Source organism: Gymnogyps californianus, chromosome 7 (assembly GCF_018139145.2).
Source record: "Gymnogyps californianus isolate 813 chromosome 7, ASM1813914v2, whole genome shotgun sequence".
In the NCBI taxonomy this organism is placed as follows: Eukaryota; Metazoa; Chordata; class Aves; order Accipitriformes; family Cathartidae; genus Gymnogyps; species Gymnogyps californianus.
In genome coordinates, this window is record NC_059477.1 from 14,904,463 (window position 1) to 15,047,193 (window position 142,731).

Here is a 142,731-nt window from a genome sequence, read left to right on the forward strand (position 1 = left end):
TCAAAATTACATATGCATAGAAGAAATAATAACATTTTTCTCAACTATTAAAAAATATCCTGTATCTAACTGCTGCCAATTAGATTAAAAAAGCATGACTTTATCCCTCTTTAATCCAGTTACCTTTTCTTGCTTCTCTAGATTAAGACATGCAAACATACTGACAAACATCTTTGTTCACTAATTAAACTGTTAAAAACAACAACAACAACAAAAAAAAACACTCCCCCACCCCAAACCAACCAACTGTCCCATCAATTTCAGTGAGAAAGTATTTCAGCTTTGAAGTAGACTTCACAATCGTGTTTCAAAGTTTCAGCCATGCTGCTAATGAAACAACACGCTATTCAATAATAGCGGCAGAATCTGTATCATTTATCTAAAAGGGAAGTGTTTAACTAATTCCTCAAGACCCCAGAAAACTTCTCTTTTTTCCTTCATGCACACGATATTTTGAGTGTCTCTGCAAATTTATGTTTTGCACATATCTTCATTAATTCCCTTTCCAAAGCAGTTTCTACATTTACTTCTCATATCACAATCTCTCCTCTTTTTCCTAGCAGTCATTGAGCATGCACAGAAGAGGTTTCTAAACAGTCAGAAGTGAGGCACAGAATAACATTCAAGCTTACAGTAATCTTATTTTGACACTGTCAACCACAGAAATGTTTCCAGACTTGTACTCCAAGTCTTATTTTTTTAAAAAATTGTTACATTTCATACTTTTTTTTTAAAGGAAAATATATAGCTACTTACACTTTTATTTAAATACGATACATCTTTCTTTTTAAAAAATCCACCCTGACAAAGGGGTCTACTATTTACAAAAAAAAAAAAAAAAAAAAGACATTACAGGCTAAAAATATTAGTCATTCTAGAGTCCTCAAGATATTTTTATTACTCAAGGTTTCAAGGAAAAGTTGCGTGCTGGAGAAACACAAGCTTGCAATGAATGAGTATGGAGAACAGTATTTTTGGCTGTAAACAAATATGCACTAGTGATCTTAAAGTACAATGCGCATTAAACATTATTCACACACAAAACAATTCATGCTCTTCATGTGTACAATACTGTGAAAAATAGGATGGAAGAATTTAGATAGGAAAACATTCTTGTATCATAAAAATATGTTAAAATGGGACTTATCTATAGAGTTAATTTAAAGCTTTGCCTTAAAACAAACTTTATTTAAAAAATCTTCTTTTGCTTTATCTAAAAATTAGCCTTTCTATAAAAACCATTCCTTTAAAACTTTGCTTTAAAAAAATTAGCTTTATATTAGACAAAATATTAAATTATACAGGCACAATTAGTTAAGAGGGCTATAAGAACTCATATTACAACCCTTCATTTTCCAGTGACTTGCAATATGGTCATAAGATTCTGTGTCTACTGACAACCACAGGAAAATTCATCCATAGAAACCAACTTTTGTTTCAAAAATAAAATAAATATTAAAAAAATCAAAAATCTGTCAGACCATATTTGACTTGTAAGGGAACTCAGTTTCCAACTGGCTTAAGTACGTGCCTCTTTTACTTATCTTGCGAAATATGCACATACATTAAAAAAATCCCCAAAATATTTTTTGAACAAGTGGTTTATGATGACAGCTTTTATCTTTCCTTCAGATACTGTATATTACAATAAAACATTTCAAAGTCCACCTTTACCTCAATCCAAACCAGTGACCCTTGACACTTCAGAAAATGAATCAAGAATGATTTTGCTTTTTCAGGGGAAAACGCACAGATATGTTCAATGGCAGAGAGAGCAGGGTCTGGTCCTTTCTATGTTTTTCTTGCGTTCTGAAAGATGTATTGTACAACTATACAATTTACAAAGGCCTTTAAAGTAAGATAGATTATATAATATACCAAATTGCAGATTTACAAACCAGAGCCCTGACTGTGATGATATTTAACTATACGCTTAATACAAATGAACAATTAATCTTGGATTTTAAAGCATAGAAACATCTGCAAGACTGGGGTTTATGTCTCCTAAACACATTAAATAAGCTGTCATCATAATAATTATTGGAAAAAAAAAAAAGAAAAAACTAAACCACAACAATACAATATTTTTTGCCATAAAATCACAGTAGTTAGAGTATCAGTGGCCAAACATGAATCACTATGGAATATAATTTTAATTCAACTAAATATTTTTAAACAGATATTTGAACTCTAATACATTTAGATGGATGCTGCTTTAGGTTTATTTAAATATTTTACTGAAAGTTTAAAAAGAAAGTTTCAACTATAGTACATAAAAATGTAACCAACAGTACACCCAATTAAAATAAAAAAAGCACAGAAAGTCAAATTTAAGGTTGAAATTCTAGAACAACTCACTGCTCTTTGTTTGTATTATAACTTTTCCATCCCCCCACTAAGGAATGTGAAATTCACCTATAAACTTAATCAATAAGCTATTTAAAAAGAAAAACAAACAAACAAAAAAACCCAGCCCAAACCCTAAGCCTGTATTTCTTTTGGAATTTGAGATTTCACTTTAGCCACCACCATTTGAACAGTGCCCTAAGAGAGACGAATTTCCTTACCAGCATGGTCCATTATTGCTTGATGAGAGCCCACAGTGACTTTTTGTCCAAAATAACTGCTTTGGACATGGTTTCAGGGAAAAAAGTCAATATAAAAACATGTACAATTATATTTCATTTCAAGAAAGCACTGAATTGATCTGAATTGTATCATACTGTATTAATTTTAATGCCACTCCATAGGCAAGTATATATTACGTGTTGAAGGAGGTGTGCATATACACAAACACAAAATACATACACAGAATTCAGCCCAGATTAATGTATCTTCATTTAATTTCTAGCATAACAACCGAGTCATTTTTTGCACTTTAGAATTATGTGGAAAAATTAGAATAGGCACAATTAATTAATACAGCTTCTAATTTACCTTATTATAGTGCACTATTACGCACTGATAATGCCATAAAACCAATATGATACTATTCAAGCTCATTTTTCTGATGTAGAGTTGCAGTCTAGTAAATAGGATTCTAAGTGCTTTTTAACTCAAATGCACAACTTCTGTAGCTTTACACAGTAGAACAGTGCAATACATTATGTCCCCATATTCCAGGAACAAGAACTGAGTTTACAGTTGTACTTGTTTCACATTAGACTGGCTTTGCACTTTCTGCAGCTCAAGCACTTCAACTGCTTCATCTGTGACCTCCTTTTGTTCCCTTTCCTTTTCCTCAATCTTTTTCCAGGTGCTGGCTATAAAAAAAAGTTCTTTTGGTAGCTAGCTCTCACCTGGTAGAACAAGACAGTTTCGAAGTAATGGTACAGCAGAAGTTCTTCTAGAGGATTGGTTCACAGTGCTAGGGTGACCCCGATCTCCACTTACTTCCCAGTTCCTGACTTTGGAAGAAGCTCGCTCTGGCTTCTTGGGAAAAGATTCTGATGTGACTTTCTGCCTCTTTTCAGGAATTCCTGTGACAACTGTTGAGTTCAGAAAGGTCCTTTTTGGTTTCCTCCTCACCTTTAGTTTTTTAGCATCAGGCTTTTCTTTCTTAAGGTGCTTTCCCACTGTAGTTTTCCTTGTCTGGCACCTATGGATGGAGAAAGCAGATGATTTTTGGGCACGAGGACGAAGTTTCCTTCTCATCCCCTCTTTTTGCTGTTTTTTAGTTCTGGAAGTTTGTTTGCCTGTGGTTACTCTGTTTCCTCTCCTCTCAGCAGTGCATCTGACAGACATAGGTCCTGCAGCCTTTCTGGAAAAAACTGATTCTTTATTAGTGCCTTCTTTTCTCTTCCATATTGCCTTTGGATTCTCCTTCTCTAACCGCTCACTCCTGATGGAGGTCAGAGTAGTTTTGGTAACTCTACTGTTAAATGGAGTTAATCTACCATCTCCTTCTACCGCAGACTGATGAGAGTTCAAAGGTGAAATGATCAGGTGTTTAAAAGAGTTCTCAGAGTGACCAGATACTAGACAATCTGTTCTTTCTGTGGAAACAGAAGATCCACCTGCCTTTTGACTTGAGGCTGCATCATTCCCTTTACCTGGATCTGGCAGGAAAGATGCTGAAGATGAACTATAGAAGTCTGACCAATTCAGTGACTTTGATGGTGTGCTTTCTCTCTGTGCATCGGCTAGTTTCCTCATGTTTGCATCAAAGCTGAGACTTCTGAAAAGCTGTCGAACGTGGGAGGGCTTTTTGGCCTTTTCTCCAACTGTACTCTTCGGAGGAGTTTTCAGAATTCGATTTGTCAGTGGGTCATAATATTTAAAAGAACACTGTTTGTATTTATACCTTACAGAGTCCTTGCTATCTGTGGAGTTACGATTTTTCCTCATTTTGGGAATATCTATAGGTTTACCTTTACACTGTTTTATCTCTGGGCACGAAAGTACATACACCACTGTCTTGGGCTGTACAGGACTCATAATCTTGCTATAGGACTCGGGAAGTTTAAGGGCACATAGTCTAGTTTTCATGTTTGGAGTTTTTTCATTCTCTGGCCACACGATGCTTGCTTTCTGATCAGCTGGATCAGATTCCCTTCTAGACAATTTTCTTTTTGCTACAGGATAGTTCAATAGACTTGTTTGGGTACCATGGCTGACTTTAACCACCTGGCATCTTGAAGCCAGGCGCCACGTCCTTTTCCTAGGCATTTTAAGAATTTGTGGGTTGCATAGTGTATCTGAGGCTAAAGATGGGTTATCAAAACCAGAGCCACCACTTAAAGCATCATTAAATTCTGGCAATGCTTTAACTGATGCACTTTCTGTTCTATTACCCTCAACAATATTGTTCTTTTTTTCATCCTTCTGCTTTTTTTTCTTCTTTCTCTTCCCTGTACAGTTGGCTGACAATTCACTGTCAAAGTAGCAGCGAAAACGGCCTTCCCTGAAATCACGCACAAGTTCTTCAATTTTTATATCATCTTCATACATTATTTGAGACCAAGTCTTTCCCACAAAGGAAGGAGGCACATGAGGCAGAGCTGGAAGAACTGGTTCTTCGGTATGAACGACGACATCCTGTTTCACTGCTTCTATTTTCCCCACTGACTCACCTTTTAAAACAGAAGAAAGCTGTGTTCCATAGTCTTTATCCTGCAAACTTATTTGGACCTCTTTCAGGAATTCTATATCTTTTATAGCTGCCTTGGGTAAGTCTGTTCCTGCCTGAATAGGTGCATCACAGTCAAAACTCATTTCAGAACCCTCTAAATGAGTATGGTCCAGAAGTGATGAAAAAGTTAAACAGGGATTATTCTCTTTGAAATAAATTTCTTCAGCTGTAGTTCCATGGCAGTATTTCAAAATAACATCTTCAATAGTTTCATCCACTGAACTTTCATCACCTCTGTTCATCTTCACGTTTTTGCATCTTGCTAGTTGTGGGGATGTCCCAAGACCTAGGGAGCTGCTGATACCCACAGTATCCCTGAGATGGAAATCAGACACCAAAGTTTCATCCTGAGTTCGTAAACCATCTCGTTTTGAGAGAGATTGACCTGAGGTAATACATAAAGAATTGCTGTGGCTGCACATAGGATTCTGATGAGAAACTGAAGGGCGTTTTGGGTGAACCGGTGCTGGAGCAGGATTCAAGCATGGGTTCAATAACACATCACTACTGCATACCTCCATTCCTGTTTTATCACATCCGCTATGCAGAATCAGATTTGATGCTGCCAAATTCCTAACATTTTTTCCTGTTTTAGGATTAACAGAAGAACTATGGATTAAAGGACTGACAGAAAAACGCTGAGGTACTGGGCTCACAGCTGTAAACTGGCCTTCATAGCTATGATTTGCAATTTGAGCATCTTTCAGGGTATCCCTTTTCTCATTGCTACAAATGCCTATACACTGCTGGGATATTTTTATAACACGTTCCTGCTGTCTTTCTAGTTTTTGAATAAATGCTTGTGTTACAGAAGTTTTCTTTGTCCCCTCACGAGACAGGCATGGAGCAGAAGAGCATATTTCACCAACGGACTCCTGGTCTTTGTTGGAAATCTCCTGTCTGTCTTTGTTCCTCTTCTTCTCCATCTCTTCTGGGGACCAGCAAGCAATCCTAGCAGCCTCTGGAGTGACGGGGAGTGGTATGTCATCATAGGTTGGTCTAAAGGGAAGGGAAAAAAACCACCTTTTATAAATACTGTAAATATGCTTAAGATTTTTCAAACGATAGTGGTTTTTGTTTTTTTTTTTTTTTAAAGAGTAATTACCTAGAGTGCATCACATCTAATGAACAAACTCAAGTTACCAGCTCTGCTATTTTAGCAGAGATATTCCATTTTAAAAAAGGCCGGAGGGGGAACGGGGAATGTTCCAGAAAGCTAAAGACAACAATTCGGGCATTAGTTGGTTACCCTCTTCATGCAACCACCCATTAAGAATGGCCAAACACACATTACAATCATTTTATAAATACAGCAAAGCAAGAAAAAGTAAAGATATTTCCTTTGTTTGAAGTTGTGAGCTTATAAAGAGGTTATTTCACTGGTAAAACTATCATTAATTAATATTGAGCTTTTGTACAGAAATGGAACATTATAATATGGCACAGTATAAAAATACTATTGAGTATAAATGTCCCTTTCCCTACAAAATATGGCTGCCTGATAGGAACTCTGCACATGTTGCCAAGGAATTCCACGCTTACTGTTTTTCACAGACATACCACAGCTTCTGACTCACTTCTATAAGAAGCCAAGTTACGATCGTTCAGCCTCACTGTGACAACAGCAGATTTTTAGATATACTGTAACTGGCAGTTCTGTCTTTAGGACTGCCTCTAATACAAGTGCTTGTGTCTTGCAGAAATAACAGAACAGACAGATATGGACTACTACTCTTATGCAACACAGGAACCCACAAGGCTTCAATGTGTAACAGCTGGGCAAATCCAATGAAAATAATTTTTAAAAAAGTAAATATAACTGAAGAGAGACTATTATGTTTCATTTGAAAGTTATAACCAGACCTTGCAAGACCCAAATGGACGCTTACTTTAATACATCGCAGACAGCCATGCACCTCTTCTGGTGCATTCATCTGCTAACATAAGTATTGCGAATAAATTTTATTGTACAGTAATTTCCTTGGTTGTAAACATTCAGCTTCCACATTTATTGAAAGTTAAAAATCAATCAGGAGCCAATAGAATTAGCAATGCTTAATAGTCAACATGTGCAGAAGTCCTTGAAGGACTCAAACATTAGTTATTAATAAAGCCAGCTGATACCAAGCAAACTTGTAGCAAGTATTTCTAAATAGCTACTTCACACTGAAAAACAATCACAAGAGAACTTATCTGAATATAGCTATGTCTCAGCCTTTTACTGAGAGATGACAGATAAAAGAAGAATTCTCAGCTTGGAAGAACTGTTTTATAGTTGAAAAAAAATGATAGGTTTGGCCAATGTTTCAAAGAAAAATTTTATTTAAAACTGACATTTGAACTCTACAGAGTTAACAAGATTTAGTCCAGAAAAGCATACTTCATAGGATCACCACCAAAACAAATGAACAAAACTCCCCAACCCCCCCCGACCAATAACTCATACTTGAAAGCACCTACTTCAAACCTCAGGATAGGGCTCAGTGATAGGGCTCGTGATCCACCATTAGATTTTGTTCTCGCTCTCTCTGAGCCACTAACAACTAAGAAAACAGTTTTCCAGCCAGCTACATATTCATTTCATCACCATTTAATCTCCAACCACATTTTCCTTAGCTTGCTTATAAACCTCATACAAGAACATGCCAAAAGCTGGGCTTTTGAGAGATGGCATGATAGATGCGACATGACAGATGGCACCAAGATGGATGATTCTCCTCTATTCACAAGGTCTGTTATCCTGTCAAAGAAGGAAATTAGGATGACCTAATGTGATTTTTCTTGACTAAATCAGCAATAACCATTACTCATCACTTCATTGTCTTCTAGATTCTTACAAACAGTTTGGTTATTCAGTTCTCAGGGAAATACTGTAATTCAAGCAAAGAAGTCTGTAAGCAGATCCTCTCTCTGCCCCTACTGATAATTGACAATCACTACATTTGTTTTTTTCCCAGTCCTTCTGAAACATCACACATTCTCCGTGGCCTCTCAAAAATAATTACTAACAGCTCCCAGACTGCTTCACAGAGTACTAAGTATCATGAGTGCTGAAAACCCTATTTACTGAGGTCATGTGAGGAGAACTACAGAGCCACTAAGTCATAAACAAAACAACTTTTTTTATGCACAATAGCATGGAAATGAAAGTTATCAGAAGACCAAGACCTACAAGGTATTTCACAGTGCAGGGACTGAAGCACCGTCCATCAAACAAACAAACAAAGCCTTCCAAGGAAACACAAGGGCAGTCACATGAACATCCTGTAGATCAAAGTCCCCTCCAATCATTGCAACTCATAATAAAAATCACACTGGCTACATAAAAAGTGATAAAGCACTGCATGCTATTTATAACGAAGTAACTTATATTTTACTTTGGGTATTAGCATATTATTCTTCATTCACTAAAGTGACGTACATATCAAATGTTGACTGCCAATACTTGATCTGAACTAGTGGTGCAAGTTGTATTAACTCACACCCCAAAAAAAGATGTTTGTTATTACAGACTCACTACCTATGGCTCCATAGGTAAAGTTGAGTCCAGGTTTTTCTTGAGTCCAAACACTAAATGCTGAAAAATTCACGTTGCAAAATTTTACCATTGCTTAAAGTAAACAAAGGCCCAGGATAGTGTTCCGGGTGGTGACACAGGGCACAGGATATGTTTCCAGCCATCCAGCAGTTGCTTCCACCACCGTAAGCACATGGCGCTTGCCTTGGTGGGTTTGTGGGAGTGTGATATAGTCAGTCTGCCAAGCCTCCCCATATTTGTATTTCGGCCATCGTCCTCCATACCGAAGAGGCTTTAACTGCTTGGCTTGCTTAATTGCTGTGCATGTTTCACATTCATGGACAACGTGTGCGATAGCATCCACAGTCAGGTCCACCCCTCGATCACGAGCCCATCTATATGTTGCATCTCTCCCCTGAGGGCCTGAGGTGTCATGGGCCCACCGAGCTGTAAATAATTCACCCTTATGCTGCCAATCCAGATCTACCTGAGCCACTTCAATTCTAGCAGCCTTGTCTACCTGTTGATTGTTTTGATTTTCTTCAGTGGCCCGACTCTTAGGTACACAAGCATCTATATAACGTACTTTCACAACCAGGTTCTCTAGCCAGGCAGCAATATCTTGCCACAATGTGGCAGCCCAGATGGGTTTACCTCTGTGTTGCCAGTTACTCTGCTTCCATTGCTGCAACCAAGAGGTTAGAAGATAAAGGCCACCATGCCTATCTAACTTATTATAATTTTACATAGTCTTCAAAAGCATGTACACATTCCCATATCTGTAAAAATGGTGTGTGGGGAGAGTGTGTGTCTGTGGAGGAGTGAAGTATGTGTGAATGCATATACCCTTACATATTGTAATAATACACAATTTAAGTGAAAGTAAGGAAACTAAAGTGGTAGCTGTCATGGCTCATGCACACCAGAAGTGGGAATCTTGCAGAAGACATGGCTGTCTTGGTCAAAGGAAACAAGGGTGTTTACTGTAAAGGATGTTTAACTGATACCTGCCACAGACCTTAATTTTATTCCTGGTAATGCTTATGGAAAACAATCACAGGCTGAAAGTCTGAAGAAAAAAATGTCACAACAAAACTTTTCTGTAATAGATAATTACAGTTACAAAAGACTGGAAGGTGGTAAATACATTGCTAATGTTTAAAAACATAATGAAGTTATAGGTGGCAATACAAAAAGTTTCATAGCAACTAAAAGCTTTTAGAGTTGTACCTGGCAAGTTAGTTCAAGTAACAACAATTAAAGTAGAATAAAATAGCTGGAAAACTATAAGATCTAGCCACCATCAAGGTTTTTCGAAACGAAAAGTTGCATCTCGCTGATCTCTGAACCATGACAGTGGTAAAGGAGCAAATAAAGAAGAAAACATTTACTACTTTGATATGCAAAAGGCTTTAATTAAGGTCCCTGTGAGTCTATTAAAAAGCTAAATAATCATTGGGGGAGGAAAAAAAAAACCCAGTCAAACACCAAGAACTGGTTGCTAATATCAAATAGGAGGGTTGAACAATCACTCATCATCACAACAAAAGATCGGAAGTAGACTGCCTTCCAGTTCAGGCTAAGTTTTATGACTTACTGTCCCCTTTCAAAATTTTTGAAGAGTGAAGTATTAAAATCTTCAGATGACAAGGAAATGCTAAAAGGATCGTCTGAATACTTTAAATAAAGGAACACAATAGGGATGTTCAGTCAAATTTTGATAAACAAGGGACAAAACTTACAACACACTTTGCATGACCCTAACAAGCCACATCGATTCATCAACAGTGGTATACAACTCCTCTCTGCTCAAGATGCATTACTTTAAAAGAAAATTAATAACATTTTATGACACAATCTGCAATATTCCTTGTGGTACTCTGAAAAGATAACATTTTTCTTAAAGGTGTATCATCTTTCAGAATACTGTGGAATTCTGGTTATCCAAGAAAAGGGGATAGAATTCATCAGAGTACAGATAAGGGTTATAGGACTGACTAAGCAAAAGGAGAAACCTCATATAATGAAACATTTAAAAAAAAAGAGGATTATTTCTATTATCATATGAATGCAATGTAATCAAATACATCAGATGATCAAACAATGCCTGTCAGCTGAACTGCTGTGCCTTACTGCTGCATGCATTCTTGTCCACCTAAGCTATGAGATAAAGCACCTTTGTTTGAACTTCAAAATCTCACAGATCAGAATTAGACCTAAAGGGAAGGCCAAAGACAGTAGAAGCAATCTTTTAACTTTCTCACTTCAGAGTTCTTCCACCTTTGCGTGAAACACCTGGCATCTGGATACTGCTGGAAGACTGAATATAAGACTAAATGGATTTTGGTATGGATAAACCACAGCAAATTCCTAGGCTTCTAGCTCGCTTAACAGCCTATATCCAATTTTCAAAAATTACTTGTAAGCAAATGTCTCTGGGGTGGAGGGAACAGAACTACAGTTCTATACACTTAGGAACTTCTGACAGTTTTGCTACAAATTACCCCCAAAAGCAGAGTGAAGATTTACTCTCTTAAATGCTCAACATTATTTCTTTACGTAAAAAACTTCTACACCAAGGGTTTGGAGGAAGGAATGATTTGTTGGTTTGTGTTTTTTTTTACTGGGGGGAGGGGCAGAACTCCAATATCCTTTGAAATTCAGTATAAGGCAAAGCTCTGATGAATTTTTTCCTTTTTCCACATCACTACTAGGTATACTGGTTCTGCAAAACAAATCAAGTCTCACAAATATTTCTACAATCCTTTTAAATGACACTCTTAAGATCCCTTGTATGAATTCAGCTAAATAGTAAAAACAGGTATTTAAGAACTGAGTGAAACTGTGTATCAATCCACATGTTTTTATGTGAGAAAGAAGAGAATCCAATTCCTACCTCAGATGCCAGTTAAGAACGTGACTTTTTTTTCCAGTCATTTTTCAGAGCAGGATTGCAACATAAATCTATTCACACTTTCTTCTCCATCTTTGCTTTTCTTCCTCCAAACTCTGTCTTGATTTGGGATTACTCCTCCCCCTTCTCCCTCCAACTTCATCTAGATTTTGTACATTATTTTTCCTCATTCCATTCCTTTTTCCAACAACTTAGAGTAACACGGGTAGCTTGTTTTTCCTAGTTAATAGGTTTCGTTCACCAAAGGAATAACCTTGTATTAGTGACACCTCAAGAGAGGGCTTTTTTCATTTGGGTGTTGCCTTAAAGTGAATGCTATATTTTCTCCATGGCAAAAAATTGTGGATGTTCTTAAGCTAGAAGGATTAAATTTATTTATTTAAGATGGAAGGATTAATTTATTTACTTGTAGTGATGTGTACATGTCCTGAGCTAATTTGTCATAGACATGCCTATTAGCTTGTTCTGTCACATCCCTGATAATATCAATATGACTGCCTTCAGACAAAATACCATTCTACTTGTTTGTCAGATCTATAGCAGAGTTGTATATCAAGATACCCTTGGGACTGGGATCAGACTGGAATTTTTGTCTGCCTTGCAGAACATAACAAATGAAGAATGAGATTTAATTGATTTCCCTTCATCCACAGAGAAAAACTTACACACTGACCCTCTTATCACTCAAACATGCACATGATAAATAAAGAGAATACTTTTCAAAATCTGAGCATTAATGAATTGGCCAATTAATGTAATTCATGTAAGTATTAACTGAATGTGGGAACTGCAAGGATAATGAAAAAATAAACATATAAATATTCACCTGACATTATCCACAAACAACAAACCAAAATTATGAACTCTTTCAAAACATACCATAAAATATACTGCTGAATATATATATATGTAAAGCACAGAATTGTAAGAATAATATATATATAAAGCCCAAATTATAAGAAATTGTAAATGCATGTCAGACTGTACAGTCTGCCATTATACCCACTGACCCATATATTCCTTCTTTTTTCAGGTCTTCACATTTAATTGCTATCAAAAGTGTTGTATCAAATCCTTAAGTAGTGAAACAAAGTTTAAAAGTGCAGAGACAACACAAAAGCGATATACTTGGACATTGTTTATATAAATACACTCCGTTCTAAATTGTCTTCAATGTGAAAGTTTCACCTCAAATGGGCAAAATTTACTGCTCAGCAGTGGAACAGAAATAAGAACTCGTAATACATGCATTCTACCAACACATATTTAAAAAAAAAATAACAAAACAGCTTCATTATACCTGTTGTCATGGTATCTGTGGGGATGATGCTGTAAAACATCTTGCAGGAAACGCTCCATCAAGCTACTGGTACCCATACGATTCCTACAGTAAGTGGTAAAATGTCTGTGCTGGGAGCTGAAAACATGCTGGTGAAAGATAAAACAGATGACTAGTTTAATACCACTGTTAACACACTGGCCTGTTCCTAAAAATTACTTCCCAGGTTAAACATTACACTGTTGCTATGAAAATATTTAAATAAAAAGAAAAATCTTCAGCCTTTTCTACTTTAAGGCCTTGATTCAGTGAGATTTTTAAGCATGCTTAGGGAGTCTCAAATAACACTAAAATGTATTGAAACATCTTTCTGAGTTGGAACCTAAATTACCAGCTCTGGCAGCTGCTCACAAACCTCTTGTAACTAGTACAAATACTCTCACAAATATCACAGCCGCTCACAAGTCTCTTGTAACTAGCACAAATACTCTAAATGTATCTATAAACAATTATTAAAATATTCTTGAACTTCATATGGGTAAACATCCTATAATTCACACGAATTAAGGAAAATTTTCATATGCATAGAAGATTAAATAGGCTTCTACTTTCTAATTAAAAAAGTCTAAAAGACAGGAGACTGACAGAGTTAAAGAACAGAAAAGAAAATAGTTGATCAAATGTCTTCAGCCTCATTATCTAACATATTAATCCTAATACTTTACAATATATAGAGATCTCAAGATTAAAGCCACAGAAATAAACCTAACGGATGCAATGCACAGCAGTGTGCCACTTCAGAAAAGCAGACTGCAGTAGCCATGCCACTCCACCAGCATCTTTTCCACAGGTAACAGATAAGAAGGGTATCTTCTTCTCAGTGCATACATTGTGCAATTCACAAATTGATTATTTTTCATTCAGTATTGGTTGTTCAGTGTAGAGACTGATACTTTATAAGCTGATAAAGCCTTTTGGTACTCCTTGCTATCTGTTGCTGAATCAGAAGCCTTCTCACCTGTTCCAGATTACTGTAGTGTACATGGCAACAGTTGCAGTATCCTTGTCTATTTTGCACAGTGGATGCTCCAGGCCGAGGATGTTCTTGCCCTCTTGTGTGTAAACTGAAAGAAGCAGGTAATATTACCAAGACATGTTGGGTTGTTTAATTCATATTTAGAATTTCCATGTTAAGAACATCTATCTTACTGTAGAGCTGGAACAAATCTGCAAGATAAATGTTTCTATTTCAGAATTGTAATGGCAAGTAGGACTACATATTTTAAGGTACTCCCAAGCAAATTTCACTAAAGAAAGTTTTTCTTAAATGCAGAACAAAGGATAACAGGTTGAAGGCACAGCTAACACAAATGCTAATTTCACTTGGCTGAAATCTGAAGAGAACTGTCTCTCCAGAAAAAGGCAGAGTCATCTTTTCATTCTTCTGTTTTTCAGTATTTTGAAATTAAAAAAAAAAAACAAACCGAAGAAAAAGAAATCTTGACACCCACCCATTAGTTTTGGGCACTACAGTGTGCCTTCCCCACAGTTTTTAATAGTATGTGGGTACAAGATAAAAAGGACCTCCATCATACACTTGATCTATATTGCATCACTGTCATCCATTACACAAGATAACAAATAAGGTTGAAAAACAGATTCTTCCTGTTTTACTTGGTGTAAGCAGTAAGCTAGATGCCAGTTAGATCATCACCTAACTTACCTGCTATTGCTGTCCTGTTGTAAAGAGCCTTCAACACCATGTCTTTCGAATCCTATAGGAAAAAAAAAAAACAAAACAGAATATTAAAGAGATGGAATAGAGTTTTACCTGCAATTAGTTACTTCTCTTACATTGCATTTGTCAAAACTACTATTTTAAAGGAAGATAAAAAGTTCAGTAAGTTCAAGAAAGCATGCAGAGAGAGATCCTTTTGTCCTCAAGTTCCTCTAAGAGCTTCATAAAATAAGCTTTACTCTTTCATGATTGAGGTGAGTGGGAATTTTTCTACTGATTTGTCTGGGATCAAGACTAGGCAATCTACATTTATACTGCTACATCTGTGATCACTGAGATAAAGTGTAGCATGTGTTAAACAGGACAAGAAAATTACACCTACATGGAAACTCTGTGGATGATTCAGAAGTCACTTCTTCCATCTAAGTTCCATAATGACATTTAGGAAATCAAAGTATGCAATTGAAACTACAAGGTGAACTAATGCTTCTACTGTGTCCTGGTTTCGGCTGGGATAGAGCTAATTTTCTTCTTAGTAGCATGTACGGTGCTGTGTTTTGGATTTTGTGTGAGAATAATGTTGATAATACACTGAGGTTTTAGTTGTTGCTAAGTAGTGCTTATCCTAAGTTAAGGATTTTCAGTTTCCCATGCTCTGCCAGCAAGCAGGTGTACAAGAAGGTGGGAGGCAGCATAGCCAGGACAGCTGACCCGAACTAGCCAAAGCGGTATTCCATACCATAGAACATCATGCCCACTGTATAAATGGGGTGGGGCAGGGGGAGTTGGCCAGGAGGGGTGGATCGCTGCTCTGCAATCAGTCAGCAGGTGGTGAGCACTTGCATTGTGCATGACTGTTTGGTTTTTCCGCCTTTTTTTCCCCTCTTCTTTTTTTTGTTATATTCCTTTTCATTACTATTATTATTATATTTCATTATTATTATTGTTGTTAGTATTATATTTTACCTTAGTTATAAAACCATTCTTATCTCAACCCATGAGTTTCACCTTTTTCCCCGATGCTCCTCCCCATCCCACTGGGAGCCGGGCGGGGGGGAGAGTGAGGGAGCAGCTGCATGGTGCTTAGCTGCTGGCTGGGACTAAACCACGACATACTGTTAATCATTACATTAAAAGAATAACTGCAACAAAAACATCTGCTTTAAACTTCTCACCTTGTGCTGAAGAAGCAGAAGCTTCATCAGATGGTTTGATTCTGTCAAACATCTGTAAGCAAAAAATAAAATAACTGAGAATAAAAAACAAAAAAATCCCACAGTAAAGCCCATCCTCAAGTTCATCCTTCAGTCCAAGCTCCAAGCTGTTCAGAAGCACTATATTGTTTCAGCTATAGGCCAAGACTTGACTTAAATGAAGCTGCATTGTAAAAATAAATTTCTGCTTTACTAGGTTACCCTAATATTATATTTAATGCATGTTAGCTTTGATAGAAGGGGCTAATTTCTGATCTAATTAATGAAGTCAAATCCTATACTTATGAATACAGCTTAGACTCTGTTAGGTTATTAAGCAATAGCCTTGTCAAATTCATTTAATTACTTAATTTCCTAAGTTGCCTTTACAATAAAGATGAAAAATGTATGCTAATAAAAACCATACAAGACCTAGATCACACAAAATAATTATCCAGGCTGGAAAAGTAATCCTTACTGCTCAAAAGACCTGCAAACCAATATTGAATCCCACAATTTTTAATTAAAATATGACTGCAGCAACACGCAGTTACATGCTTTAGGGTGCCCAAACACAAAGGGCTTCCAATTTTCACACAGTCCTTTTACATTATGGAATGCAAGCATAAAATCAGCTTCTAGTACAAACCTTAGAGTCATCAACCTTCTTCATCCACCAAAGCTGACTCCAGACTAGCAAACAATAAATGTCGAACAGGAGGCCATTTGCAGTGCAGGACACTTATCTTTTCTCATCCCATCTGGCAACAATGAAGTTAAAGAGCCTTTTAAAATAGAGTTAATAATGCATGTTTTCCATGCCCTAAGGCATGTAAATTTTTCTGTACCACTTTGCAAATACATCAGTCGATAAAATGGATAAATCCCTTTTTGAAGTCTGTAGTACATCCTTCTTTTTTATTATGGAAGTTGTTTTGACAGTCTTTCCTACATAAATGTTAACCGTTCCTTCTGGAATAACTTTGTTCCTTCTTTCTTCCTCATAGTACCTATGTATTAAATATCGTTGTTTTGGATGCTAGCACTCATGAAATTAAGTATACTTCTACAGTAACAGAAAACAAATTCCTCAATATTAACCAAATGGAAATTAATCTATTTCGAGCATCATTCATGAACCTGCTCAGAAAAACAATGTTTTATTTTGCTTATGTTACATAAACTAGTTAGATATTGTAATAATACATTAACTGGAAATTTCACAGTAGGTTGAATGTTCAAAGCATTTTATAAATGAATCATTATATACTCAATGAAGTATTATCATTAGCATTACAGACAGGAAAACAGAAAGGCCACAATAATTTGCACAATCACTGTTACCAGCGTCACAATGAAAGTACTACATCCTGTCTCAAAACTCAGGACTTCGCAATTCTTAGATCTGCCCTTGGCTTACCATTTATGTAATTGTGGGATGACAAACGTAAAGTTTCAAATCAACCACTTTTATTTTTTATCCTTTATAAACTGTTTTTACAAGAATCATTCCTTCCCTTCTCCTTTCCTATTCTCATATATGTAGAAAGGATGCTACTACATGAGGCTACATACCATCAGGCTTGACAGATGTGTGGTTTGTTGTTTGTTTTCTTTAAACTTGTTTTGCTCTTTCCCCAACTATGCACTGCTCACTATAAAATAGCAGGGCTGTTATAGCAGTTATGGTCAGAAGGAATATCTTAATATCTCAACTCAAAACCAAACCAAAACAAAACGCCAACAAACCATCCAACCAAAACACCAGACTCATTCTCCTTCCCATAGTGTATCAATTCATGTAATAATATTAAAAAAACCCCACGAAACAAAAAACCCAGCTGTTCTTATAAACCTTCTTATTAGGCAACTGAGAAAAGCTTTCTTGATAGATCAACTGATCTCAGTCACCCTGTTCAGTATCCTATACACAGCTGGGATCCAAAAGAAAGTAAAGGAAAAACCCACAAGACTATCTTTCATCAATGATGCTTTATGGAAAATAACTTGTTCCATGTGCTCGAAGTCAACTTACCGATTTTTTAAGGTCTTACTATGTATACATATTCTTAAGATAAAGCTACAAATGTGGAGCGTAGTAAGAGCATAGCAACCACAGAGGCGGCTACCCCACTGACATGGCGGTCAGACAGTCAGCAGGGGGCACCACGGCCATTCGCCCCCTTCCACTGCCCCGAAACTGGATTAAAGCACCTCGATATACAAAATCTAGCTTCATCTCAGAGACGCCAGACAGTGGCAACTGCAACATGTTGGAGGGTAACTACTACAACAGTTCGTTACTTCCTTATTTCAAGGAATAATTTCAATGGTGGTGCACTACTGAGAGTTCACTCATCTGCAAGGACAATTCTGTAAGTTACACCCCGAGGTCGGGACACAGACTCATACACATTTAAAGGAGCACAGGAACTTCAAACAGCACAGGACTATGAAAATAACACTGAATTACTCCAGTCTGCATCTCCTCGTCATCTTTCTACAGTTCGAGGAGATTCGATGGACCAGATTTTCTCACTGGAGGAGGGGCGTGTTAGGTAAAACTTGTAAAAGCCTGGCTATCACTTAGTAACTGACAGAAAAACATCAGAGGAAGATCTTTCAGAGATACTTATGTACAAAGCTGACAAGAGAGGAAAACCTGCTTTCTTTATCTCAGTGTTTAATAAGAACACTAGTGTACAGGACAAAGAAAAAAAATCTGAACTCAAACTATATACAGCTTGCTTACCATCTGAAGTCAAGCTCAAACCACAGGCTAGTAACGTAAAAGAAATCTGCTACGTAGATGCCTTATTTATGTTGCCAAAATCTGGACAGCCTAACTGCAATCCTTACTTTATCAAAACAGAAACTACAGCTATAAATCCACAAAGGATTTTTCAGATGTCCATGCAAAATGGACAATTTTGCAAGACTGCAAAATTCTAGCTTAGTTAAGATACATCCAACTGTAAATATCTTAAACTGTGGGATTAAAAAAGTAAATTATATCTGTACAAGCTTTAAACATTTTACCACTGAAAAATCCTGTAAATTGTAACAAACGTAAAAACAACTGGCTACATACAGAAATGTTTGATTTGGTAAATTTCTAACCAGGCCACTTTAGCAGTCTCTAACACCAATGCTTCTTTTTGGTTTTATCCAATTACTCTGCGTACAGTAGCCAGATGATGAAAAGCCTCAGACAATCCCACTTAACAAGAGAAATCCATAAAGAGGCAACCAAAAGGCATGAAACGTACACATAAAAAAAAATAATCAGTGGTGCATTCTGATAGTATATAGATGCGTCAAATGCATCGAAGAAACTCTCCAGACAGTGTCACTCTTGTACTGCAACAGGTAAAATATAAATAAAGAGGCAAAAAGGCCACTCAAAACTGCTCCTCCAAAAATACCTCACGAAAGCCTCTACTGCCCCTTCACCTGAGAAGGTCTGTGCTGGGTAGACAGAGGGAAAACAAGAGGAAAAACTCTCCCTTAAACAAAGTTATCTGTCTTCCAACAGCATTAGCACAAATAGGGAGGCGGTAACTTATTTCAGGAACTGCTTTTGCCCCACCGCCACACAGCACCAGCTCGGGCTCCGGGTCCCGTCCCTGCTGCGCCACGACCACGCCGACCGGCGTGTCCGCGGCTCCCCCCTCGCCCCGTCTCACCGTCCAGCCCCCGCCGCCGCCGCCGCCCGGGGCGGAGCCGCAGGCAGCTCCCAGGGCCCGCCGCTAGCTGAGAGGGACGAGGGCCCCCTCTATTTTGAGGGAGCTCCGCCACGCACAGCCGAGACGCCCGCCCCTGCCGCAGGGGCTCCCCGCCGGGGACGGGGCTGAGGGGACGCTGGCGACACCCACACACATTAACGCCCGCGCGCGCGCGCAGGAGGCTCGCCGAGCAGCGCGCGGACCCCGCCCCAACGGCCCCTCCCGCTCCCAGCCGGCCCCTTTCCCCCCGCCCGGCACGGCGGCGCGCATTCCCGCTGCTCCCGCCGCCCGGCTCCCTCCCCGGTGCCGCCTCACCTCCATCACTTCCCCATGAGCTCTTCCGTGCCACGCTGGGGTCAAGGGACGCCATCCTCTGCTTCCTGCTCCGGGTCGGGTCGGCGCGGCGGGGGCGGAGCAGAGGGCCGCGGTGTGGGAGGGGAAGGGAGGGATCTGCTGTTTCCCGCCCAGGCCTGAGCGGCTGCCGTGCCGCTCCCTGCCCGCCTTCAGGCACCCCCTTCCCTTCAGCGTCTCTCTCCGCTCGCCCGGGCTCCTGCGTGCCCCTGTCCCGGGCCAGCCACGCCTGCGCTGCGGGAGGCGAGCCCGTGCCGCCGGGCGAGGCGTGCCGCCGGGCGAGGCGTGCCGCCGGCCCCCGCGGGAGCCTCCCGCCCCTGCGCGGCCGTTTCCCTGCTCCCGGCCCCCTCGGCCCTGTAAGGGCTGGTAGCTGTCTCCAGTGGCGGCTGCCTGTGTAAAGGAGGGAACTGCCCGGCACAGCCTGCCGCCCTTTCGGCCCGGCCGGTTTTCTTCCCCTGTGGCTGTGTTAACACAGCTTGAACGGAGCCCGAAAAGCCTTGGTTTCTCCAGCCAAGGCGCTGGAAATCTGCTCCAACAAACCGGGGGTTGCGTCTTTTTGTCAGCTCCGGTCGGGATTTTTCTGGTTTGGGAGGTAGCGTCTATGATAAGTTTTATTTCAACAACTGTGATAACATATTTTGAAGGAGAAAATAACTATTTCATATGCTTGAGAGCAGGCTATAGGGTTTATACTTTTTTCATTTTCTGTCATTAAAGATAGCTTGCGTGTACCTGGTTTAGGTAGATGTTATCAGAAGGTGAAAAGTCTTAGTTTGACTTTTTGATTGAGTTAATGCTAGATCTGCTTTTCTTTTTCTCAGAAATGGGCTTAAGAATATCACCTTAGTTCAGGTTCTCTTTTGTTTTCAAGTGTAGGTTTTTTTAACGTTTATCTAATCTCCCGTGGGAAACCAGCTATTGCATATTTCTCTCATTATGCTGAAGCAGCAGGATTTTTTAAGCAATCTGGGCAGGCACAAAGAAAATCAACACCCTTATGTGTGAAGACAGGTGCAGATACAGGCTTGTATTGTGCAATGGGGTAAAAAAAAAATCTTGAATGCACCATAATACGGAAAATTTAAACAGAGGCTGCTGTAAAAAGACGCTGTTGTGTGATTATGAAACCATAGCTTAGAAGTGTCCACCCACGCTGAACAAGTAATTGAACACAAATCTCAAATGGCAGAACAGCAGGAGAAGGCTTTTCTTTAGGAGGGGACTACCTTAGTTGCTGTTGAGTTCTTTCGATATGTGCATAGATATGAATATGTTTTTATTGCCAAAAAATAAGTACTTAATACAGAACTAAAGTTGCCTGGTGATATTTTGTTGCCTAGTATAATACAGAACTTGGCAAAACTGAAACTCATTAAAAAAAAAAAAGAGGGGGGGAGAATACAAGTTTTTACTTGTTTAGTTATGTATAGCATAATGTTTCTGCCTTTTAAGGCTGACAGGATCCCCTAATCATTCTACACTCATTTTAGCTACATTTATTTTGTTGGAGATAACTGAGTAAGATGATGGCTTAGTTGAGGCATCTTGGCAGACATAAGATTTCAATACAAGTATATGTGGGGGAATCAATCACTTCGATAACATGGAAAGGGTTTTTGAATTCGGTGTTGGACAAGTGAAAACCTAGTTTTACATAGAATCTTATGGGTAGGAGTGGAGATCTGTAAGAAGCACTCATAAAATTTTGCAGATGTATTATTTCTGTGGAGATTTACATGCATGAAAGCTCAGGCACGTGCCCAAATTATTGCATGTCAGCAGAGCTGCATTGTTTAAACATGTGGCAAACACACTTTGAAACATGTTCGCTTAGGCTAAAATAGTTTACCTTTATGATGGTTTATAGCAGGCTTAGTGAGTTACTGTGGCTCAGCTAACCGTTCATAACTTGTTGAAACAAAGTAAGCTCGGTTACATAGCTGAGGTACTGATACTTCTTTTTCAGAATGGCTCATGTAAAACAGAAGTCCTTCTTAGCAAAGAGAAGGCTATAGAGTCTGTGTTATAATGCCGTATAACTTGTACTTGGAATGTTCCTGCATATTTTTGCAAGGATAGAATGTAATATTCTATCTTTTAAACTGTAATTCAAAGACAGCAGAACTTAGGCTTGTGTTGCCAAGTATTTCTTGGCTTTGAACTCTTTCTGTATTTATGAACTTGAGGTTGCACCTTGATTCAAGTTCAGGTAAGGTATTGAGAGATATCCCTTTCCCTCAGTCTCCTCTTCCCCCCTAGGAACCTACTCCTCACATACATGCATGAACACTGAGCAGGGCTGACAAACTTCCTTTCCCCTTTTAAAAAATTCTTCTCTCTCCTGGTCTAAGCATCAGACTTTTTTCTCTTTGCTGATATCTATACTCATATATTCAATTTCCATAAACTGTCCCATACACCTTTCACTGCTTTGCTTTCTACTTTTGCTTTGATTTGCTATGTTTTTCCACTTCCATTGGCCAAATATATGTCAAGGTTATACCTATGAAAAACATTAAGAAAAATGGACAAAGGTGAACAGCAGCTATTTTCCTAAAAAGAGTCTCAAATTTCTTCCAACAGTTGGGTTCAGATTGTAAAGAGAGAATGTGACAAAAGAAAATCAAGGTTGGTAAAACTAGCTGGCAGGAAACTCTCGCCTAGATTTTTAGTTTGTTGCGTATGTGCTTTGTACATTCTAATTTTAAAAGTGTAATTTATCCTTAAATTGTTGTTTTGGTAAAATTCTTCAAAGGATCTGAGTTAAGCATTGACTGACCGACAGCAGTTGAGGGCTGCGGTTTGAGCCATGCAGAGAGTATTTTTGCCTAATGTCCACAAAGATGGATTGCTAGATCTAGCCTGGATTGTGACAAGCATTGCAACTTTCAAGACAGTCTGTGTAGATTTTAGAGCACCTCACATTCTGAGTAAGCTTGGGAAAGGAGGATCTTTTCCACTTCATAGCAGAATAAATTCCATAATGCCTGGCACTACATTAAAACCTTTAATTACTAAGAAGTGTAAAATTCTCTTAAAAGAATTTTGTTGTCTTTCTCTGAACAATCTGATGCTGGCCACTGTCCAATATCAGATGCCAGAGTAAATGGAGCAACGATCTGATCTTCTATGGTATTTCAATTTTTTCCCTTTAATGTCAATTCAGTTACATTTAATAATAAGGGTTTTCAAAGTAAAAGAAAAGAATTCCTCATCTGTGTAAAAGGCAAGGATAATCTCAAAACAGAGCTTCTTGTTTTCTTTGGTCTGCTTTACTTAGACTGTTTGCTGGGGTTGGCAGATTGCTATTGCACATTTATTTTCTCTATTATAAGCATTTTTTCATTTTTAAATTAAAAATATGTTTTTTTAAAATAATAATGATATTTTATTTACTTTGGTGTGGCACTGGAATTAAATGCAAGCCAAAAAGAAAAACAATTTTTTTTTATTTTTTTTTTAAAGAAAGAGTCCTATCTTACAAGAAGGCAAACTTATTATGGGCATTTCTCTATCTAAAACTGAGCTTTCTTTTTTTGTGTTGTACTCAAGGTTTTGTAAATTTTATAAGTGCTTTACCTGAGTTAACAATAAAAACATCCTCAGTATATGGGATATTAGCTTAACCCCCAAACTTAAGGGATAGTCTAAAGGTTGTTCTTTCTATTTTTCATTCTCTTGCCAGAACTACTTTCTTAAGATTAAAAAATTGCAACTTAAATTACCATTTTAATTGCTTAATCATTTAAACAACCAAAAAGCTTAGCAGTTGTGTTATAATTGAAACATGATTGGATAGTGACCAAGGAAGACGTTTAAAATACCTTTTAAAGCTGAGAGGGTTATAAAAAGCATTTTTGAAATGCATGGACCAAGAATTTTCTCCTAAAAATGTTATTTTACTTTCATGTAATCAAGCCTTTCATTTTTAAGAGGTTACTTGAAGTACTTTGCAGTTTGAATCTTTTTGCATATCTTATTAGAAGTAAATCCTCCCTAAGTCTTTTTTTGACTGTTATTTGAAGGCTGTGCTGCTGCTTTCACAGGCTTATGTTTTCAGAGTTTGTGGTTTTTACACTTCTTTTTTTGCACTAAAATTGCTTTCAATAATATATTTCTGTATACAGGTATTTTGAAGAATACAGAGATTTTGATTATAATAGTGCTGAGCAAAATTCTGAGATACTCATGCTGGTCCCAGAGCGTTTTATTATTGCTGTCAGAGCTGCTGTTGCTGTTCATTTGCTGGCAGATCATCCAGAAGGAACAGCTGATGAGACAACTCTAAATGTGTCACTTCAAACAGTAGGGCTACAAAATTTATCCAAATTAAGTGTTTTCAGAAAGTTTTGCATGATGGGCTACTAATGTTCTTACATTACATTTCAAATCCGTACCCTAGCATTCCTGCAATTGTTTTGAATCTGTCCATTAGCTTAAATTAACCTGGTTTTAGGACTTTCTGTTCTAAAAGAAAACACAGATTAAATCAGCAGTTGAGAGGTTTGTATGCCATGGCTCTAACACTGCATGAAGTTTTTCTTTACTGGATCAAGACTAACCATGCTGTACCGAAGACAACATGGAGAAAACGTGGTCTTGGTGTCCAGACAGCCCACTTGTGGAGCGCAGTAAAATTCTCTCGAGTTAAGGTAAAGGGGAAACTCGTCTCCAGATCCTTTTCCCATTTGTAACCTGAAGGAGCATTCTGCTTTCAGAGAACACATCTTTCATCATAAAATGCTGAATAGTTTACTGTTACATTCACAGTAATTTCTATTTTCTGTTAGTGATTGTTCAGTCAGTTCATCTCTCTGAAATAACTATGCCTGTTTTTTTAGGGAAGTGACACAAAGAAAAGGACTAGGTCAGGAAATAGGTTGGGGGTTGCTTGTAGGTGCCTGCTCATGAATTGCAGGATATACTTTGACCTTCATGTTGTGCATGGAATTTTTTTTAGCTTGAAAAATAATAGTCCCTTAGAATTTCTCAATTCTATTTGCCATTGTTTCATATTTATTTTCAAAAATAACACCAATTTTAAAATTGATTGATATAGTCAGATTGACCCTTGAGAATTGGCAAAGGTTTCAAGTATAATTGTTCATTACCAAATTACTTGGAAATATACGATAATTTCTGACATGTATGTGCTGGAAAATGCAGTGGAAAGTTGTAAAGTGACTCCATTTCCCCATGCTGAAGGGAGCTCTACAACCCGAGAGCTTTCAACTATGAAGGGAACAGAAAGACCAATAGGTTCTTGTATTAACCACAGTCAGATAACATGACTGAAATACACTTAGAACAGAATTATTCTCATCTGCATGGCAAAATGTTTTGATTAGCATGTTTTAAACCATCCTTTTTATTATTATAGATAAGGTACAAAATGGATGTGGATTTTTAAATCAGATGCTAATGTGAGAGTCTTAAAATATTTTAAATAAGTGTAGTAGGTGACTAGTACTCCCTTCTAGCCTACCTCACATTCTATCATAATAGGAACTCCATGGCATTTTTGCAAAAGTAAATATTAATTCCCATTACTCTAGCAGGGAATAATGTATTTCTAATATAAAGACGTAATTTTCTCAAAGCTTCTTGGAGGGTTATAAATTCTGTTTTTCAAGAATTTTCAAGCTCCCAGAAGTTGAGAACCTGCCTTGACCCTTCGGAATATTCTGAATTAGATGTTTATAGCCATCAATTTCAATGGAACTGTTCTGGTTTTAAATAGATGCAGATGAGCATAAGATGATCCTGAATGTAAAATACCTCTGCAGCTTCTTTGTCTGTAGTGTAATTTATAGCAGTCAGGGAGTTCCAAATATATATACTATTATGTTGAGTCACTGGATGTTCTGCAGTCAATTTAAGGTGGGGTTAAAATGTATTCCCAAGGTAGTTAAGTAAGCGTTATTTTCCTCTGCACTGGCTGTTCTAAATCATGTTAAATTTTTTTAATGTTCCCACAATAAACCACATAAGATATTTTCTTACATCTGAGAGCAAGCAGACTCTCTACCTTGCTTTACCCTGCGAATAATTTAAAGAAAGATTTCTTTATCCTATTCAGGAAAAAAGCAGAAAGTTAAATGAGAAGTTCTGGGTTTTTTCCAAGGACAAAATTTAATTTTAGGCTAGGAATGCTGATAAGCAAAAACATCAGTCTTTGAAAGAAACCTCTTTCTCTCATAGTTTGAAAATACAGAGACTTTTTCATGGAAAATTTTGAAAAGAGAGAAAGAGAAAAAGAACTTTTGAACAAAAAGTCTTTTATTCGATTTGTTTCTTCAGCATTTCACATACTATTACTGGAACTGCAGTAGTTCTTTGGATCAGAGTTTAGTCTCTTTTCTGGTCCATCAGTAAAACCAGAAGTCTCTTCTAAGTTGTTGGATGGTCTATAGTAAGTAGAGTTCAGTTTCTGGTTTGCACCCAGGCTACATACAATTAGTGTAATTCCCCTTTGTCTAGTTTCTCACTTTGAAATGGAGAAGTGGCTGTTCCCTTCTCCACAAGCTCCCTTCTCTTCTCTTGAAAAGAAGAGAGCCTACTTGTCTTGAAAAAACTTAAATAGTCTTTACAGAAAATGCTGCAATTCTAGTCTCTACGCTCGTGTAAATTCCATATTCAGGTTCATGCTCAGTGTTGAATTTGGGGGCCATAGTCTTCCTAAAAAAAAATTTAAAAAATTGCAAAGTAAGAAGGATTTAAAATTAACCTTTGTGTGTCTTTATACAGCTTAAGGAGTAGAACTAGAATGGACAAATAAATATTGGGGATTTTAGCTGCCTCTTTGCTTAGACTGATTCCCTATGCTTCCTTCCCTGAGCCCACTGTCAATTTATTAGAGATAGTGCTAATTTTGCTTTCATTGAAGGCAATGGAAGAGTTAATATTGACTTTATAGACTGAGCCCTTAACTAGCAAAGTGTTTTTCAGAGCTTCTAATAATTTGCTTTACCTATATCACAAGCAGCAGGTTTATTGGGATTTATCAGCTCCCATCTCATTAGAGCGGCTGAGGGCTGGGTAGGGTTTAGAAGCAAAACGATGTTCTCTCCCCTGAGAGTGATCAGAGGAGAGGGCAAATGCAGAGCAAGAGGCAGAAACTTGCATTGGTTCTCACTGTCTCACATTCATTTCTATGGATAAATAACTTAAATCTCTGTGGAGTCAAGGTTGCCTAGCACCTTTCACAAAATGTGTTTACATCCACTAAGCAGAAAAACAATCTGGCAAATGTAGCTGACTATAAAAAGCAACTTTACAAATACAAGTGAATATGTGCTGAAACCACTGACCACAGCTTCTCAGAACATCCATAGCTGATTGAGTTTGATTTGGATTTGATTTGCACCAGGCTTTGCACTGATGTTCAGGAATCATTCTCCATTGCAAGGAGCTACTGTCCAATTTAAAGCCTTTGCATCTCCATAAATCCTAAGGAATGTCAATGGCTGGTCAGTAACCAGCAGGATCCATGATTCCACGTGTGCATAGGTGTGCATAGGTGTTTCTCTTAGTTAAGATGTTGAGTAGAAATGCTGCAAAGCAACAACCTTGCTTGCTCACCCATGAGTCCTGTATAGGCACCCTGTCTCTCAGCATATATTTTCAGGGAGCTGTCCCTAATTTTTTATTGACCCTCAGGTTTGCTCTCTGTCTTTTGCAGGGGATTAGAACTTTTCAATTTCCCTGTTTGCAGTTCGTTAGTGTTTAAGACCAGCTCTGTCACAGTGAGCACAGTAGCCAAGAGCAATAGTCTAGCTGCAGAATAGTGAAGGACTGGAACTTGTAATCGACTCCTCCCTGTGGATCTGCTTGTTTTGTGCATTGTTGTTCATCATGACAAACTTCAACAACTTAGCTGTGAACTGTTAATAGATGAATGGAGAACGTGAAACTTAAATACCTCTTGAGTCACTGAGTCGTGTCCATTGTATGAAACACCATAATATAATCCTATTTGAACTGTGGATTTGGGGTTTTAAGCAAAAGACCTATTGCATAAAAGATGGATGACTGAATCTCCAGAGTTTATACTTTAAATGGAAAATAAGATCTCAGTTTTTTGAAAGAATAGGTGTAGGCAGCTATGCTGGTGACTTGGATCCCAAGTGGATGGAGACCGCTAAAATCCTGAAGAGGTGTGGCTCACGTTCATCTCTGTGCTTTGAGTTTCTTTGAACCTAGGCTGGTTAGGCTTTAGGCAGTTTTTGAGACATCTGACTCAATCCATATGTTGTAAATTAGATGCGTAACAGTAAATTCTGTCTTCCATTTTGAGGGCTTCTCTCCTAAGACCTCTCTAAGTGACTCTGTAGTTCCTGGTAAATTCCTCACCTGGTGAGGTGAAAAAGTGCAGGTTGGTTAATCCCAATAGCAGTACTAAAGATTGTGAAATACATAGTGAAACAACTATAGTTTGCATAGCCTTATTTTTGTTTCTGTAATCTCTGTAGTGCTCTCTGAAATTATTTTTCCAAACACTGGCATTCCTTTGTATGGGAGGAGACAGCACTTTGGCTAAAATGGAAAAATACTGTTGTCAAGTTGGTTATTTAGCTATTCAATGACTATAATCTTTAGCACTCAATGACATATCAGAAGGTTCATTGTTAAGACACCCTCTGAAAATTCCATGGATTTCAAGTGTTATCTGAGTGGCAGGTATAATCTCTTATTTTATTGTCATATGAAGACAAAATTTGGATAGCTGTGGTCTGAAAGTTATGTAGAAAATCATTCCTACTTATTTGTGGAAAATGAGAAAAAATGCAAGTATAAAAGCAAAATACGGGAAAAAAAGGCTATTTCTAATAGTATTTTTTCCAGGTATCATTCTTCGTAATAAAAAATATATCTTTTTCTTTCCCTTCCTTGTAAATTATTCTCCAATATTCATGATTTCATAGAATGTAATACCCTGCTGACTTTGCAGGAGTTAGGTGAAGTGCTGCTTTTAAAGATCCTGCTCAAACTTGTATGTGTATACATATATATGCACACACATACAGCAATTCATTTATATGCTTGTGTGTTTTGACCCGACTAAAGTAATAGTTAGATGAAGAATTTTGCCCTCTGCGGAATTACTGAATTTCTTCAACACATTATACATGAAAATCTTCAGATTTCTAATATCAGCATAGAAAGAGGATGTGGACCTGCCTAAATGAGCCAAACCTCCCTTCATCAGGTGGTTTGGTTTAAATGTGTCGCTAGAGAATTTTGTCATAGTTGCTGACTATGGTATATAGTGGGCAGTTAAGCCACAAGTAAACATTACAGCTTTACCAAAAGGATAGGCATGAATAGTCATTAGTTTCACAGGAAGGGAGGAAATTACCCTTTTCCTGATTGTCACGTAGTTAAACTCTGTCTTTCCAGAGTGGATTTTAATCGATGAGGTGTTAATTCAAACAGTGAGGACAAAGGAGCAGTGAAGAATTTTTTTTTTTTTAAAAGAACAGAACTGTAAACAGCTGAATCCTCAAAAGGTAAGTAACTTCTTTCTTGTGTTGTTCAGCTTAAATTAACCCTGAGAAAAACTAAATATCTTTTGTTTGACCTAATTTGCAAATTCATGGTTGGTACAACTTAATTGAATTAGTGCACATTGAATTTAGCCTGGGGTATTCATTAGTGCTGAGATTATCTGCACATACTAATAGGCAGCTTGATAAGATCCGGTGGTCCCAGCAGTGGGAAAGAATTATTAGAACTATCAGGCAATTTTTGGTAATCCAGGTAAATTAAAACTACTTTGTTTATTGCTTTGTAATTTGTGCTTTGGTTAATACTGGTAAAGTATTTCTGAAGGTTTTTCCCCTATATCTTTTTTTCCATACATCCTCTGCCTTTGTTTTGTTTTATAGGGTTAAAAAACCCACAAAGAATCAGAAATGCTTTTAAAACTAATTTTCTTTTCAATAGGCCTAGTTTATTCACTGCTGGACACCCAGTATCTATTATTTGTATGAAAATGCTCTCCTTTGTTCTTTTTCCATCAGGTATAAAGTATTATTTCTCTGCTCTGCAAGTCCCACATGCACTGTATGTTCATGAATGCATGTCCCTCTTCAGTATAGCTCTGGCAGATTGCCATACTTAATGCAGAGTAAAAACTCCAAGACTTCATTAACTTACGCTGTTGAAAAAGCACAAATGACATGGCAAAATAAAATACAACTTCCAAGTAGAAAAAGGAGAAGACATGAAAGCAAACAAGGTACATTTTTTTTCATTAATTTTCTTCCAAGCATATAACTTTCACAAAATTATCTGAAAAGATCATACTCATAAAATGATGTCAGTGGTTAATGGGTTGCATGAAGGTGTATATTAAAAAGCCGTGTAATTTGAGACTCACCATTCCATTTTTACCATGTCTGCATATAGAAGGAACTAAAACAAGGAAAGGTTTAGGGCCCCAGCTTATAGCCTTCAGGGACTTAAGATTCCTACTGTGGTTAATCAAAGCTGTAGAAGAATAAAATGCTGTATTTAGCTCTAAACAGAAAACAAGCAGAACAAAGACCTTTCAGATTAAATGCAATTTTGTCTGTAAAATTCTGTTCTCTTTTTTTTTCTCCCAGATACATTACATATGCTGGTTATACTGTGCAAATTGGGTAACTGCTCATCAGAGCAAAAGTCCCTTTCAATTGAAAAGGAGCAAATGTAGGTAGGACAGATTGGTAGAAAAATTCTTTTAAATGCAGTAATCGGCTGTTCTTGAAAAAAAAAATCTCATTTTCTATGAAAACTTGTCTCCGCAAAACGTCTTCTGGGTCTGTATCAGTTGTGATTTCATATTTGGTACAGTGGTAGGAAGGGTGAGGAAAATTGCTGTGTGAGGTTTAATCCTCCCTTAGCTCTGAAGGATGAAGGAGCTGAACTATCAACCCCAGTACATGTTAGAGTAGTCCAAAGCCTGCTTTAGTTTATGGTGAAAGAAACAGCCCCTTAAGGACAATTCTTCACTACCCCAAAACTGCTAGAATCCATTGCACTGTCCAGAATGCTCCCTTCACTGAGAAGGTGAAGAGCATTTGGCAAATGTGTGACTCTACTTTGCTTGCTGAGGTTTTTTTCTTTTACTGTAGATCAATCATGTGTGAGGGTTACCTACCCAGTAATTTCCTCTTTTGTCCTACTGAAATAGTACTGAGCAAGCCCTTGAATTAAATGCCTTACAATAACTGGATTTGGCTAAGTACCTAGAGACACACAGACTCATGTGCCATTACAAGCAAAAAAACCTCGGCAGATCTGCTGTTAAATGGTGCCTATATTTACCCTATCCCAATATTTACAAAAGAAGAGAACTACTATTGAAAGAGCTTTTATCAGTGAAAGTTCACCAATCAGTTACCTAGAGAAAACAGGAAATCTTTAAAATGCAAGAAATAAACAAGTGAGGTGCCAAATCATGAGGTCCTTGAGTCTTTCCGTACTTTCCTCAGGCAACGCCCCTGTTTGTCTCCTATGTCATATATTCACAGGAATCATGCCCCCCTGTCCTTTCCTCGTGATCCAGGGACTGGGTGTCCCACCGTAGCATAATCTCCATCCTTTCATTCATAGCTTTTCCCCCTTACGTACAAGCTATCAGCATTTTAAGTTATGTTGGCAGAACAGGAAGAGCTGTCATGGAGGAAAGACAAAGCAGGGTGGTTTTGCTGGAATGAGTTTTTCGTTCCTATTAAGAGAATCTGTGATCTGTGGACCATAAGAGAGGTGCTTAAAACTGATAGCCTTGCTAACCAGATGCTGAAATTTCAGTTTTGCTGCTTCTCACTAAGCACTTCCCTCTTCTGTGTTTTTTGTTTGTTCGTTCGTTTCTTTCTTTCTTTCTAATTTTCACTGGAATCAATAGAGTTGATACCTGGAAAATTTGGAATTGACTAGATTCAGTCAGCGTTGAACATTTTACCTGTTTTGCATTAATGACAGAGGAGTACCACTGTTAGATTATTGCTTCCACTAGAAGATTTGATTTTTGCTAAGGGCAGACTGACAGATGCTCAGCTGATTTAAAATGGTATGATGATTGCGGTAGCATCAGAGTCAGGTGAAGCTATGGTATGTAGATACGAGTGGAATGATATTACCATTTTACTGACTGAGAAACTAAGCAACATGGAGATCATGGGGCCTGGCCACAAAAATGCAGCAGGCTCTTTAAAGAACTGGAAATCAAGCCAAATCTCCTAAAACCCAGTTCAAATTTCTGACCAGTGTTGCACTGACTGACAGACAGAGATACTAATTAGTGATGTTTTGAGGAGCTCACTTCTCTCTTACACACAAAAGGACATTAATCTACTAATCATAAATACAAAATGAATGTATCTCACCGTACAGTTACAAAATGATGCTTTCAGTGTGACTGTTTAAGCATCTTTCTGCTCATTCAACGTTATTTTCTATAAACCAGAGTGCTTACAAAGAAATACTGTTCAACCTCTTCTCTGCATAACAAAAAGCAGCCTACAACTGTAAGGTCTCTTTCCATTCATCAGCTACCACATCTGTTGCTTGCTTGGACACTGACCAAAATGATTCATTCACATGTCTAACATTTATTTTTGGTGAAATACTGGGATTATACAGAAAGGCAATATTTCAAAACCTGGTCTAGAAAACCAAGGGAAGTTGGAAACAACTTCCTCAGCTGAAAACAAACACGACGTTATATCATTCTGCAGCTTTATTAGAAGGAAGGCAGTAGCCAACTGAAGCAGCTGGAATCACACTGAAGTCACTCTGAACTCTGCAGATCACTTCATTCTTCCTTCTGCTACAGAGCTCACATCCCTGATTTACAGTGTGTTTCGTTCCAAAGAACTAAACAAGGTAGGTCAATCTCTCTGTTATATTTTAAATCTTTCTCTCTCTCCCTTCTAAATAATGTGTTTCTACAGCTACAACAACACTTGCAGGCAAATCCTGTGAGGTAGCGTAGCAAATACTGGCTAAAAATGTCGTGATTTAACCCCAGCCAGCAACTAAGCACCACGCAGCTGCTTGCTCACTCCTCCCCACTTGCAGTGGCATGGGGAGGAGGATCAAAAAAAAGTAAAACTCATGGGTTGAGATAAGAACAGTTTAATAACTAAAATAAAATATAATAATAACAATAAAATATAATAATAATAGTAATGAAAAGGAATAGAACAAAAAGAGATAACACCCAAGAAAAGACAAGTGGTGCACAATGCGATTGCTCACCACCCGCTGACCGATGCCAGAGCAGCAATCCGCCCCTCCCAGCCAACTCCCTCCCATTTATATACTGAGCATGATGTTCTATGGTATGGAACACCCCTTTGGCTAGTTCGGGTCGGCTGTCTTGGCTATGCTCCCTCCCAGCTTCTTGCACACCTGCTTGCTGGCAGAGCATGGGAAACTGAAAAATCCTTAACTTAGGATAAGCACTACTTAGCAACAACTAAAACCTCAGTGTGTTATCAACATTATTCTCACACTAAATCCAAAACACAGCACTGTACATGCTCCTAGGAAGAAAATTAACTCTATCCCAGCTGAAACCAGGACAAAGAGCTTCTTGGAAGAATGAATGTGGTACTCATTTATTTCAAAGATTATTTTGAACCACCCCTGCAGCAAGAAAAGATATGAAAGTATGTGTGAATTTAATTAATGACTTTTGAATGTGTTTATACACACTTCAAGGAGTCTTTTATCCTATCAGAGAATGGTAAGTGACCTTGAGTTAAATCTCCCTCTCTCTCTTCCCCCCCCGCCTTCCCTTGTGTGTTGGTTTTAATATTTTATTTGCTTAGGGATAGTATGTCTCCTATAGCTATAGCAATTCCTAGTATTATTAGAAATAAGTACATCAGTTCTGATCCGAACAGATACTAGAACTGAAAGTGGAAAATAATTTCAATTTAAGTAGCAGATTAACAAAATAATTCTGAAGAATTACAGTCATGCAGAATTAAAAAAGGCTTCTATGATCTGAGCTGGAAGGTGTGTGTGTTTTCCCTAACCATTGTGGAATAAGGTAGGATGTGGATCTAGCTGTCATCAAGTGCATGGGAGCATGTTTCCTAGGAAGTGACAAGATTTGAAGCCGTATATACTACCGCACAATGAGACAGGGCTAGATTCTACCTCCTATTCAGACTTAGTGATAACCACGTCATTGTCACTTGTAGCCTTTCTAAATGTGATCTTGCAAAGCCAAACAATATCCCAGACCTGTTTTTGTAGTTTTACAGAAGATGTATAGATTGTCTATGAATTAAAACACATTTGCTTTCTAGCTGAATAAAATTGTATTACTGAATAATTTTAAATGTTTATTAATTCATAGCTAAGGAGAAGAGAGTGAGTGAGGGTACGTCAGCGTAAAGGAAGTTGTCAGACCAGGTTTGTAGAAACCGATTCAGGATTAACTTGCTTATGACAGTTTACTTTCACTAGCATCATATTGTTTTGCCTCAGCTGAACTAGGAAATGCAAATGTTTTGATAACCCAATTTACTTTTGTTTAATGTCACTGCAGCTTCTGCCTGAATTGAAAACATTATCAGCCACTTATGTCACACAGACAGGATAGAGGTCCTACCAAGTTTACTTTAATCCTTGGGATTTTATATGTGCTGTGAGTGATACTAGAGTCCACTTTTATTGCACTTAGAATCTCTTTGAGTGTGGCATAGTGGAAGTTATTTGACTCTGGAGAATTAATTTATGGTTTGGATTCTCCAATTGCCTTTGTGGAAAGGGATCTTAAGTCAGGGAAACTCTATGTAAGGATTCCTAGTCAGGATCTGACTACAGATTTTTACTGCACCGGTGGGGGCAGAGGAAAACTGTTGAGGACAATAATGCAATTTGTATGTACTATACATTATAACTTCTTCCTTTTCATTTTAAGAATGTCTTTCTCTGCTGACAGCCTAATGAGCAACTTCTGAAATGCTGTTAGATTTGTGTTTATTTCTGATAGATTGAGTCAAGAGGAAAATTTATATCTGTTTTCTAATAAAGCCAGTTGCCTTAAAGAATTTTCTTATGTTTCCTAAAAGCCTCTTGAAGTTTGTGATCTGTTCTTAGATATTAATTTTTTATTAATAACTCTGCTATTCCAAGCACTAAGCAGCTAGTTTTGCAGAGGATTGTAGTCTGTTGAATGGTCTTGTTATTTGCTTATTTATTCATTTTGTCTTATGGAATGTGCTAACAGTTCAGCTGTCTCTCTTACTGTGGTGGCTGGCTGTCTGGCTAATTTTCACTCATTATTTCTGATAATGGTTTGATTTGTGTTCATTCAGTCTGAAGCTAGCAGTTTTCACAACAGTGCAGGGCTCTGTTGTTGCTGACTTTGCAAAAGAGAGCTGAGTGGGAGGAACAGTTTCTCATGGGCTGTTACCAGAAGAAGGGATTGCTGTGACTGGGGTGGGCGGTGTCCAAGAGACATTCCGTTTTAGAACGGAAGATGCCGTCATGCACAGATCAACTCTCCCACACTTGCTACTACTTTTACAGTGTGCTTGAGGCTCCTGAGACAGAAAGAAAAATTATGTGTCCTCAAAACAAGCATATAGTAGTTCCAGGGGAGCTCAGCTGTGCTCTTTGTATCTTCAATATGTTCCAGAGGTTGAGGGCCTGGAGACAGGAGCAAAAAGCCCTGTATCAGCCCACAGCTGCTCTCTTCCAGAGAGAATTTTTGCTGTCTTGTTGCCGCTCTCTTATACCTGGCCCACTATTTTACTGCATTACAATTCTTTAGATGAACTGAACAGACCTGCTGCAGATACAGTACTTTTTCATTAGTGGGCTCAAAGGGAAACTAACAAAACCCAAAAACAAGTCAGGTTTGTTTGCAAGGGTTATCTGCAAAGGCCAGCACTCTAGAAGTCTCCAGTCCTTGCCAGGGACACTAGCTAGCAAAGAGTTTGCAGCCTTCTCCTACTTCTCTTCCCCAGCCCAGGCTCCCTTGTCCCTATTTGATACTTCTCAAAGGATATATTTCAAGAATCACAAGGCACAAGTATGAAGAACCAGCACATTTTGCCTCTATCCACAAAAGGTATTTGCCTCGTCATTCTGTTGGCAAGGTCTGAATTCTGCCTCCAACTCTACCTTTGAATCTACTGTTTGGCTTTGGGCAAGGTACTTCTGTTCCTTTCCCTGCTCTTGTTATGTCTGTTTATTCTGTTTAATTATAAACAAGGCAGGAATTGTCTCTCATGATGTGCTTATAGTGCTTGGATCCAGTGAGGCTTTGATCTCAAAGGCTAGGGCCTTTGGGTACTTTCCCAACATAAAATACTTGCTTCTTTCAGCAAGTGTGAGCCTGGCACAGAAGTTTTATTCTCTTCTGAAGCCTTCTAGATGAGAGAAAATGGTGAGTAGTAAGTCCTGTACCGTCAATGTGATATCACTTTCTACACTCCCATTTCTTCTTTCTAGTGATCCTCTTTTAATGAGCTCAGCCCCACATCATTTCAATTAGATGTTTTGGAAATGTTAAGAACCATTGTCCATGTAAGAAAACTGAGTAATGTGTTGTCGAGGTCCTAAACCCGTAACTGAGGGTGTTGTACCATACCTGGTGGAATCAAGTGAGAAGTGATTTGCAAAGGTAATATGGGAAGCCTGTAAAACCAGTATTTCCAAGCTCCTAATTTAACACCTTAATCATAGGCGCAATCTATTCTTATCAGTGCTAGGGAGTGTTCCCAATGCTGTATTAGGGAGATAGATAAATATCCAGCCCTCCTGAAATTGTATTAACAACATGAATTTTTCAGTTTTGCAGGAATACAGGCAGTGCTTATTTTAGACTTGATCTTAAAGTAAAGAAAAGAGTTAGCTTTGTATGAGTAGGAATATTAGAGTAACACTGATACAGAAGTAGACACCCTTAATCTACTGTACACAGTGATCCTAGTGTATTAACTGTGAGGACAAAATAAAGTATGTTATCTTATCAGCTGGAACGTTTTGGTTATATACTAGCCATATTTTGGAACTGGATGTTCTGATATACCCATGCAAGAGTATGTGTCAAGAGTAGTATAACCATAGCAATATTATAATCATGCTGGAAGAAACTGCTGATGTAGATTTAATGAGCAGTAGAATAAACCTAGAAGAACAGAGATCAATTTAGAGAGCAGTACATAACCAAGCATACTGTTAGAAGTGACTGGGAAATTAATATGTGAAATAGAATAGGATATAAGAAGGCATATTTGAGGAATGAGTTGTGTTGCTAATTTTCTCTGTGGTTGTCTCTTAACTCTTCTTGTTAAGAAGAACAAAGAACATGTAATGATCATATGAATGCTAGTTAAAACCTTCTTTCATCACAAATATATGAAACAGTTGCAAAGTAAAAATTCCAAATAATTTTTGCATGAAAAACGTAAAAAGCCATGCTTGGTTAGAAATACAAGCGTTCGTTATCTTATCAATCCAGTCACTGTGAAGCTGAGGCACTTAAAAATTTTAAATCGGGTATGTCCATTACTCTAGGTATGTAGTTATTGTGGTGGCTTATAGCCAAAGAAAATACTGCTGGCATTTGTGGAGGAATAGAAAACATGTGAAACTTCCCTGGAACAATACTTCATTAGTATGCATATCTTACATGCTGAGGACACAGCCAATATGATATATGGTGTACCTGCTGGGCTTTGTCATCCAAGAGGTGTGCTTAATGGCTCTGAGGTATGTCCTGGGCATGCAGAGGTGCATTATTGTACATGACAAGCAAATGGTGGAGATCCAGGTTCCTTTTCTCTTCAGTGTAGAGAAAACAGACCAGAATCTGCAAGGGCTGCCCAGGTAGGTGCTGGCTTCCTCCAACACAGTGGACCGCACAGGGGAGGGCCTCTCTTCAGGAAGGGGAAGGTCTCCCAGAGGCAAAGCTGTGGTTTTTCTGCTCCATCATGAGTGAGGAGACAGTGTTATGTTTAAGAAAGGAGGATAGGACTGTGGTTGAACCACTAGGCAGGGACTCTAGGTTTAGCACCTGGTTTGATCAGAGGCTTCCTGTAGGTCATTCTCAGCCTTCTCGTCTGTAAACCAGACTGATGATACTTCTAACTTGAGCCCACTTTCACTAAGGGTTATGAATACTGAGGTGTTATGACTGGTTATGTAAATACTTCGGCAGTGCTGACACATACAATATAAAATCATATTTTAAATCTCAAGTGGCGCTGTTTACCTAAACTTCTATTTTTACCTACTTGTAAGAATGCTTAGGTTTGGGGTTTTTTTTTTGGAATAGGGCCACTTTAAGTGTTTCATAGATATCACCTGTCATTTTCTTGACTATGAAGTAGTATGTTTGTGGTCACATGATAGACTTGCAGTGGTTGCGGCAACTCCTTACATTCAAAAGGAATATTAAAAAAGATATTTCTACTTTTACCTGTATTAACAGAAGGGAATAAGAGCAGGAGCAAGAACTAACTACACAGTTACCAGGTGCCCCCTTCCCTGCCCCAGTGCATATCCTGAGGACATCTGAGTTTCTTTGTCTTCTTTGGGGATGGAAGTCTTGGTGCTTGGGATCAGCATGAAAATAAATCACTTTTGGTGATATGCGGTTGCTGGTTGCAGAGATTTATGAGTTACCTGATGTGGAAATGGTACGCTGCTCAATTGCAGCAGTTGTCTGGATGATTTGTTATATTCAGGCCAGATCTACTGTAGTACTTTTCCTATTACAGCAGCATTATTTAGATATAAAGTTGGGTTTTTCATTTGTTGTTTAACATTTCTGTGGCAGCAAAAGTGCTGGTCTGAAATCATTGCTTTACCAATATTAACTGAGTCTGCTCTATAAAAGTTTGTTAATCCTGCTGTAACACTCACTTTGTGTAAAATGTTATGAGGCTATTATCTGGTCAAATGACTTCAATACCACAGATGAAGTGGTGTGTTATGACTAACAGGGTCATGTTTGGCCTTGCTCAAAGTAAGTTGTTTTTGGCATAAACTTTAGGAGATGTCTAGCTAGTACATTGCATATACATTTCTAACACTGCTTCACTGAGAGACATAATGGAGAGTGATGGTTATTTGCATTCTTGTCTTGTCTGCTAGAACAAATACATCTATAATGTGGCTTGAAAAGTATTCCAGTCGCATATCATATCTATTATGACCCATTCTAGTTGTTGAATTCAGGATGGCTTACAAAGTCATTTTGTTACCATATGTCTAATGACCATTAAAACGATAGTCAAGAGATAGACTTTGTGTATGTGTCTGTGAAAGAGAAAACATACACACAAGCCTTGATTCTGCTTTTGTGTATACTAGCTTAAAATGCTCATTTCCTAGTAGCTTTGTCTGCAGGGCCAGCTTTAGGCTTAAATTATAGCATAGCTATGATTTAATTTTGTAGTATGGGTGTATCAGGCACTTCCTGCTATAGGAATGTTTCTACATGGAGGCAAGTGGTCATCTTGGCTTTGTTCTTTTGAGGGAGAAATATGAGTCTATGACAGCTTGTAATCTCATCAGTATTCCTTGTGAGTTTTAGGATCTTTTCTTATGTCTTTGTAAAATACTTGCCAGAAATACCTCTAACAAACTTGCTCAGTCTTCTGTGTTTTGAACTTTACAGGCAAACTACTGGATGAATTTCATGTTTATGTTTTTGAAGCTAGATAAATTCAAAATTTAGCACCTCAGAATTTCCAAGAAATTTTTTTGAGTGCTCTCAAATGAATTCAATATCCAGACAAACTTGCTGAGACACAGTATGACAAGCAGGCTTTAGGTTACCTTTTGAGAAACTAGTTATTCTCCAATATTTGACTCTTGCAAATGACAAAAGTTGCAGTGAATCAATCAAATAAGCTTTCCTTTAGCCATAGATTATACATGTGGGATGTGATATGCTCAGAATTATTCATAAAGGCATTAAAAGGAGGGTTTGTGTAATATAATCGCTCTGTGAAGTTAACTGTTGAGACAGCCAGCTCCGCAAACCATCATTTTCCTGTTAAGTCAGGACCCACTATTGTGACCTCTGAAATCAATTTAGCTGGCCAGAGGCTCTGAGTGTTGTTTATCACACTGAACAAATAGATTTTGGGACTACCACTCAAATATTTGTGTTAACTTTTAACTAACATAGACAATTAATAAGCTCTTCCCTTGGACTTCTCTGTAAATTTCGAAAGTAATGAGGACCAAATGTGAGAGAGAGGTTGTGTAGGCTGTAGCCCAAACATGTGGCATAAACTACCAGTGTAATTAAGCTGGACCCTAACTTGGGTGGTGTCCAGAGAACTCTGAAACCCCAGGAAGACTTTGCATCAAGTGAAGTAAGTGGAAATTGCAACCGCTTTCTTTGTTTTCTCCTATTTTAGACTGAAAACCCAATGTAGTTTAATTCCAGAGCCATTCCACTGACCTCAGGGCTGAGGCGTGGAGAGGTCAAACGACTTCCCCTGGTCAAACAGGATGCATGTGGCATAGCTATGAATAGAGTCCAAAGTACTGGTCCCATGTCATAACGGTAAGACCATTCTTAGTGTGACAAAAGCTGTTCTATTTTCAGCAGATCCAATCATTTGTCCAAGTTGTTATTATGGCTCAACTTTATGAAATACTATAATGGTGGCAGAGAAAACGAACTCTCGGTACTTGTAGTAAAAAGCTATGAATATATCAGTTCAGATCCGATTCTGTAATTCCCTGCTGAAATTCAGAGAAAGACAGTTCCTGTAGCACATGGTGAAATCTCTTCCCAGCAGTTCTGTGGCTTTGTATTTTAGAAGTATTTCCTAATGATCTGTATTTCTTGGTAATTCTGTTTTCTGTCCCAGGATCTAAAAGGTACTAGCAGCAAGTGCCAGCCTGTGATATTCCTATGAAGTTGTTTAGTAATTAACTTCTGTTTTACAGAAGGGGACAGGAAATGAAACCTCCTAGTCAAACATTCTGAAACCTATTTGCTTAAAATTGAGCAGCTATATTCATCATTAAGCAACTGAATCAAGGAGGCTCAGTTTTCAGAGCTGCTTGTGACCTCAGCAAACAGGAACAGACTCCAGTCAAATGCTGAGCGTACACTTTACACAGGCTGTTTACTATTTAAAAAAAAAAAAGACAAGATGAAGTCTAAACTTGGTTATATTCATCCATATGCAATACAACACTGTTCTGTAACCTGTGGCTGCCCCCAAGTCCTATTGCTAGGCCTCTAACCACACTTTCCTGTTTATTGAAAAATATTTTCCTCGCTCTGGCTCCTTTTTGCAACCCCAGACCAGCAGGGACTGAGCCAGTGAACTGCACTAAACCTCCCTTATCCTTTCTAGCAGTTGGCCTGAAAGCCAAGCAGAAACTGCTGGCAGAAAGTCTTGTTTTCTCTACTAAGTCCCTGTTTGCAGACAGGTTCATGAGAGTCTTTCCAGCCTGGAAATTAGGCCATTTGTCAAAGATCATACAGGAAATCAGTGACAGAATAAGGAATAGACTTAGATTTCTTCACTTTCAAGACATTGACTTGAACAGCAAGACAGTTCTGACTCTGAAAGTTTATTAATAAATAAAAACCAAACTCATGTATTTGAGACTGTCTTTCAAGAACACAAATCCCTGCTGCATGATGGTTAATGGTTATCCCAGAAGAAAAAGTCTGGGTCCTTATTGATATAAACCAGCATAGCTCCATTGACAATCCCCTACTGCTTATCTTTTTCAGGGCAGGGCTTAACACCATGAGTCCTGTTATAGAAGTGCTTCATGTATGTGAATGTCAGAGGTAAAAGTTTCTGGGCTTTGCAAATGTAATTGTCAGTCTTTGCTGAGCCATAGCCATAGAGTCTAGTTTCAGCATCTGTGCACTGGGAGCAATGGTAAGCAATGTTCCTCCTGCTTTTTTGCCCCCACTGCTAAAGAGTTACTGCATTGGAAGACTAGGAGTTAGAGATAAGGAAAAATACAAGCTTGGACAAATAATGGCATTCTAAAGGTGTGCTCTTTCAATGGAGGAGTTTTAAACTACAGGAGGCTTGGTAAATATTTTCTATTTATTTAGGTATGTTTTCTTTTTCCTCCTATACATCATCTTTGACATTCTAAATATAATATTAACATTGTTGGGAAGTAGGCAAATGTTTGTTATTGTCATTATGGTTTTTTAGCACCATTAGGGGAAAAAAAAAGGTTTGGAGGGAAACGTTTGAATCCAAGTATTGTTGTGTTGTGCTAGTTCTTGAGAAACGTAAAAGCAAAATTGATTAGTGACTGGAATACAGGATGTTAATCAGCAAGAATCTGAAAAATTGGAAATTTTTTTTGCTTAATTGCATGAATTCAATTTGAAGGTATAGTTCTGTATATAGGCAAAGAGCCTTAAAAATCCAATTATTAACCTGACTGTCCTCTGAAACTGTCCAAATGTAATGTTGTTCCAGATGTTAGTGGTACGGCTCCTTGTTTATACTATTTCTCAGCAGCTGTTAAGCTATTTGAAAAAATGACTCAGATGGGTGGTACTGGTATTTGATGCAGAATCTACCCCCAAGGGGCATGTAATTACATAAATGCAGCCCAATAAGTATCATTTTATCAGGACAGTAAACCAAATAACATTCCTTCAGCCTGATGTAAATTACAAGGGGCAAATGTTATCATAGCCTCTTGACAGAACAGGCTGTATTGACTCTTATTACATATTTTTTTAATCAAGAGATATAAAATTATACAACTTCCCCCCCCCGCCTATCCATCTACGAATGAGAAATCTAATCCTGCTAATGTGCGTGCACATGCGTAGCTTCACTTGTGTGAGTAATCCTTTCAAAATGAGCAAACTACTTTTTTTGGAGGAAAGGTACGTACATGAATACAAGCTTGCAGATGTGGTTCTGCAGGCAGTGTACTCTGGAGACCCCTCTCCTGTTGTCCTTAGCATGCTAAAATTAATGGAATTACAGGAATGCAGGGCTGGGTTCCAAAAGCTTGCACTGAATTTCAGTTTCTGAATGGAACTAGCGCTCAGAAGTGTACCGGTGAGCTCATCCATAGTACAGCTAATGGGCTGGTTGTATCCTGCTCACAGGGACAGGTTTTTAGGGCAGCTGAGTCCAGCCAGACAATACAGCTTTAAATGATAACAGAATTTAGCAGAATATTTGTTTTGATCATGGCAGATATTTGTGTCACACTGTGGCCATCTGTGCTGTGCTGCAGCTTTGTACTGTGGAATGGACACATAACTTCTGAGTGCTTTTTCCTGTTCAACCTCTGTTTGCTGTCTGTTTTCCCATTCATTTCTTTTTTTCTGAGTTTTTCTTCTGGTTTATATTTTCCTTGGGCCCCCTCCTCCCCCCCCCTCCCTCCCACACTCTTCCTTTGGAGTTTTAGAAGAAAATTCCTGTGTGAAAAATCATGTTGTACTTGTAAGTTCCAGAAGCTTTTGCAATAGAAGAAAACTGAGACTGTCGTTCTGTCTTAAAAAAAGAAAAAAGGAGACACACATACTTTCATCTATAGCTCTTACAGAATATTTCTTATTCTCCTGGGAAGCTTTATTTTCTTTCATCTACTACCTGTTTCTCAGCTCACTAGTGGAAGAATACTGCAATTGTATGTATTGTCCCTGAAATATGTTCTGTATGTTTCCTTCTCTACGTCCTTTGCTGCATTAAGGAAATCTAATACATTGAATGTGTCTGAAAATCAGCATTCCTTGATACAACGATAGATACATGATAGAGAGGAATAAACCCATGAACTTTCAGTTGCTGGAGAAATCACTGTCTATGATTTTGTTAACTATAATTTGAGGGGGGTATTGTGGGTGGTCATTTTATGAAAAATGGCTTCCTGGCATTTTAACTGCACTTTTTTGCCTACGTAGATGCCTGGTGCTTCTCTGATTTCTGACAGATATAATCCATAAAACTTGCTTCAAATAGGAACAGAGCGGTAAAATATGAAACCTGATTAGAAAAGAATAGAAAAATCACACTTCAGTAAAACTTTGCATCTGGTTTCCCAGAAATTTATCAGTGATACTGTGCTCAGTGCTCTCTGTTAAGAAATGAATGCAAGGAAGACAGATCCTGAAGATTTCAAGTGTTGTCTTGATTTGAGCATTTCTTGAAATGCCTGTGACCAAAATACTCCACAAGCTTTGTGCTAGCAACTGACAGCTAAAAAGTGATAAATACATGAAACTAAGTCAATGTTTTGTTGGTTTTTTTTTTTAATGACCAAGAACTTAAAGGAATTGCAGGTTACTATTTGCAGTGCAGTAAAACATTTCTCCTTTGACTGTTCCATTTCTTCTCTTCCCCAGAAAGCAACTGTGCAACATGACATTTGAAGATTTTGAGAACTACTCTTATTTCTACGACCTGTCTGAGGAAGATGAATCACCCCAGTCCTCCCTCAGCATTGCCCATATGATTTCCCTTTCCTTTTACAGTGTGGCATTTCTGCTGGGAGTGCCAGGTAATGCCATCGTCATCTGGTTTATGGGCTTTAAGTGGGATAAATCTGTTTCTACACTCTGGTTCCTCAATCTGGCCATTGCAGATTTCATTTTTGTTCTCTTCGTGCCCCTCTATATTACATACGTGGCAATGGGCTTCCACTGGCCTTTTGGGAAGTGGCTCTGCAAAATGAACTCGTTCATTGCACTACTTAATATGTTTGCCAGTGTTTTCTTCCTGACATTCATCAGCCTTGACCGCTACATCCGCCTAGTCCACCCAGTCTTTTCCTACAAGTATCGGACTGTAAGGAACACCCTCATTCTTAGTGGGATCATTTGGATGTCAGCTGCAATTATTGGTGGCCCGGCCTTATACTTTAGAGACACAGCTACAGTTCTCAACAATGTCACCATTTGCTACAACAACTTCCATGTGCATGACAGAGAACTTATTTTGCTGACACATCACATTCTCATTTGGGTGAGGCTTGCATTCGGTTACCTGTTTCCTCTAGTGACCATGGTCATTTGCTACTCATTGCTGATTGTCAAAGTGAAGAGGAGAACTGTATTGACTTCCAGCAGGCTTTTCTGGACCATCATTGCTGTAGTTGTAGCTTTTTTTGTTTGCTGGACACCATATCACATATTCAGCATTGTGGAGCTGTCTGCTCACCATGATGAAAACTTGCATGACTTACTGCAGGATGGCATTCCCCTCTCCACTGGTCTTGGTTTCATCAACAGTTGCCTCAATCCAATTCTCTACGTTCTGATTAGCAAGAAGTTCCAGGCCCAGGTCGAGACAACAGTCTCTGAGGTGCTGAAATTGGCACTGTGGGAGGTGAGCCGCTCAGGAACTGTCAGCGAGCAGCTGTGGAGCTCGGAGAACACCCATGTGCCTGTGCACTATTGTGAAACTGCTCAGTGACTGCTCTTGTCACCATCCCTCTCTGAAACAGCTGACAGGAGATTTGGAGGTGTTCTTGACTTCACATCTGCCAGTCAGATGTGCATCTTTGCATATACAGTTTTATGTAAACAGCTGGCTTAATTGCACTTGCTGCTTTCCTTGAAAGGTTTTTAAAGGACACATCATTTGGGTGTGGTGTACTTGCAATGCACACACAAGCTGGAACTGAAAGTTGTCAGCATAAGTGGAATTGGGTTTTTGATCAGGAATGTTGTTGTAATCCTGTTGTTTTGTTGTGATTCCATACCTCATTGATATCAAAAGAGCACATAATAAAAATATTCCTCCTTGCCATCACTGATAACACTCTTGATTGAGGCATTCTCACCCAAGAGGTCGTGGCCATACATCAATGAGTCATGAGTCTCCTGATTGTCTAGTATTGCCACTTGGCCACTTCCCAGCTAAGTGAAGCTATCAGTGGCTCCACTCTGCAGTTGGAGAAGAATCCCAAGACAGAGAACGCTGAATCACTGCCTTCTCTTGTCAAAAAAGAAAAATATGGAAATAAAATCTGTTTTCTCCCAGTGCTCTTTATCTTACACTCAAAACTAAGACAGGAGATCCCGTGTTTTCTGGTCACTTATTCTTGTGCTTTTAGCACCAGTTGGGTGCAAAATACTGAGCAGATGTTTCATATAGGTATTAGGCTCATTTGAAATGTGCAAAGAATTAGTGAAAATGTTTCTTACTTAGAGAAGCTGAGATTAAAGGCCCTCTGCCACACTTGTTCTTTTTCTGTTTTTAAACTTTCAGGCTCAAAGAGGTTTACAACTATCGGTTGCTCTTTACCGCTCTGTTAAACAAAGGTAAAGAAATAATATAACATTCTGTTTGCCTTAATGCCAATCTTCAAAAAAATGGGCAGAGTGAATTCAACAATATTCTGTTACAAGTCTGTAGCCACATTTGGACTTCTTTGCCAAATGAGAGGCAACACAGTACATCCAGGAAATGGAGTCCACTCCCATAAGAAAGATGAAGTAGTCCCAGTTATACTGTATTCTGTTCCAACTTGTTGCTTGCTGTAGAATCACACATGCACCAATGCAAATATGCATGCTAAATGGAGTGGACCAATTTCTGATGCAATACTACTTAATTAAAAAGTTGAATGTGGGATAAAACTCCACTAAAAGCATAAAGGTTTGGGTAAATTTGAACCATTTTTTCCTTGTTATTGGCCTAGGTATATAGAATAAAAGTGCCTTTCAGGTAATCTGCCTAGTCTCTATGGCCTGCCGACACACCTAAGTAGCATTTATACTGTAACTGAGGCCTTATATGTAAATATATTTGCTTTTGTATAATATATATATATATATATGCATGCATGAGCACATCCAGTATTGGTAGCTGTACAAATAGAAATAGTCTGACTGTGGTCTGTAACTGTTTCTTTGGGCTCTGGTTTCAGAGTTTGGGAGAGTCAGGCAGGATCAGTGGAATTTCAATGTATTTCACTTTGGGCTGGAAAGTTGGTAAGCAGCACTCTTCCTTTGAGTCATTTGCTGCCTGGTACATAGTGACTCATCGTAGTATTTTGGCACTGTGCTGCTGAATGTGCCTAAATCAAACATTTTGCAGTTTTTCTTCGCATGTTCCCTGACATCTTTCTAAGAATGATGTATTAGTACTACTCTCCTGACTGTACTCCAAGTGAAGTAATAAAATGTTGTTTCCAAAGAGTGTGTTCATTTGCTTTTCTCAGCAGCAATATGCAGTGACTGTCCATTCTTGGAACAGCTCCTTCCCAAAGATTTTGGAAGATGAAAGCAAGCCCTGACCCTTTCTACTACAGGAATTAAGGTTTATGTCAGCTTTCTTCTTGCATGTCAGCTATCTGAGTACACATATTGCTATATACAGTAAAGAGATTGATTTTCAAATGGGGAAACATATGTATGCTGTCTTGCATAAATTATCAGAAAGCCTCCCCTGAAGTAGACAACAGAGATATAGAATAGAATTCAATAAGGCCAAAGTCAGCCCTGGTCTATGGAATTAAGTGGATTAACAATTTTGCAATGTAACTACTACGTCATTCACACCAACATCAGTTACAGAATTATCTCCAAATCATTTCTGCAAGAGTAATGGAAGATACCTAAACAAAACAGATAATGCTCTAAAGTTTCTGTTTCTAAAGAGCGTCCAAAACAATACCACCAGTTCTACACTGCTTGGACTGAGGAATGCTCATTCAACCCACCACAATGGAAAAAAAGCCAGACGAAGGGGATTTATCTTATCATGCTAAAAGATACTATAGCAAAACATGTCATAGGAAATAGCTCTTATGATCAACCATTCATTCAAGAATAATAGCTATTGATACATTTTGTAATAGACAGGTTCTGGTTACTTACTCTTACCTGCTTCCTGAACAGTTTGTACTTCTGAAGGTTGTTACGTAGATTAGTTTGTAACCAATACTTTTGTTGAAACTGTCTTCCCAGTATTCCTACACATCACATATTTAAGTTATAGAACTTTCTGGTGATCTTTCTGTTATGGGGTGCACTTGGGATAGAAGTGTTTCATTTACTCTAAGATGCTGATTTTTCACAGGCACAATGACACAGTAATGTACCAGCACATACCCAAATACTACACAAAAACCCCTAATGTAGATATATGTGGATTCTGTGGAATTCTCTTGCCCACATGCCTATTTATTTTGTAACTGGGGAGACCGTGCTCTCTAACTTTTTTTGTTTTGTTCATGTGCAGCAAGTTTCCTTCTAACATCGGGGAAAAAACACAAAAGAAATCCGAACAACTGAAGAGTTTGTACATGCATGCTTAGCATAAATGAAACACACACACAAAAACCCAGTCTGGCAGGTCAGATGGATGGCTCGTAGTGCTGTATTTTAGCAAAGTTACAGTCTATATATCAAACCATTTTATCCACTTAGAGCTTTAATTTCAAGGTCAAGGAAAGAGTTTAAAGGTAAGAAGCACATTGAATGGGAGGTCAGAAACAGTGATGGCCAAGGACAATAAAAACTACATTTTTGTGGCAGAACTTTTATTTTTTTTTTTTTTTCTGATGTGGCATTTGCTCATTTCTTGCTTTTAACAGCACCATGACAGAATTGCTAAAACTAAGCTACATGATTTAGCCGAAGCGACAGCTAGAGAATTGCCACAGAAGGGGTACTCTGCATTAATTACACACAGGATGAAGCTAGTCCTTTAGGAGTTAAGTTTATGGAAGGTGGGAATGAAGCCTGTAATTATACTTACTTTCAATTCTTTAATCATGCTTTAAACCTCTGACAGGCAGATTTTTTTTCTGAGACGAATTATAAAACAAAGCTCTTGCATAATCTGAAATTGGCAGACCTTTACACAAACAGGACCTGCTGTGCCAGATAACCACACAGAGATGCTCTGTGAAAAAAGAACAAAAAGAGTCATTTTAGCTGCTACTGTCAGGCTTCGGCACTGAGCATCTTCATCTCAAAGCGACCAACGTGGCACGTAAAAGGCTTGCATTTCACGGTCACAATAAGTTCTCTATCTCAGTCCAACAGAAGGCCTAGAAATGTGAATTTGTCTAGAAGCTTCACAACTTTGACAGCTTTTACATTTATATCATTCCTATGGATAGTTTTTGGAAAACAATTTAGTTCTGATAGGTTCTTCAATCTTTAAAAGATGTCAAAATCAATCTAGAAACCAATCTGGAGCCAAGTAAACAGCTCAAACTGGTGTTAATTATGCTACTTTATCTTTGCATTTTAATTGAACACCTATTTTTTTTTGTTGTTTTTAACCTGGAGCACGCTTCAAGTTTATTATGCAACTAAACTATCCATCTGCATGAGCTGTAGCCTGTGGTCACTGCACCCCATTAATCCTCACACCACCACGCTGAGGGGTCAGACAGCCGATGCCTTGGAGTGTGCTTGTGGAAGGTGCCTGCTGCCCTCTAGTCGCCTTTGAGTTTCATAGCGCCTTTCAAGGACAACCCCGCTCCCCGGGCTAACCCGTGCCTGCCCAGGCCGTTTAAGGTGCAGGACGCACAAGGACCTTGGAATATGAAAGCAGGAGCTTTTACCAACACCATTATTTGCTGTACTAATTAAGAAGCCCCAGAAAAGACACAAAATTTGAAGTAATTTCACTGCAAATGTTTTCACACCTCAGAATGAAAGAGCTCCAAGTCCACACAACAGGAGATGAGAAGGTACCACAGTAGTCTCAGGTCTGATAAAGTCTGTTTCGCTACATGCCTTGTCACCTCTAGGGCACTGCAGTTGCTTCTAACCTCCCTTCACTCCCTCAGTGAAGCTGAATTTTTGTTTTCAACAAAAGCCACAGTACATTTGGTTAGTCACCACCCTTATTAAACAAAAGGAATTTATACTACTGTTTATCCACTAAAACAAGTTATTTGCACCTTGCCTGAGCCCTGTGCTTTCCACTTAAAGCCATCCCTTCTTCCAGAGGAATTACAGAGATTTCCAAAGACGCAACTTCCCCCAAATATGGAGCAAAGAGCATTTCAGATTTTTAAAGCCATGCAACTGTTAAATCTGCATTGATGGTAAATGTAAATTTTCTATTCCCTCTGCTCATGCTCTTGGGTACTACAGTGGGGTGTTGGAGCAACCCTGGAATTCAGTTTCAGCTTCTACTATACCCATCAACCAAATTTTACATTTATGAGTTGGATTACACTATGATTCTGAATTAACCACAGACACAGCCTGATTTTTGCAATTACATTTATTCTAGATAAATCAAGACTTAAATCTTATTGAAAGCAGCTACATCCATTGATTGTACATAATCTTCAAAAGCTGTTATTCTCTCTTCCAGCATATCTGTTCCAACTTTATCGTCTTCAACAACACACTGGATCTGAAGCTTTTTGATACCATAGCCAACTGGTACTAGCTTGGCTACAAAAAAAAAAAAAAAAAAAAAAAGAAAAAAGCATTTAGTACTCCTCGATTGGTGGAATCTCTTAAAAAAACCCCCGCAGATCTAAGACTGAACTGACCAAAGTAGTTCGCAGGAATACATAAAAACCATAATTTGTTCTGTATTACAGACTGCCTAATCAACAACACAGCATTCATTACGAGGTGGTCAAAACGGGTTTCTTTTTGTGGGTTGCCCCCCTCCAAACCAGTGATGTGGGTGTATGGGTGTTTGCTTGCTGCATCAGGAACTGTACAGGGAGATGCAGGATAGCAGAGCCAACGTTTTAAAGCTTTTAAAACCTGTATTTGAATCTTAACCTGGCCGCTGCACTAGTACACCTGACTATGTCAAGATGCTGAACTACTGTAGTGTTTTAATTCCTGCACTGTTCTAGCTACCTACATTTTCACAGATCAGCAAGCAGTGACCACAAGTCTCCCTATTCATATGCTATCTTAAGAAACCACATTACCTCCCTCTCCCTGCTTTGAAATTTTCTCCTACTTACAAGATCCCCAGACCAAGCCATCTGCTTGAATGCTTCGAACACACTCCTCTAGTTTGGCCATGTCTGTCTCATCATCCCAAGGTTTCACATCAAGCAAGATGGATGATTTGGCAACAACAGCTGGTTCTGGGGGAAGAAGGGAAGAAAATCACCACTAAAAGCTAGGAAATTTTCAAAAACTCATGAAAAACTTTTCCAATTTCATGAACAAGAACCTCCTCACATAGCTGTGACAGGCCTCTTGTACCAACATACGTTTCAAAAGTATTTCAGCTATGCATATCCCAATGTTCAAGATGTAGATACATATGTTCTTGAGAAATAGTCTCATAAGAAAACAGATTAAGAAGCTAACATTGTTTGTTACATCAGAAGTCCTTTTCAGAGGATCTGAGAAGGAGCTTAATGCCATGTAACAGTTTCTTTTCCACAGAGGGAATACTGCAACTGCTACAGTTCTGAACAGTTCCAGACCAGTAGCTGTGGAGGGACTTGCACATTGCAGCCTATTCTCTAAACTTTTAAAGTAAATCCTGGGCTTATCTCTTTTTATAGAGAAAGCTTAGCTGCTGGGTAAGACAAACAAGAGTGTATTAAGCAGGACAAAAACTCTGTTAAGGTTCCCATTTGCTATGGGAAAGGCTAAGCTCACAGGCAATTCAAGTGAAGCTAATTACTCCTGTCTCACTCCAGTCAAGTTTATCTATTACAGTTAATCAGTGTTTCTAGCCGTCCTGTTCAAATGCATGAAAATTAACCAAAGCATAAAAGTTCTTGGTAGACATACTTTTGGACTTCTTTGATTCATATTGGGCCAGACGTTCCTCCCTCAGTTTCTTTGCTTCTTCACTTTCCTGAAAGAGAAATCTAAAGTTACAGTAAAGCACCAAACCCCCGCATCTTTAAAGCTTTACCAAATTGACTGGCATCTACTCAGGCAAAAACAAATCATCACAACCGTCAGCCGAAAGATGGTGATTTTTTGTTTTATTCATCATGTAACCAGTCAAAGGTAAAGTAGACAGTTCACCCCATTGCAACACATTCCTTCCTAACTCCTTGGAGTTTTTACCTTCCAAGCTTTTCTGTTCTGCAAAGATAGCTGAATTTGAGAATTCCGAGTAGGATCTGGTATCAAGGTCACAAATTTAAGTAACTTAAACTAGTTAAGGCAAAAATCTGCATACCTGGGTATTTCTAAGAAACCCAAATAAATACAGAAAGGTCAAGTACCTCCTCATCATCAGATCCAAAAAGATCAATGTCATCATCATCTTTGCTATCTGTGGCTGCACCTGTTGTGTCCTCAACATCAGCAGGACCGTATTTCCCCAAAGCCTTCTTTACTCCTGGCAAGCTGAAAGAAAACAGGAGGTATTAGGAACCTACTCAAATGTCAATACAAATACTGCCAATCTGTCAATGAACCTACAAGTGCATTCATGGTAAAAAATGTTGCGCTAAAAAAAATAAGTATCTAGTTCTGCTACTTGAAAACAGAACCTCCCCAAAGACAATTCCCAGTGCTCCTGACATGCTAGTTGAGACTACAGCAAATCCCATATTCAAAGATTGTTCATCTGAGCCGACATGATCCTGCCCAACATTGCTGCTCCACCTACATATATGGCTAGAAAAAGCTTTCTTATTGGAATCATTTATCAGCATTACATTCTGTGTAGGAAGAGTTATCAACTTCTTGTTCATGCTTCTCTAAAAATATTTTCATTTGTTTAAAAACTAATAGTGACAGAAAACACAGTGTTGCAAGGTAACTGATCCTGTGACTTTGGAAGTGTCAGTGAATGCTTTACTCTGAAAGCTAGCTCTCAACAGCATGCAAGGGACCAGAACCCCCTGAATTCATTCTCCTAGAGCTTATATACTTCTGTAGTCTTAGAATAAGCTCGTAGTTCTATCGTTACTGTGAACCGCTGTTACGAGAGTCATAAAACTAGCTTTAGTTTTCAGGAACTAGAAGCAGTTTCCAGAGTGGACTTTGTGAAGCAACTGTATAATCTCAGTCCCCTTAGCATCGTAAGAGCTTCAGAAACGGACTGGTGACTGAGCCACCCAACTTTACAAGAGTTCCCTCCAAACAGGACTGAGGCACATAGAGGAGGCAGTGTAGCAATACTGACACTACCTGTGCTGTACCTTTTTAGAGAGGCCTGCAGTCTCCATGGATGTCAATACAGCACCTTTCATGAACACTAAAATCACTAAAAAAGAAAAAAGATAACATTTGCTTTCATATTTCCCCTTCTTTATATGTGTTTCTGCATTGCAAATCATTGATTTTATCTTCCAGGACTAAAAACCTGAACAAACCACTTTCCTTATTTATCATCTATGTACTGTATATTTATCTTTAAAGACTCCTGTAAAACTTTTTAATCCACTTTGGTGTTGCCTTTATGGGGCCCATTACTGGCAAGTAATTTCCAGCTTCCAGCATAGCTATCTGTGTAAATGGCAGCAACAAAACTCAAGCTTTTCTTACAAGCTTTAGCAGACATGTCAGCAACTGAACAGAGACAGGACCAGGCTGCCTAAATTCTAAGTGAAAAGTGTAATGTACTGACAGAGCAGGTCTGCTCTGCTTCTAGAGCTGTTCCTGTTCCAACGGCAACACAAAGAGCCACATGGTACCAGTGAAAAACAGTTTTGTTCAAACTCGGAAAAACAAATGCAACACTTCGTAGACCAGTTCGCACGTATATTCCAGCTTCGCAGTTTAACCATACCTTGCCTTTTGCTTTTCGTACGACTTAATATGATTGTACCACCGAAGAGCATGAAACAAGTCTGCAGGAGGTGGGGCAGCGATTGCTTCAAAGACTGCTATATCAGCCTGAGAAGGGACGTACCTGCGGAGAATAAGCCGAAGTTAACCCCCTTCCTCGGTGCACGCAGGAAGACGTGAAGCAGCAGCCGCTGAGCACAGAGACGACCGCGCCGCAGCAGCAGCAGCAGCTCGGTTCGTCCGCCAGGCTGCTGCTAGGCCCAGCGGCAAGCACCGCAGAAAGTGCGAGAAGCCAGGCGGGCTCGGCACCGCGGGCGCGCTGTAGCGGCCCACGAGCTCGGCCAGCTTCAGCGCTGCGCCGCCCATAGCGGCCTTGCGGCAGCAGCTGCTGGGGACTGAAACACACGCGTGCCTGAAGGCCCCCCCCGCGCCGGCACGGCCCCCCGCCCCCCCCCCCCCGGTTCCTGTCAGGCCAGCGGGCCTCACCGCGGCCTGGCCAGGCACGCCTCCCCCGAGCCCCAGCACTCCCCCAGCCGCCTCTCACCCCTCGATATAGCTCCTGTCAGCTAGGAAATCATTGAGGACCCGGAGGCCAGCGGCGGACTTAAGGTCCCCGAAGCCCATGGCGGCAGCGGCGCGGAACACAAACCCGCCCGCGCACCCTCAGCCCAACCGCCGCGCAAAGAGGCCCAGTCCCCCTTGCGCCGCCTTTATATAGCAGCTGGTATCCCTCCGCAGACTGGCACGCACGTATATCCCTCCGCAAGAATGAACCGCGAGATAGTTCCTCAGCGGTTGGCTGCTCCAGCGCAGGGCGTGCAGCGGACGGAACATCAGAAGTGCGGGGAAGGATCGGAGTAATAAATGTGAGGTTAACGATAAAGCTCAGGAAGCTTTTCAGTGTTACAAGGGTACTGTAACATTCCCTCTACTGTCGTGTCCCGTCCCGCCCCCCCTCCGCGCTGCAGGCACCAGCGGAAGTTGCCGGAGTTGGGCGAAGAACAAAGCGGAAGCAGACGGAAATTGCCGAGGGTGGCGTGTCTGACGGTGGCCGAGAAGGTGCTGGGAGAACGGCGGAAATTGCCGAGTTCCATCGTTCGCCGATAACCTAACGGAAATCCCCGAAGCGGTTAGTTCCGAAGATTGACGAACGTGTACGTCAGAAAGCGACACACGTCGCCGAGGCTTCCCGCTCCGGAGATTGCCGAAGGAGGCTCCGGGGAGCGGCGGAAAGGCCCGAGGCCGCCGCCATAGAGGCTGAGGCTGAGGCGGAGGGCAGCCCGGGCAGCGGCGGGGAACGCCGAGGCGCCTCCGCCGTCCGTGCCGCGCCAGGTAACGGCGGACGCCGCGGCAGGGACGGCGGCGGCGCCTCCGCAGCGCGGGGACGGCCGGCTGCGGCGACGCCGTTAAGGGCGCCCTCCTCCCGTCGCTGCTCCCGGTGCCCTTGACGGGCTCAGCGGCGGGCCGGGGGCTGCCCGGCGGGCGGCGGCGGAGGCACCTCCAAGGTGACCCCCGCGCCGGGCGGCGCTGCCGCGGGCCGTGCCCTCGGCCCCGGCGCTGTGGCAGAGCGCCCCGGGGCCCGCCTGGGAGCCCCGCCGGCAGGCACGGGGACGCCGGGCCCGCCGCCGACCTGCGCCGTCTGGCAAGGCCCCGGCGCGGTCCCTGTGGGAGCAGGGCCCGGGGGAACGGGGCGGACAGGCACCCCGCGCGTTGGCCCGCTGCAGGCGGAGAGCCTGCTGGGTTTCTGGCCGCAGCCGCCCCTCGGGACGGCAGCGGAGCGCTTGTTGTGTGCCTTTGCGTTTGTTTGTAAACACGTACCGGCTGCAGTGAAGCTGCCACCCGTTCTCGGTGGCTGCTCTGCCTTCGTCCGTGCTCCTGGCAGCTCTTGGAGAGTTAGTGGCTTGAGCGAGGCTGCTAGCTGCTTATCACCGTGACATTCACCATTTTTAATGTAAGGTGACATACGTATGTATAAAGTATAGATAGTTATAAAAAGAGAGCCATATCTTGCAGTTTAAGAAAGTGACTTATTCTTTTATAACTCTGCGCGTATAGGTGCATAATACTTCCTTGCAACTGGTATAGAAGTTTTTGCTCTGCCTGTTTAAAACCTGTCAGCAAACGTTTGAACTGATAAAAACTTAGTGTTGTTTTCTCTCTTATCAAAGCACCATGCTTCGACTACCTGCTGTCCGCAGGACCTTAGCTGGGGTCGCCCAGTCCTCCAAAGTGTGTGGTAAGTGTCTAGTTTATTCGTGTGTGTATGGTGATAAAATTCACGTATGTGTAAATGACTTATTGAAGGCTATGTACGCGTACTTCATTTGCAGCTCTGGAATTCTATGTTGTGCCGTTTCTAGAACTAGGATGCTATCAGTACTGTATAACTGTAAGATAAGGAGTGTGGGGTCTGACGGTTTGCATCTAGCAGTAACTGAAAGTTTTTGTTTTCTTTTTCCATGTCTCTCAGGGCGTACAACTGCGACGGCAGCCAGCAACCAAATAGAGGTGTTTGTGGATGGTCATCCTGTATTGGTGAACCCAGGAACCACAGTACTTCAGGTGTTGGCAGGGGCATGCTGAATTTTTCTTGGACTCCCCATCTCACTTCTTGGCACCATGTTCTATTCCATATAGCAAAAAAACCCCAAAACCAAAAATGTTTTACATTGTTTCTTGCAATTCTTTAGGGGTGTTTTCACTGACTGTGATGCAATTTCATGTGGCAGAAATCCTTTGGGGAGTTCAGTGTTTGAAAAAGAAGCATCTGCCGTGATTGCCTGAAAGAAGATGCATGCAGTATGAATCCCAACTGCAAAAATTTGTGCAGTGCAATAACAGACTTTGATAAATTCTGGTTGAAGTTCTAGCTCTGAACTCTATGTGACCTTGTAGTCTTTCAGAACCTGTTAATTTTGTGTCTTATTAAAGCGGTGTCTCAGGTAAATGAGGGATTGTCTCCTTTTGGTTATTAGTTCTTATGATTCAGAATGCTGATCCTTCGCTGCTTTTATTCTTCTTGGTGTGGGAAGAAACAGATCCTGGATCTCCCAGCCTGTACTCAGCATTGTTGCTTTTCAGGCCAAAATTTCAAGTAGATCTTTTTCCAGTCTAACGTCTTTTTAAGAAGCCATTAAATGGGGATGTGGTATAGTGAGTTAGAACATTAAAGTACTTAGTGTTTATTTCAAAATATATTTCTCATTATTTGGATACAAGTTAGGAATTTATTTAGGCATTAGAATGCCCCCAGCAGGAGTCTAGTGTAAAATTTTCTTAAATGCTATTTTTTATTAGCTTTTTAGTTTTGCTTACATGTGATGATTTTTTTTAGAAATAATCAGAAAAATTAGATCCTGGTAGTTCTTTTTTATTTAATTCAGTGGTATTTCTTCTGGCAGGCATAGCTAACGCTATAACATAGATCCCATCAGCTGTGGGGATTTTATGCAGGAAAGGCCGTCTTTATCTGTTCTCTGGAAATCTGTCGTCTCTGTCCTACTATCTCTTCTTCAGACATGTCATAGAAGAATGTTTCTTTGCGTTTGGGGTTCTACTGAAGCTGAAGATTGACGATGCTCCAGTACCTTTATAGAGAGTATCTGTGTTGTTGAATTATCAGAAATCATTATGCCCATTGTTGTTTCCTTTATATTCTTCAAATTTTCCTTTTATGTGCTTTTCTTTAAATAGTGCATGCATTCTTCAAAAAGTTATTTGTATTGCTAGTGTCCTATCTATTAGAGAGAATTCTCTCTGTTCTTGGAGGAAAGAATGAAAGAGAGGTCAGTTCTCATTTCCTCAATCAGTTACAAATTTTGGAAAAAATATATGTGTAATTGATAACCTGATATGTTTCTGCGTGATCACAATTATTTATTATCACTTCTTAAGATGAAAGGTCGAATGCACTATATTCCTAAGCACTAACACTGTTATTCTTTGAAAAACTGAATAACGTTTTATGAGGTGGAACTGAAAGGTCTAACTAAAATTTAATTTTCCTTTGTTTCTTATTCTTTATAGGCCTGTGAAAAGGCTGGAATTCAGATACCTCGTTTTTGTTATCATGATCGTCTCTCTGTTGCTGGAAACTGTAGGATGTGTCTTGTGGAAATAGAGAAAGCTCCAAAGGTATTGTATGTGTTTCATAGGAATTGCAATTTTCTGCTGTGCTTAGGGCCTAGTTTAAATCTTGTAAGTAATTGTTTGTACTATCATTAGCACACCATTTGTTGTCATTCAGCTGCTCGAAGCAGTTTTTTCCCTTCTCCCCACTGGACTGCAGTGATTGCCTATAGATCAACATCAGTTTCTCAGATTCTTATGGATTATCTTGCTCCTGGACATGAGCATTAGATAGCTGTGCATTTTCAGTCAGATACATTTTTATGTTCTGTAATTCAGGCATCAACTGCACATTTTCAGCTGATATTACACAAATGGTAAACTGCAGGTTTGTTCTAGCTAAGCAGAGATTGCAGTTACTTATTAGTTTATATTTTAATGCATTATGTACCATTGATGTCTGTTGTAAAATAGTAGTTGACTTCAGGATTGAATGCTGTCTTCAGCAGTATTAAGAAATCTGTGCAGATAATTGAGGCATTCTTTTGGAGTTCAGCCTTGGATTACACACTTGTATTCACATATAAAACTCTTTAGCTCACCTCAACTTGAATTCCATAGTTTGAGCTTTGGTTTCTGGAAATGTTAGGTTATCGCTCAAGATGGACGTCATGATGGTCTATCTCATGATGTGGTTGAAAAGTAGGAGGGATTTGTTTTCTGAGCAGGAGTTTTTGTTAATCTTGGAGTAATCTTGTGAAGAACTTTATTCCAAGTCTCTTTGTATAGGCTTTGTCCAAATAAATGTCTCGTAAATGATGCATACTCTGAACTTCAGTTCTAGAGGTTTTCCAGATCTCTGCTGAATCTCTTTGATTTGCCTTATATCTGTTACAACTCTGACTTTCTTCTTGCTGTAACTACTTGAATTGGAACCCGAAAGTGTAAAATTTTCAACTTCAAAAATAAATAAATGATAACTAATTTAACCTTTTTATATAGCAGATTATTAATAAATATGGCTTCTAGTGACTTTATTGGTTAGATTTTCTTCTTTTTTTTCCTTGCAGATACCTCTTTATTTCTACAACATGTTAAATTAATAACAGATGCCTATGTAAGAATGTGGGGGGAGGGAGAGGTTGGGGTTTGTGCCCATGTTGAGAAGAAATATGTTGTGTTCATGCTTCCTTTTTATGATGATTGCAGCCAGTTGCTGCTTGTGCCATGCCAGTTATGAAGGGCTGGAACATACTGACAAACTCTGAGAAGTCCAGGAAAGCAAGGTACCTTTCTTTTAGCCTCCCATAGCTGATCAGTTGTACTATCTGCTAAATGATGTAAAGTTGACATTAACTTTAATTCCTGAACCCAACAGAGAGGGTGTAATGGAGTTCCTGCTGGCAAATCACCCATTGGACTGTCCTATCTGTGATCAGGGTGGAGAATGTGATCTACAGGTACAACATCCAATTAAATTGTGTAGACTGATGTATTAATACTCTTGTCTTGGGTGAAATTGTGCTTTCCAGCAGCCTGGATACGTCTGTTTTCTGTTGTCTGTTCTAGGATCAATCGATGATGTTTGGCAGTGATAGGAGTAGATTTAGAGAGGGAAAACGTGCTGTGGAGGACAAGAACATTGGCCCGTTAGTCAAAACAATCATGACTCGGTGTATACAGTGCACTCGATGTATCAGGTAATGTCCTTTATTTTTTGCTGGAGAGAGTACTCAGCAGTCATATTTATATCAGTTTGTTACTTGTGAAAGAAACACCATGAGGGGCAGTCAATTTTTTTTATTTCTTTTCTGACTGTACTTAAGAATTTTATTTCTGGGAGGGACTGATAGCTGGTTTCCCAGAGCTACCAGACAGCTGTCATACAGGAAATAGAGCGAGATGGCCAAAACATCAAACTGAAATCAGAATTCTGCAGGGCAGAACTGGTCCCATGGTGTCAGTGCCAGAATGGATTTTAAAACATTAAGTTGACTTCCTCAGCCACAGTTGCAAGATTTATTTATTCTTGACAGCCTCTGGTAGCTATATTGATGCTGTTCTGTGAGATTCAGTACTAGCTAACTTGAGCCAGATGGAAAAGAATACAATGTACCCGCCTAGTTCTAGAAAGAACTTGTTAGTTAGGACTAATCTTGGCCTCAGACTGTGGAATTCAATGAGCACTGAACTGCTCTGGTTTTTGATTGAACTCCACCTAGTTTTTGTATCCCTGTCTGAATGAAATCCTGCAAATGTATAGTCCTGCATGTGATGCACTGACTAACAGATCTAAACAATTGTTTTCTTCTTTCAGGTCTATGAACTAAGGCTAATGTTTTGTCTTAAGAAAATGAGATAAAGGTTGAAAAATGTGCTATGTTGCTGTTGTACATTCCAGATCTGTTTTTCATTCTTTTTGCATCTACCAGGTTTGCTAGTGAGATTGCAGGGGTAGATGACTTGGGAACAACCGGAAGAGGAAATGATATGCAAGTTGGTACTTATGTTGAAAAAATGTTCATGTCTGAGTTATCAGGAAATATTATTGACATCTGCCCAGTTGGTGCTCTTACCTCCAAGCCATATGCCTTTACTGCACGCCCATGGGAGACAAGGTATGTATCTTAACTCATACTGAAGATGCAGCTTTCTCTGTTTCTGTCGTACACTTTATCTTAGAATATGTCCATCTATGATACCAGGGGTTTTCTCTGATTTTTATTCTCTGCGTTTTTGTTGTAGACTTTCCATAGACTGAATCTAACACAAATTCTGTTATTTACTCACAGCTCATTCAAGAAAAGGAAGAATGTTATAGTTGGTAGACTATTCTTCCCTTATTTTTACTCTAAAATGTTTTGGACTTGTAGGTTGTGCCGATTGCTCAGTAAAAAGTTGTGTATAAAGGAAAATTCAAATTCATTAACTCAGTAATTGTTGAGGATATTATTTAAAATATCTTGTGAAACGAAGCTCTTACATGTATATCTAAAGCTAAACCTACAGCACTGTTTTTTTGTTATTGTTATGCAGTCTGTTGCTGCTTGTATATAGAAAACTGCAAATGGTTTATTTGTTCTTCTAAACAGGAAGGTAGAGTCAATTGATGTTCTTGATGCAGTTGGAAGCAACATCGTAGTGAGCACGAGAACTGGAGAAGTGATGAGAATTTTGCCAAGGCTGCATGAAGATATCAACGAGGAATGGATATCTGACAAAACAAGGTGTGTGGGAGGTGTTTGTACCCATGTGTGCGTTTATGCATGCATTAAAGGCACACTCTGCAGAACCAGAAATGTGGACAGTAGCACTGACTTCTGGATTCCACCTCTAATATTGTAAAGCTATAGTGAAGAATAATTAGTAAAACATGTTTTTAATACTATAATTAAAGTTACTGAGTTTTCTAGTGTTTTCATTTTTTTATGTTTTTTTTTTACAGTAATTTTTTTATTTGTATCAGATTTTTTTTGCTTGTTTTTGAGAAGGAAAAGTTAAACTTTCAGGGGAAGTACTTGTGTTTCTCTTTTCTCATCATTGCAAGCTGTTAGAAAACTCAGTCTTAGAAAATATTTAGTATACACAATTATCTTTGTCTTTGCTCTTTAATAATATTAGTGGTGTTCACTTAGGTTTGCTTATGATGGTCTGAAGCGTCAGAGACTTACTCAGCCAATGATCAAAAATGAGAAAGGACTATTTGTTTATGCCTCATGGGAGGATGTGTTAACTCGTGTTGCTGGCGTGGTAAGAACAATTTTCAATATATGTAGTGTGAAATTAATTACTAAAGCTGGACATATTACAATGATTAATATGAAAACATAGAAATATAGAAAAGGGCTTTTTTCTTAAGGTTAGAGGGGATCATTTGACTTCTAATCCATTGTATTTACACTTAAATTTCTTGTTTTGAATATTATTTCCTGTTTCATGGATTAGACCATCTGAAGAACTCTGTCTTATCATGATTTCATTTGGGGCATTGGGAGAGAAATTACTTTTATTTAAACAGGAAACTAAACTGTTCCTTCAGAAATTTAGGAGGAAGCAACTTTCCTGAATTACTGTGATCTATCTGAAGACTTCTTTAAATTTATTTAAACTGTGCTATCACCACTTTTGCCATCAAAGCCATTAATTCTGTATTACTTATATCTGAATTGTGCTTGCCTCAGTGCTTTCTCTGTGTGGTGATTGATTCTGCTGCTCAAATGAAGTGCTGCATGACTACTCTGCATTTTGATGAAAAATTTTATGTGGGACGAAGTAGAATTGAATAACTGTAATTGAACTTTCCTCAAGGATGTTTTTGCCCGTGGTACAGTAGCAGGGTTTGTTACGAAAGCTATTGCTTCTCAGATAATACCTTTGAGTTGAGTTTACTACCTGAGCTTGTGTTACGGAAGTTTGTATTCTGTCTGCACTGTAGCTTCATTAGAATAAGAGCATTCACCAATCTTCCTCTCCTCACCACACCAAATGAGAATTAGCCACATCTGAGCAATAATTTAAGTGGGAGAGACCTGCATAGAATACAGAGAGCTGTTCTTTGCTTATCATGAGTTCTGAAGGAGCTGGAGTTGCTGCCTTGCAGAAGTCAGACACTGCTGATCAGTTTGTGCTGCTCCAGGCCAGCAGTTGCACTGCTGGCTTTGGCACATCCTAATGTAACAAACATCTACCTGGGCCAAATGGGAATTTATTTCGGTGGTTTCTTTTGCTTATGTTTATACTTCCTCCAGCTACAGGCTGTCGAAGGTAAGGCAGTAGCAGCAATTGTAGGAGGACTGGTGGACGCAGAAGCACTAGTAGCTCTGAAAGACTTACTGAATAGAGTAAATTGTGATACGCTCTGTACTGAAGAGGTCTTCCCTACTGCCGGAGCTGGGTAAGAATTCAGACAAAGTTTGTCTGTAATGAGTATGCTAATAAACTTTCCAGTCTGCAAATCATCTCATGGCAAGATTCAGAAATGACCAAGGACAGCAATTGCTGATGCATTAGCAGGTTTTGTTTGAATTTACAGTATTCATTTATAGAGAGTATTTATGAATTGTGAGTTGATACTTAGTCTCTACTACAGCAAGGGTTGCACACTTTACTGTATGTTGAGGCTGCTGCAGTTTAACAGTAGGCTACTGAAAGCCAGTTACACTCTGTTGTAAGTTGGATAATTTAGTCTATTTCTATTTGTGTTGTGAAAACTGTAGTACAATTATGACCTCGTAAACTCTGTAATAGCAGATGAAGTTTGTGAAGGCTGACAATATCTGTAAATGTAGGAAATATCCACATTGTCATTCCCTTAATATTTTGCTGTCTCTGATACTCATGAAAGAGAGAAGCTCTTACTTTGTATTTGGGTTAGTAATTCGGATTGAGAAATCTCTTTCCCTTTCTTTTCCCGAGATGAAAAAACATTTTGAGCATCTAGAATCTTTACCATATCTTCATTCCTTCCCTTTACTGAATTCTCATCCTCTTTCTTTCTTACATCTTTTTGTTATAGCACAGATTTACGCTCTAACTACCTGCTTAATACCAAGATTGCCGGAGTGGAGGAGGCAGATGTCCTGCTTCTGGTTGGCACCAATCCACGCTTTGAGGCACCGCTTTTTAATGCTAGAATTCGAAAGAGGTTTGTATTCCTTGGTGGTGAATAAGCATGCAAATACATCTGGATTTGATACAATGCTCAGGTGGAGCCGCAGGCAGTAAGTTGAGAGCATTCATCTAGATGGACTCACTGGATTTAGTTCACCTTTAGTAAAGGGAATGGTGATATATCTGTAGGAAAAGGGGGTGTCTTCTCCCTGTAGTGTATAGCTATGTTTTGTTCATTCTCACTTTGACATTTTACGTAAGTTCATATACTCAGACATTTATTCCTTTGTTACATTACACAGACACCTCAGATTTTCTGTCTTATAGAAGTTTGTTAAAGCGTATTCCTTAAAGAATTATTTTCAGCATTGGTTTGCTGCTTTTTGTATTGTTGGTGTAACAAATCAAACTTGCTGATTTTTACAAGCAGTCATTAAAGTTTAACATTTTCTTTGGCAAGTAATGTGGCTTTCCCAAACTTTTGAATACAGCTAATTCAACTTCAGCAGGAGACAAATGAGGTTTATAAAAGCCCTGTCCCTTGTAATGCTGGGATCTTCCAAAATACATCACTTTAAACAATAGCGGCCTTAAAATTTTGAAAGGAAAAAATGCAATGAAATTTATGAACGATTCATATATTTTTATAAGTCTGTGCTATGAGAAGCTGCAAAAAAGGAAAAATTTCTAACCAGCTAAATTTTTCTGTTTATCTAAGAAATAAGTGGATTTCTAAAACCGTGAGCACTGTCAAATTCGGAATTCTTTCCTCCTACAACTGACTTTAACTTCAATTGTGAAGTAACTGAGAGTTAAGTCAAGCTCAATAAACTTAATAGTAGCTGTAGGTGTGGGGGTTTTTTTTGTTTTGTTTGGTTTTGCCGAACACAGGAAAAGATGGTTTAAAGTTGTAGCACCTCATTTTGGGCAACCTTTTTTTTTTTTTTTCCACTGAATTGGCAAAAGTTTGAGGGGGAGAAGGGAATTGAGTTATGAACTTCTCATGTAAGGTGTGTTGCTGAACTGGTCCCAGAATGTATGTAGAGAAGTAGTCCTAAAAAAAATTAAGCTTGCTTAACAGTCAGAATAATGCTAAACTGCATGTTACCAAAACAATGAATTCCATTTAAATTCCTTTGAAAGAATTTGCATCCTATTTCAAGTTATTGCTAAAATTATAATTAGTGGCTTTAGTTGAGTAAAACACTGTATTTCTTTGACTTTTATAAAATGTTTGCTGTGTTTTCAGCTGGCTTCACAATGACTTGCAAGTGGCCCTTGTTGGCTCTCCTGTGAATTTGACCTACACATATGATCATTTGGGAGAGTCCCCACAGATACTCCAGGACATTGCTTCTGGAAAACATGCATTCTCCAAGGTACACACAACTTAAGAGTGTGACTGTTAAATTTCAGATGCATTGAATAATAATCTGAATTCCCCACAGAGATAGATTTGAAGAGAAGTACCATGTTGTATATGGGGTTATTTGTTTTTAATCAGCTGCAGAGATGAGGTAATGATTAGTGTGCGCCAAGTATGTGTGAACTGTTTAATATATTCAGGTGTGTAAAACTTTGCAGTGCAGGAAACTCCTGGAATATTTCTTAATATAAAACAGGCTGTTTCAGCTGCTGCTGTTTCCACTTAAATGTCTGGTTATCAAGATTATAGTTCTGTATTGACAGGGTAGCATACTGCTTATAGCATTTTGTCTTGGCTTTATCTCTAAATGAAACAATGACCATTTCAGAACCGTAGCTTTGCATGGAAGATTTATGTAGAAATTATGGGGTTTATTACATTATCTGCACCAAGAATTGTCTTCAGAGCCGTGGAATGAATTTCTTGATTCTTTACTTGCACAGGTCCTCGACCAGGCCAAAAAGCCAATGGTGGTGGTAGGTAGTGCAGCACTGCAGCGCAGTGATGGAGCAGCTATCCATGCTGCCGTTTCCACCATTGCACAAAATGCCAGGACTAAGAGCGGTGTTGGTTCTGATTGGAAAGTCATGAACATCCTCCACAGGTTTGCTTTAAAGTTTTTTTTGGGAGCCACTTTCATTCACACTGGGCCTATACAAGTTACCGCAATGTATGTGTGCAGATTTCTTTGTGTACACACAAGCAGCTTATCAGGTTAGAACCTGTAGGGAATATAAAAAATAGAAGTACAAACTAGCAGAAACTTTTTAATAAAAATGGGTTCCTTGACCTGGCAAACTTTTCAGGCTCTCCATGAGATTTTATTAATCTATTATATTTAGATGTAGAATTTAAAGTTTAAATTTAGAGGTATAGAGTACAGGAGAGCTTAATAACATACCACAGTGCTCAGTAGAATGCACAGCAGACCAGTGTCACTTGCTAAATGATTGCTTTTTATCTAAAGGAAGAAAAACAAACAAAATGGCAAGAGTATTTAAATAATATAGTTGCTTGTAACATTCCTTTTACTGTGCAGTTTCTTAACTGTATAGTTAATAGAAAAGCTTCAAAGCTTTTCATTTTAGGGCTTTTGATCTTAGTTATTCAGTTTATTGGATTATTATTCCTTTTAATAGGCAAGCTTCTCTTGGGACAGTCCTTTCCCACTCTCTTTCTTAAAACTCCATCTGTCAAATTGACAACCTCTGTAAAGGAAAAAATATTTCAGCAAATGTAGTGGCACTCAGATTCAGAGACTCAACAAAGTCCTTCTGCCAAAAGCAGCTTCATTGATGTAAAACTAGTATAGCAAGAGCAGGGCTTGGTCCTCTGAAGGAAACTTGAATATAAAATCATGCTGTTGAAACTGAAACATTTAATACCAAAACACTGATGAGTTAAAGAACCCTCATGATACCTTTTTTACATGTGGTTTGGCAGTCTTTCATATTATTGACTTCCATGCTTTTGGTGCACCATCCTCTCTACCTTAAGTGTAAAAAGCAACTTAACTTATTGGAACCTATATGTCTGACTGTCAGACAAACATGAGTAACATTGAAAGATCTGTACTCTACAGAGAGAATCTTTTTTCTTTTAAATATAATTGTAAGTCTGGCACCTGATTATGTAGGATTACGCAAAACTGTTTCTTTGGAAAAGAAAAAGACTGCCAGAAAATGAGAATGATTATTTCATTCTTTTAAAAGTATTTTTATGTGTGAATAATTGAATGGTGATGAAATAGCGGTATTAAGTCTTGGGTGCTTCAGAGTAGCTGATGGTCCAGTAGCTGGTCTTCCATCTTCCACGCGAGTGCCCTGAATTAAAGGCCTGTTGAGTTCAATTCATAGCTGAAATGTGAACCTTGGTGTTCCAGATGACAAGTGAGCTGCCTGCCACTAGGCCCTGACCTGGAATGTCTGCCTTTATTTTGCTATCCCATCTTAAATAGGTGAGATTCCTCGTGAAAACTTCAAATGGCATCAGTTTGTCAAAATGGGAAACCAACCTGATATTCTGTCAAATAATCTGTCAAAATTTTCAGCTGCCTTTATGCTTCATTTTCGTCCTGTTACTGTTAGAGACCTCTTATGTTCCTCCTAAATATTTAGTCAAAAAAAGAAGTTAGGTCTGTTCTGATGGGACAGGGAGAATTCTGAAATAACTTAGTCATAATGTGTTTATTCCTACAGGGTTGCAAGCCAGGTAGCTGCTTTGGATCTGGGTTTCAAACCAGGAGTGGAGGCAATTAGGAAAAATCCTCCCAAAGTATTGTATCTCTTGGGAGCAGACTCGGGTTGTATAACACGTCAGGATTTGCCAAAGGATTGCTTTATCATCTATCAAGGTAATTAGTAGATGTAAATTAAGAAATGTTGCTATCTAATAGCTGGAGAGAAAGGCTAAAGAGTGGCATATTCTTACAAACATATCTGACCCTTTGATAAATTCTAGCCTTTATTTTCTGCCAAGAAATGGAACTTCCAACACAGCTGAGATACTGGTTACCTATTTCTTAGGTAAAAATGAGAAACTGTTGATGAGCAATAAGGGAATATGAACCAGTTTGATCTTCTGGAGCAAAGCTTCAAACCTGGCAGACAAAACGGTGTTGGTTCCCAGCTGTTCTATCATACCAAAACGTGGTCTTGTCTTAATTCACTAAGCATCCTTGTTCCAGGAGCCCCCCCAAAGCTGAGTGGCTATAGAGACTTGAATTACCTTTTACTACTGCTTGTAGTCCGTTCATTCTCCCCAAAGTATTAGGCAAGTACAGCCTCAGAGCAGTCAGCCTAATGGGCTTTATATTACTGGTTAAGCGAACCTTAGAAACTCCTTTTTCTGGGAGCACAGAAATTCTGTATTGTGTTAGTAAAGCATTTCTTTTTATTTTGACTTACTTATGTCTTATATGGTTGTATACCGTTTCCCCTTTCCATGTATTTAGGACATCACGGGGATGTGGGAGCTCCCATGGCTGATGTTATTCTCCCAGGAGCAGCATATACAGAGAAGGCGGCCACATATGTGAATACTGAGGGTAGGGCCCAGCAGACAAGAGTAGCAGTAACACCTCCTGGGATGGCAAGGGAAGACTGGAGAATTATTAGAGCTGTCTCTGAGGTACTGTTCCTGTTACAAATTGCTTGTACTAAAAGTATGCTGAGAGGTTAAGATCCTTTTATATTGAAAAGTGTTTCCAAAAAAGAGGTACATTTTCAGGGAAATACATGACTGTAGTCTTAAGTAATGTTTTGTACTGAATCCTTTGTTAATTCTATGAGTTAAATCATATTGTTTCCCTTTTGAGGATAGCACTAATACTGTAGCTGCTGTATGCTATTGGAACGCATAATGGGTGAAGCTTTGCAAATTCTGCTAGTCTTCATGAAGTGCTTTAGAGGAAACTGGTGGGAGGATGCAGTTTCTTGCTTTTTAGAAAACAACATTAACTCTGAGGACAGGATCTAGTATCATTAGATAAGATCAAATATGTGCTTACTAGTCACTGGGAACAGGATACATTGGTAATTGCATCAACTTTTACCTCATTTGGTGGTAAGCTAGGGAAAGTGCAAGTGACATCTGTATGGAAGGAGAAAAGTACTTCTTGTCTTTTTTTCCTTTGTATAGCAAACAGGACAGGCTAGTTTTTTAACATGGGGAAGTCTTAACTGTAGGCATCAGAAGTCCAACAGAATACTGTGACTTTGCTTCAGTTTGCACATTGTAACTGCCTGTGTTTTCAGGAGTGTAGATTTTTCCTGATTTTACTTTAGGTATGTTAATGGATTGGTAATCTAAACCACTATGTATTAAATCCCTAGACTTGATGGCATTTCTTTCTGTGAATCTTTTAGTTGGCTGGTATGACCTTGCCTTATGAGAACCTTGACCAAATACGGAAGCGTTTAGAAGAAGTATCTCCTAATCTGGTTCGATACGATGATGTGGAAGAGGCTAACTATTTCAACCAGGCAAATGAATTGTCAAAGGTAACCAAACCTGAAGCATCTGGGCATGATTTAGTGCTGTTAGTAGCTTGATGCTTTTTAAAGAAATGGGCCTTCTTCGCACGTAGTACTACAAGCGTTCTTTGACCTGCACTGAATGCAGAATTCACTAAACAAATGCTTTGGTAACGAGTTTCTATCATAAAGTTGACTTTTTTTTTTTCCTTTCCTGCCACAGTTAGTGAAGCAACAGCTTCTTGCTGATCCTCTTGTTCCACCTCAGCTCACAATAAAAGACTTTTATATGACAGGTACGTATAGTATGGCCTTTCCGTTCTGAAATCAGCAATACATTTTACTTAGCTTTCCAGGAAGATTCTTAGGAGGCATTTAAAGCTTTCCACTAAGATATGTAGGATTTGAGTCTTTTGAAGAAACAAAATTTTCTAGTAAAATGATTTGGAATTTGCATAAAACACAGACTATTGGACTATATTTTCAACTAAGCAGTTTTCTTTATCCTCTTTGCATGCAGTCCTGTACTAAATCTCTTTTATATTGTGTATGTGTATAATTTTGAAAATGAACAGTTGTAACTGACATGTGTTTGGATTTTTTTTTTTTCAGATTCAATCAGTAGAGCATCCCAGACAATGGCCAAGTGTGTGAAAGCTGTTGTTGAAGGTGCTCATGCAGTAGAAGAGCCAGCCAGCTGCTAGAGACTAATCAGACTGCTACCACCTCCATCCAAGTATTTGTTGCAGTTAACTGCTGTGACTGAATTTTTTTTTTTTTTTTCCAAAATCTATTTGCTAGGTCGTTGTATTTTTCTTTTCTTCATTCACATTTTCATCAGTTCAAATAGTTCCATAATATTATAGGACTGTTGTTGTGTCTGAGACAACATGCAGCACTCAACTTACTGTACCCAGAGGCAGAGTACATGATGACTGTATACAAATAAATTATATTACCAAACAATCTATTACCTATGTAATTCATATAGCTCATGCTTCTTGCGTGAAAAGAACTCAGTAAGCAACTCAGACTCAGTAAGTCTTGATTTGCTAGAAACAAGTCTACATGGCAAAAATTGTAACCTTCTTCCAGAGCATCCAGGTATCTTAATTTTAACCACTGGTGAGAGTGTGAACATGCTGTTTTTGTAATGTGCTTTCAGAGCAAGTTGTCCCTCTTTTGAGTCAAGCATACTTGGTTTATATCAGTGTTCAGACCTACCACTGCTCTAGATAATTTGTATGTTTCTCCATTTCATTTCAGTTGAGAAACTACTCATGGAGGAAATAAAAATAATTTTGATATCGTAAAAAAGAAAAGCAATTTTCACACAGCTTCATCATATTGAACTGCTTTAAAAATATAGCAAAAAGATAAAGGCTTTTAGCTACACCACTTCAAATACAGAAAAGATATCAGAATAGTTTCTCTGTGCACTGATCTTTTTATAGCAAAGTGGGGGAAGGGGTTGTGTGTGGTGTTTTTTGGTTGTTTTTTTCTAAGCTTTAGAATTACTTCAGAACAGTGACTCTCTCCTCTGTGTTGGTTAATGTAAGTTTGGAAGAAGGATAGCTTCCTCTTCATCAGGCTACTAGGGTAATAAGGTTTAGAGTAATCCTTCCAGGAATCATGCCAATGGGAACAGTATCATAAAACCATCACTTTTATTAAAAAAAAAAAAAGGGGGGGGGGGTGGTGTTAATTTTGCATGAGGAAAAGCTACATTTTTCAGTGTAGAATAATACTGAGTGCATGAGAGTGCTACTGTGGAAGCCTTAGCTTTATAAAATTCCTTTTTCTTCCATGCTTGAAATTTTTCAGTAACAAGCAAGTAATTTTTTAAAAATTGTTTTCCTTCTGCCCAGGAAGAAAGCTCTTCCTGGTTATCCTGGTATAGCCCAGTGTCCTTACACTAGCTGACTAAGTCTTAAATGTTGGACATTGTTTGACTTAGCCAGCCTTCTTCCAGTTACCAACAGGGTCAGTTCTCCTGGTAGTACAAAATAAAGACAACTATTCACTTTATTCAAAGATACTACTATACATGTTAATGAGACATCTGGAAATACTTAAGTCTATTTTTAATGTGGCAGTTCACAGGACCCCGTAGTGTGTACCTCCACATGTGTGACCAAGTACAGCGTAAACCCCTCATGTTGTCCTTGTGGAACGTTACTTCAGGAGGAAGAGGGGTTTATGGCAGGGACACAGCAAAAGACAAATGTGTGTGAGAACATATGCCAAAAGCAAGGCAGTTGGCTCTTCTCACAGATGGTAGGTTTAAGAGGAAAGGGTGCAGCTGAATCCTAGATTCAGTAAAACATTTGGTTCCTAGGATGAAAACCTTTTTTTTTTTTTTTTTTTTTCCCCCCCTGAAAATCCATGTTGTACAAACACAGGAATAGTTTCAGCTGTGCAACAAGTCAGTTATCACTTCTTCACTTCAAAATTTATAAAGGTTCACAAGCTTTAGAGAATTTTTTTTTTCCGTAAATATTATAGCATTATTTAACTCTGGGAGCTCTGGCACACGTTACTTCTTGGTTTTTTGAAAGCTCTGCATCCTTCAGTTAGTGTCTATAGTAGATCCTTATTTCTATTCAAAAAGTGTCCACCCCTTACCTTGAAAGACAAAAAGGATAAGAAGTACATGTGGTGCTGTCTGTCCTGCTTCTACCCTCTTTCCCACCTAACTAGTCACCGAGTATAGAACTTTTCAGCCAAACTTGATAATAGCAACAAGGCTCTCTACAAATTTGACTGTTGGAAACTAGATAGTAAAGAGAAATCTAAATTAGCTTTCTTATCAACTCAGTTTACAGTGTAGCCCTTCTCTTACCTCTTCTGTTTGCTCTGGTGGCTGGACAGTCAGTGCACACGTGGACTTTTGCTCAGCTAGCAATAAAAGGGTAGTAGGGGTCTGCAAAGGAATGGAGGTGATGTAGCCTGGACAAAGTATTGGAACAGAAATTAAAAAAAAAAAGTTAACAGTTAGTGCTACTACTTGCTGGTTCTGAAGCTGCAACCTCAGATTAAAGTAGAGCATTAAGAGAAGGCGGCATTAAAGAGCTGGGATAATGGGAGATGAACGTGCTCAAGGTATTGTTCTTGACTGTTCAAGTAAGGGCTTATTAGCTAGGTGATACATTGCCTGAACGGTCAGTTCTGCTGATGCAGCTAACCTCCAAATGCAATGTTGGTGGGTGCATTTATCCAGACTCTGTTGGGGGCTGGGCAGGGGGTTTATTGCACTTTATTTTAAAGCTAAGACCAGAACTGAAGGAGATTTAATTCCCCAAATGCAGCCCTAGTACCACCTGGTGGCCAACTGGCAGAATTTCTCACTGGTTGCATCACCAGTTATGGTCCAGTAACCTTTATCTCACTTCTTCCTGTACACTCCTGCCTGCACAGACAGCCTGACAAAGAACAGGTATGTGTCTGGGAGAGAGATGGATGGGTTTAGTCATTAAGTATCCTCTTCTCTCAACACAGCACTGTGTAAACATAGCTCTCAATGCAAGCAATTAACCCCAAACATGGCTTAGATTAAACCTTGCCTGTATGTAGTCTTGTCTTCAGCAGAAGGTTGTGGGGAGTGGAGAAGGAAAAGGGTGTGTTAATTCAAGGTAAAACCCTACTAAGCACTTATATTTTCAAGCAAGTTTAGGCCAGGTTAACACCAGCAGTCAGGTTAAAGAGAAACAAACTTTGTCAAAATACTGCAGGCAGATTTAAGCATCTAAGTCTAAAGCTGTGATTTTAAAACAAAAAAAAGATCTTTTTTTTAAAAAATTCTGTTCAATATTCACCTTCCTGGAAGCACCAGCATTCCATGGGTACGTCCCTACAGTTCCAGAGGGAGTCTGCTTTAAATCCCGGGCAATTTAGTGAGCTTCTTCAACAAAAAGAAACCGGACAATGTGGTCCCAAATGGAAGTCAAGTCAAACTGAGGTATGTTCTCAGCAAGACTCTGAAACAGCCAACAAAACTAGGCCATTCAGAAAAATAGTTGTAACTTACTTATTTTTTTAATGTATTTTGAAGCGTAGCTCAAGGCAGAAAAGGAAGTATCTGCAGCATTTCCCCAGGAAGTAAAAGATTTGGGATCAATGCCTCTTCTGAGGCTGATAGATTCTTGCAAGACAGTGGCTGCTATCTGCTCGGTTGGGGGATGTGCTGTATGTTACTGTTGAAGCCGACAGAAAAGCAGCTCAGATTCATAGAGCTAAAGAAAAAGCAGAGCGGCAGCCTGGCATCAGCCTCAATCCAAAGAGAAAAGGTAATAAAACCTCATCTCCATCCGTGTCCCCACATGCCTGCTCCTCATAAAATACTCCAAACAATGGCTAAGCCAAAACATCCTCTCCCAAAACAAGACAGTCTCTTAAAAATTATTTGTTGTGTTGTCCTTCAAATATGCAATTAGATGAAATCACGTTCAGTGATGAAGTGCTGAAAGACTGACTCTTTCAAGGCACTGACAGGACATGAACAGAGAAAGTGCTAACAAGCAAACTGATAGAAGAGGACATAATTGTGACTACCATCATGGAAAAAAATTAGCAATGAGTAAGTGGGGAATTATGGAGAGCACCTAAAAGTTAAGGACTTCACTGACAACTGAAGTAAGCTTTTTATCAGGAGTACAAGAACATGTTTTATGGGGTAAGTTCTCCCAGAGTTGCCTTGCTCAAGAAGCAGTTTTTAAATTCCTATTTAAAAAAACCCACAACCCTATTATTAATTTATTAATAGATATTAACAGATAATTATTCATAAAATGTCAAATGGGCACAGGTACCTTTGAGAATGAAACACTGAAGTTTACAGAGAGTCACAAGGAAAACTTTGTTCAGAAACAAACGCTGAATCCTTCGCTCTGTGGGGGGGCTTATACAACTCATGGGCCTCTCTGTTGTGTAAGGTTTTATCCAAAAGACACTTACAGTAACACGTATTAGCTGATGTAATGATGTCAGCAATGTGTCCCAAAGTACCTGGGTATCCCTAACTCCCCACAGCTGAGCACAACAGAGAAACGGCACAGAGAGTCATAAGCAACATATATAAAACCTTGCGATCCAAGCTCTCTCTGAGTGACTCCATAATCATCAAAGCCTGCTATGCTAAACACTGTTAATAAATGTTTTCCTCTGGCTACGTGCAAGCACTCATTCACAGTGCCTAATGCTGAGAAGCCTACTGAGATTTAGAGGCCTCTCTGCGTAGTAAGACATAATAGCTGGTAGAGACATCTCCTCGCTCTGATGCTAATACTGAATTTTGAATATACTTACCTAATATTTCAAAGAACTAATTTTATTTCTTCTTGTCACCTTCTGTACACCTGTGTCTATGTTTGAAATGGATCAGAGATAAGAACCGTGCATGAAAGAGAAACATACTAAGAGCAAAAAGCTTCATGTATAACAAACAACTTTCAAAATCCACTGGGATCTCATGACCCTAGATACTAATTAAGCCTCATGCTTTGATGTTAGCTCAACTTCAACTATTTTTGAAAAATCGTGTCCTGCATGCTTTTCACTTCTGAATTATCCATCACAGGATATTCCACACCTTTGTTTGAAGCATCTTATACTGGCTACTCTCAGAAGATTAATAGATCGCTGATTTGGTCCAGAGTGGGAATTCTCATCTTTCCAATTTGCAGTGATGACCAAGACCCACTGAATGTAAATGAATAACTGAACTAATAGCAGAAAGAAGGACTGGTGATAAAGTGTGTAGCTTCTTAACTGCTACAATTACAGTTAATGAAATATCAATAGACAGAAGCAGATAGTAAAAATACAATAGTATACTTTGAATTAACAGTGGACTTCCCAGTAAAATGGGACTGTATTAGAGCATTCTGCTGGGACAGTTTATTCCATTCGTCTTCTATTTAAAGAAGTCTCCACAGATGCCTGTCATGTACTCTGGGCAGCCTTCCTACAATTAATAGTCTTACTATTTCGTCTTTGCTGAGCTTTAGTAAGACAATACCATTTGTTTAATGCAGACTAAAATACACATTGATAATGAAGAACAGATTAGTTAAGTCTTAGTTAATTACTATTTTCAGTACAGTTCACTATCAATTAATTATATTATCATGCAGTAGCTAGCATACGTCTGCTCCCAATTGGTTAAATACTTCTGCAACTATACTCCTACTGAAATCCACAGCAAAATTCCCATTGCTCCAATAAGCTTTAATGAAGCTCCTAAGACTAGGGAAAACAAGGCCAGTCATCTGTAGTTTGTGTTGCTTTGCTAGCATTTATGACTTTAAATGAAGTAAAGCAAACTTACTCTGTTCTGCATATGGCTTGTCCTATACTTTCAGCTGTGCTATCTGCCACGTAGGAGTGCACTAAAACATGGGTTTGAAGGGGTTTAGAAGCTGAATTTATGCCATAACTTGGGTGTATTTGCCAGAGAAAAATCCTTGAACTGCAGACAATGTTTTTAGTGCAGGGACTCTTACTTTGATGTTTGGAAAAGTGGCAAAAAGCATGCTGGTTATCAAATACATACTACTGCAGCAGACAGGATAACTGAAATTCAGATATGCTAGAGACAACCACTGCAATAAAATTTCCATGTTAAAGAATTGTTGAAAAATAAGAATAAGCATTTTTCAATAATACTATTACGCTGGGCTTTAATGGTTAGCTTGACCCCAGAGCTTACCACAAATAAACAAACCATAACCACATAAAACTGCTGCTCAAGACATTGCTTAGAAGAATATGTCTAATCATAATTTTGTTTTTTATTTAATTTATCACCCTTTTCAGTGTTTAAACGCCTAAAGACAAGATCTGCTATACAAATGCGGCTCTATATATGAAAGTCTCTAATGAACATCTACACACTTAGGGTTGTTCCTCCCCTTCACAATATTCACCTGCATTTTAAATAAATTGCTGATCCCTTTCAAAAGCATTTGAAGACATTGGAACTGTTTTTTCAGAGTGTGTGTCTTTCAAGGAATAATACCAAGATGCTGACATTATAACACTATTTGCTGAAAACCCCAGACTCTTCACCACATGCACAGAGTCTAAGTCACGCTCCAGAAATTCCTGAGGTCTGCACTTGGGGTGCATATGACTTTGGGAGAGAGTCAAGGTTCATTTCTTGATGCAGCTTCCTCCAGTAACTGGTTTATAACCTAAAGCATCTATTCCATTACTTTTATTAGACTCACAAAGCTTATTTGCTACGTCACTGCCCTCTGTCTCACTACCAGTGAGACATATCAGTGAAGTATGCCTCATCATCCAGAAACTAGTGATTTAGGGAACATTAATATTCTTTGACCACTCTGTGCTCAAGCGTACAATGTTTACTGGCTGGAGTGGTTGGTCCAGGGATGTGGCGACTTTAAAGTCAAGGCAGAGAGACCTATTCTGTAATGAAGAAATGGAATTTCCAGAATACAATTCTTCATGTACAGGGGATGTTTCTTGCTTTGGGTTTACACACTGTCCTCGTACAGGAGTCTCGGAGTCCAATTTGTTCTCCAACATATTTTCAGAGTAGTGCTCTACTCTATCAAAATGATGCATCTCCCAACTTAAGAGTCTTGTCCATAAAGATAAACAAATCATCTTTTAATTCCGCATTACTAAAGCTAGTAGACTTTGCTCCTTTAGGGTGTTACTGTGTAACATTTTGTTGTCAGGAAAACAATTAAAATAATATTTGGATTTTTTAGTAAGTTACTGAAAAGCAAATCCTTTTAATCCTCTCAGGTAAATAAACGAAGTTTTGTTAAATAAATTCCTCCATCCATAATGTACAGATTTTAATTTCTCTGTTGAATGATTACACAATAGTCCATGTAACTAAGATATAGTGAATTTTTCCTCTTTACTTTGTACTCCTTAAAAAGATTCAATTTTTTTTGTACAAGACACTAAAAAATATCCCATTTCAGTTTTCCTATTCCAAACTAGATTCAAAATGTTTCTCCTTTCCCTTAGCATTAAGCTTCTGGCTTTGCAATTAACACACATCAAATAGATCTCAGGATGCCACCAAAATGTGTAATGCTACTATGATGCATGTTTAAATTTAGGCATGCAAGTAATCTGATTGAAGTCAGTATCTGCGAAGTCAAGCACATAAGACAAAGCGTTTAATATTGTTTCTGTGTTCAGGTTCTCAGATGCTTTCATAGCCATTTCTCTAACATGTTGTATCATCTGCATCCCATTTAAAAAAAATACTAAGATACCCCTCAGTGTGCTGTACAGATATTCTCAAGAGTACCACAGAAAGACTCAGTATAGACCAGTTGTTCATGGTATGCCTTTCTTCCTAAAACACTAAAAATTTCTTAATAGTGCAACAAAGAGAACTAACTTGAATTATAGTTGAATTATACTGAACTACTGAATTACTGTTAAAAGTAGCAATTCTCTTGTTTAACATAATGCTAGATACGAGAAATCACTTAGTGCAGAAACTTGAATTCAGTACTCTAGCAAAACCCTACCGACTTGGTAAGAGTTTTACGCAAGTAAGTATTAAGTGATTCTTCAAACACTTCTGAATTATTAATCAGGCCTGCAAGCACTTGCAAAACTGGGGTCTGAGAATTTGGTCCTTTATTTATTTAGAATAAAAGAAAAGGAAATATTAGTTTTTGCTGCATTTGTTGAATTTCTAAATCCATTGAGATAATTTATTTGTAATATTTCAAAAGTTTTTTTTTAATCATCCCATATATGACCAACATTTGTAATCCCTGTCATTCCTATAATGAATTTTAGATACAGAATATAAAAGTATTTTTTGTTTAATCTTACAAAAAGAATCGTTATATTTCATGCTCCAAAGCACACAATGATGACTGGAAAGATTATGAAGTATCCTAATTATCGCATTACTTCTATACAAAATACAAAATCTTTTAAAATACGATATCGGAGCAACATATTTGATTTTTTTTGTTGTTTTTCTAATGTCAGAGCAGAATAATGCATTTAATGGATTAATAATCTGATACAGAGAAATACCTCCTATGCAATAACTCCATAGAATGCAACACTCTGGATTATTAAAATGTGCTAGGTAGACTAACCATAATTTTAAAAAATTCCTGCTGAACAAAAAATACACAGTTTGACATAAAGACCAGCTGACTTTTAATTATACTTTAATTCAAACTACTTTATCTAAATGAAAAACCCACTACAAACACACAAACTACACGCACTATACTAGCTAGGCAAACTCACAAAGTATGTTTTGAAAAGGGAATGTATCTAAATTCAGGAATTTTTTTTTTTTTTTAAAGATTACAGTAACTGAGCTAAAACAACATATTTCAGATTTGACAGAGGAGGGGGAGAGGTTGATAACAAACTAAGTAATTCAATACCTTCATTCATATGACCTTAGTCTGACTGCAGTTCAATTAGCCTATAAAACCTGAATAATTTTTACAATGGGAAAAACTTAAAATACATTTTTTTTTATGTATAGCTCATTAGTTTCCTAATTATTTCCTCTTCCTTCAGGACAAATAAAAAGGCATCTTTGCAGTTCATCTCTGAACAGGGCTGTGCATAATCCTATTGCAAGAAACATTATCATAGGTCTGCTGAATACAGGTATCAGTGTCTTCACCTATAGATACACTGTAGCATCTCACATTGTTCTGACAGCATTTCATGTATTTCTTACAATCTAATAAAAACATCTGCAACAAAGAAAACCATGACTATTTAATATTACAAGATATTGTAGTATAAATTTATAGCATTTCTCAACTCTAAAGAAGTCAGGAAGAATAGTATTCATAAATATCAGGAACAAAGCCCCCAAATCAAAACAGTAACTTAAAAAGAACCAAAACAAGATTTTAGAAGGCTGGAAAGTGCTTTGAAAACATTAAAAACAAAACTCTACTATTGCCTCCGAATTTCTTGCTATAAGCTTTATTTTTTCACATCCCATCCTGAAGGGCAGACAATGCTAAATTTATGACAGATTAGCAGAATTTCTCAGATATATATCACAGGTTCCAGTCACTTGCATTAAATCCCCCATAGCTTCTCTACATGGCCTACTCCAGAAAAAAAATAAAAATAATTTAAAAAAAAAAAAGCTGTTTTTTCCTACCTGTACATTCAGTTTTATTTACAATGCCTTGAGAGAGAGAAAGACGTAATGGTACAGTTACACGAAACTATCCCACATCAATCTCAGCTGTTCTACTGAGAGTACGAGTACCAAAAAAAAGTTACACTAACTTTCACAATTACACACTAATTTTTAGAACTATCACACAATGACAAAAAAGTTATCAACTTGATAAATTACAGGAAAAAATACGATTTTTTAATTTTTAAAGAAAAATAAAGTTACTAAAAATATATTTTTTACCATACCTCGTTTTAATTTTTTTTTCCAGAAAGCTGATCTTAACAGGTTATAAAGAAAATTATTTCTTCAGCCACATACCTTTGTATTTTATTTTTATTTAAAATAAAAAGTCACATAAATGATAAAAAATTTCGTTTTGGCCATTTGGCTCCCTCCCCCAAATTGACACTTTATAAAAACCTTCTGTACTTTTTTCCCCCCTCCCTCTTTCCCTCTCTACTACCTCCAAGATGGTAGGAAAGTTGTTGTTTTGGAGGGCAGAGGAGCCGCTCTCTGATGTTATGTCCTCTCAGTGCCTGTAGTGGTGCTGTAGGAGGCTGCTGGCTCTCTTCTTGAGCAGCCCCAGCAGCCCTGCCTTCTTTGCTGGAGAATATATTCAGGGATTCCCCTTAATAATCACCTACCCTCTGAGCACTTTGTAGTTTTAAAATAATAAAGAGCCCCCAAAGCTTCCTCCCCACAAAAAGCAGGATCTTCTCAGAGCCAGGGGGGCAGCAGCTCCTCAGCACAGAGCCCGAGCCCATTCCCAGTCCCTCTGCTGGGGAGGAAACTCTGATCTGTCAGCCCAACAGAGGGAAAGGGGGGAGAGGAGAGAGAGGAGAAAAAAAAAGCAGCTGGAAAGGTAAGCCAGGCCCGGCCTGCATCCCCGGGCTCGCGTAGCGCGGCAGGCGGTGCGAAGGGTGCAGGGCGGGCGGGGAGGCGGGCTACGCGAGGCCGGGGATCGGCCGGGGCGGTGTAGGCCGCAGCGGGGGGTGAGGGGAGCCGGGGGGGTTTTTGAGGCTTTCGGGCGCCGAGAGAAGCGCCGAAGGGGGGTGAGACGGTCGCTGGAGCCCAGCGGGAGGGTCGGGGCGCGGCGCCGCGGAGCATTTGTCCGAGAGGTGAAGGGCGGCGGGGGAGAACGGGGGCGGGGGGGCGCTAGGCCTCAGCGCGGCGCGGCCCGGCCCGGCAGCTCCGCTCCCCGCCCCGCCGGGCCGGGCCCCCCGCGCCGGGCCCCGGGCCCAAAGCGGGCCGAGCCCCGCCGCCGCCGGAGCTTGGCGGCTGGGGGGAGGCGGCGGGGGCGCCGCGGCCGGGGCCGCTCCCCCCCCCTCCCCATGCGGGGCGGTGGGGCGAGGGGGGCCGCGGGACGGGGGGGCCGGGGGCGGCATTAATTGGCCGAAATGACTTTTAATGAGCGGCGGTGGCGGTGGCCGGGGGGGGGGGGGGCGCCCCCTCCCCCAGCCCGGTCCGGGGCCGCCGCGGCGGAGGCGGTGCCGGTCCCGCGGGGCGTGCGGGGCCGCGCCGGCCGCGGCCTGGAAAGTTTCGCGGCGTTTTTAGGGTGCTTCCCCCCCTCGCCGCCGCCGCCCGCTCCGCGCCCGCGGCCGTGGGGACGGGGCTGGTGGGGCGGGGGCGCCACGGGACGCGGCCGCGGCCCCCCTGCCCGTCCCGGCCCCCCCCCCCCCCCAATCCCCCCCCGCCGGTGTTCCCCCTCGACCGGGCCGGCGGCGGGCTGATTCGCCTCGCAACTTTTTTTTTTTTTTTTGGGGGGGGGGGGCGGTTTTGGGGGTGTGGGGAGGCCGTTAGAGTGCCCCCCGCCCCCCGTACCCTGCCGGCACATGGGGGCCCCGGACTGGCCCCTCAGGCTGGGAGTGAGGGACAGGAGTGAGGGGCTGCCTCGGCCTCGCCTCCACGCCCCGCCACGTGCCGGGGCTGGCAGCCACCTCAGCCCCACCAGGGCCCGGGCCGCAGTCCCTCAGCCACCCCCGCTGTCCCAGGACCGGCTGGTGTCAGCAGGACTGGGGCAAGAGCCCACTGGCCCCGCAGCCAGGGGAAGGGATCGCCTCAGCGGCCCCTACACAGCAAGGGCCCTGTCTGGACTTGGGCCCTGGCCCCCTCTCATGTTCCTGCTGGGGGGACCCTAGCTGTCCCCGTGGGCTGGGATCCTGCTGGGGCGGGGGGTCCCTGTGAGGTGCCGCTGCCCCCCAGGACTGAAAATGAAAGGATCCTTTTTTTCAGGGAAAAGAACGTCTGGTAGTTGTGAAGTGAGTCCACTGGAAAACCCACCAACGCGCTTCACCCCGCACAGGTGAAGTAGCGCCGGTTTCTAATGCGGGAGGTGTCTAGTTTTGGTCAGATGTTCCGTAATATGTCTTTTAGCTCAAAATGCTAATGGCTTTGTACAGGTAACCTCAAATGAATTTTGGAAATTACAGTAACACTTACCTTAAAGCCTTATATTATACCATCTGATTAAAATACGTAGATCTATAGTTAGTTCTAACTTTGTTACTTAACAACATATGATGAAGGTTTATTTTAAGGCTGCTCTCAATTTTTGAGGATTGGTAGACTTAAAAAGAAAACTGTCAAATTTAGGGCAACGCATTGTTCCCTTGTAGTTGAGTGCCCTCTCCTGTGGGCACCCCTGTACCAGCAGTGTTTCACGCTAAGGTTGTACGCACCAGGTACCGCTGCTGATTGCTGAACCAGAGCGCTTGTGTTTTGTATGAAGCTGTCACTTACAACCTGGTGACATTTTTGCAGCCATCTTCAACCTTTTATGTGGTTTGCTTGTAATATATACGTACATCAGACAAGTTTTATTAATTGTAAAGGTAAATTATCTACAGAAAGCAACCTGAAATTTACTTAGTGGGAATTATTTTGATGTTTCAATATTTTTATGATGAGTGAATGAATTTGTACGTAGGGCCTGGTCCTACAGAGTTGCATGTACCGTGTTCTCACAGTATGGTAAATCCTCAGGAGGTACAAATTTATTGTAACACCATATTGAAACTTTGAAAGCTTATAACTGCTAAAAGGCTGCTCTGTGAGGAGCTCTACTGCTTTATTTTATTTATTGAGTATTCCTACTGAAGCAAGAATGATATTCCTGTATTGTGTGAAAATAAGCTTGTTTGTCTTTGCAGTATTGGGACTAAACATAAGACTAAGGTATTTTGTTTAAGCTCATATGCAAGTGCAGGTTATCTGTTATTTAAATAAATAAAAGACTTGGACTTACAGCCTTTTTTTTGTTCAAGTACAGATGCAAGGTATGCTGTGGTATGTTTAGTCTCTGCTTTCTGTCAGGATCATGCTTTTGATATTTTTGAGATAACATTTTAAAGTGCATTTTTGCGATGTTGCAATGGCCTAAATGTTCCATTTATTGCTGCATCTGAAGGCCACCTTTCTGCAGCCCCGCTGTCCTGGCAAAACCTGGGCCTGTTTATAGCCACATTGAAATAAGTGTGCTTCTGTGCAAACATGAGAATCTGCCTGTGAGGATGTGATTGCAGGACTGGGGCCTGAGACCTTCTGCTCAAATAGAGAAATCCTTGTTGAAAAGACTTCCAAAGATATGGAGCCCATCTTGAACCTTAGGTCCGGAATAGCCATGTTTAGGAAATTATTTTATTGAAATCTATAGGAATGTGCTCTTAGTGACTGTTATGAATCCTTCTACTTAACATCTTTTCTCTTTAGAAATCCTTTGAAGTTTCTAAAATTCCTAGAGTCTTAAATGTTTGTTGTTTTTTAGGCTTTGGGCTGTCTTTGTCATGTTTTCTTTAAGGTACTATTTATCAGATGAGTGAATCAGCTGAAATTAAAATTCCTGCTTAAGTTCATTTTGTGTAGGAAAACAAAAAGTAGAACCTGTTCAATTTTGGAACAAAAAGAGTTATTTTCCCTCCTCTTAGTTACGTTTTCTGCTGTTGATTGAAACTTGTTACAAGTCTATAAGTTCCCTAGCCATTATTATTATTAGGAATAATACTTAAATTTAATTCTGTATTTATTGCATTATATTCTGAAGCATAATCTATATTACCAGTATTGCCTAAAATATACTGCTGCTTTTCTGTTAATATGTCAGACATCCTTATGCAATATAAACTGCCTTTTTGCAGAGTTGAGGTAATAAGCTTTCTAAAAAGGCAGAATGAGGGCAATGTTGCTGCTTCTGTCTTCCTAGGTAGATTTTAACATATGAAAAAAAGTAGTCCAAAATATGATTCCAGGTGGTAACTAAAAATGTCTAGTAAGATCTTAACATGTTAAGTGCTTTGATCTGTCAGGGTACTTGCATGTGTGTGCAGTACCTTGACTTGTGTGGGGCTCTTCAGAGGTCTTTTTGATTAAGGACTGTAGTCTAGTTAATAAGAGTGTTCCCTATAGGCACTCTTGTAGTTGACTTCGGTTGCTTCCCAGTGTTTTCTGTCTCAATCTGGATGCTTTTACTAACAAAAAGAGTCTTGTTTCTAGAATTACAGCAGGCTTGGTTTGGTAGCTGAGCATAGTTGAGCTGTTAAATGACCAGAACTAAGCCAAAGTTATGGTTAGATCAGAAAGTGGGGACAGAAGTTACAACTTTGTGGTGTTGATGTCGACCACAATTAGATGCGGTGTGCAGCTTCTCGTGATAGAACAGAGCACTTCACAGAGAGGTACTAGTTGCCTAAAGTCTCTTAGTATGAAATAGAAAAAAGGAATGTTTCTGCTTTCTCTCTAATAATACAGTTTTTACTAATACTGGCTGAAAGGTTTTACTGTAAGGTAGCTTTAAATGAGTGTCTTTTTGCAATTATTTTTATGGTCTCTGTTCATCTTTGAGTGGATGAAGTTCCATGTTGCCCAAACGTCTTAAAATCTATGTATTTACTGTTAGTCTCAGCAAAAGGATCAGACAGTGGCAACACAGGGAATTGTTCTTTCTTGGTCAAGTTGAGGAATCAACAAAACTGCTATTTACGCTATTTGTGTTTGTGGAAAAGCTGAGATTCTTGGAGATCCATGTTCCACTTCTGGCCCCAGGCTGATGGTTTTGGAAGCATATGTAGATGATTGTACCTTGTCTGTGAGATGTCATGAACACACCAAGCAATTTAACATGAAATCTGCGCTAGTATTAGCAAATGCAAAACAACACAGTTAAGACCTCTTTAATCGTGGCTTTTGTTTGGATGCAATGTGTGAAGCTCTGAGCTCAGTGCTCTTAATTATACATCTTTTAACCACTGACATATAATTGCCTTGCAATTTGCAATGCATTTGGGGATTCCTTTGCCTAAAAGGGTCTTACGTACATTGAATGTCAAGTTCTGAGCATATGTTTAAGAATGTATCCAACCCACATGATTTAAAATCTTCTAATATTTTCAGCATGGTGTTTTCTCAAAATTACTGATTGAGTTTTGGGGCTATAATGCTTTGGGCTTTCTAATAGTGACTAAGCCATTAACTTCTCTGTAGACTACAGATGATGTCAGGTACCAGATTTCTGTATGACATAATGCTGATACCTAGTATAGTCTAGCAAAGATTGCCCCCCAAAGTTTGCTGCTACACTGTTTCCCAGGCTCTCTGAAGGACTGTTTAACTGTTTTAGGAGAGGATATGTGGAGTGCAGAGCTACAGCTTTGTATCTTGGAGCTGATGTGTGCTGCAAGGGAACTGATTGTGCCTGCTTGCCAGTAATAAAAGCAGTTGGGAGCTGGCTTGTTCCTATGCCTGATCGTAGGTACTGACAGTTGCGCAGGTGTGGACCTGTGTGTATTTAGGTCTTTCATTTCTCTTTTACAGTCACTTTGCAAACCACCTTCTGTTGTCTTATGGACCACCAGTGGCTGCACTCAGCAGGACAAGTAGCTCTGCTCTAAGTGATGATGTTGTAGAGTGTGGCTTTGCTCGATGTCCCGCCTGTCCTTGCTATAAAGCCTTGCTGGGATGCTAAGTTTGTTGCTCTTCAGATGTCCAGATAGGGCTTTTGCCAGAGGGAGGAGATTTCCTTCCAGTGGACTGCTCAGGAATAAAAAATGGGAGAAAAGGAGAAATTAACGTGTTACCAAATTACAAATGTTAGTGGTAGCCTCTTAAGAACATAAGAAATACCCTGCTGGGTCAGATCAGGGGTCGATCCAACATAGTATTCTGTGTTGGGCAGTAAGAGTAAGTGATGCTATTTAGGAAGAGCATGAAAGCCCAGCCACTTTTTAGTGTTTTCTTCCCTTACTCCTCCACCATCTGTGTTTGTTAAATTAGGCATGCTAGCAGGTACATCACTTATGTCCCCATTGTCTATGAACTTTTCTGTTGTCTTTGTGAACCTGATGATACTGTCTGCTTCCATAGCCTCCTGTGACAGCAAGTTCCAGCAGTTTACTACCCGTGAGTATAAAAATGAAGAAGTACTTCTTTAATATGTTTTGAGTCAATATCTTACTAGCTTCATCAAGTACCCCTAGGTCTAATGTTGTGCGATACGGTATACGACCGTTCTATATTCACCTTATCCCCTACCATGATTTTTTAAACCTCAGTCACGTCTTACATCATTTGGCAATGGCACATGTTTTTGGATTCTCTTCTGTTCTTTGCCCTGTTGCTTCTCACTAGCTCAAAATCTTTTATTTAGAAGCAGTTATTTAAGGAAAATCTAGGTCCCTCAAGAAGCAGCCTCTGGTTTCTCATTCATGGGTTGTGGCTAAAGCTAGTTTGAGCATATGCAGGCATAAATTATGTTTCTGTTGAACCTTTCTACAGCTTCAATGTAGAGTATAAATGCAAAACCCAGAACAGCTTCCAGAAAGTTTTGTACCCTGATATTTTTGCAGTGAAGTACAGCTGCTTAAGCATTTGATTTTTCCAGGGGAAGTCCATGTTTCCGTCATCTCTTACTGAATCCTGTGGGACAAAAATAATTTCTCCCCCACCCACTATTTAGCTAAGTGTAGTTTCAGTTCTCTTCAGTTAAGCGACATGTGCCTATTCCATGCTTGTGCTACTTTTTGTGTAGCAGCAAAAAGCGGTGTTAAGAATGCCTGTATATTTTGTTCAAAATAATATACTGCATCAGATTAAATCAGAATTAATAGCTTTGAAAGTCTTTGTTGTTTTTATGTATCTATATCTATCTGGTATGCTATGGAAGTAAAAAGAAAAAGCTCTTTTTAGATTAAGTACAACTTCAGTCTCTGATCCTGGCAGTGTATCCACATAGTGCCACTGTCTTTCGGGGAGTCTGTGTAGGAATCTACCAATAAAGATATAATTGCAAGTTTGAGAGAGTTGCTGTATGGGTTTTTTTATATAACATTGGCTGCTAGGTGTATTAGCTTTCTTTTTGTTTGTTGCACTGTAGTTGCACTAATTGATTCCTATCAGGATTTTTAACATGGTAATATTTACATGAGCTTCTCTTAGTGTATATATAGACCCAAAAATTCATGTTCAAGCTCATTGGTTTCCCTGAGGATTGTCAGTAGTTTTGCTTAAATGTTTCATATGGCATTGTACTTGTGCCCTGTATCTTTCAGACAAGTGAGAACTAAATGCCTACCTTGACACAGTCAAGTTAAATGCAAAAATAAGACTTAATTATGAGTTAAGTCCAAAAATAAGACTAGGGGCACAAGAATAAATCCAGGATTATAGTGGCTGGGAACTGTGGAGCAGTTTCTTTACAGAAGCTTAACGGAGGCACACCAGGTATGCATTTCTTGCTGTTTACTTTGGAACCGTTCTGAGGAACTCTTTTTCTTTGGTCTGTTGCTTGATAACCTTCAGAAAAGAAATGTTGCTGGGTTGTGCAAAAGAGGAGAAGGTCATTGATCCGTCAAAAACTCTGCAAAGCATGATAGTAGTAGCTTAAAAGAAGGTGGTAAATAGAAAGAAATAGAGAGCAGCGTGAGTCACCCCAACTGCAAGATGCACTTGTTCTTTCAAGGTTTTCATCCTGTCCAGTGTGCCACCAAATACAAGCTTTGGTTAACTGTCGAGAGAAGCAAACTCCAGAGCAAAAGGCTTGCTGTCAGCTTTGTTGTGTGTATGAGATGCAACTGGTTAAGACTCATTTGATTACTTTTGCTGCCATAGTAATAGAGGAGGCTGTCTCTCAAACATACAGGACCCAAACCCAGATCACAACTCCCGTATTGGGCATGTCACCATGGGATTTATGTTTTTCTTTCACGTTGTTGCTGGATAATACTGAAGTGTATGTCAGTATCTGCCTTAACAAAGGTGTCTGAAAGGATTATTTGGTTCTCCGCATGCTGAAGAAGAGATAGTTCCCTCTTCCCATTCTGTGTTTTTGAAGGGCACAGCCAACAATGAACTTTTTTGTACTTAAGGCTGATGCGTTGTGAAGGGTAATACTCCAATGATTAGTTTCAAATATATATAGTGTGTGCTCTGTACTTTCATGTGCTTCCATGCATTGAGAGAAGCTGGGAAAGGTGATTGGAACTGGATTAGATGTCCGTGCTTGTGTTGTGGCTATCCAGTGTAAACAAAGTGCGAGGCCCCTGCCCCTGGGGGCGTGTGCTTGCATGTGTGCACGGAGAGGGAACTATGTGTATAAAGAGGAAATTAAAAATGATCCTTATTATTGTCAAATGATTAATCAGGTTACTTGTGCTAGTTACATTTTGTAGCGCATGTCTCCATTCTGTATGCTGTGTATGCTGCATGTGTACATATACAACTGTTTCAAGAATTTTAAGTGTGTTTTAAAATTTTTAGCAGTCTTCTGTCCTGCTTCTGCAGCTAGATATATGCTAGTGAAAGGCCTGGTTTATGCAGTTTACTTTTAGAGGTGTGATGGGGGGGTTGTTTTGCCCTAGGGACTTAAAGTTGCTTTTCTACATGCCCCAGTGCTTGTCATTTTCTCAAGGCCCTTTTATACAGTGGAAAGTGAAGGCTTGTACCTTCACAAGAGGAAACTGCATCTTTCCTGCAAAGTCTGTGTAGACTCCCTCCTTGCAATCATGTTCTTGCCATTTTGGGCCTTGGGAACAAGTAAGTTGATTGAGGTGGTAATCTGTACATTTGTCACATGCCTCTAATTTATTACATATTTCCTGAATATCACCTCTATGTACATTCCTTTGCTTGATATATAACTCATATGAAACGGAACCGAGTACTGAATATACCATGTTCAAAAGAGTTTATTCCAGCACTTCAGGATGGCCTTTCTGAATAAAAGCTGCTTTTTGCAGGCTAAGCTGAGTGTAGCAGAGTAGCTGCAGGATATGTGTACTGTTAATTTTATTTGAAGCTACTTGGGGTGGGGTTTTTTGTTTGTTTGGGGTTTTTTTGTTTTGTTTTGTTTTTTTTAAAGATGATTGCCAAAGACTCCATAGTGTTGGGAAATGAAAAAGTACCTTATGACTGCATGGATTTGCACTGTAGCAGTCTATTTTAGGGGGGAAAAAAACCCCAGCTTCTTGCTAAAATGACATTTCAGCCCTCCTGGCATCAATGGGAGTACTGCCTCTGACATTATTAATGCCCACATTTACCTAAAATAAGTACAATAAGGTAGGAAAAGCTCTGAAGAACCATGATGACCTCAGGAAGGACTGCATATTGATGCTTGCAGAAGCTGTGGGCAGCTACAAGATCTGAAGACTGTTCGTCAGGTGTGGTAAAGAAAGCTTTTTAAAAAAAAAAAAAGCTTTCCTGCACTGTGTGATGAAATTAAGATTTTGCAGAGCAAGGACAGTCGCCAGTGTTTTTGTAACCAAAGATACAAGTATGAAGTAAAACCTCTGCAGTCAAATGGCTTAATCATCATTCAGCTTGATTCCTGAAAGCAAGTGATCTAATCTGATGCTTAACCTTTTTCAACTTGTAGCTTCTGATCACTTTCTGATAGATGAGTGGAGTTTTGTTTAACAGCTTTAAGTGTGGTGGCAGTACAATGTTTTTTTCCCCCCAGTAATTTCCTTTCACGGTTTCCAAAGATCCGTGACTACTGATTGAAAACTATTGTGCTAGTGAATTTGGCTTATTAGATGCTAGCTGAACCACAGGTTTAGTGGCTACATCTGGCCACTTACTTATTAAGCAGTGATAATATCTATTTTATTCTGTCTGACTTTGACCTTTTTGATATTTTCCTTAGACAATCTGCTTCATCTTGATTCATCATCATTCCAGGATAGTGGTGTCCTTGGGGCTCTCTCTTAACATTGATATGGTACAGAAGATTTAAAATCAGGTATTGTTTTGGGTCCCTCTTTCCTGCCCAAATGAAACATGCAATCTAGAACTGAATGTGTTTTTTTTCCTTATGTGATTTGTCTTAATATTTTGGTTCTTTCAGCTGATGTTCACAAGGAATAGAGTCACGTGATGTATGAAGGCAAACACATACACTTCTCTGAGGTTGACAATAAGCCCTTGTGCTCATATAGCCCCAAACTGTGCAAGCAGAGGCGACTTAACGGCTACGCCTTCTGTATCAGACACGTTCTGGAGGACAAGACTGCCCCCTTCAAGCAATGTGAATATGTGGCCAAGTATAACAGCCAACGCTGCACCAACCCCATCCCCAAATCTGAGGACCGTAGGTGAGTTGTGGTTACCCATCTGCAAAGTGGGAAGTGGCTGGGACATAGGCATGAGTTTTCTTTTAAGATGCTGCCTGGTTTCAGGATGAGGGAGGAACTGGCCTGAGTGGACTGAATTCCAGGATGTTCCTTTGAGGGTTTTGTTTTAAGACCAGTAAACTTTATTTTATTTTCTGTGGGAGTCAAGTACTCAGAAAGGGGGCAGTAACTTACTCCCAAGGAAGTTTTCGAGAGAGTTCATTGCTTTTCTGATATTCACTATAAACTGTGGATCAGACCTGCTACACAGTACCTGCTGTTCTAATTAATTTGCTTTGTCACTCACAGTACGTGCTCTTAAAAAGCTCTGCTTGTTTGGCCAGCTGTGCCAAAAGCACACTTCCATCTGCTTTTTCAGGATAAACAGTTGAAAATGCATACCTTCTGGGCTTAGGGAGCAGTGACACATAGGGACGAATCCAGAATTACAATTCAGTGTTTGTGATTTGGTACTGATCTGTAGTGTTGTATTACTGGAATAAAATAAATATTACTTGATAACAGATGAGCCAGCTGGGAAAGTGCTGTCCACTCCCTTTCTTCTTTGCTTCCCCCCTTCTTCTTCCCCTCCCTGCCCAAATGAAGATGCCCAAGGTGCCCACCTATTAAATGCCTTGCAAGAGATAGTGCTTGAAGTTGTTGGAGAGCTGGGAATTCAAACCAGATTTCCTGAATTGCAGCCCATACTGTAACCACAAGGACATTCTTCCTTGCTCTTTAAGACTTCCTGAACACCAGACTCATTGGTGTTGCTTGGGCTGAAACAGCAGAATTTGTCTAATCTTGGCTGGCAGGTATATATGACTTTAATTTTTCAGAGTCATTGTTGCAAATTTTGCCAGTAACACAGTAGTTAATTATGTATATGTGTTAACTATCTGAGGCTTGTTCTGTTAGAAACGATTTTTTAAATGTAAAATACAAACAAAATATGCCAAAAAAGAATCAAACCACTATTCACTGACCTTTCACATTATTAGCTGCCATTCACTAACCTTTTGCATTATTAGCAGTGTTCCCACTGTGCCCTACATCTAACTTCCTTCTCAGCTCACAGCTCCCTCTCTTGTCTGAAACAACAGTTGGACTGTGCTCTAAATTAACTTGCACTTCACCTGCCATTTCAGTTGAGGAGACTGATGAAGTGAGAAAAAAACATGAATGTTTGTCAAAAGCTGTAGGGCAAATGCTCAAATGGCACAAGATGAATAACTTTAAGCTGTAATTTGACAGTCGGTGACTGTTTCTTTGCTACTGTACAATTGAGGCTGTTTGGAAATAAGCTCACAGAAATGATCATGGAAATTGTTAGCGCAAATGGTATGCTGTAATTTCAGATGCAAGAGCTGACTGAGCCAGAGTTGCTGTTTACCAGGGGTCATACTTAAAAACAATAGAAATAATAGTACTTAATGGCACTTCTTTAGGTCTCATATGTTCCCATGGAATTTGAGATTTTTCTTTACACCTTGAATTGAGTTCACACTTTGTTCTTTTTGATTTTTCTCAAGTTGAAGTGAAGTGTGGTCATGACATCTGGTGTATGTTATATTAGAATAATTCAATTGCATGTCGAGTGTCACATTACAGTACTTGAAGAGGACAGCAGGTGTCTGAAGGAGAAAATAAACTTTTAATTTCAAATGAGAGGATGTGATAGTTTGAAAGAATATTTTAAAAGACTGCTTCTCAGGGCAGAGTTTAATTTTAACAATAAAATTTAATGAATGCTAGTGATAAGACTGTGCCTGCTCTAAACTTTTTTTTTTTTTTTTTGGCAGGCAAACCTGTACTGTTTCTTAGGAGACTTTTTTCACACTCCGTTCGATATAAAGATGTTTGCTATGTCTGAGTTCTTCACTCATAGCTTTTAATTTTCTGTGTACAAAATTACTGTCAGATGGTCATTTTGTCAAATTTTTAGACATGTAACTGTACATGATCAGAAGCAGGCTGTATGATGCTCTGACAGCTATCTCATATACTTTTAAAGATTGGAAAATATACAATGTCTTAACAGGATGCATGCATTATATGCCAAAAGCTTCATAGTCTGTCCACAGATAATTAAAAAAAATTATCACTTGACCCCAGACAAATGAGATGCTACCAGCCACAAAGATGTTTAATATGCTGCCATGTTATTAGATTTCTTATTAACCATTAACATTCTACAAATTAAATCTATTAATAGTGCATGACTTCATTGCCTTATTTGAAGTCTAGTTTCTCTATTCACTATCTTTGTTTTTTTAAAGAATATATATGAGATGATACAGACATGGGTTCTGTATCTGAATTTCCTCTGAATAGGTCTCCTAATTCTTTCTTATCCAAATACGCACATAGATAATAAAGTTCAACTTAATTTTTAAGTATAGGGTTATTACAATTTAGCTAGGTTAAACACAATTTTATCTCTAATTCTCCTCTTTCAAGAGAATCTTTAAATATTTTGTTAATATGCAAGATGCTCTCCTGTTTATTTGGATCTTCCTTTAAATAAGTGACAGAACTTGATACCAGTCTGGGATGTACTGGGAAGCAGAATGCAGTTGTAGGTGGAAAACCTCACTGTCTGAACTGTTGCCCTCCTAGTGACGTGGGAAACTGTCCAGCTGAAGCCTTCAGAGCCCATCACCTTTTGTGTGCTTCATGTTACGATAGTTTTAATGGATATCAACCCATCGCTCTTACCGTATGTGCTGACTGCATTCAGCCTCATCTGCACAGAATAAGTGCCTTTGGCACTGGGTATGGAAGGGGGAAAAACTATATTAGATACTCAATGCGATACTGTCAGCTGAGAATAACTCACAGGCAGGTTATAGAAGTGACAAATTGAGCCACTAAGACAGGCACATCAGAATTGGCTCTTGTAGGGCCAGCTTGACCCTAATGGGTTTCATGCTCAGAGCTATGTGAAAGGGGCTGTGCTACTTGCAGGTGCTATTCCAGTCTTGCCAGTAATCTGTCTTCCATGGAGCATGAACTACTAATGCCTTCCCTGACATTACATATGATCCAAAGCGTTTATTGCCTTAACTCAGCTGGTTATAGACTGGTTCCAGCAGAGTCAGTTAATGTTTGCACCAGGCTCTGCAGCACCGTGTAAAGTCAGAGCCAGTTTGGGCCAGGGCCAACTAAAAAGCCATCCTGGAACCTGAAGGATGGGGAAGTGGGTGCGCATGGCTGCCTGGCTCCACATGGGACTAGCTAGAACCTGACAAGGCCAGGGTTGAGTTGGTGCTAATAAATTATGCGTAGCCAAAACTGCCTGCGTGTAGTCTTCTCTACCCAGAGAATACTTAAGTGCTCTTCCCGGTTTCTTGCTCCTTTTAGTCCAAGGTGTATCAGCCTCGGTTATGCTGCAAGACAGGGAGTTGATAGAGCCTAAAGCACAGAGCCAAGTCAATGTGCACTGGAGTCTGCAAGTGTATGTGATCTATATTTTCATTATGTTGTAGCCTGGCGTCTATGGATTTGTGTCCAGAGGTGACGCCTGCGTAAGATACAGTTGGCTTTCAGTGATACAGTATGGTCAGTTGTAAGAGCCAAAGCTTTATTTTCTGCCATATGAAAATGATTCTGTTAGAGTTAAATGAACAAGCAAAAGCCTTAATAGCCTGAAACTCAGAGAATGTTAGCAAGCTTATTACCTTTTCATAGGTTTATTCGCCTTTTCTATTTTTTGCTTTCTCTTTGTTTTTCACAATGAAAACAGACAAGCCAGTTTTACCTCCTCACATCAGCACAAGCACAAGGTGGCAATATTTAAGTTCTGAACGATGTAAGGGAAGCATTCACATTGAGCGAAGCTCTCTTTATTGGAATAAGAGGGGAAAAAATTCCCTTGTGTTTGTTTTGTCTGTTTATTGTTTTTTCTTCTGTCATACTAAAAGTGCTGTTGTAACTGATCTCAGTCTTGTTCAAACAAAATATTTTAGAAGTGCTTAATTTTAATTATGGCAATAGTGCTGTTGACTTTAGGGGAAGCTTTATTGAGCTCTCGTTATATAATTTTATTTTTAGAAGTGCATCTCTCAATATGAATTTACAGTATTCCAGTGTGTTCTAATAAGGACTCCAGACATTGCTGGCTTTCAGCTTGCCTCATCTAGACTTATTTATTACTTACAACTTAATGTAATAAAGAAATTATTTAGACAATAATAAGTAGCACTACTTTTCAGCCTTTTCTGATTTGTGAATCCTTACGAGTGTGGATCCCTCGGGAAGCTATATATATGGAGATCATTAAGGGGCATATATGAATTTGCTTTTTCTTTTTTACCTTTTATGGACCCTTTAGAAGCCGTTCACACATTGCTTGTTTAGGGGTGGGTCAACAAGTTGAAAGTCACTAAACTGAAGTGTTAAACCTTTTGGGGGGTTTGGTTTGGGCTTTTCTGCTGGTTTTTTTGTCCATGAAGACTGGGAATAATTTCATTTTAACATATTTGTTCAACAAAACGTACTTTTCTCAGATTCATACTGATGAGATTTGAAAGAATATGTTCATGGGTATTTCCTTATCTTGTCCATAAATACCTTGATGCAGACATCACTCTTTCCTCATATCTTTGTTTTCATCTATAAGCTACAGGTTATAGATGGGGTCCTGCAAGGGCAGAAGTCTGATTGCGGGTGGCATTCTACAGAGGCAGGAGGGCCTGCCTGTGTGAAACAGGAAAAGGATCAGATCATAGTTCCTACATTTCTATCACCTGCTTGTTTTAATCAGACAAAAATTAATTGTTTACTTCTTAGTATGTTGTCTGTGGCCATAAATTGTAACTCTTCTCCTTTTAATTTTCGTGACAAATTTTCAAAGACTTTTTTCCTTTTTTTTTTTTTTTTTTAATAACATGACTTTTAAAGCTTTTTTATATTAGAAAGAGCTTAAAATCCATGTTTGTGGATTGTATGTGTACATATTCCTGGCATTGTGTGAACATTTTCTAGCAGCAGAGAATGTCTTTTAAACTAGTTTTTTGTTTGAAGAACATTCAGCTAATCCTCTGGCTACAAAATTCATCATGTTAAACTATTAAAACAGAATTTAAATATTTATGCTACTTGTTCATGAAGTGCAAATAGTGACCCTTCTCAGCAGGTGTCTCTAGTGAGATTATCCATATAAGAAACTGCTCCCTACTACAGTGGAATTCATAATAATAATGTGTGCGTTGATGAAAATGTTAACTACTTCCAGTGAAAGAACAGCCAAATGAAAGGAAGTAGTCTTCAACGTACTGTTTCTTGGGAGCTTTTGAAATGATCAGAGTTAATGGCTTGAGTTCTTACTATTTTATGTATCGGACACTCCATTTGTTTTGTTCCTTTTGTTTTGTGAGTATTTACCCTAATGGAGAGTAAATATTTTGAATGGTTGTGTGTGAATCTACTATGAATAATCAATGAAGACTTTTATATCTTAAGATTACAAATTGTCACTTGTATAAGTTTTTGTTTTCTGTTGCAGGTTGGGAACACCACAGTTGTCTGTTGTATTAAAAGCAGTTGTGTACACTTCTAATAAAACTTCTTGTGTTTCGATCTATATTCGCATGAGATGGGTGTGTGGGGGTTTCCCTTTAGTGATGTCTGTTTTCTTCAGATTTTACTTACAAGAGTTGAGTTAATAACTGACTGCTTTTACTTTTCAAAGGTACTGCAACAGCCACCTGCAGGTACTTGGCTTTATACCGAAAAAGGAGAGGAAGAAAAAGAATGATCCCATAGAAGAGGTAAAGGTCAGGCATCAGATGGATGCTATGGCCTTCAGTCTGACAGTGCCCACCCTGGCCTTGAAGATGCCCAATGGACTGGATGGGATGTCCCTCTCCCCTCCAGGGGCTAGGCTTCCTCTCCACTACCTGGAGGCAGAATTAGAAGACCCCTTTGCTTTCAATGAGGAGGATGATGACCTAAAGAAAGGGGCAACAGTGAGGAAAAAGTTGCAGAGCAAGTTGGCTCAAAACCGGCAGCGCCAGAGAGAGACAGAGATTTTAAAAGTTCGCCAAGAGCACTTTAGCCCCCTTCCTGCACCTTTGCAGCAGCAGCCTCTGCAGCAGCAGCACTCCCATCTGCCACCTTCATCAGCTTCGTTAAAGCCGACAGGGCTACCGCAGGGTGTAGTCTGCAAGTCACCTCAACCTCCGAACACCAGCCTACTAATGCAGGGAGTGGCACCCACCACGTACACTATAGCACAAGCCCGGCAGTTGTCTAACAAGAGACCTCTGCCTCTCCTGCCACCCGCTAGGGCTCCTGTCACGGACCCTCCAAGGACTGATCGGGTCCTCATGAAAGCCACAGCCTTCTCTCCGCACTCGTCCTGCATGAGCCGGCTACAGAGACTGGTGAAACTGTGCACTCGAAAACAGCAGCTGGACACTGATCTGTTTCCACATTTAGGTGGGTAGATAATAGATGCGCTGCCGCCTTATTTTTTACCCTGAAACCAAAAGACAAAAGGGGAATGTCTTCCTGGCCCTGTCCTGCATTCATGTGTGGTCCTTACAAAATAACCCTGAACTAGGTAATCTCTTAGTGTTTTCTGTAGCCCTGTTCTCTATGAAGGGAATGCCTGGACCTGTCACATATGGTTTATGGCATTTTGGTTGTTTATTCTTCTTAATGTTCTGTTAACCATTTGAGAAATCAAACTGAAGTGTAGAAAACATTGCTTGGATGATACAGACATTGTATAGGAGGTTTGCAACTCGAGTAGTAAAGGTGATGCCAGCTGTACCTACATGAGTGGACAAGGTTAGATTGAATGTTAGATACGTGACAAGTGCACTTTACAAAATGAGTGCAAGTAAAAGTTTGGAGATTTGGCCCATCCTTCTCTGCAGATCCAAATTGCCAGTTGACTTGACTGGGAAAATTGGAGTACAAGAAAATTTTTCTTGACTGGGCCTATTCGTGTACAGAATGTGGATGAACAAAAGCAAAAGACTACTGCAGGAGGGCAGCACCGTTACAGAAGGTAGTTGGAGGGTGGAGTCTTGTCCACATACCGGTGCAGGAATAGTCTCCTCCTTACTTATTATCTAGAAACCATAATAATCAATTGCTGCTTGTGAAAATGTGAGTAAATATAACCAACTTGCTGCTATGGTAGTAGTGCTCTATAAAGCTTTAAAAAGGCAGCTGACCTTGTGGCTTATTTGTCTGATTATGAATACAGACCTAGGTACACCTAGCTGTCCTTGTTATCTCCCTCACCCTCCAAAGTTACCTTACTTTTCTCCTTAGTTTTAGATTGTACTTTTCTTACAAGTAAAATACTGACAGGGAAAAGGGAAGCAGGAGTCGGTGTGTGATATTAGAGCAGGAATGCCATTTATGATAAAAAAAAAAAAGACTTCAAATACATCTGGACGTTCTTCATATAACATCTTATTTAATTGCAAACATCTGTAATTTTTGCTATTTCAATTAACCTTTTTTTAATTTGCTGTTAAGATCTGCCCTTTGGCACTCATGGGATAGCTTGGCTATTTGTTCAGAAGATAATTAGCATCCCATAGCATGTCTCCAAAGGACGTTGTTCTTCAGAAAACCGCTTTGATGGTCCTATATATATATAATGCAGGTCTTTTGAGGAATGGCAACTCCAGAGGCACTTCTGAGTGTCACAGACCCTAATAGCTTAGAAAGTGACCTGCGTTTTGAAAGACTGTAGAAAGATCACTTTCTGTGTTTAATGTTTTACATTCTCAAGTGGTGAAGAGAATACATTTTCCTAAAAAAGGCATAGTAAAAATACTATTAGACTTATAAATGTGCAGTTATGCAGATGCATAACTGTATGTGTCTGCAATTAGAACATTTTATATTTGGCAAAGTAACTGAATTCACATATTAATTATGTGAGAGTAGAAAATATATTTGTTATTTATTCATAATATGCCTTAATATTAAAGACTAGTTATGCTGGTTCAGAGAATTTCAGGATTTCTTTTTTATGATAGAGTAGCACTAGAGGTGACTGCACAGAATCTTTAAAAAGATACAGCCAGTTTTATGTGTACCTGCATCAGAGCCATGTAATTGGATATTAATGTAACTGCAGTCTTCAGCGTGAGTATAGCTGAATCTGGATTAGATTTTATTCCTTCATTTCTGCAGTGCCCATTAGAAGCAAAACAACGCAACTTCTGATTTTATTTTTAAACTTTGGGTAAATAATCTGTTACATGGCATCAATTGTGGACATCTTTATCCAATCATTAAGTTGTTTTTTCATTCCTTTATGGAAGGGGTGAGAGTAAAAAAACATTTAAGTTGAAAGTATAATTCTGGCATTTTATCAAACGTCTTAAGATATCTTAATTTAGGTCAAATGCATATCTTAAAAATAGGAATGAAGAATAGAATTTTCAGGATGCTGAAGTTCCTGAAAAATAGGGTTTCTGATATTTCTGGTTTATGTTGAAGTGTTGCTTCTAAATGATGAAGGCGCTCCTGATGACTGTATTCCAAGTGTGTGTGTGTGTGTGTAACTCTGAAAGTAGGTGACCAAGTACTGATGCATTTCCCAAATTCAAAGCATCTGACTTCAGAATCGTCTCAGATATAGTCGTTTAGTTTGTTTTTAGCAAAAATAAAGTGTTCCTTAACTCTATCCCAACTGCTGCACCGTTTTCAAGGAGCACACAAGAAAGTGAAAGAGTAATAATGCTGGCTTGTAAACGCAGCTATGGGATTTTATCCCACCTGCTGCAAGGAATTGGCAAGAATTCCACTGGATGTGGGGGAGAAAGTAGGAAAAACTGCAAAAGATGAAGCTCCAGATAAAATGTTCCACCTGATAACTTACTGGCCTCTCTTTCTGGCTGTCCTGTTCAACGATTGTGTTTAGCTTGACTAACTGAGGCTGCTGATGCATACAATAAGTTGATCCTACTGCATCATCATTAAGCGAAAGCATGCTGCTTAGTAAAAGTGCAGGAGTATTTGCATCTCTCCCTTTAGCTCTCTTTTCATGCTAATATATGCATTTGGCAGGCAATTACAGAGACTGAGCAGAGGAACATCCAGTGTAGCTGTGTATCTATCTCTGTCCATGCTGCTCGGTCTTATGGTTTTCCTATTCTCCCTGTGTTTTGGCACAGAGCAGGAGTCAGAATATAAACAGAAACAGAAGTGGCCTATTTAGATCCTATAGTATTAAAAATTACCCGGCAGTCAGTTCTTCGTGCAGGGACTTCTCTCTTACCTCGTCTCTAAAGATTCCATGTGCTTGGTACGAAAGCTGTCATATTTTTCTGTGGGTAACAAAGGTGGTGATTTTTCTTTCACTGATTATGGATAAAGAAGCCAATAAGGATTTTAAAAGGAAAACTCAAATTTGACAAAAATCAGTGCATGCTATTTGCACAGTGTAATGGAGATGTTACTGTGACTTTTCCTGTGTAATTGAGAATATTATATGATTTAATCAAACATAATTATGCTTGTGACGATAGTACATATTCATCTTTTGCGCCATAGGTTGCTCAGAGACTTATATGAGGTGGATACACTTTTCATCCAGCTTTCATGTTTTCAATTCCCTTAGGGCTGGATTGGTCTGAAGACAGTGGAGAAGAATTGGAGGATTCAGAGCAAACCTCCCCTTACCAGGTTGCGTGGTCTATCCGAGAAACCCTTGGCTATGAGAGACATGAGTGAGTATGATTCTTTAGTATTCGTGCTGGCCTTGATGGAATAAATTATGTAAATGTGAGCTTCACTTCAAGTGGAGTCAGTGGAACCTAAGCACTTGTTAGAGTGCTTTGCTGAAACAAAGGATTGTTTGAACTCATTTGTTTGTAAGAACTGAAACAGCTTGTTGCCTTCTGTCCCGGTTTCCACCTAACTTAGAGACCTTTGTGCAGTTTGCTATCAGAAGGATGCATCAGGAAAGAATTTAAGCTTATTTGCCTAAATTTAATTGAGTTTAGTGGGATTTATTCATGAACTTGTGTGCCTTGCTGAGTAGAGGTATTTCGTGAATGAGAACCAAATGAAGGGAGTTGCTATTGGTTTCTTGTCTTTCCTGCTATTTGTGAATAACTTTGTTAGTAAACTTGCTACATTTTACTCGTTAATCCTTATGGTAATTGTGCAGGATGTTATTTTAATGCGTTTTTTTAACGGGCCTGGCATTTCTTTTCATAATTAAGTGTTGAATAAACCTCGTCAAATAGTTGGGAGCATTGAAAGGAAGTGATGTGATTGAAGGGATAAGCAGAGGAGGTATTAGCTGCTGGTGCAGAAAGGCTTATGGTGTTGTGTTCTCCATATACTGCTACGTTATGAATCTGAACTTACAGCAGGATATGATAATATATGTCTATTAATGTAAATTTTAAGGTGCAAAGTTAAAGCAAAGCATCCCAACCATAGTATTGTAACAAAACTGAAGCACGTTGATAACAAAAGGAAATTGGGGTCTCAATAAAATTTGATTGTAGTTTCTGTAACGTGATTCACTATGCAACTGGACTTTTTGATACTACAACTCTCTCCCATTTGTTCAATTTTTAAATATCACAGTTAGAGTAATGATGTTAATGAAATGTTATTTTGTTGTTACATGGAAATTCTGGAACTTACCAGAACTTCTTACCATCTCTAGAGATTGTCCGCAAGGTGAACAACAAAGCTGTATCTCTGTCATCAGGACAGACACCAGGATACTAAATACTGAGAACCTTCTGAGAATCAAAGCTTAATAGCAGTGTGTAGACTTCCCTTTTTTAAAAGAAAGTTTTTTTTTCTGTTATGAATGACCATTGTTTTTTCGGGCATCAGCAGTTAGAAAGAGAGTGAGCTTTCACAAACGTTAGTTTTAACTTGAAAGGCAACTTTTAAATAAGCTGTTTTGGGAAAACATGAACAGACTTTTAGACTTCTAAATCATACATAATTTTCAAAGCAGATATATCTATTAAATAACTTCCCTTATGCTCTTCTCTCTTTGACATTTGATCTGGTTCTTCCATAGATCCCTATTTTTTTGTCAGCTTATAAAGGTCATCTCTGTGTGTTTTGTCTTTTATTTGTCTTAACTTCCTTTGGATTCTTCCTACTTTTTTCACATACTGAGAGAAAATAATATCTTGTCTTCACATTTTCTGTTCCATCCTAGCATTTTATGCATTTCAATTAAACACCGTCTTAACTATCCATAATGGATACATTTTTGTAGGGTACTTGCTGCTTTCGTACTTCCATCAGCGTGCCCAGTGTTAGCTCTTCAGTAACTTTCCTAATTTTGTTTATGGATACACATTGATACATTCACTTGATGTCAGCCTTCTAAAACTTTAATTCCTATTCTGCAAGCTTCTGTAGAGGTTTTTATTAGCTGAAATGTTTCACTTAGACGCTTGGCAGTGTGATCTGTCTGCTGCTGAAGATCAACTAGTTCAGGCTATTTCTTGGGTGATTTGATTTGTCAAAATGACTCTGTCTTGCTAATCTGGTGGCGCAGACTGGTGGCTCCTAACTGTTACGACCCGGACCGGACAGACCAGAGGGCCGTAGAGGTTCTGGGATTCCCCCGGGCTAAATTAAGGTGAAACGACACCAAACGATCACTTTGAACGCTTTATTCGAACAATCCAAACTGCGGAAGGCATAACAGTGGGCAGCGTGGGTTGCAGCAAAACGTTCACAAGAAGAGAGAAAAGAGAGGAATAAGGAAAAAAAGAAAAGAAAGAGGGGGGGAAAGAAAACAGATAAGTCACCACCCTTGGATCCCGCGATGTCGGCGACGAGCGTGGCAATCCTCCGGTGATGGGCGCGCGCCCGGCTCTTTGCAGTTGTGTCTTTTATAGTCTAAATCTCCGTCCACAGTCACGCCTCTTGAAGACTTATATGGGTTCATTCTAGACAGTTCTCAACATACATGGTAGTGTTCCAGAGGGTTCTTCACCTACTGAGCATGTGCGGCCCATTGGGGTGGTGGTCTTAGGGACTTTCCAAGGAGCTACAAGCCCCCTCCTCAGATAAGCTTTGTGTGGCCTCTGGCCATATGTGGTGGGTTACCAGGCTGGTTCTGCCAGAACACAGGACTGCACACCCTCCGGCACACCCCCTGTGTCCATGCCAGCCAACTTCCTGCTAATGGCCCTCTTCCTCATGCAGACCTCTACAATGTTTGAGACATTGACAGACATTAACTCTTTCAGTCCCTCACACCACCCCGTGGCTCAAACATTGTCCATACAATCCTCGTCCAGGGTGGCGACTTCACAGACAGCAGAAGGAGGAAACACAAGGTAAGAGTAACAAGAATAGGCAAAACAGGAACCCACAGCCCTAACATTATAACAATATTCAAAAGTTACTTTCCCTAACGTCTTCTTCGACCGTTGTGATCCGTACTTGACGAATAGATGTAATGGGGGATAGCAAGCGAGAGATCATACATCTGCCTATTGCAAGGCCCATTATCAAAAATAAAAATCCACACAGTATCATGAGACCAATGTTTACAAGCCATTTTCCCCAACCTGTAAGTCCCAGTGAGCCTGCAAGAGAGGTGAGCCAAGTTTTCGGATCCCAGCCGTTAAACCGATCCTTGGGCTGCATCGCTTGAAAAAGTTCTCCGGTTTTCTCTGTTACCTCTCTCATCTTCTCTCGCGCTTCTTCTATGGTGGTAGTTGCATTGTGTATGGTGAGACAGCATTCTCCATCGGTGAGATTTAACATTCCACATACACCTTGCTCCTTTAACAATAACATATCTAAAGCTAATCTGTTTTGCAAAGCCATTTTAGACACTTGTTGAACCTGTAAATTTGTTTCCCCGAAAGCATAACGGGTCCAATTGCTTAGGACGTGTACTTGCCAGGTCAGATTTTCTAAAACGAATTGGTGCCTTTTAAGGGTCACATATGGGGTAAATATATTCTCCAACATCAGAGATGTTGTCATGCCCCAGGTGTAATAATCAGGCACCTGAACTCCATGCACTGCCCACTCAGGTCGCGTCTTGGGTCCATCACTTTCCCGGCGCCTTCTGTTATGATGGGGCACTGAGAAATTGAACACTTTAGAAGGGCACATTGTTGGAACGCCGATGGTACAGCGTAAACCTGCCATTTCGTGTACATGCAGGTGTGAGTACATTTTCCCATTCGAACATGCCCAAAAGGTGCCCTGAGGGGATGGATATCTCATAGTGGAGCACGTTAATGGGTCATAGGATTTAGTTACTCCGATTCCTCCTTTCCACACAAGGTTCCACTTGGTTTCGTGGGTAAGTGTGACTCCACATCTTAATGCAGTTTTTCGACTGGTAATGGGCCCTTTACACCTGGGGTCTCTACGTTTAAATCCTGGTACCGGAAAACCCCAGCAAGTACACATATCCCGAATGAAAGTTCGCAATTCTGAGACATACCATGTTTCTATAGGGTCCCATGTTAACGATTCACAACCAATGGTCCGTGAACAGGTCATTAAGGGGGTGTTCTTATAGGGTAGGGGATCTATTTCCTGCGCATCAATTATATTGTCTGGATCAAGTAAAGCATGCTTAAGGGACCAAGCGTATTCATAGCGAGAACGATTCTGGTGGGCATAGCTACCCCATCTGCGAGGAATTTGAATACACCAACCTGGGGATAGCGGAACATTATATTCATGTTGTAGGGGTTCACCGTGAGGGGGAGGGTCCCACCAACGTACCAGATTACAAGGGATCTCCTCCTCCCGGGGACACCACTTCGAATTCAGTACAGACATGCAAGGGAGTTGCACTTCCTGGGGACATGCTGTCCAACCCTCTCGGGCTGCAAGGGTAGCACTCATAGTTCCTATGCAGAGCTGTTGCTTCCAGCATGTAGCCTTCCACATATCCCTCCAGGTCGTGTTAACTGGAAACTTATAGGCTACCGGAGAGGGTATGTAGTCAGCTTCCCACCCCAGAGAAGGTGCGTAGTCAATTCCCCACAAACATTGTTCCTTCCAGAGAGTATTCTGAATACACTTTTGGTTTAACATTTCTAATTTTGAATTTAACACTCGTGAGAGATTTAACCAAATAACGGCAAATTTGAGACCCTCTGACGCGGACGTAGGGAGGTCCACGCAAAACCCTTGGTCTGTCCGATTCCAGATTCGGACGAAACCAGTAATCAATTCCCATGCCAGGTTGGGTTGGTTATTCAGATTCCCCGTTGATTGAGACAAGATTATACATTCACAAAGTAAGAATATAAACTTTCCCCACACCATCTATTCCCTAATAAAGAACAGCAACGGGCCTAACAGGATCAGGCAAACAATGCAAAGAATGACCCGCTGAACAACTGAAACCCTAAGTCCCACGATGGGCTTCTGTCAACCTGTAATACATATATTAGAAAGACGGGATTATCCATCGGGTGTGAATGCGATGGTCTTTCCCGTGGGCGTCAGTAGCCACCCATGTGTAAAGATTCAGTGGGGTTTTTAGAGTGAGGGGTACTTCCCCTATAGTTGGCAGATCAGCCAAAACTGGCTGTCCCGGATAATGGAGGGGTTTTTCTGGGTCTTCATCTTCCCTTTTTCCCGGCAGTGAAGAGGGGGGTTTCGGACAGAAAGCAGTGAGTTTGGGACATCCGTTCTTTCCCCACCTGTTATTAACTTTTGCCACAGCGTCCGGGAGCCGTGCAGGCCACCCAGCACTGTGCAACTTGAGAGCATGTTTTAATAACCCATTCGTTCTTTCTACTATCCCGTTAGCCTGGGGATAGTAAGGGGTATGAAATGTCCATTGAACTCCTTCATCCTTTGCCCATTCTTGAACCACCCCGGCAGTGAAGTGGCTGCCATTGTCAGATTGGATAGATTTAGGTTTGGGTAGGTAACTGAACCATCGCTTTAACACTTTTACCGTATTTTCCCCGGTAGCTCGTGCCACTGCTTCGGCTTGAACAAGGCCGGAGACGACTTCTACCCCAACCAAAATATACTGTTTTCCCTCTGATTTTTTGAAAGGACCTATGTAATCTACTTGCCAAGTTTCCCAGAGACCCTTTCCGTCCCGTAAGTGGAGAGGGGGTCCTTGCAAGGGATGCCGCTCTAATCGGGTGCGGCACTGACTGCAAGCAGAAGTGATCGTGTTACACAGTTCCCGAGTTACAGGCCAGCCTCTGCTACCAGCCTCCCTGAAAAGATCTTTAACTCCTGAATGACCGCGTCTCACGTGTAACCACTCCAGCAGGCGCTCCCACTCTTTTTCTTCGGCTTCCACTGCCATTGGAGCTAAACGTGTCAGCGAATCTACCTGATTGTTCCAAATATGGGCTGGGTGATCCCCCCTCTGGTGTGCGGCTACCCATCCCACCAAGAAAGTCCCCTGTTTAGCAACCTCTAATATTTCCTCCCACCTTTCCCTCTGCCACACGGGTATGCGATTAACTTCCCATTGATTCTGTTCCCAGAAGGGGAGCCACTCGGTACATCCTTTGAATACAGCATATGAATCTGTGTAAATAAAAGTCGATTCTTTGTTCTCAGCTTCTCTTTTAATCACACTCCACACTGCCACCAACTCCCCCACCTGAGCACTTCCCTCCCCTTCCGTTATAATCCGCTCCCCCGAATCAACATGTAAGGCTACTGCCCGATATTTCCACACCTTTCCCTCCCTTTTTGAGGACGCATCAGTAAACCACACATTTTTCAAATGAGGTTCAAATGGAGGAGCTGGTTTTATAAGGGAAGGAGGGGTATCCTGGTTGGATTGGCTATCAGGTGGCTCCTGTATTTGGAGTACCTTAAGTGCCCCTTCTTCTACCCTTCGTGCATGACAATAGTGATCTAATTGCGCATACCATTTCCTGACTGTTTCTCGCTGTGCAACCCCCGCCGGGGGTGGGGTCCCAGCCAGCACTGGCTTCAGGACCTTAAAGGGCCCTCTCAAAATAATCGGTTGTTGCTTTGTGATTTTTTCAGCCTCCTGTAGGGCTAGATTAACTACAAAAAGACCCTTCTCCCAAATTGAATATCGTTTTTCAGCATCTTTGAAGCTTCTCGAGTAGAACCCGACAGGGCGAGTTGGTCCTTCAGGTCCACGCTGCCACATGTGTATTGATAGGCCGTGGATGGCAAAGCCCCACTCAATATGGAGTGGATCAGTCGGGTGTATTGGCCCTAAAGCCTGGTATACCCCAGCCTCAAAGATCAATAGTTTTAAGGCTTCCTCATGGACAGGGGTCCACTCCCAAGAGGTCCTTTTCCTCGTCAGGTCATATAAAGGTCGAGCTATAATAGAAAAGTCCGGAATATGTTTTCTCCAGAATACCAGTAGGCCTAAAGCGTGTTGAAGCTCCCTTTTGTTACCAGGTGCTTTCACTTGCTGGAGGGTAGTTAAGGTCTCTGAGGGAATGCACACTGTTCCTCCCTCCACCAGATGCCTAGAAATTTCACTTCAGGGGACGGGAGTTGTATTTTCCCTGTTGGAATCTGGAGTCCTAAATTTTCCAAATGGGTAATTATGTCTTCCTGAGTCCGTCCTACCATGGAAACATCAGGGCCACCGATTAGCACATCATCAATATACTGATATATTTTGACTCCTTCCCTGGGGGTAATTTGGGCAAGTTCCTGTGCTAAAGCATAATGGGCAATAGTCGGTGAATGACAATAGCCCTGGGGAAGGCGAGTGAATGTGTATTGTACACCTTCCCATGTGAAAGCAAAACGCTCTCTGTCTGAGTCCTGCAGGGGAACCATAAAGAACATATCTTTTACATCAATGGTTGCCAAAATCGGGTGTGCTTGTTCCTGGATGGTTGCGATTAGTTCTGCTATGTTTGGCACCGCGGCGGTTAAGGGGCCTGTATTGGCGTTTAGGTGCCGATAATCGACTGTTAGCCGCCATCTGCCGTCTGGCTTGCGGACAGGCCAAACGGGAGAATTATAGGGGGAATGTACAGGGATAATTATTCCCTTTTCTTTCAGGTCTGAAATCACAGGAGCAATCCCTTCTCTAGCTCCTAGAGGGAGAGGATAGGGTTTAACATTCACAACCTTAGACGGGGGTAATTCCGGCGCGGATTGTAACAGTCGCACCGTGACTGTCGGTAAACCAAACACCCACTCTTTTCCCTTCGAGTCCACCCAAGCACGCCCTCGGAGCAAATCAAGTCCCAAGATGTTCGTCGGCAACCTCCCCAATATCATCAAAACCTCTATCGGGGATTCGTCCCCAGGCAACCAGCATTTTACTCGAGCAGTCGATTGAGGTCTGGAATTTCCAAACACATCAGTAACCCAAATTCGCTTTTTATCCGCCACTATCCCGTAGCGGTTAGCCACGTCCTCCCGGAGAGCCGACATCTGGGCTCCGGTATCTACTAAAAAGGTGACTGGAGTTTTAAAGGGACCCAGGGGAAAGGTAATTAACAAGTCCCCTTTGTCGTTTTCTGTGAGCCTCCTTAAATAGATCCACCGGCCATCCCCGGCTCACCGACTGGGGACGGCGGAGGGGGTTTCCCGACTCCGGGACGCTCAGATCGATCAATGCAGTCTCCCGGGGGGGGGCGGATGGGATTATTGTTTCAGGTTCCCGGGATGGGAGAACAAAATCCTTGGGGTTTGAGGGAGATGGGGATTCCTTTATTTTGTCCCAGCTTTTCACCAAACTTTCCAGATTGGGGGTGGGTAACCCATCCATCACCTCCCTGGGAATCCCCTTTGAGATGCCTTCTGTCCATAAGACATATCTTTTACTATCAGGGGGCCGCGTCGGCTTCGGGGGTGCAGCTTTTATTCGCCCATTGCCTTCCACCCTCCTAAGGTCCGCCTTGGATTTTGTCTCTCCCTGGCCGGTAAATCCCATCCGTCTCCCGTAATTAATCAATTCTTGTGCCACCTCTCCCCATGTCGTCTCCGGGGGGGCTCCCCTTCTCTGGGGTCGAGGCGCCCTCAACCGATCTTGTAGTTGCACCGCATATAATTTCAAAGCATCAGGTAATCCTCTTATAAGGGGATGCAACCTGTCGGGGTCTGCCACATATTGCATGGGAGAGGGCTGTTGCGGAACCAATAACCGGTCATGCATCAACTGGAGGCACGCAGTTTTCTGTACACTTTCTAAAATGTGCCCCGCCGTAGGCGTTTTAATCGAGAAGGGGTCTCCCCTTTCCATGGGATCCAATCCACCCGCCCAGTATGCCACTCTTTGGGTCAGGGACCAGGGTTCTCTATTGTCATTTGTGGTTAGAAAAACTCCCGGACCCCAATATCCTCTCGCCTCGTCCTCACTCAGCAAGATACGGTCACCCCCGGTAAGAGACACTCTCCACACATACTCAGTTTCAGTTTCTCGGGGGCCCCGGGAATATTTCTCCTGAATTTTACCCAAATCAGTGGGAGAATAGGGAATGATACGAGTGGTAACTTGTTGGGGTCCTCCTTGACCACCATCCACAGTCCCAGTTTTAATTAAAGGTCGCATTACAGCTCCCTCCCCGAGGGAAAATATTTCTTTTATACGGTCTAGATCTTTAAGAGGGTATAACGGTTTTGGATTTTTCCCCTCGTCAGAATCGGCATCCGAATTTTCTACAACAACTGGGGAGCGGATTTCATCTAATTGTTCCCGCAATATTCGCTCCCGCTCCAAAGCTTCCGTCAAAGCGGTGTGCAGCCGTTGGTTAGTCACCCGCTCGGCGGTAAGCTGATCAGAGAGATGTCTTGTCTCATTTCCTAATTGCTCCTGCAGAGCCCCCACCAGATCTTGAAGGGATTTTATTGTCTCCCCTTCCACGTGTTGGGCCATGTGTTTATTCCGTTGTGCTGCCACCAGAGCTGCTCCTAAAACCGCACAAACTACTGCCTTCCCCTTTCCTTGTTTCAGTTTTCGTTCTTTAGCCAAGGTGGAAATTCTGTCGGCTACCGCTTGTGGATCGTGCCAATTATTGTGGGCCCAAGTCATACCAGAGAGAGAAGGTCGGGCGCTATAGCCCTCTAACCTCTCCAGGAGAGGGGTACAATCTACAATCGGTCCTCCCAGGGAGGCCATTATGAGTGTACAATTATAGGGACCAGATCCCGTACTAGTCCTCAGAGGACTGTCTCCCCTGGTGTATGACTCCTCTCAGAGAGGGGCTTTGGTAAAAGCCTAGTCCCAGTGATCGCTTTAGCACCAATGAGGGAATCCTGCCGACTACGCCAAATTTGTTACGACCCGGACCGGACAGACCAGAGGGCCGTAGAGGTTCTGGGATTCCCCCGGGCTAAATTAAGGTGAAACGACACCAAACGATCACTTTGAACGCTTTATTCGAACAATCCAAACTGCGGAAGGCATAACAGTGGGCAGCGTGGGTTGCAGCAAAACGTTCACAAGAAGAGAGAAAAGAGAGGAATAAGGAAAAAAAGAAAAGAAAGAGGGGGGGGAAAGAAAACAGATAAGTCACCACCCTTGGATCCCGCGATGTCGGCGACGAGCGTGGCAATCCTCCGGTGATGGGCGCGCGCCCGGCTCTTTGCAGTTGTGTCTTTTATAGTCTAAATCTCCGTCCACAGTCACGCCTCTTGAAGACTTATATGGGTTCATTCTAGACAGTTCTCAACATACATGGTAGTGTTCCAGAGGGTTCTTCACCTACTGAGCATGTGCGGCCCATTGGGGTGGTGGTCTTAGGGACTTTCCAAGGAGCTACAAGCCCCCTCCTCAGATAAGCTTTGTGTGGCCTCTGGCCATATGTGGTGGGTTACCAGGCTGGTTCTGCCAGAACACAGGACTGCACACCCTCCGGCACACCCCCTGTGTCCATGCCAGCCAACTTCCTGCTAATGGCCCTCTTCCTCATGCAGACCTCTACAATGTTTGAGACATTGACAGACATTAACTCTTTCAGTCCCTCACACTAACGTAGTCAGCCAATGACTTGTTATGGCTCTGAATTTTGGAGGCTAATTTTACCAGTGGAGATTGTTTCCCCAAACCTTTAGATTCTGAAATCACATACCTAAACTTACGGGAATTTACTTGCTGTTTTCATAGTAAAATTAAAGCTATTTTTTCTCTGTTCATTTGTGTCTGAGCTTGCGGTCCCTATGTGAAAGGAATAACTCCACCAGCTAACTGCATTCTGTCCTTTTCCATTTGACTCCATGGAAGACAGCAGGAGGGATGTTTCTCAGAACAGATTAGTAAAAGAAAGCAAACAGTTAATTTCTGCATTATTGGACAGCTTGTTTGCAGCATTTCTGGTTGTGTGATTGTGGGGGGAATCCTCTAACTTTCTGTTGAACTTCTTGTGTGGTACTCTAGCTGCTCTAAAACTCTCAAAAATTCACCAGATTGGTTTAAAATTAATGTCTTAACAGTAACAAATTTTTGAGTTCACTTGCCTTCTGACTTTTTAATCTGTAAAATTCATATTGTTGCAATCATCTGTGGAAACACAGGACAAATGTTTGCTTTTATTATTCTGTCCTGTAATTTTGAAAAATGGGATTCCTGTGGTTGCAGGATTCCAGGATGCCGCGCTTCGAGGCAGGCAGAAATGTCTGAGTTCAAATAGTAGCGCAGGAGTTGGCACTGGGCACAGTGCAGGCAAGGCGGCTGGCAGGGAAGGCTGCTGGGATGGGAGGAATTCCTCACGGGAGCAGCCATTCGGAGGGAAAGCAGGGCCTGTTCCCTGCTGCAGATTAGTGAAGCTTCCCCCCAGGTGGTTCGATTACTGGGTCTTGTAGCTTAGAAAGTACTGGAAAACAAAGTACTTTAAAACAAAGTAGTTTTTCACTTGCTATGCTGAAATATAGATAAAGTGAGTGTTTCAAGTAGCGAGTTTGAAAAGGGAGTGTGAGGACTGGAGTCCCTCCTCGTAGCAGCTCACTCAAAGGAGCAAATATCAACACTGTATTGTCAAAGTTGGATTTAATAACTCCCAATAACTAGAAGAACTGAAAGGAAGAAGGGAAGGTTCTTCAAATGCCTCCTTACAGAGGGTTTTGAAGTGCAGTTGCTGGGGTGTCTCGGAGTAGAGAGCATGTTCTCTCCTGGTTCCCTGATGGTGCCTGACTGCTCGTGCTACTGTTTTGCTCTTCCTTTCTGCTGCTCCGTGCTGCCTTTGTTTTCTTCATGAACACTCAGCAATAATTCCCCTGATGTTTACACATCACAATCTTAAAGGGAAGGGTTGGGAAGAAGCATTTTGGATTATCAAATAGTTTGCGTGCACTTTCAGAAATCTTTTAAAAAATGAAATGCCACACGTTAAGTTGAAGTTCAGAAGTTATATATGCAGCTTAAGAGAATAAACTAAATAGAAGTTGGTAAACTTGTTTATGAAGGGACAAGAATAAAAGTACCTTTCGGTTTCAGTACTTGCCTAGTGGAAAAAAAAAAGGAGTTGTTATTGTGGTATTTTTAGCTTTCTTTGAACATATTTATATGTTTTGGTTAATTTTACGGGCTTAGAAACAAAATTCTGAATCGGCTTTTAGAAACTGTTTGCCTCAAAATAAGCGCTTGTTCACTGCAGGCATGATTTCTTTCTACGTCTTGTATATATGTCTTCATCTACTTTTTTAAAATGATCTCATAGTCTGCAGTTCAAAATATTTTAACATACAATGACTTTTTTCTGTCTATTTCAATGGGAGGGAAGTAAAAAGTCTCAAATAGAGAGACATTTTCATTAAAAAACACTCTTTCCACCCAAAGGAAACACTTTTTTCCCCTAAGGAATATTCCTGTCTTTCCTTAAAGTTAATTTGTAACCATATTTAAAATTAAATCAGTATGTCTGCAACTTTGTTTAAAAATCTTGGCCCAGAGCAGTAATGAAATTTCTAAGACCTTAAACCTACCTATATCTAACTGATCCCATCCATGTATTCCTGTTTTCTATTAATACATTGGAAAAAGGAAAATCTATATTAAATAGCACACAATTAAATTTTTATAAACAGGTTGTTTTTCCCAGTAGGCATTCTTTCCTAAGAGATCTTAAAAGTGTGTTTTCTTTTCATTTTCAGTGTGAAAATATTTTAAACATCACATATGTTAAATATTTTTAACAGGTTGTATTTGCTGCTAAGCATTTAATTGCAGAGGTTAATTACTTGTAACTTATGCTTCTAGAAAATAATCTGTAATCTGTTTTAATAAACAAAATACATAGTACGGTTGACTTTACATAAAACTTTATAAAAATGTGCATTTGTGTCAAGGCAGTGTTTGTTCCTGTGGAGTTTTTGTGGGCAGCCTTAGTGGAGATGGATGCAGTCTCTTAAATTTGGCCTGCATGTGAATGGAATAAGAGTTTCCAGAAAGGAAAGTAGGTCTTAGTCATATTGCCTTTCAGGGACAGCTATTCTGCCTGCATTTCTGGATCTTACTTTATTTAGTAAATATCATGTTTGGTATTTCGCATCTCTTCTGTCATCAGCTAGTTGTGGTCCGCTTTGCTGTGCGCAGGTTTGGATGTCAGCTCATTCAGTCTCGCTGGCCAAGTTCTGCAGTCTGAACCTTGGGAACTTTTGATTTTCTTCATTTGTTTGGACTTGTTTTCTTCCCCCTGCCCGCCCTTTGCTTTATGGATAGGAAAGTTAGCAAAAAGTTTCTCTGTTCTATAAGGAAAAACTTAAAGGAAAAACTGAACACAGTCTGTTTGCTTATATTCAGTGCACGCTCTTTGTTGCTCCATGAACAAAAAAATCATTCTGCAAACTAGTCCTTGTTGTGGAGGACTTCTGGGTGGCTTCATGGACCTTGTTGTTTTAAGAAGTCCCAGTGGTGATTTTATTATGTTTCATGATTTTTACTTCATTTAACTGAATGTGTTGACATGGTTTGATGGCCTTGTTGATATGTGCCTGGACATTCAGAAAGCCAAGATAAATGGGAAGAGGCTTTCTTAAGCAAACAAAGAATTGGATCAGTCCTTCATCTGGTCATTGCTTAGCTCTGGTCTGATTTTTCCCTCAGTACCTTTGGAGTTAAATGTGAATTTCTTCTCCATGGCTGTGCTGTAACTCAGCTTTAACTCTGCAGCAAGGGGAAAGCAGTATCAACTGTTGGCTGTGTGAGTGTGGATTTTGATTTAGAAAGGCAGAGTAAAAGGAATTGGAAAAAGTCAGCAGTTTTGGTGCTTGTTAGAATTTGACCATCTTCTCCAGCATGACCTTTCTTCAGTAAATTTCCATGACATAGTTCCCCACCCTTGTCCTCTCCATTAATTGCACTTTGATTTAAGAGTTTGTCTCATTTGCTGAGACATTTACAGTAAATAAAGGTTAACAGTATAGATTTTTTTTTTGAACAGCAGGCTGAAGACATTTAAATGTGTCAGACTTGATGATAAATTGATGTAATCTCTAATAATGACATACTAAGAAGGGTAAGTACCTTTAGAATTCAAAAGGGATCCTGCTCTTACCATTTCGCAAGCATCCCTGCCTGATTTCAGCCTTTGGATGTTTGTAGGGCTAGAAGATGGATGCCAACTTAACAATTCTATTAAAATGACAAATTAGCGTCCTTGAAAAAAAACTACTTAAAGCCCATTTGTTTTTATTTTCCCTCCTTCAGGTCCGATGATGACAATGCAGATGACAGGAGTTCCAGGGTGACCAGACTTTGCACTTACTTTCAGCAGAAATACAAGCACCTCTGCCGCCTGGAGCGGGCAGAATCTCGTCAGAAGAAATGCCGGCATACACTCCGGAAAGCCTTGCTGCAGGCGGCCAGCAGAGAGCCGGAGCGTGCTGGGCAACTGATACAAGAACTCCGAAGAGCTACGTGTGCTCGTACCAGGTTAGACCTTCCCCTGTGACTGCAGTAACCTGGGGTCCGGACAGGGTGGAGATGGGCAGAGTATCCAGCAGCTGAAATGCTGAACTCTGGAACTGGTAGGCATGCACAAGGCAGATAACACATGACACATAAATGCCTGTCAGTGGAGTAAAATAAACAAGGCATATAATGTTTTCCATGCAGACAGGCATTCTCCAGCTTTGTGTTTTAAAATGTGGGTTGTTTGTTCAGCAGCATCTGGGCCCGACTTCTTAAATGTCACAAAAGAAGTTAGTGGCCTGATAAAATTTATTCTTATTAATTAATCTGTGTATTTTGGCTGCCTTCAAATATCTGGTACTTTACTAAGCCCAGTTCTTTAGAAGGTGTGCAGTCTGGTCTGCAGTTCACTGCTTCAATTCAGATTTCGTTTTTCAGACAGCTTTTTTTGAAAAGTCTGTACCTCCTCTTAATTATCTTCCCAGCAAATCAAACTTAAGCTCATGCTTTTTGTTAGATTTAACTCAATCTAACATTAAATGAAACTTGGCAACAAAATAAATATCTTCTAACAACTCTGAAGGTTACCTTCCATGGGAATTCTTTCTAGATAATGTCAACATCCCTCCAGCTCTCGGCATACTGAGAGTTGGTTGATTCTTATTTGTGCAGAAACAGAGTAAGTCTGAACCCTGGCGTTATGTCTGGGGTATCAGCAGCATCCTTTTGCTGTTGTGGTTTTGCTTTACAGGATGTGTGACTGTGGGCGGGGGGTGGGGAGCTAACATGAGAGGCAGGCTGGAGCAGGGTACTGAGAGTATATTCTGGTTATGGGATGCTTTTGTTCCTGGACAGTGGGCTGTGGTTCATGACAGTTGGAGGGTTTGTTGTTGGGGAGGTGGAGTGACGCTGAAGAGCTGCTCAGAGGTGTAATGTAGAGGTACATTACTAGTTTGCGAAGTTTTGTAAATGTCTCCAAACTTAAACTAAAGCAAAACCTTGCCAGAACTGGCAAGCTCTTGCGGTTTTTTTTCCATTATTTTTGCCTTTTATTACGCAAAAAAGATTACGTTGTTTTGGGTAGACTGGCAAAGCCAGGTATGCCTGTCATCACTGCTCTGGTTAATTTAAGTAACCACAATCTTTTCAGTTATGAAATTTTTCACAGGAGTAATATTGCTAACTAAAACTTTGCTCAGTCAAAGTGCAGTCGATGACAGAAATGGCTGAAGGAAAACAGTCAGGCTACAGACAGCTTTTTGTCAACCTAGAAAACAACGTGTACAGAGGTGAAAGTCAGCCCTGGAATTGCCAGCTTTATCTACATGAAGGTGACAAATGCCTCAAGAGCAGGCTAACACCAAGCGAGCTGTGTAACGCTTGCAGTACTCATCCACACTGCTGTCTGGTCGCCTGCTTGCAGCTCAGGCTGTGCTGAGGAAGCGCTCAGCTCTGGGCACCTGCTGGTGGATTGGGCTGTAGCACGTTGATGGAGAGCTTTTACCCATGTTGAGCACGCTCAGGCTCTGCCACTCCAGAGCTCAGTCTAAGTTTGTCTGAGCACATGCTTGCATGTAAGCTCTGGGGATGCTCGGCATGTTGTGATTTATGAACAGGCTTGGAAGTGCACTTGACTGCCCATGTAGGCATACCCAATACATTGTATTCTAAAGATTGACCTCATTTTAAGGGTCACCTGTGTTGACACTCACCTACTGCTGTCCTTGGCTCTGTTGCAGAGTGTTGTAATAGTTACATGGTAGTAGCACACAGCACCTCTCATTACAATTAAGGCCCTGTGAAATAAACAATAATCCTGTTACTGCAGTCACACCTTCACCTGTCATTGACATCTATTCTTTGTAGAGTCTGGTAGTAGTGTGCACCCATCTGGATCATGACACACACATGTGTGTTATAATTTTTCATCCTGCCGTGCCACATTCAGTGCAATAGTTGTGCTAAGTAACCACCTGAGACTGGGTTTTTGTCTCTAAACTCTTTTATGCTTTTTTTTCAGCACAAGCCAAGCAAGGCAGAGAGATGCAGAACCAACAACCTGTAGTGGGACTTCGAAGGGAGAACAGTGCACTAACAAGGCCCTTCCATTCACCAGGCATTGTTTTCAGCGTATCCTCTTAACTCCGTTTGGGAGTTGCATTTAGGCATGGAAGCTGTTCTGTTTTAGGGTTTTTTTGTTTGTTTGTTAGGTTTTTGCATTGACAAATATGTTTTCACAAAGAAATACCTATTTGTCAGTGTCTCATCAACTACTTTGCTTTTAATTTGTCTGTGTGATTTGGGTCTATAGACAGTGAAGATAAGTAGTTTGCCACTGGTACCTATCATAGTCACATCATTTTACTTTGTAAGCTGTATTTAGTGGGTGCAAGAAGCCTTTACAAAAACAATCATCTTTGACAGATGACTTGGTACAAACCACGTGGCCTTCAGCATCATGGCTTTCATACAGTTCTTGGTAGATTCCAAGAGACTAAGTACCTGTGAAGGGTTTATGGGAACAAGTTTTTACGTAGTATAAAAAGATGACTTACACTGACTGGAAAGATGGAAATCTGATACTTTGCAGTGTTTAAAGAAGCAGAATAGAAGGTGTCACAGAATCCATGTTATAGATGAGGAAGAATTCCCAGTGCTCGGGATTTCAAGCAAAGCCTGAAAAGGATGTTAAGAGTCAACGCATGAAGATAGCAGAAAGGAGGGAGCGCATTAGATGTGAGGTTTGATTCTGAAGACTATAAGCAGACAGACTTCTGAACTGGAATACTTAAGAATTCTGCAGACTTTGTCTTTTTTGTTTTTAGCTGAAGAATTGTTGGCATTTTTGTTGGAGTGACTCCTTTTGTTGGAGCTTTTGGTTTTGGTATTTTAAGTGACTACCGCTGATCTGTTCCAGTTGCTATCAGACTGCAGCACCTTTTCAGTCTTTTTGGTTTGCAGATGCCTTGTTTTTCTTGGTTGATTTTTGCAGGCCCCTTAAAAGTAGTCTGCAGAGAAGTTCAAAACCTCTCTATGAGAGAGCACCATGGTGTGCAGCTGTATTTGGGATTTGCCTCATGATTCTGATTTTTTTATTTTTTATTTTTTTAAAGTTTAAGTGGTCTTGCTTGTTCGTGTGTGTAGAACAGAGAAGTCAAGACTAGTGATTTTGCATTTGTGCTCATTTTTTCCCTCTGCACTTTCTTTTCAATGGAAACAGTCTCTCCTAAGATGAACAGGCTCTTGGTTCTGACCCATCCGTCCAAGTCTGCCATCTGGACTGTTCTGCAGGTTTTCCATTTTCTTTGTCCTTTCTTTTGCGTTTTAACATTTTCTGAACATACATAGTGATGTTGAGGTCTGAGAACTGTTCAAGATGGAAGGAGTGCTTCTAATGTTGTTTGAAAAAACACAATGAAATATCTGTTTGATTTGCTGTAAGTCTGGAAACATTTTCACTCCTGCAGGGGATTTTTCTGAAGGAAATCTCAGCAAGCTTACGTTTGGATTTACTTGACCTTTCTGTCTGATTGCACATCTTTTTTTCAGAGGAGCAGGAAGGATCTTGAAACTTCTTTGTCTGTGCTCTAAAGATAAATGCCAAGAATGTACCTTTAAAGACTGAATTAAGAAATACTCTTTCTTTAATGTTTCGGTATGGATTGTCATTAGTCTGTAAGGAAATAGTCCTGTTGACTACACTGTTCCAACTGCTACTATTGATCTATTGATTAAGACTCCAGGAAAAGGCTTCTTTTTGCAAAGAACTCATTAGTGAAATGGCTGCTTCTATAAAACTATCTCAATATATAATAAAATCATTAGCGATTCTGCATGAATGCAGTATTTCATTTTAAAAGTTGGGTTTGAGCCTTACCTAGCTTTGAACTTGAATAAGAAAGTTAAGGTACTCATTAAAAATGGCATCTATGGACAGGTAGGGTTGAAGTCTCTGATCTTCATCAGATTGATAAATCAAAGGGCGTTCCTCCATCATTGCTTCATGTGTTATTCCTGATGCAGAAATGCACAGATATCTTATTGAACCGTTCTCAGCAGCTCTTCTCAAGTTGCACAGCCAAGTTTGCAGATGGTCAACAGTGCTCTGTGCCAGTTTTTGACATTACACATCAGACACCTCTGTGCGAAGAACATGCCAAAAAAATGGTAAGTACAAAGCCAAAACTGTAATTATTTGTGTATTGGGATGATCAGGAGTTTTAACCCCAGTCTTTCTACGAACTCTTGCTTGACAACTAGCAAGTTTATGAACTTAAGCGTTCATTTCCTTTTGTTTTTCTTAAGAGGGTAGAACATGCCAAACATTTCCAATTAGTATAAAGTATGTTGTGAAAATCTTTTACATACTTTTGAGGATATAATAAAATGTGCATGAGAATATCCTTCACTGGAAGAAATTTGATTCCTCCCTTGAATTGGGAAATAAAAAATCATTGTGAAAGATCCTGTGGTCATTTTATTTGGGCTCACTCCTGGACCTTGGATCTGAATATAGTATGAGTGTGGTATGGTAAGAACACTGCAACTCAAGCAGTCTCAGTACATGGGCCCAAAATATTTTCTAGAGGAAGTGTAGATAGCAATTACAAGCATACAGATAATGGTTTTGCTACTTTATTTACCTTTTGGTGACTGTTAGAATTTATCTTTAACCTCCTTCAGGGATCCGTGGATCCCAGAGGAAAAGCAGGGGCCTACTACAAGTTGAAAGAATGCAGAAATTAAGATAATGTCCTCTGCTCTCCTTTTATGCCTCCCATCTTCCAGAACAAAACTTTTGGGATAATTCACAAACCTGCTTCTGTCTTGCCCCTACTTCAAGGCATTAGGCATAAAACTGTCTTTTTTTTGTTGTTGTTGTTCTGTTGTTGGGTTGTTGTGGGTTTTTTGTTATCGTTTTTGTCCAGCCTTTCCAATACTTGTGAATTATGGAGTTTTCTGGATTAAAATGTGAGAGTCTGCGCTACACAGATTTGTATGGGATTTTTCCCCTCTCCCAGGCAATCTTCAGTGTGTCTCTCAAGGTTTACTTCTGTCGCACATACAATCCTTTGCCATTCCCAGTATGATGGCAACTGAAAACTGATGATGGTTTGATTTATTTTTTAATTGGTCAATGGTTGCTGTTCAAAAGCCATGAGGCCTTAGTTGTTTACCCACATCCTTACCCTAGCCCTGCAGTATTAATTCAATTTCCTCAGTGCTGTCCCTCTTTTATGGCAGTGGGCACTTGAGGATGCTGGCTTCAGCTGCTGCACACTATCCACCTTATCACCACCTCACAACAGTGTTCTGTCTTCAATACCTCCAGGAATGCTGCCAAAGGTTATGGTTTTGCACTGATTTAGTTAGGGTTTGCTATGATGATTTCTAAAGTGACGCTGCACGATTCCCATTTAGCATACCTCATAATTTGGTCTATGTGATTTTTGCCATTGGGATCAATGAGGAAGGAAACAGCTTAATTTTTGTAACCTTGCCTGGGTGCAATTTAGCAGTCTCTCTTGCATTACATGTGAATGTCTGTGGAATGACCAGGGGGAAAAAGGCAAGGAAAGTAATACTTGTTATTAATAAGGTCCCATTGCTATTGTTTTATTCCCAAAGGACAATTTCTTGAGAGGGGACAGCTCCCGTAAAGTTCAGCACCAGCAGCAGAGGAAACCCAGGAAAAAAACGAAGCCACCTGCACTTACCAAAAAACACAAGAAGAAGAGAAGGCGAGGCCCACGCCGGCCCCAGAAACCCATTCCTCCTGCAGTGCCCCAAGGGAACCTCACCATGCCTGCCAGTGTCTCACTGCCAGTAGAGATGCCCCACATACGGTCAGTGGTAGCCCTGCCCCATGCTCACTGCTAGCTTGAACATTGTCAATGAGCAGTGTAGAAAGGTGTGATGTTGCTGTGCTGATCAGCATCTGAAGCGGGGCTAGAAATTGCATCTCCACATGACTGTTGAAAAAAAAAAAAACCTTAGAGTGGGTCATTTCAGATTTGAGCAATTATTGGGTTTGATGGATAAAATGTCTTGCTCCTGCTGCCGCATCTTACGTATTTAATCAATAAGCTAAGTGTAAGCTTCCTAAAGCAACTTTCTAAAAGCATTTTTTTCCTAGATGATGGGGAAAAAAAAAAGGTGTGGGGAAACACCTTTAGATGTTAGACAGATGGATATGCCTTCGTAGTTGTCGTTTGGAGGAATCAGAGTTGAACACCGGGGACTAATGGTACTTTCTGTCCAGGAGCCCCTCCACACCAGAGCTGAGTGCCGATGAGCTGCCTGATGATATCGCCAACGAAATCACAGACATTCCACATGACTTGGAATTGAATCAGGAGGACTTCTCTGATGTCCTGCCGCGGCTGCCTGATGACTTGCAAGATTTTGATTTCTTTGAAGGTACCATTTTAGTTTATTTTATGCTAACGTGAACACAGTCAGTGAACTGAAGAAGTGAGTGTTTCTAAAGTGCATTTTCAGGGGTTGCTTGCTTTCCTGCAGAGGTAATAAATTCTAGACAAGGAAGTGTGCATTTGCTCTATTGTTTGTTTGTGAGCTCTGAAGTAAAGCAGACTTTAAGAAGGCTGGTGTGTGTAGTTCTCTGCTTGCTCTTGTAATTACTGCTCTGAAAATCCTAATTGGTTTAGTATTTTAATAATTCATTTTCTGTTTTTACTGCCTGTCAGTGTTGCAGTTTAATCAAGAGTATTCTCAGTAATGGCATCTTTCTGCCATTGAGTGGGGCTGGAATCACAGTCAATGTTGGTCTTTGATAAAAGGAGAAGAGAGTGAGAATAAAATCTTTAAATAAATTTTTGAAACTAGGTTTTGATCAGCATTGTGCCTGAATTTCAAGATTCTAAAGCTCAGTACCTATGACATATTACAAAGAAATTAGAACAGCCCAGAGTTGGGGTATGTGATTTCTTTGGTCATTTTCTGATATGATGTGACATCAGACTGTGTTTGAGTTGAAATGAGCCTAAATTATACTGACTGTGTAAATTTTAGGTCCAGGCTATAATGTGGTAAGTAGAAGGGAGTTTGTGGACTATTTGTGTTATTGCAGCATTGAAGAAAATCTTATTTAAGCACTTTTACTTTAGGTCTAGTAAGTTTGGGAGGCATCTTGCATTGTAGTATGTGGAAGAGGAGGGCAGAGAGAGGGAGTTCCATTGAAGAGGAAGGTGTAATTTCTCGTTTTTCTTACCTTGCTTACCTAGTGAACACTGGTGAATGAAATTTTCTGTGTACCACAAGCCATTCTGGAAGGTTATCATACACTGCAGCTCTGTACTGAAGTGTCTGTACATCTGCATCCTTAGAGTGCCAGTGCTGGGTTCACCTGAGAGGAGCGCACTAACTTCTGGTGTCCCTGTTTCTGCAGGTAAAAATGGAGATCTCCTTCCGACTACAGAAGAGGCTGAAGAACTGGAACGGGCCCTACAGGCTGTAACTTCTCTTGAGTGCCTGAGTACCATTGGAGTACTGACACAGACAGATGGTGTGCCAGTTCAGGAGCTGTCAGATAGAGGGATAGGGGTGTTCTCTACAGGTGCTGGAGCTCCAGGAATGCAGTCCTTGAGTCGAGAGGTTAACACGGATCTGGGGGAGCTGTTGAATGGGCGTATAGTACATGATAATTTCTCCGGTCTGGAGCTGGATGAGAACTTGCTCCGTTCTGCTACCTTGTCCAACCCACCTACGCCCCTGGCAGGGCAGATCCAGGGGCAATTCTCAGCCCCAGCCAACGTCGGCCTTACTTCTGCCACTCTGATAAGCCAGAGTGGCCTTGGGGAGAGAGCCTTCCCAGGACAGTTTCATGGACTTCATGATGGCAGCCATGCCTCCCAGAGGCCCCACCCTGCCCAGCTGCTGAGCAAGGCAGATGACCTGATCACCTCACGACAGCAATACAGCAGTGACCATTCACACTCCTCACCCCATGGAAGCCATTATGATAGTGAGCATGTGCCGTCTCCCTACAGTGACCATATCACATCCCCTCACACCACATCCTTTTCTGGTGATAACTTGGCAGCTACCTTCTCAGCAGAGATGCCCATGATGGCACAGCACTTGCTCCCAACTCAGCTGGATGTGCCACTTAGCGGGGTGGTCAACCCCAGAACTCACTGGGGAAATCTTCCTGTCAATCTTGGGGACCCCTCTCCGTTTAGCAACCTTCTTGGTGCAGATGGACACCTCCTGTCCACCTCCCTGTCCACACCACCTACCACCTCGCACTCAGAGACCACACAGCCTGCCTTCGCCACTGTGACCCCCAACAGCTCCAGTGTGCTTCCGGGGTTACCACAGACCAGTTTTAGTGGCATGGGTCCTGCCTCTGCTGAACTCATGGCCTCCACCTCCCCTAAACAACAGCTCCCTCAGTTCAGCGCAGCCTTCGGGCACCAGCTGAGCTCCCACAGTGGCATCCCCAAGGACCTGCAGCCCAGCCACAGCTCCATAGCTCCTCCCACGGGCTTCGCAGTGACCGGTGCCACCACTACCAGTACCAATAACGCATCCGCGCCCTTCACCACCTCCAACTGAGTTTGTCTGCCTGGCTCTGTGCAGGTAGATGGGGGACCTGTGTTTTCTATCTTTCCTTTTTTCCTTTTTCTTTATTTTTTCTGTCCTCCCTTCCCTTTTTTTTAAGAGGGGGTTGAGAAGAAAACCCCTGCTTCAGTACTGACCAGGGTTAGCCCTCTGTGAACCTTACTGTAGCGTTCACATGTGCTTGTTATGCACCGGTGCTCATTTATTGCAGGCAGGTTCACTGTTCCCCAATAATTCCTTAAGGATACAGCACAGTTACTGGATGTAATTGATCTTAGCAGTAAGACCTAGAAATGGGAAGATACCTCAGATTACTGATGCATGTTACTGTTTCCTAGGGTTCGGATCAGTGCTTGCCATCCCATTAGCATCTGGTAGAAAGTTTTCCAGTGGGCAGAAGTCTCTTGATTTTTTTTTTTTTTTTTTTTTTTTAAATTTACTTTTTTTCCAAAGGTAGCATCTGGCATGGAAAACTCGGCTGCACGCATTGATTTGAGAATGGTGCACTGAAGTCCTAAATCAAGATCATGGTTCAAGGATGAGTTTGGCAGTTTCTTAAAATAGTCTCTTGACCTCCTCTGTGCGTGTGTGTGTGTTTGGGATGCAGGGAGCAGCTGTTCCTTTTCTTCTTTTGCTGAAGAAGTGGGAGTTGTCCCCTTCCAGAACTGGTCACTGTTCTTACTGCATGCTGATTTTTGGGGTTTTTTATTATGATGATTTTTAATTCATTGAGCAGCAAGGGCATCAGTTGACTGGTGGCCCAGAAATCTGAAGGCTGATATGAAGTTAGCCCAGGGAAAAAAAGAAAAACAGAAGGATTGAAATAGATCATGGATTAGTGAAGATTCCTGCGTGGAAATTCCCTCCCTTGCTGAATTACTGTGGCCTTGTAGCATTGATGATTTGCCTTTTCAAGTGTGGCTTTGTCCAGAACTCCTTGCCTGACAGGCTGACAGGTATTTCCCAGCTGAAACTGGAAGAATTTGGTTGGTATTCTGCCCATCCCCAAAAGTGTAGGTCAGACCCTTTGGTAAGTTTCAAATGGATGCATTACTCAAATTATGTCTAGCTACTGAGACTTTCTTGGATAGTTTTCCCCCCCAGGAGCCATATAGTTTATTCGACACTTGTAGGGTTTGATGCTCTGTATGGGAAGCTGAATGTATGTAAGGAACTAGCAGGTACCTATCAGCAGTCATGGCTAACCAAAAGAGAAATCACTAAAGCAAAATAGAGAGGTAAGAATTCCTTCTGTCTGCAAGACAGTTTTGTTTTTACTGCCCACCTGCTAAAGATAGTATTCAGACTCTTCAGTAGTAATTTCAGTTCTTAAAGAAAGGAGTTCGCTAGCTTTTAGATTTTTTTTTTGTTTATTATTTTATTTTATTTTTTTTAATCCAAGAGATAACAGCAGCAGAAATTCTGAGGTGTTTACTTGCATCTCTTTATCAGGAAGGGAAAAAAGGAATTTGCTTGTGACTTTATAGGGCTCAAACTTGCTACTGTACTCTGACTTCGACTGTAAAAGTAGCTCCTACTTAATATAACAAGTCTCTACTCTTCTTGGTTTGTTTCTGAGATGCAGATGAGAGAAAATAGAAAATCCCACATTTCAGTCTCTTACTGTAGAAGACAGATTTCATTCTGCCTTACAGTAAAATGTCCTACCTGCATGTATTCTAGTCTAATTCAGGAAATTAAGAGATACCAAGCACATGTAATAGGGAGGCCTAATGACTTGTTTGAGCAAGGGATCATTGAATGAAGTTTAGTTGCTATAGAAATTAATTTTGTTGGCAGTCAGGCCCACACCAAAATCTCTGACCCAAACCTCTCCTTCCATCTTGCTAAGGAACAGATTTAAATGGGATAGGTCTTGTGTCTTCTTACTATCGTAGCAATCATACTATCCCTCTTTTCTTGAAAGATGTCCTCCTTAAATATAAAGGAGTATGGATGATGCAGATGTCCTTTTCTGAAATTGCAAGTCTATGTGGGTGGAGGAAACAAAAATGATTTTCATGCTTCTGTTGTTATGAAGTCCTTATTTCATACTTGGTAAAATAGATCTTAATAATATAAGCCGAATATTTTTAAGTGGTGATTTAAATATGTTTGTAACATTTAAATGTTTTTAAATCATGTAAAAAGTTAAATTGAAGCCTATGAAATCCTGCTTGTGATTGTCCTGCTGATTGAGGAATGCCCAGTGGTATTGTGAAATGAGGCAAATCTGACAAGGCATTTATTTATTTTTGTATTATGTTCCCCATACTTTGTTGAGGAGACAACTGTTTGATTTGCAAATGATTTTCGTTGTGTCCATATACCTTCTTCAATGTGTTTGGATGACTGGCTGAAAAAGAGTGGAGAACTAGTATACCAAATGGTTAATTCTTTAATCTGCTTGTGTATTCATGTCATTTTAGAGGATGTTAATTTCTATAAATTGGTTTCAGGACTTTGGTCTTGAAATCATTCTTGTGCCCATCAAACTTTTTAATGAAGCTGCGGCTAGTGCAGAGTATATTTGCCTCACATCACATTTCTCTTTCTTAGCAAGTGCTGGGGGGAGAAGGGAGGAGAGGAACTGAGAGCCGAGTTCTGCTTGGTCGCCTTGGTATAAATTACGGAGGAGCTCTTTGGTCTAAGATCACTGTGAGTTTGTACTGGTCTAACTCAGAACAGAACCCAGCTCCTAATCTGAGCATTGATTAGACAGGGAATTTCAAAAGCTGTCAAAGCTATGCAGGTCTGTAATTCCCATTTGAAATCAATGGCTGTTATGTACCTGCATTCCTTTAAGGCAGCCTAGGATATCAGCTCTCTTCCCCTGCTTAGACTTCAATTTTTGTATATCCCTTGATGACTCTTCCCTGAAAAGTGACTACATAACATTTTTCAGTGAGCAAACTAAGTTTGCAATAAAGCTGCACTTTTAAAAATAAACTTCGGTTTGTATACATTTGAAATAGGAATCCCTCTGTCCTGTCTGACACAGAGTTCTGAAATGGGCCACCACTCTTGCCTTTTCCTGGTTCACCTCCTGTATTTTCACTGCCACCGATTTCATGGTTACAGCCTACCGAGCAGTTACGGGTCTTGATCTTAGCTTTACAAGGTGGATCATTCCAGGTGGGCTTCTACACCCACACAACCTGTTGACTTCAGTGTATCAGTGTCTTACTCTTGGATGTGAGAGATCCAATCTGAGAGGTATGTGCAGCCAGGGATGTTTCACACCTCTTCCTCTGGGAAGTACTGCAGGTCTGGTTAAGGTAGTCCTCAAGGCTGTTATTTATGTGGTTCCTGAGTAGAAGCTGTGCTCTCTCACAAGCATTTTTGAGTATCATCTCCTTGTATAGCAATTAGCACTCTAATCACCCTTTCACCAAAGAGCCAGTGTAGCAATTTCAGTCCATTGATTTGAGATGGTCGATACCTGTCGTGCCCTTTACGTGTTAACAAATGGAATAAAGCTAGTTGAACCTAAAAGTTAATTTCTTTACGTAAGATTTGAGTTTTAAAGAATTGAAAAAAAATTAAATAGAATACCAGTAACATAATTTTTGGTAATAATAGCACCTCAATTAGTCTTTGTACAAAAGTACTTAACACAAGATGAACTTTGACAGTGTACAGAGGCTCATCAGGAACAGCCTTGTGCTGGCCTGGTGTGTAAGGCATTCTGTAAGACACACTTTGACATTTTCTTTCACTTGGGAGGACTTTACGCCAACTTTGAGGGGGAGCTGTATGCACTTAGATACCTCAGAGCTGATTTGTTCTTTGGTCTCGTAATTACTATGATACAAAACGATGTATGTATGATGCAAGAAGATGGAAAAGATGCATCATTTTTTCTCCTCCTGCCTTCCAGTTCCTCCAGGTTCTTCCTTAGTTCCCTTCTCGTTAGTAGCATGCTTCTCTCTATGGTTGGGCATAAAGGCTTTAAGCTGATAATGCTGAGAGGTAGCACAGTTGCAGGTGTGCCTCAGGCACTGTGGAGAAGATGGCAACAGCTAGATTTCCCACTTCATTCAGCAGGTTAGTGAAATGAGGATTTGCAGTTCTCATTTGGAAAGCATTGGAAGGCCCCGAGAAGCTTGTCACCTGCTAGGCAAAAATCGGAGATGGTGTTGGAAGTACGAATGCAAGGAAAAAATGTGAAAGGAGAGTCATCCACAATAGCAAAGAGAAGCCAAAGGAAGTAGATTTTTAAATTTTTTAGAGGGAGATGGGTATTGAAAAATTGGGAAGTTCTCATGTGGACTTTTAGGCACAGTGTGATGCCACTGGCTTCAGGGGCATGGCCAAGGCAAAGGGCCTAGAATTGAACCTGCAAACCAGTAGCCAAATTCAGCTTGAAGCTTCATTTTTCTGTAACCACATCTAAATACAGTCTGGGATTGAATCTGCTTGCCAGGAAAGAAGAGTCTCACAACGGAGTACAATAAACAGTGGACAGGTGTCTTCCCTGAGAAGCTGGCCCTGGTGGTTACATACACACGTCGTTAGTCCACTTCTGAACTCCGGTTCCTCCCTGACCTCCTGCAGCGCCATGGCTGCTGCATTTCCCTGTAGGCATAGGCAGGGCTCCAGGGGTATTTCTCCCTGTCTTTGTGCTGCAGCGAGCAGAATCCACTGGTGAATTTTCCAACGGTATGAGCCTTTGGGCAGGGAGGAGGGAACAATTTTTTGAAGAGCCAGGTACCCGCAGTGGAATCTTTCAAGACTTGCAGGGTGCAGGGACCGTGGCAGGAGGTGCTTTCAGCAGACAAACAATAGAAAACTTAGCTGCAGTGATCGTCTGCAGTGAGGCGTTTGTGTGGGTGTCTCGGCAGCTTCCCTGATAGGAAGTTTATTTTGCGTTTGTATTTTTACTGTTACATGTGAAGGAGTCTCCTGTGCAGGCCTGTTGCAAGGTCCAGTGGTGGTGGAAATACTAACTGAAGGAATTGTTTTGGGCTAATGTGCTGACCAGATCTTTAGGTCTTTCTGATCTTCTGGTCACAAGGTCTTTCTGATCTTTTGGGTAACATTTAATGATGGGGGTGTTGTGGGCTGCTTCTTGTACCTCCTTTATTTCCTTCCTATCTACATTCTTCATCATTCTTTCTTTTATTCTCCCATTCTCAGATACTTCTCCAATGTAAGTAATGCCAACCGGTAAGTCTTCTGTGGTCCTGAGCGAATCTGACTGTAAAATGAAAAGGAAGAGAGATTCCTGCAATTCATAACATACATTTTGGATGCTAGAACGACAGTGCAATAGATCAAAGTATTTCTCGGATCAGTGAGTAAGGTGATGTTTCACAGCACACTAATATGTCACGAACTAGATGCTGAGGGTACAACACTGATCATGGGGGTGCACGTGCTAGCAGTGAATGTGCAGGCATTTTTAGCAAGAGTTTACAGTCTCACAAGTTCCTCTTTTGAGAAGTGCATCAGTAGAAAGTCATGAAGATAAATTTAAATTATTCTTTTTGATACCCACAAGCCCAAATAAAAGTAAGGAGGATTGGTGGAAAAATCTACATTTGTGTTTACTAAACTTAAACTTGGATTTTAGGAGAGGTCTGGTCATGAGAGACCTTAGCTCTATCAGGTAAAGTTTTGGTTTTGTCTTTAAAACTAGACAAAAACACTGTTGTTGGGAAAGAAGAGTTTGGTGGAAGAGGAGGAGTTACAAAAGATGTGTCTTAGAACAATTTTCTCACTCATGTCTGCAGCCTTTTTTTGAAAAAAAAAAAAAAAAAAAAAAAAGTGACTGTTTTGGGAGCTTTTCCCTTTGTTGTTCTGCTGCTTCTCATGGTTGTTGGGTTCTTTGCTTTCCCCTGTTTTATTCTGCTTTCACATACTCCTCCTCTAGCTACTATGGAATAAGGTAGTGGAAGCATGAAAGGAGAAAGTGAGCTTGGCTGTAGATTGACAGCAATAGTTGGAGAAGGCTTTCTTTTTCTGTCTCCTTGAAGTAAGTGTTGGCACCTTTTCAGTCTACTCTGGCTCACAGAATTCGGTTTGGAAGTGAACAGGATGAAACTTGGGCTTTTGACCTTAAAACTGTACTTACTCGAGGTAGAAAAACGCATTCTTCCTACTCCTTCCCCTTGCTTGTCCCCCAAACACACACAGAGTGAGATGTCCAGAGTACCTGCATATCGACCGCATACGCATGTTGAACTTGGTCCGGTAATGCTAATGTTTTACCTGCTTTCTGTCGTTGTCAGGCAGTGCCCATGGAGGTGAACTCTGGATAGGTAATGTTCCCAGATATCCTCTGGAAAACTTTAACTTTGGTGCAGACTGCTCTGCTGTAGCTAACTGTGATAGCGTTGGCTTCTACCTTGGAGTGGACTGATTTACCCTGAAATGACTCTCTAATCTGCGTCTTAAACAGTGTAGTTGGTTCCGGTGCAAATAGATTAATTCTGAAGTGATGGATGGTTTGATTCTCATGCAAAATAGCTACATCCTACCAGAAGGGGTTGAACCAGTTTCTCTGAACAGTGATGACCTTCACTGTACAGTTTTGGGTATGTCTCAGGGATTCCTTGTGGAAATAAAGGCAGTTAACAAAAAAAAAAAAAAAAAAGTAAATAGTTTTAAAAGTAAATAATAATTTAAGGTAGAGCGTCACCTAAGTGAGAGCGCAAGAAGGAGAAATCTTTGTTCAGTTTTATAGTCCACAGTGTCTGGCTTAGGGACTCTTTCTCTTCTCGGGGCTCTCATCTCAAGTTCAACATACAGAATCTTTTTCATCACGCTCAGCTTTAAACTTTTTATTTAAAGATACCCTTCCCCAATGAGCTTTCAGAATACTTATTGTAGATTTTAAGAGAAATGGTATATTAATTTATGCTATTAACATCACCTCATAAATTATAAGTTTTATACTAAAGCTGTATTGAGTGTAATGAATTATGTTGCATATGTGTTTTTAATAGCTATAAAATTATATACAAGCTTTTTTGGAAAAACAAACTAGTGAAGCACCTTTTTACACTGGATCTTTGCCGTGTCAAGGTGTACAGCTATTCTTTGCTACCTTGCAGATATCTATATCTATATATAGATATATATATAAATAAAATAAAATGGTATCCTGTATCAACAAGCATAGAACTCTCTTTAACCCTTATATTACTGTTCCTATAACTCTTTTTAAATTTTATTTTGAGTGTTACATTCTGCAATAATTTATCTGTGGTTTGTACCTATGATTAGAAATTTAGTTACAGGGTAAATAGATCAAATTAAAAAAATCCAACTACTGTAGCTGGAAGTTGTGAACCAAGTTTGTAAGACCTTTTGGTTTTTTTAAATGTATTTATTTCCAGTTAGCTCTGTGAGTTGGAATTTGAAAAGTCAGAACATTAGGAATCTATAGTGTCTTATTCAGGAATTTTTCCCCTCCTTTCCTCACAAAGGAATTCCCACTGTGACTTATAAATAGAATTAGACTGCTTGTGTGCATGTATGTATTACATATACATACAAAAAATATGCATTGGGGGGGATGTATGTGCGATACGAATGTGTATATTGTATGTAGGTCATAGTTTTGTAAAGAGAAAAGTAGTCGAGAGGTGATGGAATGTATTGTAGAAATGTGATTATTTAGTAGGGGGTTGTTATGTCCTCACTGTTGTATAAATAACTGAAACTCTCTACTACATAATCTTCTGTTATAAGGCTAACTCTGATATCATGTCAATTTTACTGTTTTTAAATAAGTTGCATTGAGCCCTGTTTAAAATGCCATGAAAATACCAAGCTCCCACAGACAGCCTTTAAATAAAACAAGTCGGGGAGGAGGAGAGATGGGAGAAATGAGTGATGTTTTTCAGGAGAAATTGAAATGGGAAGGTTTGCATTCAGTAGGATGGGGAGGCATGGGAATTGCTGTATCTTTGCAAATTAATACCCAAATCTCCTATGGTCTGACTTGGAAAATGTTGTCAATCAGTGTACTTGTGTTTTCAAATTAGGTTGTAAGGAGCACTGTTTGTGGAGTGATCTCCATTCTGTAAAAGGATCTTGTCTTCAAAGTAGATTCTTTTATTTCCTGAGCGTCTTTGTGTATATTAATTTTGCCCCAAAATTGCTGTTGTGGGATTGCAGAAAAAAGTACACTTTCAATCCAGGGAGTTTCACTTGTGCTGTGAAATTCTGAATTTAATTATGGCCACTTAAATTGGAGAAGGAAGATTTCTTTATGGGAGTTCTCACTTGAAATTGTGAGAAGTCAGAAACATTCTTACAGATTGGCTTACTCTTCATACTGTTCTATTTAGGCTGGAGAAAGTAACCTAATTGTTATTTATTCATACAGTATCACTTTTAATGATGATGATCCTGGTGACTTTAAAAATCTGTTTAGAAAAACAGAGCTTCCAGTATTGCACAGACATTTGAATTTTTTGAAGGCTTTTTTTTAAGCAGTTGCAAATCAAATCTTAATTTTCAATTTTTTTTATATCCCCCTCCCTATCAGTATGTTGATACCCCCCAGGCATCCCTCCCCCTTCCCCCCTCCCCGCAATTCGTTTCTGGCACATACGCATACAAGTGAAAGGGCAGGGAGGTGGAAGTTGTCAGAGGCCTTTCCTTCTGCTTATTTGGTGGTAATGGGAGTTAGCAGCATAAATCTTTATGCCTTTATGGGGAAGAATAGACCCATTTTTGTGTATACCTGTACAGAGAGATGTATCTGTATATGAGATGTTGGTAGCACTTTGCTGAATGTGGACTTGCCCTCATGATGTACAATAAATACGTATGAATGCAATCAACCTAAATCTATATATACATGCATACAGATGTATAGATGGAATATACGTTGTAACACACACATGTACGTTAGTTGTAACATGAGTAAGTGTGTGAGCTAAAGAGAGAGACTATCCACGTAACGTATGTGTAACAGGTAAGCACTTGTGCCAAGCAAGGCTGTTTTAATTCTTCTGAGGGATTTGGATGACATCAGTGACTGGTCTGAGCTTGGTCACCATTGATTTGTGTTACCTCAGCCCTCACAGTGGAGTTTCCTTGGTACGTTTCTGCTTTTGTTTATTCTATATTAATAGTCGTTGAGGCCTCTTGCAATGCCGACCTCTTCTGCTGCTCTGCTCCATTGCCTCCATTCCAACTCCTCCTTGTCCCCCACATCTCTACAGTTTCTCTTGCTAGCAGCAATCAGCTTTAATGGCCCAATCCAGCTCTGCTAATGCATTAGGGAAATTCTCTTGGTGATTGTAGTGGCAGCTGAATTGGGCCCTGAGTTGCTTGAACTTGCGCAGAATTTTCCAGCTATTCAATTGTGCTTGAGTACGACTGCGATTGATGTGCAGATGAACACAAACTTTTCTTAGAACCTGATGCAAAGCTTCCTAGCATATTAAAAGGTTGACCCAGCATTGTATTTTAGAGGTAAATGTTCAAAAGGAGAAAAATGCACCCACTGAAAATTATCTTCAATTTTCAGCCCCAGGGAGAACAAGGGAGTTTGGTTTGTGTTTCCCGTAATGCAGGCAGTAAGCAGAAAGCAGCCCTGTGCTGTGTTCTGAGCAGTGGGGTTGTCATCAAACGTATCAAGAGAAACACAGCTCGTTACATTTTACCATTAAACAGATTTTAAGACGAGCTGCAGAGTTGACCATTAACATGCTAGCACTTTGCATCTAATTGTGTATTGAATGATCTTACTTATGCAAGTAAATTGTGGTTTTAAGTATTTTGTTTTCTGGCTAAATGGAGCTTCTGTATCCTTTTAGCAGAAAGCAGCTGTCAGAAACCTGCTCAGTCACATTTAAGCACTGTTGAAACTCCTGGCTAACTTAGGCTTCAGTTTCAATGGAGAATGCTGCTCCAATTCTGTCATCGAGCCATACTGCATTCCACGTTTTCAGTATGGATATGGCACGATTTTTCTTGGCCACAATTCAGCCATGGAATTCTGTCTTCCTTGCATTTTTATTAGAAAAAGGTAACTGGTGTACTGTTCCATCTGAGCTTTCATGCAATCATACATGATGATTTCTATAATACATATGTTCAGACGTGTGTATGGGTATGTCTGTGTACTGTGTGTGTATAATACATATTTGTACGCACACATATATTACGCTATTTCAGTTTATGTATGTGGAGAATGTACCTGTTGGTTCTCTCCTGATATATACTCATGCATACGTATATTAAATATGTATATAGAGTGTAGATGTCCTGCATATACATGTGTATATGTTATGAACCTTGGTTGGCAGTTTTTTTCCCACTTTTTGCAAATTGCTGTCCCTTACGACATATTTTCACTGAAGCTGTGTTATATAGAAGAAAAGGAGAAATGTGTTATCAAAGTTTTATTTTAAAAAGGAGACTCTTAATTATCTAAAGCCATTTGTAATTGTCTTTTGAATTTTTACTAGAAAGGTTATTTAAAAAAAAGAAAAAAAAAAAGAAAAAAGAAAAAAACAGCAAGCAGGCAAGCCCTTACTCCCACCATCACTTAGATGGACGTTAGAAAGAAATGGAAACACAAGTTTCTAAGTATTTATTTCCTTCAGGGGTTTCTGAGGCCTACTGTAATCACATTCTGCCCCATCCCCCCTTTTGTCCAATTATAATTAATGATTCATGGTTTCTTTTACACAGCTTTTTCCCTCATTACTTTACTTTCGTAAATCATTGTTCACCTCCTACGTTCAATAGTACTGATATCACTAAGGAGATTTCATGTCCTTCTGTCCTTTTCAGGAGAAATACCAGTGCATCACTATTGTGTTACATTTTAACATACTCTGTGGAGGATGGATGTTTTTATTGAAGATATCTGTAACAAGTCTTTAACTTATTTAATGTGAGAAGCCTTCATTGGAATATATCGTTTGTTTGTTTCCAACGAGTTTCTGCAACTGTTTTTTCACCAACTTATTAAGTAGTTCCCTTCTTATTTGATGGCTGAGGTTTTAGGGTTTGGGTTTATTGTTGTGGGTTTGGTTTTTGGGTTTTTTCCCCTCCAATTCCCCAAAACATTTATCTGCAAGTGGAGCAAAACGGATGTCAGAATCTCAACCAATATCCTTTTTGCAGTTCAGGGTAAATATCTTTATCCTAGATTTAATAAAAGAGAAGGTGGCTAATGGACAATCCAAAGTGCTTAGAGGGAACGCTCACTCTTTTTAAGGCTGTCTCAGAGAAGTTTGTGTTTGGTGTCATTTTAAAGGTAGCTTGATCATGCTTTGATATCAGAAACAGCCTTGTAACAACGAGCCTCGTACAGTTGTTTGGCCACTAGAGTTTAAAATGTAAACAAGTTGCAGTGGGAAAGCAAAGGTGAGGCAGTGTATTTTGAACCAGTGAATTGTAGCTTGCAAACGTACCTGATTTTGAAGTAACTGCATGGTAGCAAGGATTAGCAGTCTCTTACACCCCTTCCTTCTTCCCTCTCATCCCTGACACATGTGTTCAGCATACCATACATTGGGAAAAGTAAACAACTTACTGCAGCAAAGCTAAATCCACTTAATGACTGCTTAAAGGGAACATACAAACTTGCATTGCCGCATCCCGTCTCATGATATTAGCTGGAAGAGTAGCTAATACGCACAAAAAGCCCGGTCCAGGTTGCTTCTGCGGATGCTTTTGGAGAGTGCGGTGCATGGGGATGCCAGAGAAGAAGGGTCGCTTCCTACGGGGTCCCCGGCAGCGATAGCAACTCACACTACTGCTTCTGGTGCTGGAGGCTATGGACAGCATTCCAGGGGCGGGTAGGAAAGCTCGCGTTTGTACTTTCCCTTTAAATAGGAAAGGTTGGCTCACATGTTCCTCATACTTCTCAATGAATGTACTGTATTACCATTAAAAAAAAAAAAAATCAATGAAATGATAATAGATTGGTCTCCTTTTGTTATCTGGTCCTTGTTTAATTTGTTTAAGGGTTTTTGTATACAAAAGTTTACATTTTTATGTATATTTTTCTTGTGTAAAAACTGATGTAATATGTGTATAAAACACTGTATGTATTATCTGTATATAGTGTGACAAAATGATTTTCTTTCTTTCTTTTGGATGTATTAATAAATCTTGCTGTGAAGTAGCCGTGTTTACTATGATGAAACACTCTTCTCCAAGCCATTTTGCTAAGTCCGAGATGTATGAATATTGCCCAGGCTGAAATCTAATCCATAAAGTGATTTCTTTTTTCTTTTAAAACATATTCTAAGTACAGTTATTAAACTGTCCTTTGCTTAGATAGCTGTAGAGTCTGATTCTGCTCTTGCTTATTCTCTGTTGCTTTCTAATGACATATTAGCTAATTACTTTGCAAACAAACTGGGGTCTTCAATCTCAGTCTGATTCTAATTACAGTGCTTTCTAGCTCTGGATCACTGGTCTGGAGACCAGATCCTCTTCATCTTGTTTTCTGGTTTGAGTTTGCAGAACTGTACTTGAAATATAATTTAAGGGGTGTAGAACAGAATTTTGTCTTGTATGTTGTTATGTTTTCTGAGATTTAAAAAATATATACCTGCTTCATCACCGAAACTGGTAAGTTGGAGTTTGCCGTTATTTTAAAGATTAGCATGTGGATGAGAAATGATGGTTGCTGAGGTGCCGCGGGGCTCCAGTCAGCTCTCGGGCAGGATTGCGAGGCCAGGGCATGCATGTGGTGACTACCTGGATTGGTCAGACACTGGGAATCACCACTGCCTTGCTCGGACACAGACAGCTGTGCGCTGGGGAAAAGCTGCCATTCCTGCCACCCTGCTGCGGCTGGTACAGGCTAGACTGCCTTGGCCGGCACTAACCTTCCGGTGCTGGGTTCGCTCTCTGAGAGCGGCTTTTCCACAGTAGCTTGAAGGATGTCCTCTCTTTAGACGGAACTACGCCTTGGACACTTTGCAGTAAGTAGATGGCTGCTGCATCTTCCTCTCACCATTTGTTTTGTGAAGTCTTCCCCTTTGCTTTCTGACATGAGGGTATGTGCTTCAACTGGTGTTTGCTTTGCTATTCTCCATCTCCGACGTGTTTGAGGTTGTGACTTGCAAGGGAAAAGCAGTCGTGTCCTAGGTGAGACCATCTTCCAGGTTCTGTTTTCCATAAGCAGTCTCAATGCTGCCCTGATCATCAGAATAACTATCAGCAGAGATTGATGAGAAGGGGATTCAGTAATTTGACTTTTCTTTTTAATGAACAGTGGCCCAGCCATTCTAGACAGCGTAATTACAGCAGCATTTCACAGTGCCTGGTACTAATTCAGGCCGAGGGGTAAGCGGTGTCAGTGAATGATGTAGTCTTCCATGCTAACACACGCTGCAAAGGTTTCGTGGCAAAGGACGAAACTGGTTTGTGCTTTAATACCTTGCCTTCCTGGGAGATGGGAGTACACTGAAAGTGCTGCATCCAGACATTTGTCAGGACAGAGCGATGACAGAAAAGATCAGACACTTAAAGTAAACAAAAGGAGAGTGCAGCAGCATAAGTTCAATGCAATACGGCTGGAGAAAATCTACCCCAAGCTTGTCCATTCTAGGGAATTTTCAAAGTTATGGGCCTGAGGCATTTGAACACTATAGGGGTAATAGTGACAAGGCAGTTCTGGGCTGTTACTGATGCAATTGTGGCTGTGCATGTGGATGTTGCAAAGCTGATCCTTCAAAGTGCTCTTATCTCAAGTAGCACTCAAAGTCAAAATGATGAGAGGTGGAAGAATTGATTCTTATGGAGAAAGTAGTTGTTAAAAATCTGCTTTTAACAAACCAGCAAAAGTAAGTTGCTATTTGGTGTAAGATTTGAGGCCGCAATGAGGAGTAAGAAGGTGGAAGTTAGGAAAATGGGGGCTCTTCCCTGGGGATGGCTCCCGGGCAGAAGCAGAGTTGCCTGGTCTGGTCCCGAGCTGGGCGTTCTCCAGCGTGGGCTTGATGAGAGAGGGGCTGAAACTCCTTGCTGACTAAGGCAGAGACCAACTGAATCACGCGGGGTTTTTTCCCAGTATTTCCATGAACAACAAAGAAATGCTGCTCTGAGAAAATGGTTGCATGGCTCTCGGTCTGAAACTTTACAAAAATAACCTGTCATTGTTCTAGTGCCACATTTCAAAACACAAATAGGTTTTGTTTGAAGTATCAATTCAGGAAGAATGTGGTACATCTTTCTTTGTATTTTAACAGTCCTTTCAAGTTCCAGCAGTAGCCTTTTAATAGTCAACAATTATTTTCTCAGGAAAGCTCATTTAGTTTGTACTTGAAAAGCAGGTGACATTTTGTTACAAGAGCAAGTGTTGCTCTCGTATTTGGTGAAGCAATTGGAAGGAGAAACCTTTACGAAATTTGGGAGCTGGCTTCCTGCAGAGGTGAAGACAACCTCTCTCTCTCCCTGCATAGTCACGGGCAATTGTCCCATCTGCAGGAAATAATGGGGGCCATCTTCCACGCTCCTCCCTGGAGCCTACACCCCAAGTGCAGGGCTGGTACTCTCCAGCTGTCAGGTCTGAATTGGAGACACAGGATTCTTGTTTTAAGGGGCTAAGAGGTGATTGTCGTGTTTACTGGCGTGAGGTTCAGCCCAGGAATGGCTGCCTTGATTATACTGCTATTGCTAATTTATGACTTGTGGAAGGTGCCCGTGAAGAGTCTTCGTAACACTGAATCTAGTAAGAAAATTGAAGTGTTGTGCTAAAAATGTCCCTGAAAGCAAAGTAGCTTTGATATTCAGATGCATTCTTGTGCTTCTGTAGGGGAACAGCAGTACAAACTTTCTACGCCCGCATCTAATAACTCCCTTGACAGATGTCCTTAGGATCAAGAGGCTTGTGTGTCCTGTTCACCCCTCACATCTCGCTTGCAATGGCCGACATAGCCACCAGTGTGGAGTAGAGTCCCGTAACGTGAACTCAGTCTGGCTCTGATATCTGTTTCTGCTCAGCTTGTGCACCAGCTTCAGGTTCTTGCCTGTTTAAATTTAAAATTTAAAGCCTTTGCTTTCATGCTGTGCAACTCTTGGTGGAAGAAACCTCCTGTAACCAGCCAGCAACAGTCCCAGGGGGCTCTTGCAAATCTGATCTGCGAGGCCCTCTACTGTGATGCCTACCAGGTAGCTGATGCTGGTTAGGCTGCTGATACAGATGTAAATGCTGTCACACTGACCAATATTTTCTCACAGCTCCCTTGTGTTCTGCAAGCCCACGTTTCCTGGGAGGGTGTCATGGACTTCAGCCACTTCCAGCTTCCCCATTGCAGACGTGTTGGATGCAGTGGTTGCCCTTTGCAGCAGGAGAGAAAGTGCTGTGGTGAGAGGGAGGGGAGAGGGTCTTCCCAGCTGCAGACCAGTGCTGTGAGCCTGCGCTGTGACCCCAGGGAGGGCAGTAAGGCTTGCAAGCAGCACATCAGATGAGGCACCCTCCCATGTTTATATAGTCCTTCATCAGAGCATCTGTGTAGTACCTGGTACAACAGGGTATGGCTCATGCTAAAAAGAACTTCACAGATGCAAAAAAATCTTGGTTTCTCTTGGGTTTTAAGTGTGTTGGAGCATTTCTTTTCAAGCTGTGGCTTTCTTGCACTGAGGCTTTGCATGTGCTGAGAGTGCCAGTGCTCATGAAGAAATGCATTGGGCCCAAACTCCAGCTGAAGGGGTAGCAGCAACCTTGCCTCATGCAGCTGGTGCCAAAGCATTGGCAAGAATAGAGAGGCTGATTTATGTCAGATTTAGGCCAGTACTCTGCCAAAGTTTGATTTCAAGCTGTGAGTCTCAGTTACAATACTGCCACATCGGCAGAGTTGGTCCACGTTTGTGCCAGTGGAATTTGTGCAGAACTGGATCCTGGAAGTGCTCACAGGTATTTCCCGAAGTGACTATTGTCACCATTTCTACATGGGGCACGTGGTACCTGGTTACAGCTTCCCTGTGTCTCTCCATCGTGGTGCTGATCCCTTCCAGTGCTGGGAGAGCTGCCGGAGTCTGGGGGCCTTGAAGTTCTTACAACCAGTTTTGGGCAGGTCTTCAAAATAATGCCTTTGTTGGATTTTATTTTCCATTTGCTAATGAAAAATGTTCTTTGCCATCACCTTATTAGGATGAACTCAACTGGGATGGGGAGAGAGGTTTAAGGGGTGATTCTTTAAGTGCCTAGAAGCATATAGATGGGTTAAATTCAAGACACATGAGGCATCTGGGGTTCTTCTCTGCACATTCCCGCTGCCTGTTGGTGCAGACATTTAAACTTGCTGCCTGAATCAAGAGACACGTATTAGCATCAGCAGAGGATACCTCCCTAAGTGTGTAGTCTTCTATAATTTGTGCTCTCAGCAATTTGCATGCATTTGCTGTGGCTGCTTTAGTGAAGAGCTTTTCCAGTCCAGCTGAGTGTTCAAAGTCAGTAAAGCCACTTGACTTGTATCTGAGAGCACTTGGTTGTTGGTTGGTTTTTTGTGTGTTTATTTCCCCTGCCCCCCCAACCAGTTTAATGCCTTGTTTAATCCTGCAGAATTTAATTTTTTCTGTTAACCAGCATTTGCTCAGTGGAGCCAGCGAGTTATTAATCTCATTTTTTCTGCTCTCCCTTGGGTCCTACTGTTTAATATAGCTTTTGGGGTTTTTTTCCTCCTCCTTTTTTGTCCGTTCCATACAACGTTTTTGTCTTGTCTTCTCCATTTCCTTTCCCCTCAGACTGCAACTAAAATTGTTGCTGAAGAGATTCTGGTAAGCAAAATTAGATTCCTAGAACTCAGAATTGTTCCTTGTCAGACCTTATCCTCTTCACTCGGTTCCTTTATGTCTACCAGCTCTGCCAAGGTACAAGGCCTTGCTTGGCAGAGCTATTCCTAATACCCCTAATGAAGAAATTAGAATCAGTCAAGGTCTTGTACAAATATATATGTTTTCTGAGGTAGGCCCTTTCAAAGATGATGGAGATGAGGATCTTGACAAATAATTTCTCTGAGAAAAATTCAGCAAAGCTGCTGTGATATTTCACATGCCCTGCAAAGCTGGCTGCCTGTAGCAAATTTCCTGTGATGACACGCCAAAAAGATGATGCCTTTATCAGACACCGTTTCCCATTAAAAATGCTTAAAAAGCTAGCAGTCCTGCTCATATCAGTTCCCGGTTTGTTGTGATGTCAGCTGCTTTCACACAGCCCTGTGCTACGAGGAGCAGAGTGTTTCACAAGACCGTACTGTGCCTCTTTGAATGTGTCCCTGCTTTTGGGCAGACTTTGCCCACAGGCAGCACTGCTGCCATCTGCCTTTGCCAGGTGACAGAGAGTGGGGCTGGTGGGTGGTAGCTTAACTCTTACTCAGTTAATTGAATACTTGCAGGCACTCTTTTCCTTAATTTCCCCCCAGTAACATGGGATATTTATCCACAAGCTTTCTACCTGTCTTTTCCTGCTTATTCCTGAATTTTATGACTGGTGCTCTTAACCAATGCCAGAATCTGTATCAGGCTGCTCTAAGCTGAGTCTGTAAGAAAGAAACAACGCACGGATCTTCTAGTGGCTCTAAATGTAACCTAAACTGTACAGAAAATGATGGAGGATACCAGCAGAAAAGAGCAAGTGACTCAATGTGACTGAATCTGTTCAGCAGCAGTGGGTGACCCAAAAAGACACTGTCCTTATCTTTCAGTTCTGGTGCCTGCATGCATTTTGGAAGCCCATCTCACATCCTCTCCATTGTCCCATGCACCTCACCGTCCCTGTGGCACCTGGCAGCACAGCTGGCTTCACCATCGCCTTGCATACTCTTTGCTCCACATCTTTCTCCTTGTCTATGTGCTGCCCATGGCTGTCTCATCTGGTGGACACCCTGCGGATTTTGCTGTCTCACACCCCAACCTAATCCAGTGGATCCAAGCTCTTGCTAGCAGCAGTCTCTGGTCTGCTTTTGTCTCTTGTCCAAAGCTCCAGTTTGCAGTCCGTGGAGCTATGACAGTATTTTTCATCCTCTTGCTGCCTTATCAGCCCCCCCGGCCCATGTTGCTCGCCCTGTCCTGTATGGGCAGCCATCCAGGTGTGAGACTCCCTGGCTGGAAAACTGGTGGTTTTTAAACATCATGTCCCCTCCATGTTACTTGCTGGTCCTGTAATTGAAACACAGCCTGTGGTGCATAATTCTTAAATACATCAAAACTATAAAAGCAAAATCCTCTTTTTACTTTGTTCATCTCTAATGCCATAAAATAAATCCACTCATTCATATAATTAATAATTCAGCCTTGTTTTCCTTTTGCCTCCTGTTTTTCCACCAGCTGTTTGGGACTCGATTTGCAGTGGAAAGTGGTGTTTGATGGAAGGGATACACGGATAAGAGCAAACGGCTTCAACCTCTTGCGCTTGGAGTATTAAGTTTTATGGCTTTCCCAGTGCTATAAAACCAACACATCCTATTTTATTTTTCATTTTGGACATCATTCTGCTTATTTTTCTTGCAAGGTTTTATACCAAGATAAGCATTCTCAGAGGTTTTTGTTTACTCTGGGAAAATGGCTTTGCAAAAGAAAGTATTACTGTGCAAGGCTTGCATTGTGAAATTGGTTTATGGCTATAATTTTTATGTGAAAGATGCCAGACTGTTAACAATCGAGAATTAAGTTTTCTACTTCTATTTTCAAACAGGTAATTTGCTAATTATTTATCTAGGGATTGTTCCTTGCTAATGGCCTATCTGAGCCCTTGTCATGCTTATAATAATCCTGCTGTCATGATCTATCCAGGAGAGAAATGCCGTTCCCAGGGTAGAAGTGGAGGAGGAAGGCAGCGGTGAGAGGAGGGCAGCGGTCCAAGAGCTGCCCTGCTCTCCTCTGCAGCCGCCCTGGCTGCCTCGCTGGTGGATGCGTATGGCATGCAGTGGTCAGCAGAGACGCAGTTTCTCAAAGGACGTAAGCTAGCATCAGCACTGTTAACCGCAAAGGTCTGTTTGCCCCAGCTGCAGAGCAGGACCCGGGTGGACGCCTGCTGGGTTGCTCTCCAGGTGGAAGCGGCCCGCTTGCACCCACACAAATGTGCAATGGTGGAAAAGCGTTGTCATCGCAGATTCAAGTACAGCTAAGGCAGGACTGTTGTATATTCTTGCTTGAGATTCAGGCTATTTTCTGCAACCCAAGACCGGGACCTGAAAGCCATGTTTTTGACTCATTTTAACTTTACAGCTGTAGTCCTTGTTGAATCTCAGACAGCACCACAACACAACGGCTGCCTGTCAAACTCACTCCCTGATGGTGAGACCCCTCTGTTGGATCAGAAAGCTTCAAATCGAAAGGTTTGCATTTTCTCTTTTCTTCACCGATGAACACTTGCTGGCAGTGCAACACGGCTCTCCCATTTAGTCCCCCCATGTCTGAACTACACCCAAACAGAGCTGTGTCCTCCGGACCAACACGACCCCTGACCTATGCCAGGCTGGCAGGGCTGTTTGAAGGGACCTCGTCAGAAGTGTGGTCCCCAGCAAGCGTGTGGGAACTGCTGAACATGCTGTCAGGCCCTGGGAAGGAGCAAGCAGTGAGAACCCAGGCAAACGGCCAAGGGCAGGGCAAACATGCCGCAGCTTGCCACAGAGGGTGACTTGACCTACTTGGTCCATCAGCTTGAGTTTTGCACTCCTGGTTTTATTTCATTGCCCAAACTCTGCAAGGAGCAGCAGGCCGTTGTAAGAGGTTTTTGTAATATAAGTATTGCCTGAGTTTTTAATAATCAACCCAAAGTCATTCCTGACCTGTGCCAGTTTTATTCCAGAGCAGCTGTGACAATGCTGCCGGTGAGCGCCCGGCGGAAATGACAGTGACAGCACGTGAGCTGCGGGGCTGGGGCAGTGCAGGGGATGCTGAGGAGCAGGACGGGCCCCTCGGTTCCAATTGTTCTTTTCAAACCCAGAAATTACATCCTGCAATATGCGGTATAGTCTGTGCAGAGGCTCACGTGCAGAACCGATGCTCCCCGAGCAGTGTGAGATAAGGGAAAGCGTGGGGAAGTAGAATATCTTTATTACTTTTTTCAAGGGGAGATTCTCTTTCACTTTTCATTTCCTCTTGCGTTTCCTTTCTGTATTTGTGCTTTAACATTAGGTTTGATTCTGTCTTGATAGCATTCAAGTGAAGGCTTACATATTTCATCAGGATTGCCTCTTTTGTTTTCAGGGCTGAAAGTCCCAAACAATATGAAGCAGTCACAGCCACGTACACATCTGGAGTCCTTTCATCCACTCCAAACAGGCACTTTCCTTTATTCCTATTCACCCTCATTACTTAATTTCCTAAAGAGGCTGCAGCTTTTTAATGCCTGAGTGATGTATGTCAAAATGTCTCACCAGGCTCTTCCACTATGTGATAATTCAGTATATCCTGTTTCCAGAGCTGAGGAAATACATTTCCTTCACTTTAGCTCATTACTCTTTAGGAAATTGCTTTTCTTCAATTATCCTGACAACCTGGATTTTGACAGCTCCAGACTCGCTTGGTGAAGCTCCTGTAGTCTCTGCAAACACTTTTTTTTCCTTGAGATTTCTCTGTCTGTCATCTATCTTGTCTTTCCTAGAGAGGACCTTTTATTTGGGACTTTTCTTACCTCTACCAATCGAGGCTGGGCATTGGGACACAATTTACAATGCTGATCCTGAAGGTTTGCAAAAAACTGGTTTACTGTCCCCTCTCCGACAAGGTAACGCGTTGCTCTGCAGGCTCATGGAGATCTCCATAGGTGAACTTGTATTACCCATTCCTGTGCTAATGTAACTTTTATGGCCAAGTTTTATAAAAAGAGCCATCACTTGCATTGTCTGGAACAGGATCTTAAAGAAAGCATTAGCAACGATGAACTACAGGGAGCACTCCTCAGCACTTTCTAATCCAAGAACCACTTAACCTATCCAGAGGAAAAATCACAGATTATCTTGCAGAGAGCTGTCACAAGAGCTTTCACTTACGACCAAATACAGATGACCCCAAACTTCGACGGTCTGAACATCACTCTCCTTCCTCCTCTACGCTATTGCTCGTGCATGTGGGAAGATGGGCTTCCCCTTTCTCACACCTCGTGGTC

At 40.5% G+C, this 142,731-nt stretch overlaps 6 protein-coding genes and 2 non-coding genes across 14 annotated transcripts; 3 read left to right on the top strand and 5 right to left on the bottom strand.

Moving 5' to 3' along the window:
* Positions 1-2,286: 2,286 nt before the first annotated feature.
* On the bottom strand, positions 2,287-17,412 carry ZDBF2 (zinc finger DBF-type containing 2). The gene is made up of 7 exons (XM_050899887.1): positions 17,348-17,412; positions 16,422-16,533; positions 15,755-15,806; positions 14,565-14,616; positions 13,860-13,965; positions 12,863-12,990; positions 2,287-6,130 (listed from the first exon to the last, which is right to left on the bottom strand). The coding sequence occupies exons 2-7, from the start codon at positions 16,443-16,445 to the stop codon at positions 3,289-3,291; spliced, it is 3,204 nt and encodes a 1,067-aa protein (XP_050755844.1). The 5' UTR covers positions 16,446-16,533; positions 17,348-17,412; the 3' UTR covers positions 2,287-3,288.
* Positions 17,413-20,233: 2,821 nt separating this feature from the next.
* CMKLR2 (chemerin chemokine-like receptor 2) lies at positions 20,234-45,343 on the top strand. Of its 4 annotated transcripts, none has more exons than XM_050899907.1 (5): positions 20,234-20,440; positions 29,248-29,357; positions 29,871-30,088; positions 32,571-32,718; positions 44,180-45,343. In XM_050899907.1, the coding sequence occupies exon 5, from the start codon at positions 44,196-44,198 to the stop codon at positions 45,246-45,248; it is 1,053 nt and encodes a 350-aa protein (XP_050755864.1). In that variant the 5' UTR covers positions 20,234-20,440; positions 29,248-29,357; positions 29,871-30,088; positions 32,571-32,718; positions 44,180-44,195; the 3' UTR covers positions 45,249-45,343. The 4 variants fall into 4 exon arrangements, with proteins under 4 accessions (XP_050755864.1, XP_050755865.1, XP_050755866.1 ...); XM_050899908.1 differs by lacking the exon at positions 20,234-20,440 and adding an exon at positions 24,447-24,500; XM_050899909.1 differs by lacking the exon at positions 20,234-20,440 and adding an exon at positions 28,472-28,527.
* A 4,669-nt stretch (positions 45,344-50,012) lies between these two features.
* On the bottom strand, positions 50,013-54,154 carry EEF1B2 (eukaryotic translation elongation factor 1 beta 2). The gene is made up of 6 exons (XM_050899912.1): positions 54,030-54,154; positions 53,487-53,609; positions 51,973-52,096; positions 51,527-51,593; positions 50,740-50,865; positions 50,013-50,206 (listed from the first exon to the last, which is right to left on the bottom strand). The coding sequence occupies exons 1-6, from the start codon at positions 54,107-54,109 to the stop codon at positions 50,052-50,054; spliced, it is 675 nt and encodes a 224-aa protein (XP_050755869.1). The 5' UTR covers positions 54,110-54,154; the 3' UTR covers positions 50,013-50,051.
* Positions 51,094-51,227, bottom strand: LOC127018751 (small nucleolar RNA SNORA41). Its single transcript, XR_007766839.1, has one exon. It is a non-coding gene; the product is annotated as a small nucleolar RNA SNORA41 (small nucleolar RNA).
* Positions 51,666-51,745, bottom strand: LOC127018750 (small nucleolar RNA SNORD51). Its single transcript, XR_007766838.1, has one exon. It is a non-coding gene; the product is annotated as a small nucleolar RNA SNORD51 (small nucleolar RNA).
* A 339-nt stretch (positions 54,155-54,493) lies between the features above and the next one.
* Positions 54,494-69,533, top strand: NDUFS1 (NADH:ubiquinone oxidoreductase core subunit S1). 4 transcript variants are annotated; one of them, XM_050899898.1, is made up of 19 exons: positions 54,494-54,817; positions 55,654-55,721; positions 55,956-56,047; positions 57,512-57,619; positions 58,763-58,839; positions 58,932-59,013; positions 59,123-59,253; positions 59,986-60,171; positions 60,646-60,780; positions 61,189-61,303; positions 62,302-62,447; positions 63,069-63,197; positions 64,413-64,542; positions 65,033-65,193; positions 66,788-66,942; positions 67,543-67,718; positions 68,456-68,590; positions 68,787-68,859; positions 69,176-69,533. In XM_050899898.1, the coding sequence occupies exons 2-19, from the start codon at positions 55,658-55,660 to the stop codon at positions 69,265-69,267; spliced, it is 2,187 nt and encodes a 728-aa protein (XP_050755855.1). In that variant the 5' UTR covers positions 54,494-54,817; positions 55,654-55,657; the 3' UTR covers positions 69,268-69,533. The 4 variants fall into 4 exon arrangements, with proteins under 4 accessions (XP_050755855.1, XP_050755857.1, XP_050755856.1 ...); XM_050899900.1 differs by having other exon boundaries at positions 54,494-54,639; XM_050899899.1 differs by having other exon boundaries at positions 54,494-54,614.
* Positions 69,534-89,095: 19,562 nt separating this feature from the next.
* INO80D (INO80 complex subunit D) lies at positions 89,096-122,083 on the top strand. Its single transcript, XM_050899888.1, has 9 exons — positions 89,096-89,317; positions 95,028-95,776; positions 98,931-99,039; positions 112,905-113,129; positions 115,129-115,238; positions 117,142-117,275; positions 118,737-118,954; positions 119,371-119,528; positions 120,517-122,083. The coding sequence occupies exons 1-9, from the start codon at positions 89,100-89,102 to the stop codon at positions 121,683-121,685; spliced, it is 3,090 nt and encodes a 1,029-aa protein (XP_050755845.1). The 5' UTR covers positions 89,096-89,099; the 3' UTR covers positions 121,686-122,083.
* On the bottom strand, positions 100,954-109,222 carry LOC127018326 (uncharacterized). Its single transcript, XM_050899902.1, has 2 exons — positions 108,778-109,222; positions 100,954-103,713 (listed from the first exon to the last, which is right to left on the bottom strand). Exon 2 carries the CDS (start codon positions 103,601-103,603, stop codon positions 101,699-101,701), a length of 1,905 nt encoding a protein of 634 aa, XP_050755859.1. The 5' UTR covers positions 103,604-103,713; positions 108,778-109,222; the 3' UTR covers positions 100,954-101,698.
* Positions 122,084-142,731: the final 20,648 nt, after the last annotated feature.

Bases quoted from the DNA above. Each gene is read 5' to 3' on its own strand.
- ZDBF2 (XM_050899887.1), bottom strand. From the start codon at position 16,445: ATGAAGAAGGTTGATGACTCTAAG. The intron at 15,807-16,421 runs GTTTGTACTAGA...TTTTGCTTACAG, and splicing joins AGAAGGTTGATGACTCTAAG to ATGTTTGACAGAATCAAACC. The intron at 14,617-15,754 runs GTGAGAAGTTTA...TTTTTCCTATAG, and splicing joins TTCTGCTTCTTCAGCACAAG to GATTCGAAAGACATGGTGTT.
- CMKLR2 (XM_050899906.1), top strand. From the start codon at position 37,562: ATGGCTCTGAGGTATGTCCTGGGCATGCAGAGGTGCATTATTGTACAT. The intron at 37,690-44,179 runs GTAGGTGCTGGC...TCTCTTCCCCAG, and splicing joins AATCTGCAAGGGCTGCCCAG to AAAGCAACTGTGCAACATGA.
- EEF1B2 (XM_050899912.1), bottom strand. From the start codon at position 54,109: ATGGGCTTCGGGGACCTTAAGTCCGCCGCTGGCCTCCGGGTCCTCAAT. The intron at 53,610-54,029 runs GTGAGAGGCGGC...TATTCTCCGCAG, and splicing joins GACAGGAGCTATATCGAGGG to GTACGTCCCTTCTCAGGCTG. The intron at 51,594-51,972 runs GTACTTGACCTT...TTTCTCTTTCAG, and splicing joins TTGGATCTGATGATGAGGAG to GAAAGTGAAGAAGCAAAGAA.
- NDUFS1 (XM_050899898.1), top strand. From the start codon at position 55,658: ATGCTTCGACTACCTGCTGTCCGCAGGACCTTAGCTGGGGTCGCCCAG. The intron at 58,840-58,931 runs GTACCTTTCTTT...TGAACCCAACAG, and splicing joins GAGAAGTCCAGGAAAGCAAG to AGAGGGTGTAATGGAGTTCC. The intron at 68,860-69,175 runs GTACGTATAGTA...TTTTTTTTTCAG, and splicing joins AAAAGACTTTTATATGACAG to ATTCAATCAGTAGAGCATCC.
- INO80D (XM_050899888.1), top strand. From the start codon at position 89,100: ATGTATGAAGGCAAACACATACACTTCTCTGAGGTTGACAATAAGCCC. The intron at 89,318-95,027 runs GTGAGTTGTGGT...TACTTTTCAAAG, and splicing joins CCCAAATCTGAGGACCGTAG to GTACTGCAACAGCCACCTGC. The intron at 117,276-118,736 runs GTAAGTACAAAG...TTATTCCCAAAG, and splicing joins AAGAACATGCCAAAAAAATG to GACAATTTCTTGAGAGGGGA.
- LOC127018326 (XM_050899902.1), bottom strand. From the start codon at position 103,603: ATGGTGTGGGGAAAGTTTATATTCTTACTTTGTGAATGTATAATCTTG.